We start from the raw sequence: 123,611 nt of genomic DNA, 5'->3' as shown, positions 1-123,611 counted from the left end.
CTTTTCATCTCTCTAGCCCCCGACTTCCTTCTCCTTGTGTCAGATACTCTGGTCACCGAATTAAATCACAAATCTGGATTATCAAGGTTTAGAGCAAGCTGATCCCCCAGGGGATTAGCTCCCCTTGAAACGACATCATGCAAAGAGAGAGAGGATGGACACCTCCAAATCCTTGGCTCAGCCAGGTCTCCACGAAGCCATTCCTGGAAGCCCCCTGCCTCTGCATCGGTCTGCCCTGGGCCGTACAGAGATAGTCCCTCTGTTAGACTGGAAGTCAGTTCTCTCCCTCATCCCCTGACCCTGATCTGCATTAGAAATTGGAAAGATATATTCCTTCTTACCTCTGCCTTTGGTAATCCCAAGGTCCTCCAAATAAAGAGCTTATTTGAAACCTCCTTCAATTATTTATTCTTAATTAATTGGCAAGCCAGGTCTTAGTTGAGGCATGAAAGATCTTTAGTTGCAGCGTGTGGGATCTGGTTTCCTGACTGGGGATCGAACCTGGGTCCCCTGCACTGGGAGCGTGGAGTCCTATCCTCTGGGTGTGTGCTCAGTCACTTCAGTCGTCTCCAGTTCTTTGTGACCCAATGGACTGTAGCCCGCCAGGCTCCTCTGTCCATGGGATTTTCCAGGTGAGAATACTGGAGTGGGTTGCCATTTCCTTCTCCAGGGGATCTTCCCAACTGAGGGTTCGAACAGGAGTCTCCTGAGTCTCCTGCATTGGGAGACAGATTTCTTTTACCACTGAGCCACCTGGGACGCCCCCTTATCCACCTGGGAAGTCCCTCTTTTGCACCTTTAAAGTCCTAAGAATAGACCTGGAGAATGCCTCGCCTAGTTCAATAATGGCCTCCTTTTAGAAAATTTTAATTTAAATTTTAAAAAGTGGAATCAGAATAATGTTTCCTAATTTCGCTGTGGCCATGCTGTTTTGCCATTCTTCACTATCCCAAGACTATTTTATGTTTTTTCTTTTATTTTCTTCATTCCTTCCTTTCTTTCTTTCCCCCTTCCACCTTTAATGTATTCAGCAGCAACGTCTGAAGTGCCTGCTATGTGCCAGACATTTTTCCAAGCATGAGGAAAAATGAGGCTATAACAGTGAATAAAATAGCCCTGAACTCTAGATTCAAGAAGCTTCCATTATAATATGAGGAGATAGACATAGAACAAAATAAATGAGTAAATATAGTCATATCTAGAATGTTAGAAGGTGATGAGATGTGGAGCAAAAGGAGCAGAAATGGGTTGAAGGATGAGAAGGTTCTGGAGGTGGGGAAGGGTTGCATTCTGTGTAGGCACATCAGGGAGTTTATGGAGCCCTGGGGGCACGTCTGGGAAAGGGCAATTCAGACATGACAGAGTGCAAAAGCAAAGGCTCTGAGGCAGGAATTGCACCTGGAGTTCTGGAGGAATTGCAAGGAGACCAGGGTGACTGGAGAGGGGTAGATGGTTTGGGGTCTGAGTGGATCAGGAGTCAACTCATGCAAGTATGCATTTTTAGAGGCTATTTTGAGGACCTTGGAGGGTACGGAGCAGAGAAGTGACGTTGTCCATATCCCATTTAACAGGTGACTTTAACCTCCTGTCTTACCCATCACAGCCCATCTCTACACTCATCGATTCACCCATCCAATCATTCCTGCACCTGCTTAAACATAATACTTGCTGAGTCCCTGATATGTGCCTGGCACTGTTCCAAGTGATGGGAATAGAGCAAGGATAAGTTACTTGACCTCAAGAAGCTTGTAGTCTAGAGCCCCACAAGCCAATGGGATCTCCCGGTGATAATGGAAATACTCTAGAGTTGCTGCACCATCCAATACGGTAGCCACCAGCTATGTGTCGCTATTGAGTATTAGATGTGGTGAGGCTGAGAATCTGGGCGTCATTTTATTTTTATTTCAGTAAGTTAATAACATTTTCTTGATACATTATTGATTTTATGAATTACTTGTTAAATTTATATAGCCCCATGTGGCTGGCTAAGTTGATTCAGTTGAGTCTGACTCTTCACAACCCTATGGATGGTAGCCCGCCAGGCTCCTCCATCCATGGGATTCTCCAGGCAAGAATACTGGAGTGGGTAGCCTATCCCTTCTCCAGGGGATCTTGCCAACTCAGGAATCGAACCAGGGTCTCCTGCATTGCAGGTGGATTCTTTACCAGCTGAGCTTCCAGGGAAGCCCCAATGGACAGTCCATGTTCGCACTATGAGCCTGGGATTATTCTAGGTCCTGGAGATAGTTTAAAGTCTTTACTTTCTTGGAGCTTACAGTCTGATGTGAGGGAAGAAGACAAAAATGATCATTTAAGAGAAGTTCAGACTGGGATGAGTACTTTGAGGAAGTGGCGTGGGTATACCAAGAGAATTGGAGGGAAGGCACAAGGGTGTCTTAATTTACTGAAAAGGTCAGAAAGGGCACTTAGAGACGAGCTGTCTCCAGTTGGGTTCCCAGGATTTCTCCCTTGTCTGAGAGTGGAGGAGAGCATAAAGGAGGTTTATCAAGCTGTATCCTTGGGATGCATACTTGGGAAGGAACTAGGATTGAGCAGAGGGAGAAGCTGAACAATGGTGCAAGCTCAACAGTCTCGGCGGAGTCCACAGGCGCTCTTGACCCAGCTCTTCTGAGTTGTCTCACTTGGGTTGAAACAGCTGGGTCTTTAAATCTGCCCGTGGTCAATTCTTGCATATGGACTGTCCTGGGGGGGCATGAGCTCCGGCAAGGTAGGTCTCTCTGAAGCTGGGGACATCCCTGATTCTGGTTTGAGCTGAGGCTGCCTGCAGACAGCACTCCCCAGAGGTGTGCGGCAAGTCTTCTGTAGATCTGGTGACACACATCCCTCTCCATCACGGGACATTTCAGCAGAGACTGAACAAGGTGAGGAGCAGAGCGACAGAAGCTCAAGAGAGGAAGAGAACTGCAGCACCAGCAAGACAGAGGCTGGAGCGAGCTTGATGACTTCAAGGAACACAGTAGCAGTTTGAGTGTAGTGAGTGAGGAGGTGGCGGGGCAGAGGTAGAAAATGAGACGTGGGAAAGCGCTAAACAAGGGACAGAGATGTGGGATCTGGGAACAGGCCGGTTACGCTTACTAGGGTGTTTTTATATGATTGACTGAAGATGTGTGCTCTGGCTGTTAAACTAAAGTGAAAAAGACCATCTCTCACATCAATGCGATGTCATGTGAATGTAACGATCAGACTGGCAGTGAATGAGGCTGAATGGCTGAAATCTATTCCTAATGTCTGGCTGTGGTGAGGGACAATGGTCGTAGTTGCTCAGAGGGTTTTTCTGTTTTGCTTTTAAATGTTTATTTTTGATGGCGACAGGTCTTCGTTGCTGCGTGTGGCCTTTCTCTAGTTGTGGTAAGAGGGGGCTACTCTTCATTGCAGTGCATGGGCTTCTCACCACGGTGGCTTCTCTTGTTGCAGAGCACGGGCTCTGGAGCTCGGGCTTCAGTAGTTATGGCAAAGGGGTTTAATTGTTCTGGGGCATCTGGGGTCTTCCCGGACCAGGGATCCAACCGAGTCCCCTGCATTGGCAGGCAGATTCTTATCCACTGCACCACTGGTGAAGTCCACTGAGAGGGATTTTATGAAGGAGGAGGAGGACAGGGAGGGAGAAGAGGAGGAGGAGAGGGAAGAGGAGAAGGAAGGAGAGAATGGACAAGAAGAGAAGAACACCAACAACATGAGGTTGCATCTGGGCTCACAGGAAACAGATTCTGCAATTGATTATTGATGTCTGTCATGGGCACCATAAGGGAAAAGTTGAGGCCATCTTGCAATGAATTTTCTACCCTCCATTGATGTACTAATTTATTTATTAATGATTTAATAAGTACCTACAAATGCTCCACCCAAGTCTGTAACTTCCCAGAAAGAGATAGCAGGCTGCAATTATCTCCTAGAATCCCTGGGCTGAGAATCTGATCTCTGCACCATACGACTCACCAGCGTTTCCTTCCCCACACTTTTGGATCCCTCACCATATCTGTCGTTCTAGGAAGCGGAAAAGGCAGCCCCAGAGTTAATGTGGGGCTCCCTTTTGGTGGTTAGACCACATTTTCCCTCTGTTCTTCACAAAGGACCGAGTGATGAAGCAAGACGGTGAACAGGTTCTTCCTAAAGGCGATTATCTAAGCTTGAAAGATTTGATGAAAAAGATGAAGCAGGTTCCAGACTTAATATGTCAGCCTTCCACTGGAGACGTGTCTCCTTCCCTTGAAAAGAAAATCAAAAGCCAGTGTTCAGGTAACAGGTACACACTGACTCAAATGTAACATGAGTTAAAAAGTGACTTCATGTTGATTTTTAAGATTCAGTTGGGAATAAAATGACGCAGCTGAGCCAAGAGCAGTTAGATACCTGCTGCCCCTCACCTGGCTCATGGGATCAAGTCAGTGAATAATAAGCACCTCAACCTCACCTGTGCTGTAATATGTTCGGTAGGAGCAGGACTTGCAAGGAGATGGTTCTGTTCTTTTTGTTTGTTTATTTTGTTTGCTTGTTTTTGGTTGTTTGGGGCACGGCATGTAGGGATCTTAGTTCCCCGAGCAGGGATCTAACCTGTGCCCCCTGTAGTGGAAGCATGGAGTTCTAACCACTGGACCGCCAGGGGAGTCCCGAGATAGTTCTTCTCTGATGGTTACAAATTTGAGGCTGGAGACTAAAAATGTTCTTAGACTTAGCCACAGATTGGGGACCACTGTGGGTTTGTTTTTTTTTTTTTTTAGTATTCACCCTGTTAAGATGGGGGCTTCTCAGGTGGTGTAGTGGCAAAGAATCCACCTGCCAATGCAGGAGACGCAGGAGACATAGGTTCCATCCCTGGGTTGGGAAGATCCCCTGGAGAAGGAAATGGCAACCCACTTCAGTATTCTTGCTGGGAAATCCCATGGACAGAGGAGCCTGGCAGGCTACAGTTCACGGGGTCTCAAAGAGTCAGACACGACTTAGTGACTAAAAAAAATATCAACAACTGTTAAGATGGTAGAGTCCCAAACCGACTTCTTCGCCTTTCCTCTGTACGTGGAAGATAATTTTCACCATCAAACTAAATTTCAGGAAGAGTCACGGATTTTGGTTCTATAACCCACATGCAATTGCAAGGATAAATACTGCTGGAATCACCAGGATGGTCACATATCTGACGAGAGGGCTTCTGTTTACTTTCAGATTCCAGAATTACAATGTGACAAAGTCAGTGCAGGAGGTCCAGAGAGAATTTTTATAGGCTTTAGAATATGGAAGCTGGAAGGGAAAGAATAGAAAAAAGGAAGGATGAAGTGGGTCCCATGGAGACAGTTGATGATGTATGGGCTGAGGTTGGGGAGAGGGTGAGAGGTGAACCTAAGCTTTTCCCTGGTTAGCTACTCAGTGAAGCAGGTACGGGATCAACAACAAGGTTTCTGGGGACGTGTGTGTGTGTGTGTGTGTGTGTGTGTGTCCTCAGTCACAAAGTCATGTCTGACTCTTTGCAACCCCAGGGAGCATAGTCCACCAGGCTCCTCTGTCCATGAGATTTCCCAGGCAAGCATACTGGAGTGGGTTGCCACTTCCTTCTCCAGGGGATCTTCCCAACCCAGGGATTGAACCTGTGTCTCCTGCATTGGCAGGGGGATTCCTTACTGCTGAGTCATCAGGGGGACCAGAGAGGTCTTGGTTATCTCTTTTCAAGTTTGTCCTTTCATTTAAAGTCTCAACTCAAGAAATTCCACTTTCTGAATTTTTCACACCCAAATCCTCCCAGACCTAAATTTTGGAATGACACCTTTCTGGTTCTGAAATCATTCGCTCACCTCCTCACCCTGCTCCTCTGCTTTTCAGAGACATCCTGATTTCTTCTTGTCTTCTACTTTGGGAGGTTGTCCCAGCCTCCCCCACCCCCGCTAACTTCACCTTTTCTCTGAGAAATAGAACTCGTCTTACTGGAAAACTCAGCAAATCATGCTGGAAGGAAAAGAGCTCACCTTTGCATCAGCAGTACACCCAAGTGTGGTCCCGGTCATAGTTGTAAGAGGTTGCACACCATAAAAGGTTCTCCTTTGATCCTTTATTGGTGCAGTTAAAATAATTCTTGTTTTTGTAGTTGAACGGGAAGTGGCAAGGGAAGCCAGGAACCAATGAGGAAATTCCTAGGGAGGAAGTGGAGATAAGACAGGGGTTACTCCTGTGTCTTTACATCACAGTGAGGCTTCATCCTCACTTAAGCTTGTGTTGTCTGAGCTCCTGCCGAAGGGGTGATGTGTTGTTGTTGTTTAGTCGTTAAGTTGTGTCAGACTCTTTTGCAACCCCGTGGACTGTAGCCCACCAGGCTGTTCTGTCCAATGGATTATCCAGGCAAGAATACTGGAGTGGGTTGCCATTTCCTGTCCCCTGAGACAGGGGACTTTCCTGTCTCAGGGCTGGAATCTGAATCTCCTGGGACCCCTGCATTGGCAGGCGGATTCTTTACCACTGCGCCACCTGGGAAGCCCAATTTGTTCAAGAGAGAGTCCAGTCATCTCTATCTGGTAGACAAGATAAACCCAAAGGTTTGGTTGTTTTTAGATGTTAATGGATTTTGTATCTAATTTAGCAATCTTGCTTCAGCTTGGCATTCTTTTCTTCATTGACTATGTACAATCGACCCTCAGTAGTCACAGGTTCTCTGAGGATTCAATATTCCACTCGAGGAATGCATTATCTAGTTGGTGAATCTGTGGCTCCAGAACCCACAAATACTGAGGTTGGGAAGATGAGCTGGAGAAAGGATAGGCTACCCACTCCAGTATCTTGCCTGGAGGATTCTATGGACAGAGGAGCCTGGCAGGCTACAGTCCATGGGGTCGCAAAGAGTCGGACACGACTGAGCGGCTTTCACTTTCAACTCTTCTACACCATTTTATATAAAGGACTTGAGCATCCATGGATGCTTCTTACAAGTCCTTTGAACTGGCTTCACCGTCTTTCCAGTTTCATTAGTAACAGATTTTTCAAAACCTTATCATATAGCATACTTGTTATTTGAGTGTTGGATATTTAATATTTTGCAAATTTTATACTGGCCCGTTTCTCTTGGATCTTAAGGAGACCACATTTTTGCCTGTGGCATTATGGCATTCTTTATGCTATTTGTTCATCAGATCTCTGAGGGCGGGAATCTGCATATTCATCATCATAGCCCCAGTGCTCAGCTCAGGGTCCGGCACACAGTAGGGCTGGGATAGACATTTGTTGAGTGAATGAATGAAGGACTCCACCCGTGCCCACCCAATCCCCTTCCCCATAGTACTGGTGTCGGCACAAAGACTCCACTTCCCGTCCTTATCCATGTTCTCCGTGGTTGGACACCAGAGCTTGCTGTTTTCATCCTCAAGGCATTCAGAGACCACATTATTTCTGTACATGGCAGGGAAGATGCAGGGCTTGCTGAAAGAGTTTCCCCCGTACTCTGAAAATAATGATGGAAACGAACATAATTAGAGCCTTATGTTCCCAGGTGGTGCTAGTGGTTAAAAGAAAAGAAAAGAAAAGAAAACAACCCGCCTGCCAATGCAGGAGACATAAGAGATTCGAATTCAGTCCCTGGGTCGGGAAGACCCCTTGGAGGAGGGCATGGCAACCCACTCCAGTATTCTTGCCTGGAGAATCCCATGGACAGAGGAGCCAGGCGGGCCATAGCTCACGAGGTGACAAGGAGTCTGAGCGCGCGTGCTCACCGCCCGGTCCCCACGCCCTCGCGAGAATCATTGCTGGCCGCCGTCCCCACCCCCAGCGAACACACCCTCCTTGTTGCAGCGCCTCACCGTTGGTTTCACAGTATTTCCACTGCTGCTTCTCATCAAAGCTGGAAGTGACTGAGCACCACTGCCTTCCAAATAAACTGCCATCCGTGATGCAGCCATTGTGGGGCTTTCCCCGGTAGATGAAGGGGAAGACACACCGTGGATAGTCTGTGTAGAAAGACGTCCATGAGTGCTGTGACATTTCTCTGGTCATTCATTTTTGGCTGCAAGACTCACAAGACCTTAGTTTCCCAACCAGGGATCGAACCTGTGCCCCCTGCATTGGAAGAGCGGAGTCCTAATCATTGGACCACCGGGGAAGTCCCTGGGGACCTCTTTTCCAGATCTAAAAAATACATATATCTACTTGTAATTTCCTAATTCAGTTTCAACCGGTTGATCCTGATTTGCTTGAACTGCAGAGGACTTTGCAACAGAGGCAGTGCAGGCTCAACTTGTCTTTAGTCACTTCGCTTTATTGTGCTCTGCAGAGATTTCGGTTTTCACAGGTTGAAGGTGTGTGGCAACCCTGCCTTGAACCAGTCTGTTGGCGCCAATTCCCCAATAGCACTGGCTCACTGTGTGTCCCTGTGTTACATTTCGGTAATTCTCCCAATATTCCACACTTTGAAATTATTATTGTATTTGTTATGGTGGATCAGTGATTTCTTTTTTTCTTTTTATTACATAGGCTTAGTTGCTCTGAGGCATGTGGGATATTCCAGGACCAGGGATCAAACCCATGTCTCCTGCATTAGCAGGCGGATTCTTTACCACTGAGCCACCAGGGATTGGGTTAATCAATGATCTTTGATGTGGTGAATGCAATTGTTTTGAGGCACCATTAAATACATAACCTATGGATAAGAAGTTGCTTCTAATGGACAAGAAAAGAAAGTGTTTTCCTGAGATGAAAACTACTCCTGGTGAAGATGCTGTGAAGAGTGTTGGCATCACAACAAAAGATACAGGATACTATATGCAGTTAGTTGATAAAGCATCAGCAGGGTTTGAGAGGGCTGACTCCACTTTTGAAAGACGTTCTACTGTAGGTAACATGCTGTCAAACAGCACTGCAGGATGCAGAGAAATTGTTCACGAAAGGGTGCGTCAATAGATACCGCAAACCTCTTTGTTGTCTTGTTTTAAGAAATTGTGTCACCCCAACCTTCAGCACCCACTACTCTGATCAGCCAGCAACCATCAACATCAAGGTAAGACCCTCCACCAGCAAAAAGATTGCATCTCACCGAAGATTCAGAGGATGGTTAGCATTTTTGAGCAATGAGAGAGTTTTTAAATTAATAGTATGTAATTATTTTAAAGACATATAATGCCATTGCATTTAGACTGCAGTACAGTGTGACATATCTTTTATATGTCCTGGGAAAGCAAAACATTCATATGACTCACCTTATTGCAATATTTGCAATGTTTCCCTACCGGTAACTGTATGTTGGTTTTCTGTGTCTGTGAGTCTGTTTCTATTTTTTTATTTTTTTTTATTTTTTATTTTTTTACGAGATTTTACAGGCACTAATCTTTGGATGAAGGTTTTATTAGCTCTTACTTTAAATATATCATCTGTATTTGCGTGTGTGTGTTAGTCGCTCAGTCATGTCTTTGCGACCCCATGGACTGTAGCCCGCCAGTTTCCTCTGTCCATGGGATTTCCCAGGCAGGAATACTGGAGTGGGTTGCCATTTCCTTCTCCAGGTGTTTCTATTTTATAAATAAGTCCATTTGTATCATTTTCTAGATGCCACTTATAAATGCCACCATGAGATATTTGTCTTTCTCTGATTTACTTAGTGCGATAATCTCTAGGTCCATCCACGTTGCTGCAAACGGCATTATTTCATTCCTTTTAATGACGGAGTAATATTCCATTGTGTGCATGTGCGTGTGCGTGTGCGTGTGCATGTGTGTGTGTATCTCACATCATCTTTAACCATTCATTTGTTGATGGACATTTAGTCTGCTTTCATATCTTGGAAAGCACTACTTTTAACACCATTATCTTTTTCTTTTTTGGCCATGTCACATGGCTTGTGGAATCTTAGTTTCCTGACCAAGGATTGAACCTGGGCCCCAGGCAGTGAAAGTGCTGAGTCCTAACCACTAGACTGCGGGGAAACTCCTCACTCTATGATCCTTAGCGTTATTACCCATTATTAACACTCAGTGTTTGGTCTGCCAAAAAAAAGGTCATATTACCCACGCCTCCGCATTCTCTTTGGTAGCCCATCCTCTGAAGGCGCCTGCTGACGGATCACGTGGTACCACTCACCTTCTGTCAGGCAGTGCTTCCACCGTCCATCGTAGATGGCTCTGGTCGAACACCAGGGGGATAAGCTGTTGGCTCTGGTGCAAGAGAAGTAAGTAGAACCCTTGTAGGTGAAGGGAAAGATGCATGAATCTTTCTTATCTGAAGGACAGAGGGACAAGTAGGGGATTAGTCCCAAAGAAGGAGCCAAGGATGAGACTTTGTCTGCTTTATATGATGGCCTGAAGTCTGCAGTATAGTCTTTGCATCTAATTTCCTAACGACATACAAGAACATTTCCAGCTTATGTTTGGACCCAGAGTAGTAGGGATGAGTTTCATAAACAATAAAGGCAACCAAGATATATTATGTCTCCAAACCAGCATGGCTATTGTAAATGGCATACAAGACACTTTTGGTGACGGGATTCCCTGGGGGTCCAGTAGGTAAGACTTCATGTTCCCATGCAGGGGATGTGGGTTCACTGGGGTGGGGCTTCGATCCTTAGTTGGGGAGCTAAGATCTCACATGCCTGGCAGCCAAAAAAAAAAAAAATATATATATATATATATATATATAACAGTCAATATTGTAATATATTCAATAAAGACTTTTAAAAAAATGGTCCATGTCAAAAAATCTTTGAAAAAAGTTTGGTAAATTGCAAGATTCCATCAGGTTATGAAAAGACACACATGAAATAATTTTGAATCACAGACTAAAAAACCATTTCGTTTTCCAATGCTTTTTCAATCCTCCTGATGACATAAAAGAAAAAGCTTCAATTTAATGCTAGTATTTCCTACAATATCTCTAATACTTAATAATCTCCCTTTTTAACAAAAAAAAAAAAAGAGAGAGAGAGAGAGAGCAGAACTCGGGCTCAAAACCCTTTTAGGACAATAGTATCTAGTAGAATTTAATAATGGGCTTTTGCTCTCATAGTGTTTATTTTTATTGGTACTTCCTATTTATGGCAAGTAGCAGTGCTTTTATAGATTACAGGGCTGATGCTAACAATTCATTTAAAATAAATGTATTCAGGAAGAGGAAGCACATTGAAAGAAAAATGGTGAGTGCAGAATATTCTTGATGGCATGCGGGTGGTGGCAGGTATGGAGGGGGTGACCTTGAATGAGTAAAGTTTTGGAAACACAACTCTTGACCTTTCTATCCTTCTGTACCAAGATGGGGACTTTATCTTTTACACCAGGTATCCTCAGAACCTAGAAGAGGGACTGGATCATAGCAGATGCTCAAAAAATAACTGACAGAATAAAATAAACTTGGGAAACACCATGTGAAATAGTGTTAAACAGGTTTCTTCAGTGATGGGATTCATCACAGAAGTCCATATGCAAATGAGGATTGAATTAACAAGAGTGAAATAGAGTATACTGAGTTGTCCTTTTTATTTTTTTCCCCATGAGTCAATAGTGCTGGCGATGAGTGGTCCCTGAAACACATCTTAAGAAATGCTGTTCTGGGACTTCCCTGGCGGTCCAGTAGTTAAGACTCCGCCATCTAACATGGGGGGTGCGGGCTCGATCCCTGGTAGGGAAGTTAAGAGCCCACATGCCTCGAGGCCAAAAAAAAGAAAAAGAAACATAAAGCAGAAACAATATTGTAACAAATTCAATAAAGATTTTAAAATGATCCACATCAAAAAAAAAAAAACAACAAAAACCCACACCTTAGAAAAAGGAAACGCTGTGCGAACCCAATTCTTCATTTCATGGAGAAGGAAAAGAGGGCCCATACAAGGAGTGATTTAAAGTTAATACCTTTTTCTTTTTTTTTTTTTTTTTTTTGATAGTAGAGTGACAATGGGTTTCCCTGGTGGCTCAGTGGTAAGGAATCCACCTGCTAATGCAGGAGACATGGGTTTGATCCCTGCTCTGGTAAGATTCCCTGGAGAAGGAAATGGCAATCCGCTCTAGTATTCTTGTTTGGGAAATACCATGGACAGAGGACCCTGGCAGGCTACAGTCCATGAGGTCACAAAGAGTCGAACCCAACTTAGCGACTGAATAACAACAATTAGAGTGAGGACTTGGATTTTTTTCAGCAGGATCAGAACGGCCCTTGCTTTCACTTTGCCGTCTCCTCCACATTCCTCTTTCCCTCCCTCAAAGATATAACGATGGGTTACTATGAGTAAGATGCTCTGATAGGTTATGTGTGTGCACACACATAAATGCATGCATGTGTGTGCATATATGTACATGCCTGTCTTCCTCCATGTGTGTGCATGTGTGTTAGCTCATGTTACAAAGATGGTGAGGCAAAACTTCCATATATTTGCCAAACCCAGCTTCCTTCTCTTTCTGAGCTCATAGCTAGAATCCATTTTGCTGTCTCTCTCTCTTTAAAGAATTTTTGATGTGGACCATGTTTTTTAAAGTCTTTATTGAATTTGTTATTGTATTGCTTCTGTTTTATGTTTTGTTTTTTTGGCTGAAAAGCATGTGGGATCTTAGCACCCCGATCAGGGATCAAACCCATACCCCCAGCACTGGAAGGCGAAGTCTTAACCACCAGACTACTGGAGAAGGGTCTGCAGTTTCTCTTATAGTTAGGTGGGGCCATGGACTAAGTTATGACTCATAAAATGTGGATTAAAATGATGTTATCATTTCCTGGCTCAACAAAAAAATTTCCAATCAACCCTCCACACTTCTTTGTTTCTCTGTCTGCCAGCTGGGCATAGAATGGTGGATCTCAATGGAGAAGGGGCAATTATGACCTCCCCCCCCTCCAGGGGACATCACATTTCTGGTTGTTACAAGAGGGAGAGGGAGGAACTGGTAGCTGTGTTACTGATATCTACCGGGTAGAAGCCAAGGATATTGGTAACCGTCTTTTTAAAATGTGTCATTGTCTGTGCTGTGTGTTTATTGCTATGCACGGGGGAGCCTGGTGGGCTGCCGTCTATGGGGTCGCACAGAGTCGGACACAACTGAAGTGACTTAGCAGCAGCATGGGCTTTCTCTAGTTGTGGCGAGTGGAGACCACCTTCTAGGTGTGGTGCATGGGCTTCTCATCACGGTGGCTTCTCTTGTTGCAGAACATGGGCTCTAGGGTGCAAGCGCTTCAGTAGTTGTGGTGTAAACGGGCTTAGTTGTTGCCTGGCATGTGGAATCTTCCCGGACTAGGAATTGAACCTGTGTCCCCTGCACCGGTAGGTGGATTCTTAACCACTGCACCACGGTAAGGATGTTGTTGTTTAGTTGCTAAGTCTTGTCCGACTCTTTGCGACCCCATGGACTGTAGCCCGGCAGGCTCCTCTGTCCATGGGATTCTCCAGGCAAGAATACTGGAGTGGGTTGTCATTCCCTTCTCCAGGGGATCTTCCCCACCCAGGGATTGAACCCGCGTCTCTTCCATGGCAGGCAGATACTACTTAACAAAAGTTAACTGTCGTCATCATTAATGACTGTCCTCACCCAGGAACACCCCTGAGTATACAGGATGCTGCTGGTGGTGGGGAGGGCAGGCTGGTACCCCGTGTACATAGAATTAAGTTTATCCTTGGGAGCTGTTAGCAAAAATCAACACTAATAGATACTATTAGCCATCTGTAAAGTAGTCCAGCAGATGGTCTAATCTTCTTAACTGGGTTAAAACCCTCCATAATCCGAGACTTGCTGACCTCTCTGTTCTCACTCTGCGATTAACATTCCCTTGACCTTCCTCCATGTTCTTTGTCTTTGGAGTTTTGCTCATGTCCTTCATCCTGCCCAGAACAACTTTGCTCACGGCTACTCATTCATCAAGACCTGGTTCAGCCTGGATTAATACGCTTGCTTGCTCTTATAATACACTGGGCCAATCTTTGTACATGTACTTACCATTTTTAAAAAACTTTTAATTTTACATTGGAGTATATCCAACTAACAGTATTGTGGTAGATTCAGGTGGACAGCAAAGAAACTCAGACATACATATACATGTATCCATTCTCCCCCAAACTCCCCTGCCATCCAGGCCACCCACATACCATTGGGCCGAGTTCCCTGTGCTCTGCAGTAGGTCCTTGTGGGTGGTGCATCTTAAATACAGCAGTGTCATACTCACCAGTTTTTAAGATAATATTATCAGTTTATGTCTCTCGCACTTCCATTCATCGTAAACACTCTGAGTGTAGGGTGTGGGTTTTGTTTACTGTTATGTTTCTGGATCAAAGCACAAATCCAGGCACTTCGGAGTCACTCAACCTATATGTATTGAAAGGACTTCCCTGGTGGTCCAGTGGCTAAGATTCCATGCTCCCAGTGCAAGGGGTCCAGGGTTCGATCCCTGCTGGGAAACTAGAGCCCACAGGCTGCAATTAAGAGTTCACTTGCTATAATTAAAAGATCCCGAGTGCTGTGACTAAGATCTGTTGCAGCCAAATAAATATAAAAATATGTATTGAATAAATTAATCTATAGACATGTGCATGTGGGGTCTTCCTGGACCAGGAGTTGAACCTGTGTCTCCTGCATTGGCAGGCAGATTCTTTACCACTGAGCCAAAAAGGAAGCCCCACAATTTTTTTTTGTAATGAGTATAAAGGGAATTTCCAAGTAAGGGATTCTGAGCTTTCAGTGTACTGGAATTATAGAGCCCCCTCTTTATATTAAAATATTTATATCCGCCTTACCATGTGCTGATTCCCCTGGTGGCTCAGATGGTAAAGATCTGCCTGCAATGCAGGAGGCCGGGTTTGATCCCTGGATCGGGAAGATCCCCTGAAGAAGGAAATGGCAACCCACTCCAGCATTCTTGCCTGGGAAATCCCGTGGATGGAGGAGCCTGGTGGGCTACAGTCCATGGGGTCACAAAGAGTCGGACATGACTGAGCAACTTCACTAACCTGTGCTGAATCTGTGAAAGATGCTTGCGTCTGTTATTTTCTTTAGGCTTCAACATCGTCCCATGAGGTAAATGCCATTATTCCTCTTTCAAGGCTGAGGACTGACTTCAGAGAGGTTACAGGGCATGACCAAGGTCACACAGAGAAAAAGCGGCAGATCCAGGGGCCACACCCCACGTCGGTCTGAGATTTCTACTAGGCTATCTTCTCCCTACTTGGATCCAGTCATCTTTACTTCATTTATTCTTTCCAGGTCCCAAACCCTCCCCATTGCTTCCCAGTATACTCACTTCCAGTTGTTCCATAGGAGTAGAGGAGGAAGGCCATCCACCCCAGCAGGTAACTGGGCCATCCATTCATCTCGGCTGGCTTCTTCTTTCTGGATTGAAGGAAGACAAAAATTTGGCTCCCATGGGTTTCCTTCCTCTTCCACTAACTCCCAGGTTTGATGTCACGCAGGCTATTTTCTTTCTATCCCCAAGGGGTAAGAAAAAAATAGCTTATTCTTACAAAGTGAAAAGTGAAAGTGTTAGTCATTCAGTCGTGTCCAACTCTTTGTGATCCCATAAACTGTAGCCCACCAGGCTCTTCCATCCATGGGATTCTCCAGGCAAGAATACTGGAGTGGGTAGCCATTCCCTTCTCCAGGGGATCTTCCCAACCCAGGGATTGGACCCAGGTCTCCCACACTGCAGGCAGACATATACATATATATATATTCTGTCGTTATAGAGGGGAGCATGTGATGGAAAGATGAAGCACTTGTTGAGCACTTACTGTGTTCCAGGCTAGACGCTCAACATTCTTGCTGCCACTAGGTTCTCACGCACCACACCCATCTCCTCGGCTGGCTATTAAAAGTACCTGAACAATAAGCATTACTATCCTCGTCAATCATAATTTCTCCTGGCTCTGGTTGCCTCTATGGCATTTCCTCAATGACATATAAATAGGCCATTCTCAGCAGAAACGACAATGCCAGTCTTAGCCTTGGCGGTCTGGGTTTCCTTTGCGGCTCAGCTACTATTGCCTTGTCTACTACTGGCTCCCAGTTACTGAGTGCCTCTTGTATGCTGATGTTCTAGGATTTGTATCCACTTTACTCCTTCTAGCAAGCAGAAGAGCTGGCATGGTGATCATCTCCATTTTGCAGAAGGAAACTGGAATTTGGGAGGTTGCATAACTTATCCAAAGACCACAGATGGTAAGTGACAGATAGCAGGTTCAACTGCTGTCAGTATTCCTCCCAGTCTCTTGAGTTATTCCCCTAAGAGTAAAGTTTTGCTCTTCCCATCTCCTCCCTACATCCTATCAGTCATCAAACCCAGGTGATTGTACTTTTTGAATAGCTCCTGTATCCACCCCTCTCTCTCTGTCCCTACCGTTACTGATTAAAGTCCGGGCTTTACTGTCTCTCCCCTAAACGCTTCTTGTTTTCCCCTTGATGATACATTGGCCTCCAGTCTCTCCTGGTCTGGTATACAAGGCTGCTGAATCGAATTCCCCTGATGACTTTACAATTAACTCCTCTATTCAAACTTTATTCCATTTTCCCCCCCATTTTCCACCTCTGTACCCTCCTCAGATTTGAGGAGTGACAAAAAAAGGGGAGACTGAAAGCGAGCGATCCCCAGACAGGCTCTTCTCTGTAGTAGACCCCTTCACATTCCCGAAGAACTTCTCAGTCTCCTGAACATCTCTTGAGTTTCAGAAAGTCTGGCTTGATGGTTTCGATCAGAGGATGAGAACATGTGGTAACAAAGAACAGCAGTCGGGTGGGAGGACAGAGGCTGTGATAAAGACTAACCAGCAAAGCTAGTTCTGACTGTGAGGTCAGGAAGTCTCTTCATAAAATGACATGAAAACTGAGACCCGGAGGAAGAGAACAATGAGTAGCCATGAGCGGAGCCGGGCTACGTGTCTGCGGCTCATCTAGGCAGAGACAGCAGGATGTGACAAAAAGCTTAAGATGGAAAAGAGCTGGATGCATTCAAAGAACAAGATGAGCTGGAACTATATCACTCCAGCGGGATATAGTGGTGTCACTAGATACTACTCATATCTTTGGCTATGAATGCTTGGTGAGGTGAATAGAGTGGACCCTGCAAAGCCTTCCTTGTTTTCTAAATGCAAGTTTGGGACGTCTCTGGTGGCGCAGTGGCTAAGACCCTATGCTCCCAATGCAGAGGAGGATCCAGGTTCAATCCCTGGTCAGGGAAGTAGATCCCATATGCCTCAATTAAGTGTTCACTTGCAGCAACTAAAGATGCCGTGGAGCAACTAAGACCTAATACAGCCGAGTAAATAAATAAATACATATTTTTAAAAGATGCAACTGGAGGGCTTCCCTGTTGACTCAGTGGTAAAAAGAATCTGCCTACCAACGAAAGAGCAACAAGTTCAATTCCTGGTCCGGGAAGATCTCACAGGCCTCGGAGCAAATAAGCCCCTGCCCCACAACTATTGAGCCTGTGCTCGAGAGCTGGGGAGTTGCAGCTACTGAGGCCATATGCCCTGGAGCCTGTGCTTCGCAAGAAGAGAAGCCACTGCAATGAGAAGCCTGCGCACTGCAACCAGAGAGTAGACCCTGCTCGTTTCAAACAGAGAAAGCCCACACAGCAACAAAGACCCAGCCAAAATAAAATAAGTCAAATTATTTTAAAAATGCAACTGAAAGCCACTGGAGGGATTAAAGTGGGGACTAGCAGCAGTCATTAATTCAGAGTTCTCCACCACGCTTATCATAACATTCACAGTCCATATCAAGCCCTCCCCTCAAAGCTCATTCCTTATCTCTTCTCCTTTGATCTATTCAGACTACACTAGTCTTTTTTGCTGTTTCTTACATAAACTAGCCGAGCTTGCTTATGCTTCAGGGTCTTGCTCTTCTCTTCCCCTGGGTGCTCCACCCCCAACCCCCACTCAGACCAGAGATTTGCATGGGACACCAGACGTGTGTGTCATAAAGGATTTTCGTGCAGACTCGAGTTGATATGGACTGCCATTCTGGAAGATTAATGAACCTACTTGGATCAAGTCGTGGATATTAATAGAAAATAAGTTGGGGGTGGTTCAAGGCAAGGAATGGGCTATAAAGTGAGTCTTAATAGCTGAACGTCTGGAACATTCAGGTTAGGGCCAAGCGATTCCTCAAGCGCCTGCACGCTCAAACGTGCTGGAGGTCACTTTGTCCCGGGCCATGGGGTGGTTGGGGCTGGCATCCTGCCTCTGTCACCACACTGTTGGCTGGTAGGAACGCGAGCTGCTGGGGTCTTGCAGTCAACCTGCAGTCCGGCTTGGGTGCAGTTTTCCCAGTCATCAAGTGAGGGAGAAAAAAACCCACCACAAGACCTTATGATAAGAGCCATAGATGTTGGAAAGTACTTTGCAAATGATGGAGGGTGTACAAGCTAGATAATAACTAGATAGTCCCCTTTGTGCTAGGTAATCCCCTTTGTGAATAAGGGGGAGAGACAGATTTGAACCACTTCTTCTAAACTCTTCACCACCTACAATTTCATGCTTATATCTCCGATATCTGTACCTTCATTAATTCATTCACCTCAAGTTTTCCTTTCAAACCCCCTTCCCAATATTAAAATTTAATCATTTTTGGCCTATATACTAAGATATCCCCAAAGGCAGAATGTGGAATGCTGTTAAAGGCCTGAACTTGGTTTGAAAGCTTTGCCTCTTAGAACCTTTACGATGTTAAGAAAGTTATTCATCGTGTTTATGCACCAGATCTTCTTCATCCATTCATCTGTGAGTGGACATTTAGGTTGCTTCTATTTCCTGGTTATTGTAAATACACATGGCTGATTCACTTCATTGTGTAGCAGAGCTAACACAGCACTGTGAAGCAACTGTACCCCAATAAAGTAAAAGAGAAAGCTATTCAGGGCTCTGGGTCTCAGTTCTTCATCTGTAAAATGGAGACAATGATGGTAATTGCTGCTGCCTCCAAAAGTCAGGGTGAGGTAGTTAGTAGATGCTAATACCCAGATACTCATCATCGCCAAAGATATCCACGCCCTAATCCCCAGAACCCGTGAATATGTCGCAGTGGAGATTTCGATTACGTTAAGGATCGTCAGATGGGGAGATTACCCTGGATGATCTGGGTGGGCTCAGAGTAAGCATAAGAGTCCTTATAAGAGAGAGGCAGGGACCTCTCTGGTGGGGCAGGGGATAAGAATCTGCCTGCCAAGGCAGGGGACGTAGGTTCGATCCCTGGTCCGGGAAGATTCCACGGCACGTGGAGCAACTAAGGCTGTGCACCACAACTGCTGAGCCCACACTCTAGAGTCAAGAGTACTGGCATGGAGAGCTGCAACTACCGAAGCCCACGTGTCTAGATCCCGTCCTCCGAAAGAAGAGAAGCCGCCGCAGTGAGAAGCCGGCGTACTGCAGCTAGAGAGTAGCCCCTGCTGACTGCAAGTAGAGAAAGCCCTCATAGAGCAATGAAGACCCAGTGCAGCCAACCATAAAGACGTTTTTCGTAAGGGAGGTAGGAGAGGCAGGAAATCAGATGGAACAGTGGAAGCAGGGGTTTGAGTGACATCAGGAAGGGGCCATGAACCGAGGAAAGCAGATCATCTTTATGGAGTTTGTTACAACATTGCTTCTGTTTTATGTTTTGGTTTTTTTGGCCCCCAGGCATGTGCAATCTTGTTTTCCCAGCCAGAGATCAAACCTGAACCCCCTGCATTGGAAGGCAAGATCTTAACCACCAGGGAAGTCCCACAGAGGGGCAAGTCTTTAGAAGCTGGAAAAGCTGGGAAATGGCTTCTCCCTTAGAACTTCCAGAAGGCACACAGCCCTGCCAACACCTTGATTACAGCCCAGCAAGTCTTCTGACCTACAGAGCGTAAGAGACTAGATCTGCGTTGTTTTCAGCTGGATAATTTTTTTTTTTTTTTTTACAGCAGCCCCAGAGAACTAATACAGACCCAAAAGGCTTTGAACAGCACCTGGCCCATAAAATGTGCTTAGTAAATATGAGTCGTTATCATTTTCATCATCACTGTCCCCATCTGAGTCAGTCATCCTGGAAGATGTCCAGAAAAGATAATTTCCAATCCTAGTCCTTCTCGTAAGCTGGCTTTGTGACACTGAGCATTTCACCTCTCATAATATCTGTTTTAACAACTGCTAAATATATTTATCATTGTGGCTTTGACAAAGGATGGTCCAGACGTGAATTCCAGCTTATCCAGGGGATCTTGGGTGTGATATGGGTAGTGATTGACATTCAGGGTCTTGGTCTATATATGGGACTACTGAAATCTACCCCATTGGGTTGTTTTCAGAATGAGATGAGACCACCTAAGCAGAATTCTTATTACATGATGGGAGCTCAATAAATAACAGAGGTCAACATGTGCTGAGCACTTGTGTGCAAAGCGTAACTTTGGGTGCTTTGTTTAATTAGCATTTAATTATCACAAAACCCTATGAGGTGGGACTTCCCTGGTGGTCCAGGGGTTAAGAATCCGCCTGCCAATGTAGGGGACACAGGTTTGACCCCTGGTCCAGGAAGATCCCACATCCCTTGGGTAACTAAGCCAGTGTACTACAGCTACTGAGCCCGAGCTCTAGGGCCCGTGCTCCACAATAAGAGAAGCCAGTGCAACAAGAAGCCCACGAACCGCAATGAAGAACAGCCCCCCGCTCGCCGCAATTAGAGAAAGCCCGAGTGCAGCAACAGCGACCTAGTGCAGCCAAAAATAAATAAATAAAAATTAATTGTAAAAAACTCTGTAAAAAACCCCAGGAGGCAGGAACTATTATTACTTTGTGTGATAGAAAAATAGGCAAGAAATATACGGTGACGGCCTATAAAGGTAGACGCAAAGCTCAAACCAGACAGCGCAAACAGGCTGTGATCCTCTTCATCGTTAAACCAACTGGGGATGAGTTTCTACAGAGCCAAGTTTCTCCTTGTCTTTTTTCTCTTTGGAAAATAGTTTATTAATTCATTATAGAGACAGATACATGATCAATGCCTTGGCTTAATACTAAAGAATATTATAATCATAAGGAGGGGACAAATGCTGGGAAAATAATTAAATAGTGCAGCAAAACTGCTGCTGCTACTGCTGCTAAGTCACCTCAGTCGTGTCCGACTCTGTGACCCCATAGACGGCAGCCCACCAGGCTGCCCCGTCCCTGGGATTCTCCAGGCAAGAACACTGGAGTGGGTTGCCATTTCCTAAATACAAACAAATAAATGAGCGGGTACCAATGACATTTGTCATGCATTCAGTTCAGTTCAGTTCAGTCGATCAGTTGTGTCCAACTCTTTGCAACCCCATGAATCGCAGCACACCAGGCTTCCCTGTCCATCTCCAACTCCCAGAGTTCACCCAGACTCACGTCCATCGAGTCAGTGATGCCATCCAGCCATCTCATCCTCTGTCGTTCCCTTCTCCTCCTGCCCCCAATCCCTCCCAGCATCAGAGTCTTTTCCAATGAATCAACTCTTCACATGAGGTCATGCATTAGGAAAAGGTTTTTAAATGAGACCCCAAAACACATAAGGCATCGATGGCAGATGACAAAGGGATTAATACTCTGTAAAAGGCCAATGGACTCTTTTCTAATAAAAATACTGCCACAAACCCACAAACCTAACCCTTTCAAATTGCCCAGAGCTCAAATCATATATAATTCCAGTGAGTGGTAACTTTCTTATCAACTGTGAGATAAGCTTATTACCAGTTTTATCACTTATCTCAGAGCCAAGTTTCTTGAAAGGATTCAATGGAACTTCGGACTTACTCGCTTAACTTCAAGGTACCATACTTGTGACTGTCACTAACCACTCTGCCTGGAGCCCAGAAAGACTGCCCAGCTTTGAACAGAAAGGAAACAAGTCTGAGAATGGAGTACCACCTAAGTTGGGTGAAGAAATGAGGATGCAAAGAGGAGCTTGCCCTAACCATCATGACTCTCTCCGTGCAGCTCAAAGCCTGACTTCAAAGCTATTACTTCAATCACACATTGAACTGTTTGTTCTTAATCTACACCTAGCTTCCTCTAACACCCTCTTATTTTTGACCTTATCAGCTGCCAAACCAACACACCTCAGACCTTTCAAATATTGTCAGCTTCTCCAACCTTACCATCCCTCCAAATTCTCTTGTGAATCTGGCTCTCGTTCCTCAAATAAGGGTCACATTTCATTAGGTTTGCTGGAGAAGCGTCAACTACAGGAGACCATAATGTTCAAAAACCTCTGGACTTTGTCTAATAGAAACGACTGGAAACAAGATGAATAGTGAAGGCGGGAGAACTGGTACAGTGAGTTCTGATTTGCCCACATGGACTAACCCCGCAATACTTTTAAATAGAATGAGTTGCACGTGTATGTAGTCCATGGGGTCGCTAAGAGTCGGACACGACTGAGCGACTTCCCTTTCACTTTTCACTTTCATGCAATGGAGAAGGAAATGGCAACCCACTCCAGTGTTCTTGCCTGGAGAATCCCAGGGACGGGGGAGCCTGGTGGGCTGCCGTCTCTGGGGTCACACAGAGTCAGACACGACTGAAGCAACTTAGCAGCAGCAGCAGCAGTTCTGCTATAAAAACACAGTATTAAGTGAAAAGTCCAAGTTCTAGACAAGAATGGACAGTGTATGTATGTAAAAACATCTGTATCCACTTTTTGATTCATTCAGATGTTCATTTACTCATTTGTTACACATTTGTTATGCATCCTCTATACGGTGTTATCAGCGACGTGGACAAGTGAAGTTCTGGCTCATATAAGGCTAATATTTTAGACTTCCCTGGTGGCACAGTGGATAAGAACCCACCTGCCAATGCAGGGGACACAGGTTCGATCCCTGGTCCAGGAAGATCCCACATACTGCAGAGCAATGAAGCCCAAGTGCCGCTACTACTGAGCCTGTGCGCTAGAAGCTCGGGTACTGAAGCCTGTGTGCCCTAGAGCCTGTTGCTCTGCAACAAGAGAAACCACCAAAAAGAGTAGTCCCCTCTCACTGGAACTAGAGAAATCCATGCAAAGCAGTACAGACCCAGAAAAGCCCATAATGTAAATACATATTTAATTTTTTTTAAGGCTAGTATTTTATTGGGATAGGGGAGAGAGGAGAAAGGAATAGAGGTTCCATCTGGGGTGATAAACAAGTCCTAGAACAAGATGGGAGTCATGGTTGCACAATATTGGGAATGTACTTAATGCCACTGACTGCTGCTGCTGCTAAGTCGCTTCAGTCGTGTCCGACTCTGTGCAACCCCATGGACTGCAGCCTACCAGGCTTCTCCGTCCATGGGATTCTCCAGGCAAGAACACTGGAGTGGGTTGCCATTTCCTTCTCCAATGCATGAAAGTGGAAAGTGAAAGTGAAGTCGCTCAGTTGTGTCTGACTCTTCGCGACCCCATGGACTGCAGCCTACCAGGCTCCTCCATCCATGGGATTTTCTGGGCAACACTTTAAATGGTCCATTTTAGGGAATTCACCAGATGTCCACACGGAGTGGTTAGGACTCCACCCTTTCACTCACAGGGCTGGGTTTGATCCCTGGTGGAGGAACTGAGATTCTCTCAAGCCATATGGCGCATCCAAAAAAAAAAAAAAAAAGTCCATTACAGGTTATGCGCAGTTTTACCACAATAAAAAAAAATCATCAACATCATTTCAGAATAAGTGCAGTGAAGACAATAAACAGGGGGCTGTGGTAGATGGTGCCTGACAGGTGTCTGCTTTAGGTGATCAGGGAGGTCCCCTCGGAGCACAGCCAAGGTCAGGTTGGAGTCAGCTACACAGTCGTGGGGAAGAGCATTCCAGGAGAGGGGACAGTAAGAGCAAAGACAGCAGGAGGGCTCTCCTGGGGAGCAGAAGGAGGTCCACACGGCCAGGCCACGCTGAGTGCCAAGGGAGGGAAAGGGCATCAGCCACTGAGGGCCTTGTTCTCCACGAGACACTGCAATTGTGTTTTGCATGGGCTTGGACTGCAAGGAGATCCAACCAGTCCATTCTGAAGGAGATCATCCCTGGGATTTCTTTGGAAGGAATGATGCTAAAGCTGAAACTCCACTACTTTGGCCACCTCATGCAAAGAGTTGATTCATTGGAAAAGACCCTGATGCTGGGAGGGATTGGGGGCAAGAGGAGAAGGGGACGACAGAGGATGAGATGGCTGGATGGCATCACTGATTTGATGGATGTAAGTCTCAGTGAACTCCGGGAGTTGGTGATGGACAGGGAGGCCTGGAGTGCTGCGATTCATGGGGTCGCAAGGAGTAGGACACAACTGAGCGACTGATCTGATCTCTGCACAGAAAATTCTCCTGAGTGGACACGTGAGAAAGCAGTTAATACTGGTCACCTCTGAGAAGTCGAAATGAACAACCCAGGGCACACATGGGACTTTTCCCAGGTAAACTGTTACCTTAGATGTGCATGGTACATCTACCACATACATGGTTTTCTTAATTTAAAACAAAAATTGTACATGTTGTATCTGTATGCATATACAATATGGTTATATACGTGCACGCACACACATGTACACATAATCTATGCTGTCAGTGCTTGTGCTCAGTCTTGTCTGACTCTGCGGCCCCATGACCTGCAACCTACGAGGCTCCTGTGTCCATAGGACTTCCCAGGCAAGAATACTGGAGTCGGTTGCCATGCCCTCCTCCAGGGGATCTTCCTGACCCAGGGATCAAACTCGCATCTCCTGTGTCTCCTGCATTGCAGGCAGACACATGATAGATATTTAAATACATTTACACAAACACATACATGTTGGATGTACATATATACTGCTGCTGCTAAGTCGCTTCAGTCGTGTCTGACCCTGTGTGACCCCGCAGATGGCAGCCCACCAGGCTCTCCCGTCCCTGGGATTCTCCAGGCAAGAACACTGGAGTGGGTTGTCATTTCCTTCTCCAATGCATGAAAGTGAAAAGTGAAAGTGAAGTCGCTCAGTCATGTTTGACTCTTTGAGACCCCATGGACTGCAGCCTACCAGGCTCCTCCATCCATGGGATTTTTCCAGGCAAGAGTACTGGAGTGGGGTGCCATTGCCTTCTCCATACATATATACACAGACACACAAATAATTAAGACTGGGAAAGAAAACATAGAAGAGCCTTTGCAGAAAAGCAAAACTACAAAATTACAAATTTAAAATGGCAAAATTTCAAATCTACATAGATAGCTGGCTTAAGGGTGGATTAACTTTATAAAGTGGCTCTTAGGGACCAAATTTACAGAACATCTATAGGGCAAAGCACAATGCCTGAGTCTTCCTCAGAGCCAGCATTTCATAGCGATTAGGAGACCGTGTGGACGCTTCACTGATCACTGGCAGAGTGACTCCAAGCAAGACCTGCTACAATTAGTTAACTAAGCAAACTTACTTTGGGAATATTTTATGATTTTCCTCTCTCTTTTCCTTTTTGTTATTTATTGTCTCCCAAACTTTTCAGAGAATGTTCAGTTCAGTTCAGTTGCTCAGTCGTGTCTGATTCTTTGCGACCCCATGAATCACAGCACACCAGGCTTCCCTGTCCATCACCAACTGGAATTCACCAAAACTCATGTGCATCGAGTTGGTGATGCCATCCAGCCACCTTATCCTCTGTCGTCCCCTTCTCCTCCTGCCCCCAATCCCTCCCAGCATCAGGGTCTTTTCCAATGAGTCAACACTTCACATGAGGTGGCCAAAGTATTGGAGTTTCAGCCTCAGCATCAGTCCTTCCAATGAACACCCAGGACTGGTCTCCTTTAGGATGGACTGGGTGGATCTCCTTGCAGTCCAAGGGACTCTCAAGGGTCTTCTCCAACACCACAGTTCAAAAGCATCAATTCTTCAGCGCTCAGCTCTCTTCACAGTCCAACTCTCACATCCATACATGACCACAGGAAAAACCATAGCCTTGACTAGACGGACCTTTGTTGGCAAAGTAATGTCTCTGCTTTTGCATATGCTATCTAGGTTGGTCATAACTTTCCTTCCAAGGAGTAAGCATCTTTTAATTTCATGGCTGCAATCACCATCAGAGAATGTTACTGTCTAGAAAATGCTTCCCCTATTTAATGATAGTCTGTATTCTTAATCTCTGTTCACCTGGTTCCATTCATCTATTTATCCATTTGTTCTTCCTTCAGTCCTTCTGTCCATCTATCCATCATCCATCCTTCCACCTATCTACCCATCCTTCCTCCCATCCATCCATACATCTGTCCTTCAATCCTTCCACCCATCTACCCATTATCCATCCTTCCAATCATCTCCCCATCTTTCCTTCCATCCATGCATCCTTCAGTTCTTCTGTCCATTATCCATCCTTCCATCTCCTCATCTTTTCTTCATCCATCCTTTGATCTATTCATTTAATAAGTATCCCACAACCCTACCATTTGTATTGTTTATTTGGAAACTACCAAAAGGAAGTGTACACCATTTTTGACTTCAGCAGTCAGATCTGAGACACCTGTATCTGTCACCCAAGGCAGAACACAAGAATAGCCACACCAGGTGTACTAAGGTGCTGAGTGGGAGGCCAGCGAACAGTCTAGCCTGCAGCCTCTGCTCTCTGGTTTTCTTAAGGCAAAAATATCACAGTGGAGCAACGAGAACAGAATGGCCCCCAACCGATCAGGGCTCAGAGCCCACCTCTTCCTTTTGTCTGCTGGGTAGCCTTGGAAAGGTCATCTCACCTCTCTGACTTCCAGTTTTCACCGTTCTCGTCTGTCAGGTGGAGATAGCTATGACAGCTATTGTGAGGATTAAGGGAGCTCGTGAGCATAAAGCCACTGGAGTACAGAGTACCTTCAAAATACCGAGCCCTTCAGCTCCTCAGCAGCAAATAACTCTGTGTCCGAAGCAAAACCTCTACGTAAGACTCCCTCACAAACACACACACCCCTCTTCTGTTATGGATTCAAGCTGCCTTTGGAGAGCGGAGAACAGGACCTCGGGAAGATCTCTCTGTGTCTCAGCTTCCTCCCTCATCAAACAGAAAGAGTGAACCTTACCTTAGAGGCGTGAATGCAAAGCTTCACAGAACCATGAAGCTATGCGTCCACCAGCAGGAACTCAGCAGGCAATCTGTCCGGGCTAGTTTCCTTTTCTTCCGTCTCTTTCCCCCAAAGTCAGGAGAAAGGCAGCCTTCCTTAGCACGACATTGTTCACACACTGTGATTTCACCCACTCCTGACCTGCCCTCAAGGCTCCCGCCCCCACTTTCTCTGGATTTTCATTTCCAGGGCTCTAGAGCCACGTAGTCCAATATGGTGGCCACGTGTGGCCCGTTAGCATTTGAAACGCGGCGAGTTCGAATCATCACAGGTTGTAAGCATAAAATACTGGACTCTGAAGATGCAGGGTGAAAAAAAATGTAAAGTATCTCATCAATATTATGTTGAGGACATGTTAAGGTAATATTTTAAATATATTATTTTTAAAATGGCTGTTTCTTCTTCTTATTTTTCTTATTATCAGTATGACCACCATGATACAAGTAGCTCACATCATATTTCTCCCAGTGGACAGCATTGCTCCAGACCCCTCCCTTCCTTGCTGTGGGGGCCCCCAGGTCCCAATCCCCACACCATCCCGGGTTTCTAGGTTGAGGTGTACCTTTAAGAGAGTTGTTTTCCGCCCTAGCTGTCTTCACGAGCCTTCTTTAAGGTTTTGCTTCCAAAATCGCTGGATTGTCTGGGGACTGGCCCGATTGTTTTGGCTCCAACCAGTCTGTAGGATGAGACTGCAGTTCCCCCAAGGAGAGTTCTCTGTAAGTGGTTACAATCAGGGGCAGTTTGGGTGGGATAATCCCATGGTTAATGATGTCCCAAGGGGATCTCATGCGTATCTATGAGGCTCATAAAATTCAGTCATGGATATAGTAATGGGGTCTTGCGGGGGCTGCGATCATAGACAAGAATATTAATGAACAGAAGAGGAAGAGTTCCTGGATATTGAGCTACAAGGAAGTGGACAGGTTTCAGCTGGATAATGAAGCTCCTAGAGCCTGAGAATTTTCTAGAATGAAGGGAAGTGTGTGTGTGTGTGTGTGTGTGTGTGTGTGTGTGCGTCCATGTGCCCTCAGTTGTGTCCGACGCTTTGCAACCCCATGGACTGTAGCCGCCAGGCTCCTCTGTCCATGGAATTTTCCAGGCAAGAATTCTGGAGTGGGTTGCCATTTCCTAGTCATGGGGATCTTTCCGACCCAGGGATCAAACCCAAGTGTTTTGCATCTCCTGCATTGGCAGGCAGATTCTTTACCACTAGCGCTGCCAGTAGTTTGGTTTTTTTACGAACAAGAAGAGAAAGCAACAATTACTATAACCGAGCTCAAGTTTGTACTGCTTGCTGCATAACTGACCAATTAACCTTACTTCTCAGAATTGTGGGATGTAAGTGACCATAAATGGTGCATTGCTCGTTCCCAGAACTGCGAGGTCACCTGTAACTCATTAGCTAGATTATTAAGGGCCACGAGAAAACAGTGGCTCACACTGGAGGTTCACGGAGCGTACACCGAGATGTTTGTATTCATGAAGCAAACCTGATTCCCCAGGCAGCCTCTCTGGCATCCTGCAGGGGATTCTTCAGCCCTGGCTTTCAAAGACTGGTAAGGTCCAAGACTTGGATGAATCTCTGACTGCTCCCGTGATCTTTGTTGTCATGGAAACAACTGGAAATTCCTTGTGATGACTTCTAATCCTTGTCTTATTGAATGCCAGCTTATTATTTTCTGTGTGTCTGTGTGTGTATCTTCCTATGAAAAAGGAGGAGGTCTGGCTTTGGGGCCAAGAGAGAGAGAAGAGGAAGGTGAAGAAAGAGGAGGAGGTGAAGGCAGAGAAGGCAGGTGAGAAGAAGAGGAAGGGGGAAGGAGGGGACTGGGGTTGATGGAAAAACAGAAGAAGGAGAAAGAGGAGGAGGGACGAAGGGGAGGGGACGGGGAGGAGACAGGCGTTGTGGCTATAAACTCCGGAGGGTCCACTCCTGGTGGATCACTGCTCCTTGGAGGGAGGAGCATGGCCCTGCCCGTGGGGCTTCTGTCGGTCTCGGTCTACTGGCTCCACAGCGTGGCTGGTCTCCAACATGGAGGTGAGGAGCAATGTGACAGTACCTGGGGTTGGACGTTTGAAAACCTCTCCTGCCATGTGTAATCAAATCAGAGACGCCAGGAAGGGTAAGGGCCATCTTTATCTCATGTTCTCTCAGAAAGAAAAAGATACTCTGTATTTTTTTTTTTTTGAAAATAAAATAGACACAATCCACTGATGAACTTTTTTTTTTAATTAAAAAAAAAAATTCTTTTGGCATGTGGAGTCTTAGTTCCCCGACCAGGGATTGAACCCATGACCTCTGCATTGGCAGCATGGAGTCTTAACCACTGGACCACCAGGGAAGCCCTGGGTTTTTATTATTTTTTAAATAAGATGATTCAACAAAGAGCAGGAATGTGAATTAGAAAATTTTGTTGACAGAAGTCATGTTCCTTGATGACCATCTGTCTTCTTTCTTGCTAACATATTTTGTTTGTGTACTTTTGTCTTGTATTTTGGGGGGTTGCGGGGAGGGGGGGGCTTTGGCTACACAGTGAGGCTTGTGAAATCTTAGTTCCCGGGGCCCTTGGCAGTGAAAACACAGAGTTCTAATCACTGGTCCACCAGGGAATTCCCATGCTAATATATTTTAAATGCCTTACGGAGAGGTTTTTGAAAATGGAATTAATTTTTGGAAAGACTATTTCATTCTTTTTACCAAAATCATGTTGCCTTCAACTTTATAAAGTGACAATAGAAGAAGGGATTTCATTATGGGTACATTTCTTACATGTCTGAAGAGACTTACATAGAGTTGTCAAAACAACTTTTTTATGGAATGGCAAAAAAATGATGATCTTGCACAAACTATTTTCAACTCTTCAGGTCATCTTTGCATGGAAAGACAAATCAAACATAGTATTGATTTACATTTTTTTTAAAAAGAAAAAAATGCTCTTGGTATAACTATGACTACTACTACCTTATCAGTTAGATTTTTTTACACTTGTTGAAAAACAACACTCTTGCTTATACATAGGTTTTTTACAAGACGTCACTTTTGTACATTCATAAGAAGGAAATTATACACGAGAGAAGCTAGTTAAGATGTTCCTAACATTTCTCCACTTGTGTCTGGCCTTCTGAATTATTAAAGTCATATTTTTCCATATAACATTCTTTTGGCTGCGCAAAATCTCAGTGATGGCAGCATTTCTTGAAACAACACATAAAACAATTAAAACTCACTGGTCCTGGGCAGTGAGCCGGTCTTAACAAGTAGGTAGTGGTGATCTACTTTGAGTCTTTGAAACTGTTGCTTATTCACTGCCTCTCTCTCCTCTTGTAACCCAGAGGTTAAGAAAGCCTGTTCTTGCCTCCAGGGATTTCTCTTTTGAGCCACAGACATCCATACTACTCGTTTTGATGCTGACTTCTTGAATACCGTCATCTTCAGTGAAGGCACATCTCCATAGCAACCTAATCTGCAGATAATAGGATGCCAGCAGGTGTAAGGGGGCATTCTGATATTGGAAACGTTCAAACATGAAAAGCCAAGTATTTTAGCATCTTAGGAGCGATGAGATAGTAGGTTTTGGATCCTGTATCATAAAGAATCTGCCTGCAAAGCAGGAGACCCAGGTTCAATCCCTGGGTTGGGAAGATCCCCTGGAGAAGAGAATGGCTGCCCACTCCAGTATTCTTGCCTGGAAAATTGCATGGACAGAGGAGCCTGGTGAGCTACAGTCCACAGGGTCGCAAAGACTTGGACACGACTGAGTAACTAACACTTTCAGTTTTTCAGGAGCACAGGAAGCAGAGATTAAATGACACGAGTACCTCCACTCCAGGAGTTCACGGGCTAGAAGGAAGACTGTAAACGCTATAATCACCTGGGCTTCCCTGGTGGCTCATGGTAAAGAATTCTTCTGCCAATGCAGGAAACATGGTTCAACCCCTGGGTTGGGAAAATTCCCCTAGAGAGGGAAATGGCACCCCACTCCAGTATTCTTGCCTGGAAAATTCCATGGACAGAGGAGCTTGGTGGGCTATTGTCTGTGGGATTACAAAGAGTTGGACATGACTGACCAACAACACCAACAATCTAAATCACCTGTCTGCCTGTCCTGAAGTTGGACATGTGACTGACCTGGCCAGACTTCACAGAAGGCTCATCCGATTGATCTTGTTCCAGGGTGAGAAATTTGCCATGCACAAAACATAATTTCTCCACTAGAACAAGCTTTGAGGAGTACTCAGGGATCCCATGACAGTGGGGTCACTTGCAGGAAGGACTGTCCAGGCGGGCAGACCCTGACGTGCCATGTGAACCCAGAGTTCTGGGATTGTCGTCCATTGCCTGTTAGCATTTCTGTCTCCTGTGGGGTTGGACCGCCCAAGGGCTAACACTAATAGTTAAACTTCAACAGAGTGTTAGTCGCTCAGGCGTGTCTGACTCTTTGCAATCCCACAGACAATAGCCCACCAAGCTCCTCTGTCCATGGAATTTTCCAGGTAAGAATACTGGAGTGGGGTGCCATTTCCTTCTCCAGGGTGGGTGGCTACAGTCCACGGGGTCACAAAAGAGTCGAACATAAATTCGCGAGTAAACATTAGTGACAACATTCACGAATGAGTTTGACTGGTTTAGATGCTTCATATAAAGTGGAATCATGCTGTGTTTTTCCTCCTAGGTCTGGTTTATTTCTCTTGGCATAATATGCCCTCCAGGTTCATCCATGTCTTTGCCTGTGGCTGGATTTCCTTCCTTTTAAGGCTGAAAAATATTGTTGTGTATATAAACTGCATCTTTGTCCATTCATCATCGATGGACACTTAGGTTGCCTCCACATCTTGGCTGCGATGATATGATATGGTAGTGCAGATCTCTTCAAGATCCTGGCTTCAGTTCTTTCAGATAAATACCCAGATGTGGGGTTACTGGATCCTATGGCAATTCTACTTTGAATCTTTTGAGAAACTTCTTAGGGGCTGTACTATTTTACATTCCTACCACGAATGCTGTGTAACTCTTTGCTGTTGTGATTAGGTCAGGTTTCCTTTTAAAAATATTTAAAATCTTTGCGTCGGGCAAGCGTTTCCACATACTCCAAAGAATTGTCTAGCGCCCTCCCTTCTGTGTAAGTGGAAGAAAACATTTCTAGCGTTAAGCAGTGAGGCTCACATTATACTTTTATATAGCACAGGTGATACATTGAAACAAGTATTGGGTTGGCCACAAAAGTCTGCTCGGGTTTTCCCATAAGATGTTATGCAAAATCCTGAAATGAAATCTTTTGGCCAACCCAATATCTTGTACACTGGCTTGAATCTTATTAATGATGACAGCTGTGATGAAATGATGGTGATGATGATGATGGTGATAATACTTCAGTAGTTATAACATTCTTGGTAACAATAGCAGTTACAAGCTATTAAGTTCTTTGTTTCAGGCACTATTCTAAGTACTTCATACTCGTAATAATCTGTTCCTCCTAACAGTCTCTTGTTGTTCAGTTACTCCGTCATGTCCCATTCTTTGCGACCCCATGGACTGACGCCCACCAGGCTCCCCTGTCCTTCACTCTCTCCGGGAGTTTGCTCAGACTCATGTCCAGGGAGTCAATGACGCCATCCAACCATCTCACCTTCTGCCGCCCCCTTAACAGTCCCCTGGGGTAGGTAAAGTTTTGGTCCTCATTTTATAGAAGAAAATCTGAGGCACTGTGGTTGGAAAGAGTAACAGACTTTATTTTCTTGGGCTCCAAAATCACTGCAGATGGTGATTGCAGCCATGAAATGAAAAGACACTTGCTCCTTGGAAGAAAAGCTATGACCAACCTAGACAGTGTATTAAAAAGCAGAGACATCACTTTGCCGACAAAGTCCATCTAGTCAAAACTATGTTTTTTCCAATAGTCATGTATGGATGTGAGAGTTGGACTATAAAGAAAGCTGAGTGCCAGAGAATTGATGCTTTTGAACTGTGGTGTTGGAGAAGACTCTTGAGAATCCCTTGGACTGCAAGGAGATCAAACCAGTTAGTCCTAAAGGAAATCAACCCTGAATATTCATTGGAAGGACTGATGTTGAATCTGAAGCTCCAATACTTTGGCCACCTGATGTGAAGAACTGACTCATTGGAAAAGACCCTGATGCTGGGAAGGACTGAAGACAGGAAGAGAAGGGGACGACAGAGGATGAGATGGTTGGATGGCATCACCGAATGGATGGACATGAAAGCCTGGCCTGCTGCAGTCCATGGGGTCGCAAAGAGTCAGAAACGAATGACGCGACTAAGTGCATCACATCGCAAGCTTGAATAAGTCTTCCACTTGATAGTAGAAAATCAGGATTGTTGTAATAAGAGAAAGCCTTATCATTGCAGTATAATTGCTACCATATCCAAAGTGCTTGCTAACTGCTGTCTACTGGGCAGAGCCCAAAACATATGTTTTTGATTTAATCCTTGCAACAAACCTGTGAAATTGATGAAAAGATCCTTTTTTAATAGATGCTAAAACTAATTGGACCTCATTTTAAGACAGTTAAATAAATGGTTGCTTCAAATTGTACTTTGCAGACAGTACTGAAAAGAAATAGAATAAAACAAAACAAGAAATAATGGTGAGATGATAAAATACATTTTTTCCTATTATTGTGTGATTTATCTTGTAGGGAAGGTGGAAAAAGTAAATCATTTACTTTTGCCTGTTGAGTTTCTTTGTTTTAGAAATAACTTTGCTGCTGCTGCTGCTGCTCCTAGGTCGCTTCAGTCATGTCTGACTCTATGTGACCCCATAGACGGCAGCCCACCAGGCTCTCCCGTCCCTGGGATTCTCCAGGCAAGAACACTGGAGTGGGTTGCCATTTCCTTCTCCAAAGCATGAAAGTGAAAAGTGAAAGTGAAGTCGCTCAGTCGTGCCTGACTCTTAGCGACCCCATGGACTGCAGCCTACCAGGCTTCTCCGTCCATGGGATTTTCTAGGCAAGAGTACTGGAGTGGGGTGCCATTGCCTTCTCTGAAAATAACTTTAATTGTGCCTTATTCACTCACAATATTTGGAAAGTACAGTTAAAGCAAACGGAAAAATTAGAAGTCACCCACAATAACACCACTGGAAATAAACATTGAATTTTTACCTTTAAAATATTATTTTTCCTAGAATAATTTGGTGAAGTATTTTATTTTTATTTTATTTAAAAGGCTAAATCTAGTGAAATGAAAATTTGTTTAAAATTGTGTCTTTCAGATAAATATTCACCAACTATGGGTGAGTTGAAAAGTCTTTTAAAATTTTGCAATAAAATGTGAAGCAGTTGAATACTGTACTTCTTTTCCTGGTAAGAAATCATATTTTTCATGAAACTGCTATATTATGTGTTTGTGTATAAGATAAAGGACATTCCATGTTAAAAATAGTTAAGGAAAAAGAAGAAGAGAGAAATCATAATTTTACTGTATGCTTTACTGATAATATTTTTAGGTCATCAAATATCTTCATTACATATAATTTTATTTTTGCAAAAATAGCGTCTTATAGAATGAAATGAAACAGAAAATGCCTTTTGTCATCTGGAAACAAAGTATAAATGTTTCCATATCTATTTATATCCTCATCTTTTCTGATGCCCATATGACATTATAAAGCTGTCCTGTGTTTTAAAATTCCCTTGGTGATTGATTTTTTTGGATTCTTTTCTCTTTTCCTTTACTGTTATTAACCATGCTGAAATGAACATCCTTAATCCTAATGTCATTCCAACTAAAACCAGGAAACCGCTGAGATGTCTATTGTAAATAGAACTGATGAAAATCATTGGAAGGAGATGGTTCTAATGTATGTGCTATTTTCAAAAGGAACTAATCTGTAAGGCTACAGAACATAACAGGCAAAATTCTTGTATGGTTGTATACTTAAGGTCCTTAGGAAGACTAGTAGATGACTAGTTTTAGAAAGAGAATCAGGCTATACGACTGAATTGAAGATAGACATTTTAATGCATTAATCAGTAGTTTTTCTCTATACTGGTAAGAACCAACTGGACACTGATAGAAATGAAGCATTCTGTTTTATATCAATGTCACAAAATGTTTTGGGGTTACATCAGCAAGAAATATGCAGGACTTATATAAAGTAAATTACATAATCATATTGAAGAACAGAAACCAAATTCCTAAAAAAGTAGAAGATCATGCCATGTTCTTGGGTGGAAGACATGAGAATAATGAAATAAATGTCAACTTCCAATTTACTTTTCAGAGACTGTAACTCATCTTCCAGAAGTCAAAGGTAAGTTGATCAGAAAACTTCTGCTAAAAAGCATGTTTTAAAGAAAAATTGTAAAAATGGGGAAATCAGTGGGATATTTTCCTGGTTAAAAAAAATAATCTTTTTTCTCCTTTCATAAAATGTAATATAGGAACTTCCCTGGTGGTCCATAGATTAAGAATATGCCTTGCAATGCAGGTGACTGGGGTTTGATCCCTGGCCGGGGAGCTTGATCCCACACGGTGCAGCCAAGAACCAAAACAAACAAAAACAAGAGGGAGAAACCACTCTGAAATTTCACTGGCACTACCTGTTTCTACTCTTTAGTTTCTGCCAATCTAATAGAAAAATACCTGATTTTAAAGTTCATATAGAAAAAAAAATGTCCAATAGTAATCAGGAATATTATGAACAAAAGTGGTGCTGGGGGTGAGAAATACCTCGTATTAACATTATCAAGTACGGAAATAAACCACAAATATAATAGTATAAATAGCTGTGTGTGTACACGCCTGTGTGTGTGTGTGAGGATGAGGGTGTATGATGGTGGAAGAGGATGAAGAAAAGAGATATGGTGGGAGGTGGTGGTAATCATTTAATAGATAGATGCCCACATTTACATTTCTAAGCTTAAGGTATATTGCTGGCACTGGGGTCAAATGCTGAGCAAAATTTCAAGACTGTTGATGCCATAGAAAATAGTGGGATGGATGTAGGGGTATGAAACAAACAAACAAACAAAAAACCTTTATTAGTAGAGTTCCCACAGCTCTGCTATATTGTATGACTCGATATTGTTCAATAAAATTGGGTCCTGATTCTGACTTCTGAGTACAAACCCCCTTCCAGCCCGCAGCAGGAAAGTAATGTGACATCTCAATGAACAGTCCCAGAGAGGGATGACCTGAATTTTTGTTTTCTCTAGGGGGCAAGTGTTTCTTTCCATTCCGCTATAGAGACGGGATCTTCCATGACTGTGTCCAGTTCAGGGTAAAACACAAGTGGTGTTCCCTGAATGAAACTTACCAAGGATACTGGAAGTACTGTTCTGAAGAAGGTGAGGCCTTGGCTTGGAAGTCAAGGTGGTGACATTGGTCTTGGGGGAGTGGGCTGGGGGTGCGTGAGATCACACGAGGGTTCTGCAAAGGGAATTCACAGTCAATTAAATTGTGAAATAAGGGATGCACGGTTCTCTGACGGTCAGAAAAATCACATTGCACCAAGCATCTGAGTGCTTCAACCATGTTACCGTGAAAAGAAACCTTTCCACAGAACCTCAATCCCTCACCAATACTGTTTTGCATGTGCTTATGGTGGAACAGAGTAGAGCAGATGGGAGTGGGAACGTGTGTGCATGCACACACGCACGTGTGTGTGTGTGTGTGTGTGATGGCAGAGACAAGGTACAAAATAAAAAGGGTTCTTATTTTGATTGTTTCTCTCTTCTCTGTAGACTTTGCAAAATGTGTGTTTCCCTTCTGGTACAGACACCTCATTTACTGGGGATGTACCGAGGATGGGGATTCGTTTGGGAAAGCATGGTGTTCACTGACCCGGAATTATAACAAGGACAGGGTTTGGAAATACTGTGACTGATGGAGAGATTTATTTAGGGGAGGGCATGAAGACGTTTAATTGTTATCATGGGAAAGATTGTACAATTTTGTTGGGAAAGGAGCATGTAAGACTCTCATGAAAAGAATTTTATTCTGAGATACGAATCGAAGGTGATTGGCTGTAAGTAAATTGGGATTTTGATTATGGACTATAAGGTTTTGATATATATATTCTAGCCTCAGCACTTTAACTTGCTGATTGTGTAAAATTGGGTCCTTTTAAAAAAGTGTATGGACTGTGGGTGGTAATGATATGTCAATGTGGGTTCATAGATCAGAACCGATGTTGGGGAATTTTGATTATGGGGAGGCTGTTCATGTAAGGGGGTGCAGGTTACATGAAAAATATCTGTATCTTCTGCTCAATTTTTCTGTGCACCTAAAACAGCTCTAAAAAATAAAATGTATTAAAATACATTACTTTAAAATATTTTTTTAAACAGAAAAAATAAGTGATAATTGAGATGGGACCTAAGGTAGAAACATGGGTGTTGACTAGATGAAGTATTGGAATGAGGCTCAGACTTCCCTGGCAGTCCAGTGGCTAACACTCCACACTCCCAGTGCAGGGGGCCTGAGTTCCATCCCTGGTCAGAGAACTAGATCCCACATGTTGCAACTAAAGATTCTGCACGCTACAACGAAGACCCAACATGGCCAAATAAATAAATATTACAATTAAAAAAAAGAATGAGGCTTGGACTTCCCTAGTGGCACAGTGGGTAAGAATCTGCCTGCCAATGCAGTGGACACTGGTTCGACCCCTGGTCCTGGAGGATTCCACATGCCACAGAGCAACCAAGCCCCTGTGCCACAACTACCGAGCCTGTGCTCCAGAACCTGTGGAGCCACGACTAGAGAAAGCCTGCGTGCAGCAACAAAGACCCAGCCCATCCAAAAATAAATAAGCAAAATGATTTAAAAAAAATAAAAATGGCGTGACTATGGCTCAAGCATTTAAATGGAGCCTGGTGGCCACTGTGGATGGATGTCGTTTCAGATACATTCCTCCGTCACAGAGAACTTGAATCTTCAGACTCAAGAGAAACCGGATGTAGAGGAAAGAATGCTGCTGCTGCTGCTAAGCCACTTCGGTCGTGTCCGACTCTGTGCGACCCCATAGACGGCAGCCCACCAGGCTCCCCTGTCCCTGGGACTCTCCAGGCAAGAACACTGGAGTGGGTTGCCCTTTCCTTCTCCAATGAATAAAAGTGAAAAGTGAAAGTGAAGTTGCTCAGTCGTGTTTGACTCTTCGCCACCCCATGGACTGCAGCCCATCAGGCTCCTCCGTCTGTGGAATTTTCCAGGCAAGAGTACTGGAGTGGGGTGCCATTGCCTTCTCCGAGAGGAAAGAACAGAGGGCCCTAAAGTTGAGAGAGAGAAAGCCCACCACATACAAGGACCTGGTGGGTTTCACGTCACCTTCACCTTCACTTGTCAAGAACCAAACTTTCATTTCTTTCAGCTCTGAAGTTTTCATCTACTTTGCAGTGCTCATGAGCCTCTCCTAATATAATTTGCAAGAAGTTGCTTCTCTGTCTAAATTGCGTCCCTGGTGGCTCAGATGGTAAAGGATCCTCCTGCAATGCGGGAGACCTGGGTTTGATCCCTGGGTTGGGAAGATCCCCCTGGAGGAGGGCATGGCAACCCACTCCAGTATTCTTGCCTGGAGAATTCCCATGGACAGAGGAGCCTGGAGGGTGCAGTCCATGGGGGTCGCAAAGAGTCAGACACGACTGAGCGACTAAGCACAGCACTGTCTAAATTAACCAACGCCAACTTTTGTGGTTTGTAAGCAAGATCCCTGCCTCATAGAACATGCCATCTGATTGAGTTTTAATTCTATATTCATGCTGAATCATTTAGAGATGCAGTAAAGCATAGAAAGGGGTTGACAGCACTTACCCTGCAGAGAGCTAAAACTGGATTGCTAAAATCCAGTGTCCACCAATTAGTATGGAAAACTCACTGTTTACTGACTGTCTCTAACTCTCTGGGTTAGAGTTCTACCCTATAGCATTGCCATGAGCAATATTATAGAGAAAGAGATGAACAAAGATGCATGAGAGAAAATTTTTTTTCTTCTTTGAAGCCAGAGAGAGACAAGTACCGTATTATTTCATTTATATGTGGAATCTGAAAAAGCTAAACTCTTAGAAACAGAGAGTAGATTGGTGGTTACCACAGGCTGAGAGAGTGGGGGAAATGGGCAGTGCTGATCAAAGGGTACACATTTTCAGTTCTGGATAAACAAATTCTGGAGATCTAACATTGTGTAGTTGAAAATTGATAAGAAAGTCAGTCTTAAATACTTAACAGTAACTTTGCAAGGTGATCAAGGTGTTAACTAACCTTATTACGGTCATCATTTCACATAATATATGTATGTATTGAATCATCACATTGTATACCTTATCTTGCATAGTTATAGATCATATATATCTCAGGAAAGCTGGAAAAAAATGAAGTGGAACATACGTAAAAACACCAAATAGATTAATCACATACATAAAAATAAATCTCACCCCCTCAAAAAACATTCCCTTTAACTTCCAAGATAAGGTTTGACCAAATATCTGAGCACCATGGCCCAGCCAAGCTGACCCATAAAATTAACCAACAAATAAGGCAATCAAAATTCAGACTGCAGGGACTTCCCTGCAGTCCAGTGGTTAAGACTTCACCTTACAAAGCAGAGGGTGTGAGTTCAAATCCTGGGTGAGGAGCTAAGATCCCCTATCCCTTGGGTCCAAGAAAAAGTTTTTGGGATACTGACTAGGAGGTAGAGTTTCAGGAGGAAGGGAGAATATCATCCCCTGTGGTTTTGCAGACATTCACGATTCTATTTACAAGAAGAGCAACGCAAACAATCATTTGTTGAACACTTGTAAGGAACAGTACCCAGTGCCAATTGACTTACACCCTTTTTAAGGTCCTCGGGTCATGTCTGTGTATATTCAGGTTTGAGCCTCTCTGACCCACTCTGTTCATGATTTCCCTGCACTGAGTCTTCCCACCCCGTTCACATTTTTTTTCCTCTTTCAGTTTGGCTCAGTCGCTCAGTCATGTCCAGCTCTTAGTGACCCCATGCACTGCATGCAGCACACCAGGCTTCCCTGCCCTGCATGCCTCCCAGAGTTTGCTCAAACTCATGTCCATTGAGTGGGTGATGTCATTCAACCTCTCATCCTCGGTCACCCCCTTCTCCTCCTGCCCTCAATCTTTCCCAGCCCAGTTCACAAAAAGGGAAAAAAATCCCATTGGCAGAGGACATCTATTTCCTAAACACCTGTGATCTTCCTTAAGAATTCATTGATGGTCAAAGCAGATATTTGCAGCAAGCATGTCATCAAAGGGATATATTTACTAATCCAGACTATGCCACTTATGACAGGCAATTTCCTTGACCTCTCTAAGCCTCGGTTTCCTCATCTATAAATAAGAACAGGGACTTCCCTGGTGGTTCCGTGGCTAAGATTCTGCCCTCCCAAACGCAGGGGGCCCAGGTTCAATCCCTGGTCTGGGAACTAATTCCCACACGTTGCAACTAAGAGTTGACATGCCACAACTAAGCCCTGGCAAAGCCAGATAAATCAATATTTAATAAAATAAAATGAGAATATTACTAAAAATAAAATAAGCATGGTAGACGTCTCATGGCTCACCGTGCACATAAAACAATACACTCCGTTCCCATTATTTGCCACAGTTATGCCTGATAAAGTTGCCATGAATGCTGAGTTAGTGACTACTGACTCATGGTTCCAGAGTGAAATACGGGGTGACACGTTCACAACATGGGCACCAACTGATCAATACATAGCTTGGATTTATGTGTTTCTGTTTAAAGACACCTTATTCCATACATATTGTTGGTTCATTCACACTGAACTCACAGCCAACAGCAATATAATTGAAGCCCGAAGGAATCTCATCTCACACGTGTATTTTCTCCAAGTAATGCATCACAGCCTTCGTGGGCTTAAGACACCAGGGTGTGTCAGCACTATGCTCGGAAGCATTTTAAACAGAAAAAGCACCAAAAAGAAAACACAACGTACGCACTGCGAAAGGAACCGTTTATAGTATGAAGGCTGAAACAGGAAGGTGGAGTTCCGTTGTCTTCTCTCTCAACTGGGAACACAGAGACACTGAGATCCCCAAAGGTATCATTGCTCTGCTCTGCTGTGAAGGACTCTGAAAAGGCAGTGCATGCCTATTGACTTGGTGGTTCTTAATACATTCCAGCAAGCAAGTACATCTACAAATACAGGATCCATGAATAATGAGACCCACAGAGTATGCAACTGCATCATGCATGCTTCCTAACACTAGAAAGTAATCAACAAATATTAGCTATTTTTGATACTATTGAAAGAATTAGGACCTAGATAGATAGGCACTTCCCTCTCCACAGTATTGATGTCTGCAGCCTTCCACATATACACATATATGTCAGTTAGTCAGTTCAGTCGCTCAGTCGTGTCTGACTCTTTGTGACCCCATGGACCACAGGACACCAGGCTTCACTGTCCATCACCTACTCCCAGAGCTTACTCAAACTCATGTCCATCGAGTCGGTGATGCCATCCAACCATCTCATCCTCTGTCGTCCCCTTCTCCTCCTGCCTTCAATCTTTCCCAGCATCAGGGTTTTTTCCAATGAGTCAGTTCTTCGCATCAGGTGGCCAAAGTATTGGAGCTTCAACTTCAGCATCAGTCCTTCCACTGAATGTTCAGGACTGGTTTCCTTTAGGATGGACTAGTTGGATCTCCTTGCCGTCCAAGGGACTCTCAAGAGTCTTCTCCAACACCACAGTTCAAAAGCATCAGTTCTTTGGCACTCAGCTTTCTTTATAGTCCAAGTCTCATATCCATACATGACTACTGGAAAAACCACAGCTTTGACTAGATGGACCTTTGTTGGCAAAGTAATGTCTCTGCTTTTCAATATGCTATCTAGGTTGGTCAAAGTTTTCTTCCAAGAAGCAAGCGTCTTTTAATTTCAAGGCTACAATCACCATATGTACCAGATCATATTTTAAAATGTATTCTTACTGTCAGAAAGACAAATATCATATGATGTCACTTACAGGTGGAATATATACATATATAAAAAATAAGCTTATTTACAGAACAGAAACAGACCCACAGACATAGAGGTTGGGATGAATAGAAACACAGTACTACATATAAAATAGACAAAGCAAGGACCTACTGTATAACACAGGGAACTATACTCAACATTCTGTTACAACCTATAAGGGAAAAGAATCCAATCCATATATATATATCTGAAATGGAATATACATGTATTTATATGAACCACTGTGCTACTCACTTGAAACTTACACAATATTGTAAATCAACTATACTGTAATTGAATACAAACACAACAAGCTAGTTAATTAATTAAATACTGTAGATCATGGTTTCTTTAAAAAAGAAAGTCTGCAAACAGACTTTCTTCTTTGTGGACCCAGAAGGCTCGTAGTTTTTCGTGAGGGATAGGTGATCCTCTAAGAGGAATGCTTCTGATTTGTCTTTCTAGTCTGGAATTGTTGGTAGAAAGAATAGTCTTTGAAATGGGTTTAACTCTCTCAATGGAGATGGGCAGAACTTGCAGGGAGTGAACCCAGGTGTTAGTGATTATTCTTAAGGTGCAAAGAGAGAGTGGTGATTACGCCAGGCGACAGGGATCTCTTAACTAATTAGAGCCTAGGGAATGGTGGATCCTTAGAGACCTCTGGTGGTGATAATCTACACAAAGGTTTTTCAGAAATAAAAACAACAGACAGCGCGCTAAAAAGACCTATGACATGGAAGATCCACAGGGCCAAACTTGAGCCCCCATGCTAGGCTCAAAGCCATTTACCTAATTTCTCAGCGTGAGTCAGTTCATAGACTCAAAGCCTCTTGAATGAAGGGGAGGCTCCATCATCATGAAGACACACACTGATTGCAACTCCATAGGCGTTCACGGTAATCCTCCTTGGAAGACTTCCCCAAAGGGGCACCAGTGTTTAGTGCACAGGGAAAGTTGATGTTGATCAGTCACTAAGTCGTGTTTGACTCTTTGCGACCCCATGGACTACAGCACGCCAGGCTCCTCTGTCCTTCATTGTCTCCCGAAGTTGGCTCAAATTCACGTCCATTGAGTCGGGGTGATGGCATCCAGCCATCATATCCTCTGCCGCCCCCTTCTTTTGCCCTCAGTCTTTCCCAGCATCTGGGTCTTTTCCAGTGAGTCCGCTCTTCACCATCAGGTGGCCAAAGTGTTAGATAATGGGAAATACCTAAACTTTTCAGCAGCTACTGAATATTGGCTTAAGCAAGGGTTCATTTTCAATTGAATACAAAAACAACAAACTAGTTAATTAAATACTGTAGATCATGGTGTAAAAAAAAAAAGTCTGGAAACAGCATCTTTGTGGACCCAGAAGGCTCGTTGTAGTTTCTCATGAGGAATAGGCGATCCTCTAAAAAGAATCTTCCATTAAAAATGGTCCAGTAATTAGAATGGATGATTCTAGGAACACAAGATTGAATCCTGACTTAGGTTCCCCATGCTCTTGGCTCAGTGTTATGCCAAATATCCCCTGTAATGATTTTTCCAGGTACTGGGAGTAATAAGGGCTTTCCTGGTGGCTCAGTTGGTAAAGAGTCGCCTGCAATACAGGAGACCCAGGTTCAATCCTTGGGTTGGGAAGATCCCCTGCAGAAGGGAAAGGCAACCCACTCCAGTATACTTGCCTGGAGAATTCCATGGCCAAAGGAGCCTGGAGGGCTGCAGCTCATGGAATCGCAAACAGCAGAACTTGACTGAGCCACTAACACACTATTTTTCATGTGACTTATTTCACTTAGCATGATGCCTCTGGGTTCATCCATGTTGTCACAAAGGCATGATTTCCTTCTTTTTGAAGGCTGAATATTATTGCATTATATACAACTGAGCACAGCACACAGTTACAGTTATATGTATATAATGATATATATCATTTTCTTTATCCATTTATTATCGATGGAGACAGATTGTTTCTGAATCTTGGCTGTTGCGAATAATGCTGCAATGAACTTGGGTTGAAGTACCGACATCTCTTCAGGGTACTGACTTTATTCCCTTTGGCTATGTACCCAGAAGTAAGATTGCTGGAGCAAATGGCAGTTCTGTTTTTAGTTTTTAAAGAAACCTCCAAACTCTTCTCCACAATGTCTGGAATAGACATTTTTTCAAAGACTTACAAATGGCCAACAAATATGTGAGAAGGTATTCAACATCACTCATCATCAGGGAAATTCAGATCAATACCACAATTAGGTTTCACCTCTCACGGGTGGGAAGGTTATCATTAAAATGTCAAAGGTAAGTATTGCCACTTCATGCGAAGAGTTGACTCATTGGAAAAGACTGATGCTGGGAGGGACTGGGGGCAGGAGGAGAAGGGGACGACAGAGGATGAGATGGCTGGATGGCATCACTGACTCGGTGGACGTGAGTCTGAGTGAACTCCGAGAGTTGGTGATGGACAGGGAGGCCTGGCGTGCTGCGATTCATGGGGTCGCAAAGAGTCGGACACGACTGAGTGACTGAACTGCCCTGAAGTATTGGCCAGAGAGGGGAGGAAAGGGAACCCTCCCATGTTCTCCTCAAGAAATCCACTAGGGGTCAGGCTTGAGCCCATCACCGTTCAAGCTCCACGAAAAAGAGAAAAATTCTACTTCACTGTTGGAGTAAAGCATGATTTTGTGAACTTGGGAGGCCCTTTCCAAGAAGGTCATGTAGTATGGAATCAGACAACACGAGACTGGAATTCCCAACCCACATTTAACCAGTGGTTACGCTTCAGACAAATTGTGTGTTTTCAAACTTGATTTCTCCATCCACAAATTGGGTTCATACTATTGCTTACGAGACTTTGATTGGATTATATAATATGGTGATAATTTTTACATAATGATTTTTATTAGTATTAGCTGTCGTAATACTTTTTCTAACAGTGTGCATGTGTTAGTCACTCAGTCATGTCCAACTCTTTGCAACCCCATGGACTGTAACCCACCAGGCTCCGCTGTCCATGGAATTCTCCAGGCAAGAATACTGGAGTGGGTTCCCTTCTGCAGGGGATCTTCCAGTCTCAGCTGTGCAGCAAAGTGACTCAGTTTGACACATATATACATTATTTTTCAAAACTTTTTTTTTTCCATTATGGTTTATCCCAAGAGGTTGGATATAGTTCCCTGTGCTCTACAGTACGGATCTTGTTTATCCATTTCTTTTCTTTGTTTAAAAAAATTTTTTTTAATTGGAGTATAGTTGATTTACCCTGTTGTGCTCATTTCAGGTGTACAGCATAGTGATACAACTTTATATATATGTGTATATATATTCTTTTATATACATGTAATATATAAGATAATATATTTTTTTCTTCAGATTCTTTTCCATCACAGGTCATTACAAGACACTGAGTATAATTCCCCGTGCTATACAGTTGGACCATGTTTGTGAACTTATATATTATATATAGTATTGTATTCCTGCTAGGCCCAAACCCTGAACATATCCCTCCCTCCCCTTTCCCCTTTGGTAACCATAAGTTTGTTTTCTGGGTCTGTGGGTCTATTTCTGTTTCAGAAATAAGAAGGCTTTTCTGAGCAGCTGGCCTGAAATCATGGAGATCTGAAGAAAGGGAGTGAAGTCTTGCCCGAAGCATTGGAGAAATGGAGTCTCTGAAAGACCGACTGGCAGATATAAAAGATGGTGTGTTTAGGACGTTTGAGGAGTAGCAGGGGGAGCGTGTTTTGAGCGAGGGTTTGGGAGGTCAGATCAAGCAGGGTTTTAGTGTTCTCTCTGAAGTCGTGGAAGGTTATCATCCTAGGAGGAATAGGATCTCGGGACTTCCCTGGTGATCCAGTGGATAAGATGCCACGTTCCCAATGGAGGGGGCCTGGGTTCGATCCTTGGTCGGGGAACTAGATCCCATATGCTGCAACTAAGAGTTTTAATGCAGTAACTAAGACCTGGCAGTGAAATAAATACTAAACAAAATTATGGGAGACAGAGGTAAAAATCAGGGAAACTGGTTAGGTGGCTGTCGTGATTCAGAGGGATAATGATTGTGGCTGGATTCGAGACACAGCATTGGCAGAAGTGGGAGGAGGCTGGACTTGGGGTAGATTTCAGGGGTAGCATCTGCAGGACTGGCTGGCAGATTGGCTATACAGAGTGGAAGAGAGGACGCTAGGGTGGCTCCAGCGGGACCCATGCATCCCGGGGAATGGTTATGTCGTGTACAGAGATGCAAAGGCAGGATGAGCAGGTTTGGTGGGAAAAATGAAAAATACTTTCATGACCCCAATTTTTAAAAAGGATTTATTTATTTGTTTGGCTATGTGATATCTTTAAGTTGAGGCATCCAGGATCTAGTTCCCTGACCAGGGATAGAACCCAGGCCGCCCCCCTCCCCTGCATTGGGAGCCCAGAGTCTTCGCCACTGGGCCACTAGGGAAGCCCCTGATGACCCCAGGTTTATAGATGAGAAAAACCAGATTAGAACAGGTGAATCCAATTTGCTCAGAGTGTCCCTGTGAGAAAGAGGCAGATATTACATTCAAGCCCAGACATTTCTGGCCTCGAACCAAATGCTCACCCACTGTCTCTTCCATCAGTGAATTCTCACATCTCTAGTTCTTTCTCTCTCTTTTTGTTTTGCTTGGTTCTGGGCTCATGGCTCGTGGGATCTCAGTTCCCTGACCAGGGACTGAACCACTGGCCCACCAGGGAATTTCCCCTAGTTCCTTCTTGAAATTATCAACTGCATGAGAGCTGCAGATTAGCATTAAGTTCTAGTTGTCTACATGAGGGTATGGGTCAACTTTTCCAAGAATCAAGACATCTTTGCTCTTTTACGCTGACTCACAATTCATGCCCATAACCTCAGATTCTCCCATGGTATAAGTGAGGCTGAGACCAACAATCTCCCTTTGCAGAGATAAATCAGGGTATTAAGGACTGAATGGTGTCTCCCCTCAAATGCACATGTGTCCCCAAAGAGACACCAGAGATGTCTTTTCTTTGCCATCTCTCTCTACCCGCCCACCCTGCCCCATCATATGAGCACAGGGCAAAGACCTTAAATTCAGCAAGAAGGTAGCCTCCACAAGCCAGGAAGAGCCTTCTCCACGAATAGAATTCACCAGCATCTTGGTCATGGACTTCTAGTCTTCAGCACCATGAGCAAATAAAGGCATGATGTTTAAGCCACCCAGTCCATGGTGTTTGGTTACAGCTGCCCCAGCAGAAGTATACGCAAGGTTTCAGGATTCACATATCTTATTTACAATGACTCAACTCTTAAAAAACAACAGACACCAGTGAAGGCTGAACACCGGTCCTCGTGCGCTGTGCATCTATGGAATACAGATCTTAAACAACCCTTATGAAAGATAGTCGTTACTTAGCTAACATCCCCAACAAATCAGGGGGAAATTCAGGATTCGAAAGTTAGTGTCCCTCTGACATGAATGCTCATATATTTTCTGCAAGTTCTAGAGTTGGTATTGCAAGAATCTAAACCCAGTTCCATGTATCTTTCCATTTTGGCAGAAGATAAAGCTGAACCTCACATCACCGCTTTGCTGTTAGAATCATCGGTAATTTCTCTGTTTCCCTGTGGTTAGAGGTATTCATGTAGAGTCTCTAGGATTTCAAGTCCAACGCTGCCTCTTTAATTTTTTTAAGAGTTACTTATTTCTTTCTGGCGGTGCTGAGTCTTCGTTGCTGGCCCAACTTTCCTCTAGTTGCAGTGCGCGGGCTTCTCACGGAGGCGGCTTCTCTTGTTGCAGAGCACCGGCTTTAGGCACTGGCCCAACTTTCCTCTAGTTGCAGTGCGCGGGCTTCTCACGGAGGCGGCTTCTCTTGTTGCAGAGCACCGGCTTTAGGCATAAGGGCTTCGGTAGCTGTGGCTCACGGGCCTAGTTGCTATGCTGCATGTGGAATCTTCCCAGAACGGGGATCAAACCTGTGGCCCCCAAACTGGCAGATGGATCCTCAACCACTGGACCACCAGGGAAATTCCCCCAGTGTGGCCTCTTGGTACGTTCATGACTTTGGTCAAGTTTTCCTTTCATCCTCACCAAACCCCTCCCAGTACAGCTGGCTAGACACCCACTTTGGTTTTGAAAAATAGTTTATCACAGTTGGGTGAGCGCCTCAGGGCATAATGACTCTTCGGTTGAGCAGGAAAGGAATAATGGGTTCTCTTTAACGTCCACTTCAGCCTGTCCAGAGTGTAGGATGTTCTCGACCCTGCTCATAGCGTCCCACCCATGACTTTAGGGTGTGGGGTGGGATGGATCCCTAGAACGTGCCTCACGAACTGAGCACATGTTCATTGCCACCTCCGAAGCCTCATAAATATTCAGGAGTATAACCTCCTGTTATCCTGGGGAGAAGTTAGAATTAAGAGCGTTTTTAAAAATTCACCCAAAAAAGAGAGAGACAAAGTCAAAGATGCACAAGCTATCTTCCCTAATCAATGTCAGAAAGTCAAATATCTACCAGAAGTATGAACCTATTAAATAATAGGTATAGAAAATAATAATTATAATAGGTATAGAAAATAATTGCTGAAGAATTGATGCTTCCGAACTGTGGTGTTGGAGAATCAAATTAGTCCATCCTAAAGGAAATCAGTCCTGAATATTCATTGGAAGAACTGATGCTGAAGTTGAAGCTCCAATACTTTGGCCACCTGATGCGAAGAGCTAACTCATTTGAAAAGATCCTGATGCTGGGAAAGATTGAAGGTGGGAGGAGAAGGGGATGACAGAGGATGAGATGGTGGGATGGCATCACTGGCTCGATGGCCTTGAGTTTGAGTAAGCTCTGGGAGTTGGTGATGGACAGGGAGGCCTGGCATGCTGCAGTCCATGGGGTGTCAAAAAGTTGGATACAACTTAGTGACTGATCAACAATAACAATAGAAAATAATAGTTATAATAGGTATAGAAAACTGACCTCACATTCCACTGATTTTCTTGGTAGGTATCCTAAACAGTAAGGGTAATAGACTATATATTGTGATGGAAAATAATTACCTGGAATTACTCAAAGGAAGAAAACATTCACTGGGCTCTCAAATCAGATGCAGGCACCCTAGATGTTTTAGAGATCTGGCGTGCAAGCTCAGAAAGCAAAAGTAATTTTGCAGAGTCCCTCAACTAGCAAGTGTCTGAGATGAAGTAAGTCCATGGGTAGAGAGTGACCCTCTACCTGTGACTCTGGAGAGACCAGGCTTCCTATGAAGAGACCTGAAAGATCACTGTGAACAATGGGATGTGAAAGAGCAAGAAGGATTGGCATCAAGGTGAGTGCGTGCGTGCGTGCTCAGTCGCTCCGGTCGCAGTCGACTCTTTGCAACCTCATGGACTGCAGTCTGCCAGGCTCCTCTGTTCTTGGGATTCTCCAAGCAAGAATACTGGAGTGGGTTGCCATGCCCCCCTCCAGGTGCCTGCGTTGAATCTGTGCCCTTCCACACCTGCACCAGCCACGTAACTCTGACAAATGATGTTGCCTCTTGGAGCCTCCATTTCCTCAGATGTCAAACCATGGATCCAATTCCCTTGCCACACAGGGAAGTGAGACTTCTCTCAGCTCTTTCGTGTGAAGCGTTGATACCAGCCATGTTGCTTACTCTTGATTGACAGGTGACCTCATTAACTGCAGAGAGGCCAGGCATCTTTCAGTTCAGCAAAACAGAGAAATAGAAAAAGCAAAAACCTATGCATCAGACAGGGCTTCCCTGGTGGCTCAGTGATAAAGAATCTGCCTGCTAATGCAGGAGACATGGGTTTGATCCCTAGGTGGGGAAGATCCCTTGGAGAAGGAAATGGCAACCCACTCCAGTATTCTTGCCTGGGAAATCCCATGGACAGAGGAGCCTGGCAGGCTACAGTCCATGGGGCTGCAAAAGAGTTGGACCCAACTTACACAACAACATCAGTGCATCAGACAAGAGAGACTCAGGCTTCTCCATGCCTTTATCAGTTCCCCCACTTCTCTTGTATTCTGTTTTCTCATCTCTTTTCAGAAAGGGCACACCTATGTCTAAGCAGTCCCCCATCTCCGTATGTTTTGCAAATGGGGCAGAAGGGAAATAACATCTGAAAAGGTCTCGGCACAGACAAAATCTGCAGGATGAGCGTTAAGTGCCTCCCTTCCTGACGTCATGATACTTGGCCTCCAGGACAGTTTCTTCCTCATCTTGGATTGCCTCAGGGAGTCCAGCAAGACACCCGCCTCCTTTGGGGAAGTCACTCTTCCAGTCTCTTCTCTCTCTTATAAAGCACTCTTCCCAGATCCCTCCAGAGATGGCTGGTGGGAGAGGAATTCTAAAGTGGATCAAGATCCATCCTTTCCACATACTGGCTGACCACAAGGCACAATGCCTAGGCTTTCTGAGCCTTACTTATTCAGGAAGCTAAAGATGACTTTGCCTTTCTTACTGGACTTTGTCTCTCTCTGTGTCTCTATTTATTTCTCCCCAAAGTCCAGGCTGAGAAGCTTTGGTTAAATTATTGCAAGAGTTTCTATTAAATCAGGGATAGAAAACAAATACATTTTTCTTTTGGAGATTCTTAACGATATTTCTTATTGGGGTATCGTTGCTTGACAATGTTGTGTTAGTCTTTTTTGTTTTTAATAATCAAGGGAGTAGATGATATGAAATGGATAAGGAAGTGTGAAGCAAGCTTTAAAGCAGTGGTTCTCAAACTTTTTCGAACACTGGACTCACCAGGAGGTGAGTTGTTACAACACAGACTGGTCTCAGCCTCGGTGTTTCGGCAGGTCACTGGTCTCAGCCTCGGTGTTTCGGCAGGTCTGCTGTGGGGGCCAAAGGACCTGCATTGCTAACGAGTTTGCAGGTGAAGATGGTGGAGCTGGTCCAGGGACCACACTTCCAGAATGCTGCTAGAGAGCTTTCTGAGATGGTTGTTCCTGGTCTTTCTAGGCAGTCTGGGATTCGGGGCATGGGAGAAAAGGTTGTGGAGTGAATCTGTGAATAGTCGGAAGAGCGGGAGTGGGAGGAGCACAAGCTGGAGGGCATAAAGCCAGAAGCGACGCGCGCTACTGGGCAGGCCACCTGCGGTCACTGGGAGTGATGAGAAGCCCGGTGGGATGGCTGTCCCTGGCCCTCTGCCTACATGGGCTGAAATCAGGTGAGAACGCCAGAAGCGTCAGGGAGGGGAGGGTAGAAGAAGAAGGTGATACCTTGGAGGGGGTGGTTTGGAGTGAGATGGGCAGGAAAGACTCTAGCCAATGTTCATAGCATCTTTTAAATAGAGTCTAATGGTTAGTGCTGAATCCAAGATTTCGAGTGTCCTGGGTTCAAATCCTAGCTCTTCCTCTTGCTGGTTGGGTGATCATCAGTAGGTCACTTTGCCTCTCTTTAAGCCTCAAGCTTCTCATCTGTATAATGGTTATAATACTTTAGGAAGGAGGAAGCCTGGACATCCTGTTGAATGGAACAGCACGATGAACCTGGGGGACGTAATGCCAAGTGGAATAAGCTAGTCACAAAAGGACAAATACAGGTGTTTCTACTTAGATGAAGTATCTAAAATAGTCACACTAGTAGAATTGGTGGGAGCCAAGGACTGGGGAGAAGGGCCAATGGGGAGTTTGCATAATGGGTGAGAGATTTCCATAACGCAAGATGAATAAGTTCCAGAGGTCTGCTGGAAAACATGATGTCTACAGCCAGCAGTTATTGGTTTGTGCACTCAAAAGTTTGTAAAGAAGGTAGATCTCATGTGAAGGGTTCTTACTACAATGAAAGGGAGAGAAGGAAGGAAAGAAAAAGGAGAGAAAGAAGGAAGAAAGGGGAGAGAAAGAAGGAAGGAAGGAAGAATGAATGAAGCTTATTATGTATTGCTTTAGAAAGTTTACCAAGATCTTTTGTTAAGAGAGTAAGCTTCAAATAAACAGTATGTAAGCCAAGTCCTCCTTTGTCTAAAAAGGGAGTAAAATGTTATTAATAAATATGTTGAATATTTATGAACTATCTCTGTAGGTTTCACAGGAATTACAACATGGTTATCCGTGGGGAGGCTGGAGTTGGGGGTGGCTGAAAAGACTTACATGATTTCCCTTTCATAACCCATCGGAAGTTTGAACTCAGTGTATTCCCTCTCCAGAAAACAAGTTCATTAGAGGGCAAATGATTTTTATCTCTTATCACTGTTGTAAGGATTATATAGAAAAGGTAGGTAAAACTGTTGGAACAGTCAATGACCTGCATGTAACCCAAGCCCACCAGGAACACAGGGGTGCTGAACAAACTGGTTTCTCACTCACTGGAACCAGGAAGACCACACAGCCTAGGGTATACCATGGGCAGTCTCAGGAAGAGGGTGTTAGGATCTATTCTAGGGTTTGGGCTCTGGGTGGGAGACTGTAGCGGGAGAGGCTTAGGTTAAGGAAGCCGGATCTCACCCGAGATTGGATGTGATCAGAAAGTGGAGGCAATGCTATGCTTGGGTATCTCGGTTAATCTTCTCTGGAGTGAAGACAGAACAGCGTGAGAAAGGTGTAATTGACAAAGAGGCAGCGGTCACTGTTTTTGGACAGAAGGAGGAGGTGTCTGGTAGTCTGTGACACGTGAGCGTGCATGTCTGTGCTTCCACACAATGCTGAACAGCTCTTGCTTTATCTCATTTTCTCATGATCTCAGAGTACACCTGAGTGATTGAGGCCTGACTGGAGAAGGACAGGGCTAGCGAGCCCCGAGTGCCCAGTCAGCCTTCAGATGTCAGGGGGCCGGGGTTGGGGGAGAGGGCTGCCTTTAGCTTCCTCTTTCTCAGAACACACTGGGCATACTGGAATTCCTCAGTCGATTGGTGGTGGCATTTATTCTCATCAGCAGCTGGAGCAAGAGAAGGAGGAAGAGAGGAGAGGGAAGGAGAGAGATGAAGGAAAGGGGAGGAGGAGGGGATCTGATGATGAAAATGGTAATGTCTGCCCAGGCATACAATGTGATAAGGGCATAAAGCACAACCACAGAAGATCCATAAGGATTTAGTCTTGTTCATCAGTACTAGCAGATGAAACAGTAAAGGATCATCTCCAGGTTCGTAAAACAAATAACTTAGTTCCTGAAATCAGACAGAGCTGGGCAAGAGTTCAGGCTGCATGCATTTTTTTTTTTTTTTTTTTTGACTGTGTGGGAAAGGTTTAAGTGAAAGTCTCTTTCTGCTCATTCATCTGTAAAATGAGGAGAAGGCTATGAAGATTGAAAACTGCAGAGATAAGAGGGTGTAAAGGTTAACTGCCATGGCTGAGCAAAGCAGAAAACTCACCCAGCTACTGTTAACGTTTATAAAGAAATTTAAGTACCCATAGAAAGAAAAGAAAGTGTAGTCACTCAGTCATGTCTGACTCTTTGCAACCCCATGGACTGTAGCCAGGCTCCTCTGTCCATGGAATTCTCCAGGCAAGAATACTGGAGTGGGTTGCCCTGCCCTCCTCCGGGGAACCCAGGGATGGAAACTGGGTCTCCCGCATTGTAGGTAAATTCTTTACCATCTGAGCCACAGGGAAAGTACCCATGGTTTTATCCTAAAATGTCCCTCATCTGCCCAGAGTAGAGCTTCAGCTTTGGGGCGGCACTGCCTGGAAAAGGTTCAGAATTGGAAACAGCAACCCCTCAGAGGCAGGAGTATTTCAGAGGCTCATTTTCTGCAGCCAGAGTACCTGAACTGCTTCTTAGTTCTCTGGCTTTTTTTTTTTTTTTTTAATTGGAGGCTAATTACTTTACAATATTGTGGTGGTTTTTGCCATACATCCACATGGATCAGCCATGGGTGTACATGTGTTCCCCATCCTGACCCTTCCTCCCACCTCCCTCCCCATCCCATCCCTCAGGATCATCCCAGTGCACCAGCCTTGAGCACCCTGCCTCATGCATCGAACCTGGACTAGCGATCTATTTCACAAGTTCTCTGGCTTTTGAACAATGATTTCCCCACCCCCCACCTCTCTAAGCCTCCATTGCAGTATCTACAGAACAGAGATCCTCATTAATACTCTGCAATCTGTAAATATTACTACAGTGGTATGTGCGAGGGGTGGAAAAGAATTTCCAGACACGAGGCACAATGAGAGGAGAATAGAGTTTATTATAGTGGGAGATGCTGGTAGGCTAGTGGCCAATTTTTATAGCCTCAAGACAGAAAATTCCAACAGTGGTGGATTCATTTCGATATTTGGCAAAACCAATACGATATTGTAAAGTTAAAAAAAAAAAAAAAAGACCAGTCTGGCCAATTCCAGATTTCAAACTAAAAAAAAAAAAGAGAAGAAAATTCCAACAGGAGGGGTGGCATTGAGTGAGTGGTTAGGATGCTACAAGGTGGGTACTTTACCTAATATGAGGTCAAGGAGCTGGTCCGTTTAGGTAAGCAGGCTCATGGCAACAGTTGCTATGGGGCTTGGTTAATTCTGGAAATTTTTGTCCTGTGACCTTGGTATAAGGCTCCACACCTGTGACCCTAGTACAGGGCTCCACAATTACACGTAGTAATACCAATCTTACAGTAGTGTTGTAAGCATGATTTCTGTGAGATAATTAGCAGAAGGTGTTCAGTGCAGGAAACCACCCAGAACAATCATTCATTTAATCACAACTTCAAAAACGTTGACAACTTCTCAGCTACTTTCTGAAAAGCAGGGCTGCTACTGGCTAACACAGTGACATACTCACCATGCCGTAGCTCCTGAGGTATAGAGTCTCACATAGATCTATGAGTTAGCATCACCATATCAAAGATCAGGAGAGTGAAGTATATCAGTTAAGTCACTTGCACAGGTAGGTGACAATTCCAAGATAATATCAATATTGTGTCCAGAACGCAGTCTCCATAGCAGGACTTCCTGGGTTGGAACCTTGTTCCCACCAGTCAGTGGTCTTTTAACTTCCAATAGTTTCCCGTTGCCTGTGTTATCTCCTCCGTAAAACTTTGCTGGGGCGGGGAGGAGAAGAGTGTTCTAAATTATAATCTCTCCTTCATAGAGTTGTTGTGAAGAGCAACTGAGGACAATGGCTGGAACATAGGAATGGCCAATTAAATATAAGCTAATGTTGGTTAACAGGTCTGTGTATCTCCTTTCTAGTCTTTAATTGCGTCCAATCTGACTTTAGGACTTCCCTGGTAGCTCAGCTGGTAAAGAATCCATCTGCAATGTGGGAGACCCCAGTTTGACTCCTGGGTTGGGAAGATCCTCTGGAGAAGGGATAGGCTACTCACTCCAGTATTCTTGGGCTTCCCTGGTGGTTCAGCTGGTAAAGAATCCACCTGCAATGCAGGAGGCCTGGGCTCGATCCCTGGGTTGGGAAGATCCCCTGGAGAAGGGAACAGCTACCCACTCTAGTATTCTGGCCTTGAGAATTCCATGGACTGTGTGGTCCATGGGGTTGCAAAGAGTCGAGCATGACTGAGTGACTTTCACTTTCAACCTGACTTTTATGACAGTGGAAGTGTCGCTGAGACACTTCCTGAAACAGGTTCAGGGATGATAAAAAGCAAAATGATGTGAGAAACGAAACGAAATGAAATCAAACAAAATCACCAAGGCTGCACGACTGAAGCGACTTAGCAGCAGCAGCAGCTATAAATATTCAGCCTCTAGCACTGAACAAACAAACAGGTTGTTTTCCTGAAATGTTGGCATGTGGGCAAAAGCTAGATGTTCCATCCAACTTTCAGACCTGTGGAATTTCAACCAATGGGTCAAAGTTGAGTGACCTTGGATAGGGTGGATTTCGCTGGGCTGGAAGTAGCACAAGCTGGAATCAAGATTGCCAGGAGAAATATCAATAACCTCAGATATGCAGATGACACCACCCTTATGGCAGAAAGTGAAGAGGAACTAAAAAGCCTCTTGATGAAGGTGAGAGTGGAGAGTGAAAAAGCTGGCTTAAAGCTCAACATTCATAAAATGAAGATCATGGCATCTGGTCCCATCACTTCATGGGAAGTAGAAGGGGAAACAGTGGAAACAGTGTCAGACTTTATTTTTTTGGGCTCCAAAATCACTGCAGATGGTAATTGCAGCCATGAAATTAAAAGACGCTTACTCCTTGGAAGGGAAGTTATGACCAACCTAGATAGCATATTCAAAAGCAGAGACATTACTTTGCCAACAAAGGTCCATCTAGTCAAGGCTATGGTTTTTCCAGTGGTCGTGTGTATGGATGTGAGAGTTGGACTGTGAAGAAAGCTGAGTGCCGAAGAACTGATGCTTTTGAACTGTGGTGTTGGAGAAGACTCTTGAGCGTCCCTTGGACTGCAAGGAGATCCAACCAGTCCATTCTGAAGGAGATCAGCCCTGGGTGTTCTTTGGAGGGAATGATGCTAAAGCTGAAACTCCAGTACTTTGGCCACCTCATGCAAAGAGTTGACTCACTGGAAAAGACTCTGATGCTGGGAGGGATTGGGGGCAGGAGGAGAAGGGGACGACAGAGGATGAGATGGCTGGATGGCATCACTGACTCGATGGACGTGAGTCTGAGTGAACTCCGGGAGTTGGTGATGGACAGGGAGGCCTGCCGTGCTGCGATTCATTGGGTTGCAAAGAGTTGGACACGACTGAGCGACTGAACTGAACTGAACACAAAGAAAGACCTGAGGGATAGTGAGTGCTTATACCTGAATTAATGGACTGTCTTGGGTGAACATAAACCCCCTGTCCAAATTCGAAGTAACCATAAAGTGAAAGTGAAAGTGAAGTTGTGTCCGACTCTTTGCGACCCCATGGACTGTAGCCCACCAGGCTCCTCAGTCCATGGAATTTTCCAGGCAAGAGTGCTGGAGTGGATTGCCATTTCCTTCAAGTCATCCAAAATATGACAGCTTTTCTGTAACAAGAGAGCAGTCGGCTGCATCAACTTCAAGATACCTGTAATTGCCATTTGTCTGGGAATAGAGTATTTTAGGAGGTGGTCTAAATTTTGCCTTTTTTTTTTTTTCTCTTTCAGACTTGATTTTCCGTATCCCTCGCCCATTCTCAGGTAATTTTTTCATTTGTTAGCATCTCAAATGCGAGGCCCTATCTCACCCCACCTGTGAAACAATGTTACGTTCTGAAAGTTCCTTGCGCTTACTTCCCTGTTGTTCTATTCTTTCATTCACTATTCTTTTTTCATTCTTTCTTTCTTTAGGTAGTTAATTATTTTGGGCTACACTGCCCATGGCATGTGGGATCTTAGTTCCTTGTAGGGGGATTGAACCCATGCCCCCCTGCCATGGAAACACTGAGTCTTAACCACTGGAAACCCAGGGAAATTCCTCATTCACTGTTCTTCTGGCATTAAAGACCCTCCCTGATCATGGTAGCCAAACCATATATTTCAAGACCCAGTTAAGTCAGCCCTCCAAGATCCTCTCCCATGCTCCTCTGGAAAAGTACTCTCGTCTCCACTGAAATTAACATCAGCATTTGTAGGTTAAGTTTCTTCTCTGGACCAGTCCTGACCTGTCAGTTGATAGCATGGGTCTATCGTTGAACAATATATATGTGGTCACATCTGACAAACGAGAGAGACACTGAACGAGTCACTCCATGTTAAATAAATACGAGAACTTTAAAGAAGTATAAGGGCGCTTGTAAGGAAGTTCTGTACAAGTGGATCCAGCATAGACTGGATGTTCAAGGGAGTTCCTTGGAGATTTACATTTAGGATGAACGTCAGGGGAGGGTAAATAGGAAGAGGGTGTGTGATGTTCTTGCTAATCAGAGATCACACCTATAAATCCCCAAGACAAGAAAGATGGCGGTACACTTGGGAGACCTTACAAAGCTTGAGCAGAAAGAGCCCAAGGAAGGGTGGTCCAAAGTGGCTGGAAGTGCAGTTAGGAACCAGGTCAAGTAGGATATCATAAGCCACTTCAATGCTATTTCTTATCCTAAGAGTAATGGAGCCACTTCATGGCTAAGACTCCACGCTCCCAATGCAGGGGGCCCAGGTTCGATCCCTAGTCGGGGAACTAGTTCCCACATGCTGTGACTAAGAGCTCACATGCTGCAATGAAGACCCAGCGAAGCCAAATAAATAAACATTTTTTTTTAAAGAGTAATGGAATATGAAGAGAGGTGTGGCAGAGTCAGGTTAGTATTCAAGAATGAAGATATTTGCTGCAATGTGAAGAAGAGATGGGCCAAATCAGCTAGAAGCATCTAGAAATAAGTCACTGAGTAGTCAAAACAAGTGGTCAGCTTTGAGAGATACCTAGGGACAAACTGTGACAGGCTAAGAGGCTTCTTTTACTAGGAGAGAGAGAGAAAAAGGATGCTAAGAAGGACTCTAGAATTGCATCTTGGGTCTGGTCTGCTTCCAGGTCCGGGATGAAATAGGCTTCCTTTGATACTCACTTGGCTGTTTTTGTACCAGACCCAGAGAAGGCAGGGAGGGAGACGAGCCACATGTGAATGTGGGGGGGGTAGGTGCCATCGAGTGTGACAGACGAAGTCAGAAAGTCCCTTCCCTTTGTCAGTTTGCTTGTTTTCTCTTTTCCAGTGTTTAGTAACTATTCCTGTATCTTTCCATTTGTGTATGACGACATCGTCTACTACAGCTGCGTCTCCGTCCGCAGTGACTATGCCTGGTGCTCTATCGACGAGATGTTCCAAGGTAGATGGCGGTACTGCACCGCGAAAGGTGAGTGTCCCCAGGATGCGTTTAGATGACTAGGATCCAAGAAGCAGCTGGCTACATGGTTTTTGCTGTCAGATAAATCTGCATCCAAATCCTGACTCTTTACAGGGTTGCTGTTGTTGTTGTCTCTAAGTCATGTCTGATTCTTTGTGACCCCACGGACTGTAGCCCACCAGGTTCCTCTGTCCGTGGGATTTCCCAGGCAAGAAGACTACGGTGGGTTGCCATTTCTGTCTCCAGGGGATCTTCCCAGCCTAGGGACTGAACCTGTGTCTCCTGCATCTTCTGCATTGACAGGTGGACTCTTTATCACTGAGCCGGCCCAGAAGCCCTTGATGTGGTTTAACCACCTCAAAAACAATTCTGTGTGGTAGAGAAAGCACGTGTCGTGAGCGAAACGATGGTTAATGCTAAGACTTTTTATATTCATGTTTTTCCTTCTGCTCCACCCTTTCTTTGCAGATCCCCCAAGCTGCACCTTCCCTTTCTTGTACAGAAATAAATACTTTTTTAAGTGCACCAAGGAAGGCTATGTTTTGAGTCGGAGTTGGTGTTCATTGACAAGAGATTATAACAAAGACGGAAAATGGAAACAGTGCTCCCCTTACCAGTAAGTTGGTTGCGGAAGGATGGAGTGGGGGATCTTACAGATTTCTTAAAGGGGATCCTCTGGGTTAACGGAAAGGGAAGCTTGAGGTCGAGATTTTCTTGTGATGGCTTAGATCAGGGGTCAGCAAACATTCCCTGTCAAGAACCTACTAGTCAGTAATTTAAGCTGTACAAGCCATACTCAGTTCTGCCGTGGAGCACAAAAACGGCCACAGGTAATAAAAATAATAATAAATATGGGTGTGTTTCCATAAGATTTTATTTATAGGCTTTAAATTTGAGTCTCAAAAAATTAAAAATAAACTATAAACAAGAAGGGGTTTGCTGACAGTCCAGCAGTTAAGACTCTGAGATTCCACTACAGGGCGTGTGGGTTCGATCCCTGGTCAGGGAAATAAGATCCCACGTGCCCCAAGGCATGGCCAGAAAATAAATGCATAAATGAATCTCATATAATTTTCAGGAGTCACAAAATAGCAGTTACCTTGTGATTTTTGTTTTTCTATCAACCTTTTAAAAAAATACATATTCTCTCTGCTTCTCTATTATATTGCCATTTCCTTCATTGGAAGCACAGCCATTGTTGTCAACCATTCAAAAATGAGAAAACTGTTAGGTCACAAACCATCCAGAAGCAGATGGTGGGTTGGCTTTGCTGCTGGCTCTAGTTTGCTGCCCCTGGCTTGGATGATTTGTCTGTGATCTCATTCAAACGAAGAATTGAAACTGAAACTTTTCAAGTTTGCATTGAAAAGAAGATAGGAGAAGGAGAAGTGTGGTCAACAGACAGGAGAGCTTACCCATTTCTGGGCTTTCCAGGTGGCTCCACGGTAAAGAATCTGCCTGCAGTGCTGGAGACGCAGGAGACACGGGTTCGAACCCTGGGTCGGGAAGATCCACTGAAAGGGGGAATGTCAACCCACTCCAGTATTCTTGCCTGGACACCCCCATGGACAGAGGGCTACAGTTCATGGGGTCACAAAGAGTCTGACACGACTGAGCACACACACACCACACCAAACAGCCTTTAATTTGGAAATGCCTTTGGGGTCATTGTCAACAATACCAGTACCAGGAAGACAAAGAGCCCAGGCACTCCCTATCCACATTGAAATTCTAGTAAAGGATGGGGCTGAACTTTCTTGTCCGGCTTCCAGAAAAGTCAAAGCCCCATTGGAACCCAGGCATAGTGACTATACTGTTTTACATGTGCAAGGGGTCCCACTTCCTCCCCCAGCTGATTTGGATTGATTCTTGAACCTTCCCTGGAGCTCGGTCAATAGTTGTTAATTCCTGGGTTGATCTGCAGGCTTGCTTCTTGGTCAGATGCCAGGAAGTTTCCGTGATTTCTAAACTTGGCCTTCAATCGGATGTTACCTCATCTTCGAGCTCTTCATTACCTTATAAAAGGGTATCAGTGGTGCTTGGCTATAGCTCTCCAATTCCATCATTTTAACAACTTCCTTAACGTTGAAAATTATCAATTTAGGAAATTTGTTCAAATAATGGATTACATGCATGTGTGCCTAGTCACTTCAGTTGTGTCCAACGCTTTGCCACCCTATGGACCATAACCCGCCAGGCTTCTCTGTCCATGGGATTTTCAAGGCAAGAATACTGAAGTGGGTGGTCATTCCCTTCTCTAGGGGATCTTCCTGACCTAGGGATCGAACCTGGGTCTCCTGCATTGCAGGCGGGTGCTTTACTGCTGAACCACCAGGAAACATAATTTATGCAAAGGAGCAACTTAGGATGATCAATAATGGCATATTGAATTTGAGAGTGAGAAAGAAATACACCTTCCCTTTGTTGTTTAGTTGCTAAGTTGTTTCTCTTTTTCGACTCCAAGGACTGTAGCCCGCCAGGCTCCTCTGTCATGGGATTTTCCAGACAGGGGATCTTCCTGACCCAGGGATTGAACCCATATCACCTGCATTGGTAGGGGGATTCTTTACCGCTGAGCTGTCCTGTTCTACTTATTCATGCTATTTAGATCTTAGAGATAGACCAGATCTCCCATCAGGGAGAAGCAAGGATTATCCTATCTTGAAGGTGACAGACTGAGATACTGATGGTAATCTCTTTTTTCCTCCACAGTCTATAAGTCTTGGTGTTCTCAAAGAGGCAGAAGTTACAGGATTCTTCAGCTGCCTCTCAAAATACATCCTTTCCCTGGTCATTCTGACCAATAAAGATTTCCTCTGTCTTCTGTGTGAATGACTCCTTTTCTCCAAAAAAGATACAACCCAAGCTCAGTGGTGGTCAGTGCAATGCTGGCTGGGGTGGGGGTGGGAGACCAGTAGTGTATTTATGGAGAAGAACTTGCATTCAAATAAAAATCCTGATGGATTGCTAACAGCATAATCTTTGGCAAGTTAACTAAATTCTTAGAGAAACTCACTTCCCCTTACACAATTTTAAAATTATGGTATACACTTTTAGCTTTTTGAGATAAAATTTATGATATACAGTTAACCATTTTAAAGTGAACAATTCGGTGGCATTTAGTACAGTTACAATGCTATGCAATCATCATCTCTGTCTAGTTCCAAAACATTTTCACCATCCCGAGAGGAAACCTTGTACCCATGAGGAGTCATTCTCCAATCTCTCATCCCTCCAGCCCCTGGGAACCATTAACCCTAACCCTCTCCTGGATATGTCATATAATATGTGACCATCAGGGTCTGGCTTCTTTCACTTAGCATAATGTTGTTGAGGCTCACCCCACATTGTCACATGTGTCAATATTTCATTTCTTTCCATGGTTGAGAGATATTTCACTGTCTGGATATACCGTGTTTTATTATCCATGGTTGTTGCTGTTCAGTCCACTAAGTCGTGTCTGACTCTCTGTGACCCCGTGGACTGCAGCACACTGGGCTTCCCTGTCCTTCACTGTCTCCCAGAGTTTGCCCAAACTCATGTCTATTGAGTCAGTGATGCTTCTAACTATCTCATGTAGATTTTATAAAGCACATATGTCATATGTATAGAGCTAGGTGAATTTCCACTAAACGCTCCATGTAACTGACAACTATATTTAAAAAAAAAACATCATTTCTAGCCCTGCTTCATTCCCTTTTCCAGGTGCTACCCACCCAAATGGCACCAATAGACTTGCCAGTTGAAGCAGGGTTTCCATAAACCTTCAATTTGTTGGAAAAAAAAAAGAGGGAACTTCCCTCTTGATTCAGTGGTTGCGACTCTGCACCTTCCACTGCTGGGGACTGGGTTTCCTTCCCTGGTCCGGGAACTAGATCCCACATGTGGCAACTAAGACCCAGCACAATCAAATAAAATATTTTTAAATGGGGAAGAAACAATGGAAAGTAACCGCAATAAACAAGAAACAAGACAGGACTAAGGAAACAGGAAACTGTTGAAAGGCTGCAAGATCAAATGTGTTAGTGATAACAGTCAAGGAAAATAAGTTAAATACCCAATTTTTTTTTTAAGAGAATTATTTGAAAAGAACAAAATCGCATTATATGGTGCTTCCAGGAAGCACTTCGAAAAGGGGCAGGGATGGGACGGGGACACAGGATATGGTTGTGCAGGCAGCAGAGAGGGTTGTAGGAAAATCTTGTGAGAAAGCAGGGGTCCTTGATCACTAGACGATTCACGGAGTTCATGTGGCTGCTACCCAGCACTGCTGACCATCTCTGCAAACCTAGTAAAATAGTAACACGATGGTCTTTTGGTCCTCAGAAATCAATACTCCTCTGTGTCTGATGAGGGCTGTATGAATGCCATTAAGGTTAATGAAGTGGAGAGGAGAGGAGCTTAATACTTTGTTCTCTCAGATGCCCCCCAGAACATTCTGTTCAAAGCAGAGATGGACTCCTTCTGAAAGTACCATTAAATGGCCATCACAGGTGCCCCGGGGGCAGAGGATGGCCTACGGCCATTTCTCCCTTCCACCCACTTACTGCCCAGAAGTTTGCTCACCTAGAATTCTCTGGTAGGGCTATCTGCATATTCTGCAAATTTCCAGGCAAAGCGACTGCCGCACAAAGCTATACCAAAATCTCCGGATTTCTTTCACATGCAGTGTATCACGTGTTCCTTTTTGTACAGAATATGTGTAGCCAAAGGATTGTTTGGAAGACAATAGGCAGTGCTCAGTTGCTCAGTCATGTCTGGCTCTTTGCAACCCCACTGACTGTAGCCCGCCAGGCTCCTCGTCCGTGGGATTTCCCAGGCAAGAATGCTGGAGTGGGTTGCCATTTCCTCCTCCAGGGGATCTTCCAGACCCAGGGATTGAATCCACAGCTCCTGCATTTCCTGCATTGCAGGTGGATTCGTTATTGCTGATTCACCTGGGAAGCCTGTACAGAATAGGAGAGGAGTTCTAAATTCTGTTTTGAGAACTTCCTGTTTCTAGGAGTCTGTCTTCCCTTCCTGGAATCCTAGACCTCATCCAAGATGGGTAAGATTCTGAGACAGGAAGAGCAGTGTAGCATGGAATCAAAGACCTAAATGTAAGGCCAGATACTATAAAACTTAGAAAAATAGGCAGAACACTCTCTGGCATAAATCGCAGCAAGAACTTTTCTGATCCACATCCTCAAAGAATGAAAATAAAAACACAAATAAACAAATGGGACCTAATAAAACTTAAATCTTTTGCACAGCAAAGGAAACCAGAAACAAAACGAAAAGATAGCCCTCAGAATGGGAGATGATATTTTCAAAGGAAGCAACCATCAAGGGATTAATCTCAAAAATATACAAACAGCTCAATATCAAAAAACAACCCAATCAAAAAACTGGGTGGAAGATCTAAATGTTTCTCCAAAGAAGACACTCAGATGGTGAAAAACCATGTGAAAAGATGCTCAATATCACTATTACAGAAGCGCAAACCAAAACTACAATGAGGTATCATCTCACACTGGTCAGAATGCCCATTATCAAAAAAATCTACAAACAATAAATGCCGGAATGCATGCTAAGTCACTTCAGTCATGTCTAACTCTTTGCGACCCAGTGGATTGCAGCCCACCAAGCTCCTCTGTCCATGGGATTCTCCGTGCAAGAGTACTGGAGTGGGTTGCCATTTCCAAATGCTGGAGAGGGTGTGGAGAAAAGGGAATCCCCCTACACTGTTGGTGGGAATGCAAACTGGTACTGCCACTATGGTGAAGAGTATGGAAGTTGCTTAAAAAGATGAGAATGGAGCTACCATATGATCCAGCAATTCCACTCCTTGGCTTCAATCTGGACAAAATCATAATTCAAGATATAGGCAACCCCTATTTTCAGGGCCGAATGTGAAAGGTGGAAATAGTGTCCTTTTGGAAGATGGCATCTATTATAAACATACTTCCAAACGATAGTCTCGTCCTTTCTCTCTGCCTCCATCACACTGGCGCTTACCCTCTTAGTCTGCATAACTTGTCCTCATTCTTGAGAATATCATCTTTCACATCCCTTCCTCTAAGAAACTGAAGGCTTCCCTGGTGGCTCAGCGGTAAAGAATCCCCTGCCAATGCAGGAGACCAGGGTTCGATCCCTGGGTCCGGAATATTCCTCTGGAGAAGGAAATGGCAGGCAACCTGCTCCAGTATTCTTGCCTGGGAAATCCCGTGAACAGAGGAGCTGGACAGGGTGTAGTCCATGGGGTGGTAAAAGAATCATGACTTAGTGAACAGCAAAGAAACTTGATTTTCAACCAGAACAGTTTGGTTGTCAAAACTGAAGCAAGAGGCGCTACCGCCATCTAGTGGGCAGAGGCCAGGGACGCTGGTAAGCACAGGACAACAAATGATCGGGGCCCAGTTCAGTTCAGTCGCTCAGTGGTGTCCGGCTCTTTGCGACCCCATGGACCACAGCACATCAAGCTTCCCTGTCCGTCACCAACTCCTGGAGCCTGCTCAAACTCCTGTCCATTGAGTCGGTGATGCCATCCAACCATCTCATCCTCTGTCATCCCCTTCTCCTCCTGCCTTCAATCTTTCCCAGCATCAGGGTCTTTTCCAATAAGTCAGTTCTGAATCAGGTGGCCAAAGTATTGGAGCTTCAGCTTCAGCCCTTCCAGTGAATATTCAGGGTTGATTTCCTTTAGGATGGACTGGTTTGATCTCCTTGCAATCCAGGGGATGTCCACTATGCCCAGACTGAGGTCTAAGGCTTGGTCCAGCTCTAGCATCTCTCTCACAGGGCTTGGGTGATGGAGCCCCCTGGGGACTTCCTCAGGCCCTTCGATGTTCTGATCTGCTACTTTGAAACTGCCTACATTCTCACTTTTGCCCCTAGGAGTTGAGGGAGAACAGGAACATATCTATTTCATATCCCTGAAGCACATCTGTGGCATTGACTTGCACAATTTCCTTTATAGAATAAAAGAAAAAATTGGCTTTTACTTGCATGTCACATACTTTCAGCACTATCCATGGAAACTCTCGACTGAAGAAAAACGCCTGCAAGGTTGTGTGTTGATTTGTTTGGGGAGCTTACTGAGGACTATAGCCTGGGAGACAGCATTTCAGATGGCTTTGAGGAACTGCTCTCAAGAGGTAAGGGAGGAACCAGGATATACAGCAAGGTGTTTTTATTTTGTTTGTATACTTGCTTTTGTAAAAAAAAAAATGTAGTTGAACATCAAGAGAGTACTGTGAATTACAAAGAGCAGATTTCACAAGTTATTAATTTTAGGTCTTTTTCATGTATGAGAAGATGCAAGAATCTGGATTCATTGAAATTATTCCTCAGATGTGCAGTCTTAACTACTGAGGGTCAGTGTCCAAAGCAGAGAATTTTTCCTGCTTTTTCCTGAATTCCCCTGGAGGCGCACTGTCGGTGCACAGTCCTCGTGGCTGAAGACTTGATCCTTGTAGAACTGGGATCAGTTCAGTTCAGTTCAGTCACTCAGTTGTGTCCGACTCTTTGTGACCCCATGAATCACAGCACACCAGGCCTCCCTGTCCATCACCAACTCCCAGAGTTCACTCAGACTCACATCCATTGAGTCAGTGATGCCATCCAGCCATCTCATCCTCTGTCGTCCCCTTCTCCTCCTGCCCCCAATCCCTCCCAGCATCAGAGTCTTTTCCAATGAGTCAACTCTTCGCATGAGGTGGCCAAAGTACTGGAGTTTCAGCTTTAGCATCATTCCTTCCAACGAAATCCCAGGGCTCATCTCCTTTAGAATGGACTGGTTGTATCTCCCTGCAGTCCAAGGGACTCTCAAGAGTCTTCTCCAACACCACAGTTCAAAAGCATCAATTCTTCGGCGCTCAGCTCTCTTCACAGTCCAACTCTCACATCCATACATGACCACTGGAAAAACCAAAGCCTTGACTAGACGGACCTTTGTTGGTGAAGTAATGTCTCTGCTTTTCAATATGCTATCTAGGTTGGTCATAACTTTCCTTCCAAGGAGTAAGCGTCTTTTAATTTCATGGCTGCAATCACCATCTGCAGTGATTTTGGAGCCAAAAAAAAAAAAAATGTCTGACACCATTTCCACTGTTTCCCCATCTATTTCCCATGAAGTGATGGGACCAGATGCCATGATCTTCGTTTTCTGAATGTTGAGCTTTAAGCCAACTTTTTCACTCTCCTCTTTCACTTTCATCAAGAGGCTTTTTAGTTCCTCTTCACTTTCTGCCATAAGGGTGGTGTCATCTGCATATCTGAGGTTATTGATATTTCTCCCAGCAATCTTGATTCCAGCTTGTGCTTCTTCCAGCCCAGCATTTCTCATGATGTACTCTGCATATACATTAAATAAGCAGGGTGACAATATACAGCCTTGACGTACTCCTTTTCCTATTTGGAACCAGTCTGTTGCTCCATGTCCAGTTCCAACTGTTGCTTCCTGACCTGTATATAAGTTTCTCAAGAGGCAGGTCAGGTGGTCTGGTATTCCCATCTCTTTCAGAATTTTCCACAGTTTATTGTGATCCACACAGTCAAAGGCTTTGGCATTGTCTCCTAGCTCTTCCCAAATTCCAAAGAGAAACAGCTACTAGTTAGGGAAGTAAGGGAATGCAGAAACAGAGGAAAAGCAAATAGTTCAGCCATTTCATTTCTTTTTATGGCTCAGTAATACTCCAGTATGTATGCACACACCACATCTTCTTTACCCGTTCCTCTGCTGATGGACATTTAGGTTGCTTCCGTGTCCTGGCTATTATGAACAGTGCTGCAATGAACATTTGGATGCGTGTATCTTTTTGATTGAGTTTTTTGTAAGTGAGTTTCAGCTCTCCATATCTTTGGGTGTCCCTCAGTGATAACCGTCAGTTCAGTGTGTGGGCTCAGGTGTCACCTAGGAATAATTGTAACCCAGTACAGATCATAGTCTGGAGACTAAATGGCTGCATATGCCTCACCCAATAATTGATTGAAAGTGAAAGTCGTGTCCGACTCTTTGTGACCCCACAGACTATACAGCCCATGGAATTCTCCAGGCCAGAATACTGGAGAGCATAGCCGTTCCCTTCTCCAGGGGAATCTTCCCAACTCAGGGATCAAGCCTAGGTCTCCCACACTGCAGGCGGATTCTTTACCAGCTGAGCCACAGGGAAGCCCAAGAATACTGGAGTGGGTAGTCTATCCATTCTCCAGCATATCTTCCTGACTCAGGAATTGAACCAGGGTCTCCTGCATTGCAGGCAGATTCTTTACCAACTGAGCTATCAGGGAAGTCCCCAATCATGAATTAGCTATTGTCATTCCAATAAGATTAAACATTCCAGTAAGATTAACAGTTTTATTAGTGTTCCATGACCTATGAAGTGGGAGAAGAATACAATTTCTTCATATAATCTGTATATTCAGTGTTAAAACTAAAGGGGAGTAACATGTGAAATGATCTGAGTATTGCTGACACGTGTTCACTCTCAGTAATTACTGGTCACTCACAGTATCATTATGATTATTGTCACTAACTAGAATTATTTAACAATTATTTAGCATTTACAAGGAATGAAAGTATAATTTTCACTCTCCCTATTGTTGAGTATGTGAACATGTGAAGGCTTTGGTCCTCAGAGAGATAGAAGGCGGGTACAATGAAGTAACAATTGCTATTATGAATTTTCAATGTGGCAGACATGAAAATTCTCTTAGCCCAGTCCCTGAAACGTGAAATCACTTAATACATGTTCATTATGTTAATGATTGGACCTCCGGGGGGCTCAGTGGTAGAGAATCCCCCCTTTCCAAAGCAGGAGACAGGTTCGATACCTGTGTCAGGAAGATGCCCTAGAGAAGGAAATGGCAACCCACTCCAGTATTCTTACCTGGAGAATCCCACAAACAGAGGAGCCTAGCAGGCTACATGCCACGGGGTCACAGTTGATGGGGTCACAAAAAGAGTCAGACACAACTTACTGACTAAGCAACAACAGCAAAATGTTTATGATTAAATGGCAAACAAGAACTGCCTCCTGTAGTCCATGTAGATATAATATAAATTCAACCCCAAAACCTGTGCGTCTAAAGCAAGTTCTTGACTCCTATGTTCAAAGAGAGAGATTTCAGGGACTGCCCTGGTGGTCCCGTGGTTAAAACTCTGAGCTTCTGAAGCAGGAGATGTAGGTTCAATCCCTGCTCAGAGAATTAATATCCCATGGGCTACACAGTGCAGCCAGAGATTTTCTAAAAATGTTTAATTAGATTGCTATAAAAAAGAGAGAGAGAGAGATCGCTGTTCACCCGAAACTAGCACATCGTTTCTTAACCAGCTATTGTGTGGTGTTAGTCACTCAGTCGTGTCTGTCTGACTCTTTGCAACCCTGTGGACTGTAGCCTGCCAGGCTCCTCTGTCCATGTCTCCAGGCAAGACTACTGGAGTGGGTTGCCATTCCTTTCTCCAGGGGATCTTCCCGACCCCAATGCAAAATAAAAAATTTAGGGGAAAAAGAAAAGAGAGAGATCTCAGTCCATGGTTTCTCAATTTCCCTCCAGCTTCTTGTCACTATGCCTTTTTATCTAGTTTTCAATTTTATTTTTAATTATCTTCAAACTAAGAGAAATCTTACCAGAAATACACAAAAAAGTTCTTGTACATGATTCACACAGATTCACCAGTGGTAACGTTTTCCAACATTTGCTAGACTATGTTCTAATTTCTTTCACTCTCATGGATAATATTAACTTTTTTAACCACTTGAGAAAAAGTTACTGATATCATTTCCTTTTATCCCTCTACACTTCAGAGAATATTTTCTAAGGCCACAGATATTTCCTTTACAATCTTAGAAAAATGATAGAAATCGAGGAATTTAGTATTCTTGCAATGTTACTATCTAATCGACATTGTGCCTTCAAATGTGGCCAGTTGTCTCAATAATAAAATGACAGCATCTTCTGTGGCCCAGGATTCAATCTAGGATTTAGTTTACATCCTCCCTTTTCCTTTCTGTGGACCATATCCTCAGCTTTTCTTTTCTTAGGGTTGTTTTTTTTTAAATAACAATTTGATAATTTGAATGGTACCAGATAATTATTTTGTACAGCTTCCTCAATTAGAGTTTACACAATATGTTCTCATTAATACCTTCAGGTCTAGACTTCACGTTTTAAATATGCACGCCCAAAAAAGGAAGGAAGCAAGCAAGAGACTTCTCTGAAAGTCCAGTGGTTAAGATGCCAACCTTCCAAATCAAGGTGCACAGAATTCAATCCCTAATCAGGGAACTAAGATGCCACATACCTCCTGGCATGGCCAAAAACAAACAAAAAAGAAAAAAGGAGAGAGAGTAAATTTACTGTGGGGAAATCTAACAAACATTAGCTTGGCCAAGTGATCAAGGTCAATGGTGAGTTGTCAGGTTGATAGTGAAAGCCCTTGAAATGTTGGGACTATAATAGTATTTCACCTCCATGATCATCGTCTCGAAAACCCAGAAACCCAGTCAAATTATCAGACGAACATGGAGTACACCCCAAGAGAGGGACCTTCTCCAAAATATCTGACCAGTCATCCTCGAAATTGTCAAAGTCATCAAAGACAAGGAAAGTCTGAGAAATTGTCACAGCCAAGAGAGACCTAAGGAGACATGAAGACCCAATGTAATGTCATGTCTTGGATGGGATCTTGGACCAGAGAAAGGATATTAGGTAAAAACTAATGAAATCTGAATAAAATGTGGACTATCAGAATTCTTTATATTATCTTTACAATTTTCCTATACCTGTAAAAATGTTGCAAATAAATAATAATAAAGCTTATTTAAAATACTTTTTCAGGCTATGCTTGTGGTCCAGTTATTAGGATCCTGCCTGCCAATGCAGGGACACAGGAAGTTTCCACATGCCATTGGCCAACTGAGCCCCTGTGCCACATATTCAGCCCAGCTGCCTAGAGCCAGTGCTCTGCAACAAGAGCGTAACCCCTGCTGGCTGCGACTAGAGAAAGCCCGCACACGGCAATGAAGACTCACAGCAGCCAAAAAAAATAAATACATAAAATTTTAAAAACAACACTTATCAAAGTGATTCATTAAAAAAAATAATAAACTAAAATATATTTTCTTAATTCACCATATGTCTGCACCCTCCATCTTGTTACTAAACTCCTGGTTTCCTCCCATGATGTCAAACTCAGGTTAATCCAGAATGTTCCCTGAATGACTTCACGATTGCCCAATATTGTCAGTCTTGTGACCCTTTCTTTTCATCAGTAGGCACAGTCCTCAGTGAACTGGGAAAGATTAATGATTGTTTGATGTTGATTATAAAATGGATCTCCCAGTCCAACAGTGACTATGCTGAGGCTGAAACACCCACGAGAGATACAAAGATCTCATTGTCATGACAGGAGAGTGTGTGTGGTTTGAAGGGATACCCTTCCCGAGCATGGAATTCCCATCTGAACACCTGAGAGAGGTGCAGGAGGATTTTATTATTAAAGATGAGGATGTCTTACTGCTGACTTACCCCCAATCAGGTAAGGAAGCAGGACCAGATGCTGAGAAAGGCTTCCTCATTCATTCAGCAGACAGGCGGAACTTCTGTATGCCGACAATGCGTTGGGGGAATAGAAATGTGCACTGATACCGCTGAAGAGCTGACTCATTGGAAATGACCCTGATGTTGGGAAAGATTGAGGGCAGGAGGAGAAGGGGGCAACAGAGGATGAGATGGTTGGATGGTTTCACTGACCCAATGGACGTGAGTTTGAGCAAACTCTGGGGCGTAGTTGAGGACAGGGAAGCCTGGCGTGCTGCACTACACAGGGTCACAAAGAGTCAGGCATGATGGAACAACTGAACAGCAACAGCCACTGGCTTTCAGAGAAAAGGATCTAGACAGGCAGTTACACAATAAGCTGAGAGCTCAGAGGGATAACCTAAGGCATCAGGGGAATCCACGGGAATGAATCACAAGGCAAATTCAGGTGTTTGCAGAGAGGAGTGGAAGGAGATGGCTGGCCAGGGAAGTCTATAGAAGAAATGGGGGAGGGAGGTAATTATTTGAGATGATGTCTATGTTAATTAGTTTGATTGTGGTGGTCATTTCACAATGTGGTGTTACTGTTTAGTCGATAAGTCATATCCAATTCTTTTGGGACCCCATGGACTGCAGCTCACCAGGCTCCTCTGTCTTTGGGATTCTCCAGGCAAGAATACTGGAATGGGTTGTCATTTCCTTCTCCAGCGGATCTTCCCCACCCAGGGATCGAACCTCCTACATTGGCAGGTGGATTCTTCACCACTGAGCCACCGTGAATCCCTCACAATGTGTACATACATCAAATTAACATGTAAAAAAAAAATTAACATGTATACCTTAAAGATATACATTTTTTCCCAAGAAATTTGATTTTTACCTTTTGATTATTATCACTTATTTTTGACCATGCTGGATCTCCACGGCTGAATGGGCTGCTCTCTGGCTGCGGCGGGCAGCTTCTCCTGTTGTGGTGCACAGACTGCAGAGCTGGAGTGGGTGGAGCGTGCGGCTCAGTCACTGTGGTGCACGTGCTTAGTTGCCCTTAGCAGGTGGAATCCTCCTGGACCAAGGATGGAACCCGTGTCCCCTGCATTGGCAGGCAGATTCTTAGCCACCAGGGCAGGCCTACATTCTTTTTCTTTTCTCTTTAAACCATATTTATTTTCCTTGATATTTATATATATCATACTTTAAAAATACATCATATGCATCTGTGTAAAGTATATCTTTATTCTTTTTCTCTTAATATTTCTGCTTTGTATTAAAGAAACCATAAGCTCCCTGCTAGCAAGAACAAGGCTTATCAAGTTACTTGTATAATATAATGGGGCAATGGAGAGTTTCGTATTGCCAGGTTGACCCTACTGCTTTTGAACTGACAATGTTAAATATATACATTTTCATTTGTTAGTTATAATCAATGGGGGAGGGCAGGGAGTAAAACACAATTATCTCAGCGAAAAACAATAAAGTGGAAGAAATGACATCTATATTGAGATGAAAGAAATGAATGTGAAATTGTTTTGTGAAAAGGGTAGTTTCTGATAAAGGTATCAGCGTGGATTGTGGTTGGGAATTGGAAAAAGCCTGACAAATCCAAGAGACAACAAGGATGTGAATCATATGTCTGTGAGGGGTGGGGTCGTTGAGGGACTGTGATTAGGCAAGAAGGAAGGCTGATGACCTTAGAAGTGGTGTGGTAGGGAAAAATCAAGGGCAATGGGAACATAACGTATCACAGGATTTAATAAATAACCAAACGGTGGAAGCAACCCAAATGTGTGCTGACAGATGAAACAAAATGTAGTAGCTACATATAATAGAACACTATTCAACTCAAAAAGGAATGAGTTCTGACTCAGGCGACAACATGGATAAACTATGAAGACGTTACCCTGAGTGAAATAGGTGAGATTCCACACTTATTTCCACATAAATGAGATTCCACACTGTATGATTCCACATAAATGAGGTTATCAGAAACCAAAAGTAGAATAGTTGGTAGAGACTGGCAGGGACTGGAAAGAGGAGCAAATGGAAAGTTGTTGCATAATGGGTCCAAAGTTTCGGTTTTGCCAGATGAGAAAGTTCTGGAGGTTGGTTACACAACAGTGTAAATACACTTAGCCCAGCTGAAATGTACTCCTGAAAATGGTTAAGATGGTGCCTTGGATGATCTGTATACTTTATGAGAATTTTTAAGAGTCAGATTGAAATGGCTGACCAGAGAAGGAAATGGCAACCCACTCCAGTCTTCTTGCCTGGAGAATCTCCATGGACAGAGGTGTCTGGTGGGTACAGTCCATGAGGTGGCAAAGAGTTGGACATGACTGAGCGACTAAGCACAGAATGACTGACCATGATTTTCCTTTCTTTATCTAGGAATGAACTGGTTGATGGAAACTGTCTGCCTGATTCATTCTAAGGGGGATCCCAAGTGGATCCAATCTGTGCCCATTTGGGAGCGCTCCCCTTGGGTAGAGGCTTTCAGTGGGTATAATCTACTAAAAGATAAAGAAGGCCCACGTTTCATCACTTCTCACCTCTTTGTCCAACTCTTCCCCAGGTCTTTCTTCAAGTCCAAGGCCAAGGTCAGTGCACGGAGTCAAGATAGGCTTGATCAATACTCATTAAACTTTAACTTACCTAGCAACCAGTTGAAGATCTGATTGAAATGCAATTGTATTCAGTAGGTATGTGCTGGTCCTGACATTCTGCTTGTACACACCCCAGCTATGCTAAGTACAAAGCTATAGATCATTCCAGAGGTTCTATTAGCCAAATGTAAACCAGAGACAAAGAGAAACCATAATGTCCAAACCTTAGAAAACCACATTTAAAGCCTAACAAGAATTTATAAGTGTATTATACCCTAGATAACACTCCTTTGCCAAAGAATGTTCAAACTACCACACAACTGCACTCATTTCACATGCTAGCAAAGTAATGCTCAAAGTTCTCCAAGCCAGGGGTCAACAATACATAAACCGAGAACTTCCTGATGTTCAAGCTGGATTGAGAAAAGGCAGAGAAACCAGAGATCAAATTGCTAACATCCGTTGGGTCATCAAAAACCAAGAGAATTCCAGGAACACATCTATTTCTGCTTCATGGACTACACTAAAGCCTTTGACTGTGTGGACACAACAAACTGTGAAAAATTCTTCAAGAGATGGCAATACCAGACCACTTGACCTGCCTCCTGAGAAATCTGTATACCGGTCAAGAAGCAGCAGTTAGAACTGGAGATGGAACAACAGACTGGTTCCAGATCGGGAAAGGAGTATGTCAGGGCTGTATGTTGTCACCCTGCTTATTCGATTTTTATGCAGAGTACATCATATGAAATACCAGGCTGGATGAAGAACAGCTGGAATCAAGATGCCAGGAGAAATAATAATAAACTCAGATATACAGATAATAGCAGCCTGATGGCAGAAAGGGAAGAAGAATTAAAAAGCCTCTTGATGAAAATGAAAGAGGAGAGTGAAAAAGCTGGCTTAAAACTCAACACCCAAAAAATGAATCATTTTTTGATTCATTCAGTTCAGTTCAGTCGCTCAGTCATGTCCAACTCTTTGCAACCCCATAGACAGCAGCACGCCAAGCCTCCCTGTCCATCACCAGCTCCCGGAGTTTACTCAAACTCATGTCCATTGAGTCAGTGATGCCATCCAACCATCTCATCCTCTGTCATCCCCTTCTCTTCCTGCCTTAATCTTTCCCAGCATCAGGGTCTTTTCAAATGAGTCAGTTCTTCCCATTAGGTGGACAAAATATTGGAGTTTCAGCTTCTGCCTCATTTCCCTTCCATTGAATATTCAGGACTGATTTCCTTTAGGATGGACTGGTTGGATCTCCTTGCAGTCCAAGGGACTCTCAAGAGTCCTCTCCAATACCACAGTTCAAAAGCATCAATTCTTTGGTGATCAGCTTTCTATATAGTCCAACTTTCACATCCACACAGACTACTGGAAAAACCATAACTTGGACTAGATGGATCTTTGTTGGCAACGTCATGGCTCTGCTTTTTAATATGCTGTCTAGGTTCATAACTTTTCTTCCAAGGAGCACACATCTTTTAATTTCATGGCTGTAGTCAACATATGCACTGTTTTTGGAGCCCCCCAAAATAAAGTCTGTCACTGTTTCTATTGTTTCCCCATCTATTTCCCATGAAGTGATGGGACCAGATGCCATGATCTTCATTTTCTGAATGCTGAGTTTTAAGCCAACTTTTTCACTCTCTTCTTTCACTTTCATCAAGAGGCTCTTTAGTTCTTCTTCACTTTCTGCCATAAGGGTGGTGTCATCTGCATATCTGAGGTTATTGATCTTTCTCCTGGCAATCTTGATTCCAGCTTGTGCTTCATTCAGCCCAGTGTTTCTCTTGATGTTCTCTGCATATAAGTTAAGTAAGCAGGCTGACAATACACAGCCTTGATATACTCCTTTCCCGATTTGGAACCAGTCTGTTGTTCCATCTCCAGTTCTAACTACTCCTTCTTGACCTGCATACACATTTCTCAGGAGGCAGGTCAGGTGGTCTGGTATTGCCATCTCTTGAAGAATTTTTCACAGTTTGTTGTGATCCACACAGTCAAAGGCTTTGGTGTAGTCAATAATGCAGAAGTATATGTCCAGTCCCATCAGTTCATGGCAAATAGATGGGGAAACAATGGAAACAGTGACAGATTTTATTTTCTTGTGCTCCAAAGTCACTGCAGATGGTGACTGCAGCCATCAAATTCAAAGACACTTGCTCCTTGAAAAAAGAAAACTATGACCCACCTAGACAGCATATTAAAATGCAGAGACATTACTTTGCTGACAAAGGTCAAACCTATGGGTTTTCCACTAGTCATGTATGAATATGAGAGTTGGACCATAAAGAAGGCTGACCACCAAAGAATTGATGTTTTTGAACTGTGGTGCTGGATAAGACTGTTGAGAGTCCCTTGGACTGCAAGGAGATCAAACCAGTCAATCCTAAAGGAAATCAATCTTGAATATTCTTTAGAAGGACTGACACTGAAGCTGAAGTTGCAATACTTTGGCCACCTGATGTGAAGAGCTGACTCATTAGAAAAGACCCTGATGCTGGGAAAGATTAAAAACAGGAGGTGAAGGGGATGACAGAGGATGAGATGGTTGGATGTCATCACTGACTCAATGGACATGAGTTTCAGCAACCCTGGGAGATGGTGAAGAGCGGGGGAACAAGGCATGCTGAAGTCCATGGGGTCGCAAAGAGTCGGACAAGTCTGAGCAACTGAACAACAACAACAACAAACCAACCTTTGTTGCTCTAAAAAATAATCGTGTGTGTGCTCAGTTGTGTCCAGGTTTCCGAGGTGGCCCAGATGGTCAAAGTGTCTCCCTGCAATTCAGGAGACCTGGGTTTGATCTCTGGGTTAGGAAGATCCCCTGGAGAAGGAAATGGCAACTCACTCTAGTATTCTTGCCTGGAAAACCCCATGGATGGAGGAGCCTGGTGGGCTACAGCCCATGGAGTTGCGAAGAGTCAGACATGACTGAGCAACTGCATTTTCACTTTCTTTCAGTTGTGTCCAACTCTTTTGCAACCCCATGGACTGTTGCCCCCCAGGCTCCTCTGTCTGTGGGATTTTACAGGCAAGAATCCTGGAGTGAGTTTCCATGTCCTTCTTCAGGGGTCTTCCGAACCCAGGGATGGAACACGAATCTCCTGTGTCTTCTGCATTGCAAGCAGGTTCTTTACCAATATACTTCAATTTTAAAAAGAGATTGTGAAACTTTGAATGATATTCACCTTTTTCGGAATTCCAGCATGTCACAGCACAATTAAGTTTTTTTTTAACCCATCATTTTCTAAGATTATTTAAAATCAACCTATTTATGTGACTGATTGGTGTTTATGCAATGCCTGTACAGGGAAACTGAAGTTTAGAGAGAGATGAGTGAAAGTCACTTATTCGTGTCCGACTATTTGCGACTCCATGGACTATACAGTTTCTGCAATTCTCCAGGCCAGGATACTGGAGTGGGTAGTCTTTCCCTTCTTCAGGGAATCTTCCCAACCCAGGGATCAAACCCAGGTCTCCCGCATTACAGGAGGATTCTTTACCAGCTGAGCCACAAGGGAAGCCCAAGGGCCTAGAATAATGTCACAAAGAAAGCTGATACCGCATCGAGATATGACTCAGATGTTGAAATGCCAAGTGTTCTTGCGTGTGTATGTTTCAGTATGTATGCCTTAGTCTTAAGGGTTAGCTTCTTCAATCTCTACATACGTAACTCACTAGGAGACTGCCTTCCAGAACCCTGATGTAGAACATTTCTCCTCCCCCAGAATGTTTCCCCACGCACCGCCCCAGTCAATGCCCACGCACAGAGGTGACCACTCCCCTTGACTCTTCACTCTGTAGTTTAGCTTGTTCTTGAACTTCATATACATAGACTCATATCATATGAACATCTGACTTCTTTTTTTATATCTGTTTTCCCAGAGTCTTCAAAAAAAATTTTTTTTTTAATGTTTAGCTATGCTGAGTCTTTGCTTCTGCTCAGGCTTTTCTCTAGTTGCCAAAAGCAAGGGCTACTCTCCCGTCGTGGTGCTCGGGCTTCTCACTGCGCTGAGATCTCTTGTTGCAGAGCTCGGGCTCCAGGGCACTTGGGCTTCAGTAGTTGGGGCTATGAGGCTCTAGGGCACAGGCTCATTAGTTGTGGCACACGGGCCTAGCTGTCTGAGGCACATGGGATCTTCCCAGACCAGAGATCAAACTCGTGTCTCTTGCATTGGCAGGCACATTCTTTATCATTGAGCTGCCAGGCAAGCCCGAACATCTGACTTCTTTCACTCAAAATAATTGTTGGTACACAGCGTCCTCAGGAGCTGGCTGGGTATAATATGAAACAGGATCCCACATGCAGAGGGCAGGGATAGACCTGTAAGGAAGAGGCAGACCATTCCAGAGTGGTAGGTGGCAGGTTTAATAAGCAAGGGAGGGGCTCTCCTGGTGGCTCAGTGTTAAAGAACCTGCTTAGCAACTTAGGAAACATGGGTCCTATCCCTGGTCCTGGAGGATCCCACATGCTGAGGAACAACTAAACCCATGCGCCACAACTACTGAGCCTGTGATCTGAGCCTGGGAACCGAAACGACTGAAACTCACATGCCCTACAACCTGTTATCCGCAACAACAGAAGCCAATGCAATGGGAAGCCCGTGTACTGCAATGAGAAGGCCGACACAGCCACAGAGACCCAGCACAGTAGAAAAATAAATCAATAAAATTATTTTAAAAAATAAACAAGGGAACTTACTCATGAGGTGTGTCTTAGGCAGCCACAAGATGAGTAGCTTTCTGCACCTGCCCACCCCATCTTAAAAGTTTGTATAGAGAAAGACTTTACCTGGCTTGAAACATGTACAGGATCCCCATTGTTTCAATACCACATTACAGTCTCAAGGCTCTATCCTTGGGCAGCTTCTGGTACAGAGAAGTCAAGTGGAACACACTCCTTCTATGAACATATAAGGGGGAGGGGTAAGGTGCCTCCATTTGCTTAGATCCAGCTCACAGGTTAGTGGTTCAATGAGTCAAACGTCCATGACTTTCCCCAACAATAATTAGGGGGAGATTCATTCATGATGTTGTGTATGTACAGATATATCTTGCTGTGTGTCTCTAAGGATTGCATGGTTTGTTCATCTATTCTATTAGTAATCTTTAAGCTATAGTATGCAAATATAATATCACTGACATATTAAAATCTTCCTGTGCTTCCCATTATGTGGGTGCATGCTAAGTCATGTCCAACCCTTTGCAACCCCATGGACTGTAACCCACCAGGCTTCTCTATCCACGAGATTCTCTAGGCAAGAATACTTGACTGGGTTGCCATTTCCTTCTCAGGGATCATCCCAACCCAGGGATTGAACTCATGTCTCTGGCATCTCTTGTATTGACAGGCAGATTCTTTAGTCTATAGTATCCCAGACGGAAAGAGCAATGCTTTCCTCTTCCCAGTTAGGGCCTTACTATTGGTCCAGTGACTAGTTCACAGGAACTTTAAAATACATATTTGATTAATGAATGTAATAACTAATTTATTAAAATAATGCATTGATATTTAAAGGGCACTTTCTAGGAATTGGTTTTTTCAACATTTGTATGACGATCAAGAAGGTTGGAAAATAACTATGGATTTTTCATGTTCCAATTTTTCTCTTTAAGGTGATCTACCTCATCAGAAATCCCAGAGATGTTTTAGTGTCTGGTTATTTTTTCTGGAGGATTGCAAAATTTGTTAAGCGACCACAGTCACTGGAACAATACTTTGAATGGTTCGTCGAAGGAAATGGTGAGTGAATGTGAAATATGAAAGCTGGGAGTTGTCAGAGTCCTTCGTCAGACCTCTTTTTATTTTTTTACCCAACTTGATGTCTCTACATCTAACCAATGCATGAGTATAGGGTTCCATCACCACTGGAACCCAAATTTTCTAAATCCACATACTACCTTGTAAAGCAGAAGGACTTCAACCAGCCCTTTTGTTTGCCCCATCAGAAACTATCCTAGCTCTCTTCTGAATCTCCGTGACCTAATACTAACACAAAGCATTCACATTTTTCTCCTGTACTCTCCTAAATTTGTGAAAGTCAGGGGACTTTCTGAAAGTCAACTTTCATTGGCTTCCTGAATACTACAGTCCTGACTTTCCACCATTTATGGGTGCATCTCTCAAAAAGTCCCTTCATTCTCTTGTCCTCTGTGTTTAAAAACTGTATGCATTACGCCAGGACCTTTATGGGCTTCCCAGGGTGCTCAGTGGGTAAAGAATCTGGCTGTAGTACAGGAGATGCAAGTTCTGTCCCTGGGTCGGGAAGATCTCCTGGAGGAGGCCATGACAACCCACTCCAGTATTCTTGCCAGGAGAATCCCATAGACAGAGAAGCCTGGCAGGCTACAGTCCCTGGTCTCGCAGAGAGTCGGACACGACTGAAGTGACTTAGCACGCATGCACCCAGGACCTCTATACTTTTTTAAAGTTAATTATTTATGTATCTGGCTGCATCAAGTCTTAGATGCAGAAGGTGAATTCTTGCATCTTAGTTGTGGCTTGGGGGTTCTTTCATTGCAGCATGTGGGATCTAGTTCCCTGACCAAGGATAGAACCCTGGCCCCCTGAATTGCAGCACAGAGTCTTAGCCACTGGACCAGCAGGGAAAGCCCTCTATACTTTTAATTATGCAGAACTTCTAAGCATTCTCAGATGCTTGAAGTGTTGCAGTTTTTCTCAAAACTATGTGATGAACCTAGTATCACATCGAGGTCATAGTTTTTATTGAGCTGATCCTGAGTGAGCTCTTCAGCCATATCTCCTGCTTTGCTTCAGGCTAGTCTTTCAGAAAAAGAGCAAGAAGACTTCCCTGGTGGTCCAGTGGTTCAGAATCTGCCTGCCAAGGCAGGCGACATGGGTTCGATCCCTGGTCTGGGAAAATCCCACATGCCATGGGGCAACTAAGTGTGTGCACTGCAATACGGAAGCTATTCCCTGCCTTGGAAACCGAGTCAGTTTCCCAAGGAATAATAATTCCAGCAGCAACAATGAAAGAAAAATGACAGGGAGGGGAAAAGAGAGTGTTGTGAGAACGTACCTAACAAGCAAAATATCTAAAGGCTGAACAGATTAGGGCCAAAAAAAAACACACCACTTTTCAGACCCCATGGCTCTCTAGACAAGATCTCCTTACAGACCCTTGAAATCTGTATACAAAACCTGCTGCAAAGGCATTAGGCTTGTTAAAGGGCAAATGTGTGGTGTTGGATACCAGTTATAGCAAGTGTAGATGTGCCCGGCATTGTGCTAGTAACTGTGCCCACAGAGTGAACATAGTGTATGGATCCCTGCTTTCATTCCGCGTGTCATCCGCTCACTCTTTCTGCCTCCCCTCCATGCAGTGGTATTTGGATCGTGGTTCGACCACACTTGGGGCTGGATGTCCATGAGAAACAAGGAGAACTTCCTGATACTGAGCTATGAAGAGATGAAATGGGTAACGATTGCTCTTAGAGTCAACACACTCTCTCTCACCACCATCTGCACTCCCCCCACCTTCCCTCCATTGGCCTGTGTCTCCCACTTTCTCAAAGCTTAGTCTGTAGTCAATAGGAGTGAGAATAGCAATACCTGGTTTTCATTGCCTTATTTCTGGTTGACACTTCAAAGCTCCATGCTCCCTTTCCTCAAGTGTTTTTCTTTGTTTCACCATAAGCGGAAGGGCTTTTTTACAAAAGAATTTTATTTATGTATTGGCTGTGCTGGGTCTTCACAGCTGTCCTCAGGCTTTCCCCAGCTGCGGTGAGGGGGGGCTACTCTTTGTTGCGGGGCATGGGCTTCTCACTGCGGTGGCTTCTCTTGTTGTGGGGCACAGGCTCCAGGTGTGCAGGCTGAGCAGTTGCGGTGCCCGGATTCTAGAGCACAGGCTCCATAGTTATGCCACATGGGCTGAGTTGCTCCGAGGTACATGGGATCTTCCCAGACCAGGGATCGAACCCATGTCTCCTGCACTGAAAGGCAGAATCTCATCCACTGAGCCACCAGGGAAGCACTTTGTTTCATTTTTGTTAGGATTTTTGTTTTGTTTGTTCCATGTTATTGTTGTTGTTTTTATTATTTTTTTTCAGGTGTGTGATTTCTTAGTAGACCATGGTAAATGCTCATGGAATAAAGAAAAAAAAATCAAAGCATTATAGCTTTAAGAGGAAAGTCTGATTCAAAGCAAAGCCTCTCTGGTTATAAAATCCATTTTCTTATCATAATCTCTGAAGATCATGAGCCAAGTATTGATATAATAAATAAGAAGATATGGTAAAGCTCTCTTGTGTTATTCAAATGATAGCTGTGAAAAACAGCATTATTTGGGCACATAGCCAAGACTTGAAATCAAATCCTTATATTTTGGTCAGGTTCTCCCTGAAACTCTCTTGCCTAATCCTGATCATAACTGTCTAGAAGCCCTTCTTAAGTCTCTTTGAAAACCCAGCATTTTGGTGTTTTAAGGTGTCCTGAGTTCAACTATACTGAGAAATCCATCATGGTCTTTCCATCTATTTTTTTCAACCTTTCTCTAAGTCATTTTTAAATTTCTCAAAAATTTTATTGAAGTATAGTTCCTTACAGAATATATAGTTTCTACTGTACAGTAAAGTGAATCAGCTATACCTATGCAGATTCAGTTCAGTTCAGTCGCTCAGACATGTCAGAGTCTTTGCAACCCCATGAACTGCAGTCCGCCAGGCCTCCCTGTCCATCACCAACTCCCGGAGTTCACCCAAAGCCATGTCCATTGAGACGGTGATGCCATTCAACTGTCTCATCCTCTGTCGTCCCCTTCTCCTCCTGCCTTCAATCTTTCCCAGCATCAGGGTTTTTTCAAATGAGTCAACTCTTTGCGTCAGGTGGCCAAAGTATTGGAGTTTCAGCTTCAACATCAGTCCTTCCAGTGAACACCCAGGACTGATCTCCTTTAGAATGGAATGGTTGGATCTCCTTGCAGTCCAAGGGGCTCTCAAGAGTCTTCTCCAAAACCACAGCTCAAAAGCATCAATTCTTCAGTGCTCAGTTTTCTTAATAGTCCAACTCTCACATCTATGCATATATCCCTTCGTTTCTTAAATTTTCTTCCCATTTAGGTCACCACAGAGCATTGACTAGAGTTTTCTGTGCGTACAGTAGGTTCTCATAGGTTACCTATTCTTTACTTAGTATCGACAGTGTCTATGTGTCAATGTCAATCTCCCAGTTCACCCACTCTGGACTCCTCCAACTCTATCCCTACTCACATCTCTACATTTCTTTCCTCTTTTCCTCTCCCCTCTCCCCCTCCTCTGTCTGCGGTCTCCTCCCCCACATCTCCTTTCCTATGTTCTTGCTTTTTCACATAATCTCTCAGATTTTCTCTTCTTCTGGGACACGAGGAGCACTGTGGAGAAGATCTGCCAATTCCTGGGCAAGAAGCTAGAACCAGAAGAACTGAACTCAGTCCTCAAGAACAGTTCTTTCCAGGCCATGAAAGAAAACAATATGTCCAATTCTTCCCTCCTGAAGGGTTAGTATTTAGAAGAGAATGGAGAACTTTTGAGAAAAGGTAAAAGAAAACATTCTGCCTTCAAAATGGATCAGACTATGTAGAGATTATTCTTGGCTTATAATAGGGCACTAACCATTGGGAGTAGGGACTGTTTGAATGTATCAGCTTAAAATGCTCATCACTTGAGATCGTCTCTTGTGAGCCCTTATCAGGGCATTTCTTTTTAGAGTATTGATGTGGGCTGCAGGTTTTTGAGAGAGTTTATTATTTTAAGGGTTCATTTGTTTTGGTGTGGACCATTTTGAAGTTTATTGAACTTGTTACAATATTGTTTCTATTTAATGTCTTGGTTATTTGGCTGCAAAACAAATAATGGCATGACCAAATAAATAATAAACAACTTTTAAAAAGCAGAGAAGCCTAGTTAGACATCTAATACAATAATGCAGGTGAGAAATGGTGTTGGCTTGGATGGAGGTGGTAGAAATAGAAGTTGTAAAAAGTGGCTAGACACTGGTTATTACGAATCCCATGCACTGTAACTTGCCAGGCTCCTCTGTCCATGAGATTCTCCAGACAAGAATAATGGACTGGGTTGCCATGCCCTCCTCCAGGGGATCTTCCCAATCCAGGGACTGAACCTGGGTCTCCTGAACTGCAAGCAGATTCTTTACCATTTGAGCCACCAGGGAAGATCTGTTATAGAAAACAGAGCAGTATTATTGCTGATGAATTTCACACAAGATGAGCTGGGAGAGAAGAGAAGGCAGGAAGTTGTTCTAAGCAGGCAGAAGTGTAAATCAATATGACCACTAGGTATATAAAAACAACAAACCATTGGTCATTCTGCTATATTGACTAGGATTTCCACGTCAAACAGACAGACGGAAATCGATCCAGGACTTCCCTGATGGTCTAGTGCCAGGAGCCAGCACGGGAGTTCCCACCCATGACAAGGTCATCCGCGAGAGCCCTGACGGGCAAGGCGAGTCAGGACTCGAGGGGCCCCCTGGATCTGCTTGAGCATCTACCCCCAAAACCAGAATCTGTCTGTTTTACTATTTTACGACTTTCACCAACTCCTCTGACATGAACGGGGCGGGGGGGGGGGGGGGGTGGTGCGGCTATCCCCGACCACGTTTCTCTGAAGGAAATCAACTTAGAGCTCTAGTTAATAAGCCTCCTGGGCATAATAGGAGTGTTTCAATCCAAACCCCTCAGATGGCTCTCTAACTTGCCTGACAGGTTTATCTGGACTCCTACAGCTACCCATATGATTGTTTACAGTCTCCCAACCGCAAGAGGCATGGGAAGCTTAAGATATTCAAATAGTATAGAGCCTCTCCCGGAGTTAGAGATTATTAGAATAGAACTAGTAGAGGATTTCATTGTTGAGCTAATGCTTGCTGCCAAATTTCCATATCACTTACCCACTGTGTCCCTGGGAGTCTATTAATTAATATAGTTGGTATATAGAAAAAATAGAAAAAATAAGTAGTGGCCTTGGTGTTAACAACAGTAGACCCTTGAGGTAATAAATTCTTTCCTTGCTACAGCCCACTGCACCTTTGCCCTTTGGGAATGCAACTTTATCTAGTGCTTTGGGAGAGTGGAGCCAAACTTTAGAAAAATTATTTTTAGAGAAAATCAGTTTTCTGGGTATCAGAACAAAGAGTCATAAAATGTTAATAGGCCTCCTGGCCAGAAGATGATGTAAATCACCTAAAGCATTTGTATCTGTTAAGTTTGCAGAAAAGAAAGCCTGGTCTCGATAAGGATCAAGGACTGCCGACTTTGCATGACTTTACACCCCCTATTATCCTCTATGCACAACTTAAGGTATATAAGCTCCCTTTGAAAATAAAGCTATGGGCCTTGCTCATCAGGCTTGGTCTCCCTGTGTCGGTCTTTCTTCCTTTTCTCTCCTTTTCTTCTCTGTTCTTCCTTCAGGATGACTGAATGGAGCGTGGGGGCTCTCTGAGACCACTTACCTGCCTGGGCTTCTAAGACCCACTCGAGAAGGTGCCTAAGGTGGGGCACCTTCAGCTTACGAGAGGGCGCCTGCGGCCTCCGTGGTCAGAACAAGTTCGGTGTCATGAACTTTATTGGTTTCCCATGTAAACCAGTCAGATCAAGCCTCTGTCTCTCCCCTTTTATCTATTCTTTCAGTCGCCAGCGCCGTCCTCCTGAGGATATCCCTGGATCCAACCGGGGCTAGACCCCGGTAGTCTAGTGGTTAAGAATCTGCCTGACAATGCATGGGACACAGGTTTGATTAGTTGCCCACTGGCTGCAGGCAACTGAGCCCATGCACCACAACTGCTGAGGCCAAGCTCTAGAGCACACGCTCGGCAACGAGACGCCCACACACCGCATCTAGAGAGTAGCCCATGCTTGCTGCAACTGGAGAAAGCCGATGCACAGCAACAAAGACTCTTCACAGCCACAAATAAATAAACTTTTGTAAATCAATAAAATAAAACAGATAAGAATGTGTTGTGTACTACTTAATAGCAATACGTTAAAAGAAATAGATCTAGAAGACATGTATTGGAGTCTGGAGACCTACCCTCTAGATCTGACGTGAGTCTCTATTTTATGTTTCTCAGGCGTGACTGGGGACTAGAAAAATTACTTCACGGTGGCCCAAGCTGAAACCTTTGATAAACTATTCCAGGAGAGGATGGCAGACCTTCCTCAAGATCTGTTCCCATGGAAATAATGATCAAAAACTTCTGGATCCTATATGGACAATGATATTTGTTCTCCTGTCCTCATACATGTGAATGACTGGGAGTAATTGCATGAAACCTGTTGTCTCATCCTGGTGCCTCAATTGATTAAATCTCTGCATCTTTGAGGACCTGACTGTTAAAGTTATCAGAGTACCCCTCATTCACTCTGTGGTATCCCAGCTTTCAAAACATGTTTCTAGTGTTTCATCTCATTCACAAGAGTGGTCAAGAAATAACATAAGAATCATCGTTGTTGTTGTTCAGTCACTAAACTGTGTCCGACACTTTGTGACCCCATGAATTGTAGCACACAGGGTCCTCTGTCACCGACTTTCTGCGAGTTGGCTCAAATGCATGTCCATTGAGTCTGTGATGCAATCTAACCATCTCATCCTCTGATGCCCCTTCCTCCTTTTGCCCTCAATCTTTCCCAGCAGCTGAGTCTTTTCCAATGATCGGCTCTTCACATCAGGTGGTCAAAGTATTGGAGCTTCAATTCAGTATCAGTCTTCTAATGAGTATTCAGAGCTGATTTCCTTAGGATTGACTGGATTGATCTCCTTCTGTCCAAGGGACTCTCAAGAGTCTTCTGCAGCACAGAAGCACCACAATTTGAAAACATCAATTCTTTGGGGCTCAGCCTTCTTTATGGTCCAACTCTTACATCCGTAGAGTCAAAACTATGGTGTTTCTAGTAGTCCTATATGGATATGGTAGAGAAGCCCTGGATGGTCTTAATTTTAGCTGACTGAAGCCCACCAGGAAATAATAGCAATCTAGATGTTTCTTTAATTACTTCTGGAGTCAGTATTTCAGAAGCGGGCATTCTTCCTTTTGCTCATTGTGTGACTGTGGGAAGCCTTGAATCCTAGAGTCCTCCACTGGGTGATAGAATGTGGGACCTGTAAAATAACAATTGCTATTATAGAATTTCAATGTGGCCAAAAAGAGAATTCTCTCAGCTCAGCCCCTAAAACCTGGAAGCATTTCATAAATTCTCAGTATGTTAATGATGAAATGGCAAATAAGAACTGGATTCTGCCGTGTAGTTAGGTATTTAAATTCACCCCCATACCTGTGAGTCTAAAGCAAGTTTTTGACTCTTTTGCTTAAAATGACAGATTTCAGGGACTTCCCTGGTGATCCAGCGATTAAAACTCTGTGCTTCCAATGCAGGGGGTGTGAGTCTGATCCCTGCACAGGGAACTAAGATCCCACAGGCTACACAGAGTGGTCAATAATAATAATAATAAATTTCTTTTAAAATTAGGTTCCTATTAAAAAAAAAAAAAACTAAGAGATTTCGGTCCATGGTATCTCAATTTCCCTCTAGCTTATGATCACTACATCTATTTATTTAGTTTTATTTTGATTTTTTAAGGGCTTCACTGATAGCTCAGTTGGTAAAGAACCCTCCTGCAATGCAGGAGAACCCTGCTTGATTCTTGGGTCAGGAAGATCCCCTGGAGAAGGGATAGGCTACTCACTCCAGTTTTGTGGCCTGGAGAATTCCATGGACTGTGTAGCCCATGGGGTCACAAAGAGTTGGACATGACTGAGCAACTTTTTTTAATTTTTAATTTTCTTCAAATTTAGGGAAATCTTGCAAGAAATACACACAAAATCCTTGTACATAATTCACACAGATTTACCAACAGTTATCTTTTGCAACATTTACTAGAATATGCTCTCATTTCTTTCACTCTCATATACAAGATAAACTTTTTCAGCTATTTGAGAGTAAGTTACAGAAATCCTTTCCTTTTATCCCTCAAAACTTCAGTGTATGGAGCTTCTCTGGTGGCTCAGTGGTTAAGAATCCACTTGTCAATGCAGAAGACATGGATTCCATCCCTGGTCTGCAAATACCCCACATGTCACAGGGCAACTAAGCCCGTGCATCGCGACTATTGAGCCTGTGCTCCAGAGCCTGGGAGCCACAACTACTGAAGCCCTCGGGCCCTAGAGCCCATGCTCCGCAACAAGAGAAGCCACGGCAAGGAGAAACCTGCTCACTGCAACTAGAGAAAAAGCCTGGGCAGCAACTAAGACTCAGCAGAGTCAAAAATAAGTACAATTATCTTTTAAAAATTTATTTTCTAAGATCAAAAATATTTCACTTATAATCACACAAAAATGATAGAAGTCAGGGAGCTTTGTATTGATGCAGTGCTATTCTCTAATCCACGGTGTGCATTCAAATGTGGTCAACTGTCCCAATAATAAAATCATAGCATTTTCTCTGGTTGAGGAGTCAATCCAGGATTTAGTTTACATTCTCCTCTATCTGGAACATATCCTCAGCTTTGTCTTTTAGTAACAATTTGATCAGTTAAATGGTTCCAGACAATGGTTTTAAAGACGAACCTCAGTTAGAGTTCACAGAATATGTTCTCATTAATACCTTCAGGTCTAGACTTCATGTTTTAAATATGCAGACATAAAAAGGAAGGAAGGTAAGGAGTTCCCTGGGAGTCCAGTGGTTAAGACTCTGAGCTCCCAAAGCAAGGGGTACAGATTCAATCTCTGATCAGAGAACTAAGATCCCACATGCGGCATGGCCAAAACAATTTTTAAAAAAAGGAAGAAGGGGAGCGTACATTTACCATGGGTAAATCTAACGAACATTACTTCTGCCAGGTGATCAAAGTCAACATCAACAATGAGATGTCAGGTTGACAGTAAATACCCTCTAAATGTTGTGACTGTACTAGTATTTTACCTCCGTGATCTTCTCTCCAATACCCAGAAACCCAGTCTAATTCAGAGAAAAACATTGGGCACACCCCAAGAGAGGCACCTTCTCCAAAATACCTGACCAGTAATCCTCAAAACTGTCAAAGTCATCAAAGACAAGGAAAGTCTGAGAAACTGTCACAGTGAAGAGAGACCTAAGGAGACGAAGATCCAAGGTAACGTAGAGTCTGGGATGGGATCTTGTACCAGAGAAAGGATATTAGGTAAAACTAAGGAAATCTGAATAAAGTGTGGACTATGAGAATTATTTACAATTTTCCTATACATCTAAAAGTGTTGAAAAAAATAGCAAAGCTTATTTAAAATATTTTTTTAGGATTTCCCTGGTGGTCCAGTGGTTAGGATTCTGCCTGCCAATGCCAGAGACACAGGTTCAATAACTGGTCCGGGAAGTTCCCACATGCCATGGAACAACCAAGCCCCTGTGGCTCATGTTCAGCCCAACCTCCTAGAGCCCAAGCTAGAAAAAGCCCACACACAGCCATGAAGCTCTACTGCAGCCAGTAAATAAGTAATTCTTAAAGATAGTTTTAGAACTAATATCCAGGAACTGGAATGCAAAAGTAGAAAGTCAAGAAACATCTGGAGTAACAGGCAAATTTGGCCTTGGAGTACAGAACGAAGCAGGGCAAAGGCCAATAGGCTTTTGCTAAGCGAACACACTGGTCATAGCAAACACCCTCTTCCAACAACACAAGAGAAGACTCTACACATGGACATCACCAAATGGCCAACACCAAAATCAGGTTGGTTATATTCTTTGCAGCCAAAGGTGGAGAAGCTCTATACAGTCAGCAAAAACAAGACCGGGAACTGACTGTGGCTCCAATCATGAACTCCTTATTGCCAAATTCAGACTTAAATGGAAGAAAGTAGGGAAAACCACTAGACCATTCAGGTATCGCCTAAATCGAATCCCTTATGATTATACAGTGGAAGTGAGAAATACATTTAAGGGACTAGATCTTACAGACAGAGTGCCTGATGAACTATGGACGGAGGTCTGTGACATTGTATAGGAGACAGGGATAAAGACCATCCCCAAGGAAAACAAATGCAAAAAAGCAAAATGGCTGTCTGAGGAGGCCTTACAAATAGCTGTGTAAAGAAGAGAAGGGAAAAGCACAGGAGAAAAGGAAAGATATACCCATTTGAATGCAGAGTTCCAAAGAATAGCAAGGAGAGCCAAGAAAGCCTTCCTCAGTGATCGGTGCAAAGAAATAGAGGAAAACAATAAAATGGGAAAGACTAGAGATCTCTTCAAGAAAATTAGAGATACCAATGGAACATGTCATGTAAAGATGGGCTCAGCAAAGGACAGAAATGGTATGGACCCAACAGAAGCAGGAGATATTAAGAAGAGGAGGCAAGAATACACAGAAGGACTGTACAAAAAAGATCTTCACGACCAAGATAATCACAATGGTGTGATCACTCAGCTAGAGCCAGACATCCTGGAATGTAAAGTCAGGTGGGCCTTAGGAAGCATTACTATGGACAAAGATAGTGGAGGTGATGAAATACCAATTGAACTATTTCAAATCCTAAAGGATGGTGCTGTGAAAGTGCTGCACTCAATATGCCAGCAAATTTGGAAAACTCAGCAGTGGCCACAGGCCTGGAAAAGGTCAGTTTTCATTCCAATCCCAAAGAAAGACAATGCCAAAGAATGCTCAAACTACTGCACAATTGCACTCATCTCACACACTAGTAAAGTAATGCTCCAAATTCTCCAAGCCAGGCTTCAGCGATACCTGAACCGTGAACTTCCAGATGTTCAAGCTGGTTTTAGAAAAGGCAGAGGAACCAGAGATCAAATTTCCAACATCTGCTGGATCATCGAAAAAGCAAGAGAGTTCCAGAAAAACATCTATTTCTGTTTTATTGACTATGCCAAAGTCTTTGCTGTGTGGATCACAATAAACTGTGAAAAACTGTGAAAGAGATGGGAATACCAGACCACCTGACCTGATTCAGAAATCTGTATACAGGTCAGGAAGCAACAGTTCAAACTGAACATGGAACAACAGACTGGTTCCAAATAGGAAAAGGAGTATGTCAAGGCTGAATATTGTCAGCCTGCTTCTTTGACTTATATGCAGAGTACATCATGAGAAACGCTGGGCTGGAGGAAGCACAAGCTGGAATCAAGGTTGCTGGAAGAAATATCAATAACCTCGGATATGCACATGATACCACCCTTATAGCAGAAAGTAAAGAAGAACTCAAGAACTTCTTGAAAGTGAAAGAGGAGAGTGAAAAAGTTGGTAAAACTCAACATTCAGAAAACAAAGATCATGGCATCTGGCCCATCACTTCATGGCAAATAGATGGGGAAACAGTAAAAACTGTGGCTGACTTTATTTTTTTGAGCTTCAAAATCCCTGCAGATGGTGACTGCAGCCATGAAATTAAAAGACATTTATTCTTTGGAAGGAAAGTTATGACCAACCTAGACAGCATATTAAAAAGCAGGGACATTACTTTGCCAACAAAGGTCCGTCTTGTCAAGGCTATAGTTTTTTCCAGTAGTCATGTATGAATGTGAGAGTTGGACTATAAAGAAAGCTGAGTGCCAAAGAATTGATGCTTTTGAACTGTGGTGGTGGTGGAGAAGACTCTTGAGAGTCCCTTGGACTGCAAGGAGATCCAACCAGTCCATCCTAAAGGAGATCAGTCCTGAGTGTTCATTGGAAGGACTGATGTTGAAGCTGAAACCCCAATACTTTGGCCACCTGAGGAGAACTGACTCATCTGAAAAGACCCTGAAGCTGGGAAAGATTGAAGGCAGGAGGAGAAGGGGATGACAGAGGATGAGATGGTTAGATAGCATCACTGACTCAACTGAGATGAGTTTGAGTAAACTCCAGGAGTTGGTGATGGACAGGGTGGCCAGGTGAGCTGTGGTCCATAGGGTTGTGAAGAGTCAGAGACACCGAGCAACTGAACTGAAAGATACCCATTTTTAATTCACCTCATGTCTATACACTCCATCTTGTTACTAAACTCCTGGTTCCCACCCGTAATGTCAAACTCAGGTTACCCCCAGAATGTTCTCTGAATGACTTCACGGTTGCCCAATATTATCAGTCTTTTGATCCTCTCTGTTTCTGGGCAGGCACACACATCAATGACCTGGGAGAGATTAATGATTGTTCGGTGTTAACTACAAATGCATCTCCCAGTCCAACAATGGCTACGGCTAAAAGGCTCACAAGAGGTAGAAAGAGCTCATCGTCATGACAGGAAAGTGTGTGTGGTTTGAAGGGATACCCTTCCCAAGCCTGGATTACTCACCTGAACTCCTGAGAGAGGTGCAGGAGAGTTTCCTTGTTAAAGACGAAGATGTCTTACTGCTGACTTTCCCCAAATCAGGTAAGGAAGCAGGATCAGATACTGACAGGCTGTGGCTGTGGCCCTCATTCATTCAGTAGACAGGTGGAATGCTTTCTGTATGCTGACAATGCATTAGGGGAATAGAAATGTGCACTGATACCGCTGATGTCCAGAAAAAGGGTTGAGCCAGGCAGTTACACAGTCAGCTGAGTGCTCAGAGCAGGTAATCAAAGGCATCGGAGGAAACCATGGGAATGAAGCCCAAGGCAGATTCAGCTGTTTGTAGAGAGGAGTGGAAGAAGACGCAGAGTGAAGTCTGTGGAGGAAACGGGCTGCTGTTGTTTAGTCGCTCAGTACTGTCCGACTCTTTGTGAAAGCCCATAAACTATAGCCCACCAGGCTCCTCTGTCCATGGGATTCTCCAGGCAAAAATTCTGGAGAGGGCTGCCATCTCCGTCTCCAGGGGATCTGCCTGACCCAGTGATTGAACCTGGGTCCCCTGCATTGCAGGCAGATTCTTTGCCATTTGAGCCACCAGGCATATCTGTTATAGAAAATAGAGCAGTATTACTGCTCATGAACTTCACGGAAGATGAACTGGGAGAGAAGACAAAGCGGGAAATTGTTCCAAGCAGGCAGAAGTGTAAATGAGTATGACCACTAAGCATATGAAAACAGTAAAGCACTGGTCATTCTACTAAATTAACGAGGATTTCCATGTCAAGCAGACAGAAGGGAATTGATCGAGGGCTTCCCTGATGGTCTAGTCCTTAAGAATCTGCCTGCCAATGTAGGGGACACAGGTTTGCTTAGTTGCCCACCAGATGCAGGTAACTGAGCCCATGCACCACAACCGCTGAGCCCAAGCTCTAGAGCACACACTCGGCAACAAGAGAAGCCTGCACACCGCAACTAGAGAGGAGGCCCCAGTCAGTGCCACTGGAGATAGCCTGTACACAGCAACAAAGATTCAGCACAGCCACAAATAGATAAACTTTGTAAAATAAAACATGTAAGAATGTGTCAGCCGTCTCAATAATAAAACGATAGCATCTTCTGTGGCTCAGGATTCAATCTAGGATTTAGTCTACATTCTCCCTTCTCCTTTCTCTGGACCATATCCTCAGCTTTTCTTTTCTTAGGGTTTTATTTTTTTAATAACAATTTGATAATTTGAATGGTACGAGACAATTATTCTGTACAGCCTCCCCAATTAGAGTTTACACAATATGTTCTCATTCATACCTGCAGGTCTAGACTTCACGTTTTAAATATGCCCCCCAAAAAAGGAAGGAAGCAAGCAAGAGACTTCTCTGGTAGTCCAGTGGTTAAGACGCCAAGCTTCCAAATCAAGATGCACAGAATTCAATCCCTAATCAGGGAACTAGGATGCCACATACCTCCTGGCATGGCCAAAAACAAACAAAAAAGAGAAAAGGAGAGAGAGTAAATTTACTGTGGGGAAATCTAACAAACATTAGCTTGGCCAAGTGATCAAGGTCAATGGTGAGTTGTCAGATTGATAGTGAAAGCCCTTGAAATGTTGGGACTATAATAGTATTTCACCTCCATGATCATCATCTCCAAAACCCAGAAACCCAGTCTAATTATCAGAAGATCATGGAGTACACCCCAAGAGAGGGACCTTCTCCAAAATATCTGACCAGTCATCCTCAAAATTGTCAAGGTCATCAAAGACAAGGAAAGTCTGAGAAATTGTCACAACCAAGAGAGACCTACGGAGACATGAAGACCCAATGTAATGTCGTGTCTGGGATGGGATCTTGGACCAGAGAAAGGATATTAGGTAAAAACTAACAAAATCTGAATAAAATATGGACTATCAGAATTCTTTATACTCTCTTTACTATTTTCCTATACTTCTAAAAATGTTGTACAAAATAATAATAAAGCTTATTTAAAATATTTTTTCAGGCTATGCTCGTGGTCCAGTGGTTAGGATCCTGCCTGCCAATGCAGGGACACAGGAAGTTTCCACATGCCATGGGCCAACTGAGCCCCTGTGCCACATATTCAGCCCAGCTGCCTAGAGCCAGTGCTCCGCAACAAGAGCGTAACCCCTGCTGGCTGCGACTAGAGAAAGCCCGCACACGGCAATGAAGACTCACAGCAGCCAAAAAAATAAATATATAAATTTTAAAAAACAACACTTATCAAAGTGATTCATTAAAAAAAGAATAAACTAAAATGTATTTTCTTAATTCGCCACGTCTGCACCCTCCGTCTTGTTACTAAACTCCTGGTTTCCTCCCATGACGCCAAACTCAGGTTAATCCAGAATGTTCTCTGAACGACTTCCAAATATTGTCAGTCTTGTGACCCTCTCTTTGCATCAGTAGGCACAGTCCTCAGTGAACTGGGAAAGATTAATGATTGTTTGATGTTGATTATAAAATGGATCTCCCAGTCCAACAGTGACTATGCTGAGGCTGAAACACCCACGAGAGATACAAAGATCTCATTGTCGTGACAGGAGAGTGTGTGTGGTTTGAAGGGATACCCTTCCCGAGCATGGAATTCCCATCTGAACACCTGAGAGAGGTGCAGGAGGATTTTATTATTAAAGATGAGGATGTCTTACTGCTGACTTACCCCAAATCAGGTAAGGAAGCAGGACCAGATGCTGAGAAAGGCTTCCTCATTCATTCAGCAGACAGGTGGGACTTCTGTATGCCGACAATGCGTTGGGGGAATAGAAACGTGCACTGATACCGCGGAAGAGCTGACTCATTGGAAATGACCCTGACGTTGGGAAAGATTGAGGGCAGGAGGAGAAGGGGGCAACAGAGGATGAGATGATTGGATGGCTCCACTGACTCAATGGACATGAGTTTGAGCAAACTCTGGGGCGTAGTTGAGGACAGGGAAGCCTGGCGTGCTGCAGTACACAGGGTCACAAAGAGTTAGACATGATGGAACAACTCAACAGCAACAGCCACTGGCTTTCAGAGAAAAGGATCTAGATAGGCAGTTACACAATAAGCTGAGTGCTCAGAGGGATAACCTAAGGCATCAGGGGAACCCACGGGAGTGAATCACAAGGCAGATTCAGGTGTTTGCAGAGAGGAGTGGAAGGAGATGGCTGGCCAGGGAAGTCTATAGAAGAAATGGGGGAGGGAGGTAATTATTTGAGATGATGTCTATGTTAATTAGTTTGATTGTGGTGGTCATTTCACAATGGTGTTATTGTTGTTGTTTAGTTTATAAGTCATATCCAATTCTTTTGGAACCCCATGGACTGCAGCTCACCAGGCTCCTCTGTCTTTGGGATTCTCCAGGCAAGAATACTGGAATGGGTTGTCATTTCCTTCTCCAGCGGATCTTCCCCACCCAGGGATCGAACCTCCTACATTGGCAGGTGGATTCTTCACCACTGAGCCACCGTGAATCCCTCACAATGTGTACATATATCAAATTAACATGTATACCTTAAAGATATACATTTTTTCCCAAGAAATTTGATTTTTACCTTTTGATTATTATCACTTATTTTTGGCCGTGCTGGATCTCCACGGCTGAGTGGGCTGCTCTCTGGCTGCGGCGGGCAGCTTCTCCTGTTGTGGTGCACAGACTGCAGAGCTGCAGTGGGTGGAGCGTGCGGCTCAGTCACTGTGGTGCACGTGCTTAGTTGCCCTTAGCAGGTGGAATCCTCCTGGACCAAGGATGGAACCCGTGTCCCCTGCATTGGCAGGCAGATTCTTAGCCACCAGGGCAGGCCTACATTCTTTTTCTTTTCTCTTTAAACCATATTTATTTTCCTTGATATTTATATATATCATACTTTAAAAACACATCATATGCATTTCTATGTAAAGTATATCTTCATTCTATTTCTCTTAACATTTCTGCTTTGTATTAAAGAGACCATAAGCTCCCTGCTAGCAAGAACAAGGCTTATCAAGTTACTTGTATAATATAATGGGGCAATGGAGAGTTTCGTATTGCCAGGTTGACCCTACTGTTTTTGAATTGACAATGTTAAATTTATACATTTTTATTTGTTAGTTATAATCAATGGGGGAGGGCAGGGAGTAAAACACAATTATCTCAGCGAAAAACAAAAAAGTAGAAGAAATGATATCTATATTGAGATGAAAGGAATGAATGTGAAATTATTTTGTGAAAAGGGATAGTTTCTGATAAAGGTATCAGCGTGGATTGGGGTCAGGAATTGGAAAAAAGCCTGACAAATCCAAGGGACAACAAGGATGTGAATCATATATCTGTGAGGGGTGGGGTCGTTGAGGGACTGTGATTAGGCAAGAAGGAAGGCTGATGACCTTAGAAGTGGTGTGGTAGGGAAAAATCAAGGGCAATGGGAACATAACATATCACAGGATTCAATAAATAACCAAACGGTGGAAGTAACCCAAATGTGCGCTGACAGATGAAACAAAATGTAGTAGCTACATATAATAGAACATTATTCAACTTAAAAAGGAATGAGTTCTGACTCAGGCGACAACATGGATAAACTATGAAGACATTACCCTGAGTGAAATAGGTGAGATTCCACACTTATTTCCACATAAATGAGATTCCACACTGTATGATTCCACATAAATGAGATTCCACACTGTATGATTCCACATAAATGAGGTTATCAGAAACCAAAAGTAGAATAGTTGGTAGAGACTGGCAGGGACTGGAAAGAGGAGCAAATGGAAAGTTGTTACATAATGGGTCCAAAGTTTCGGTTTTGCCAGATGAGAAAGTTCTGGAGGTTGGTTACACAACAGTGTAAATACACTTAGCCCAGCTGAAATGTACTCCTGAAAATGGTTAAGATGGTGCCTTGGATGATCTGTATACTTTATGAGAATTTTTAAGAGTCAGATTGAAATGGCTGACCAGAGAAGGAAATGGCAACCCACTCCAGTCTTCTTGCCTGGAGAATCTCCATGGACAGAGGTGTCTGGTGGGTACAGTCCATGAGGTGGCAAAGAGTTGGACATGACTGAGCGACTAAGCACAGAATGACTGACCATGATTTTCCTTTCTTTATCTAGGAACGAACTGGTTGATGGAAACTGTCTGCCTGATTCATTCTAAGGGGGATCCCAAGTGGATCCAATCTGTGCCCATTTGGGAGGGCTCCCCTTGGGTAGAGCTTGCAGTGGGTATAATCTACTAAAAGATAAGGAAGGCCCATGTTTCATCACTTCTCACCTCTTTGTCCAACTCTTCCCCAGGTCTTTCTTCAAGTCCAAGGCCAAGGTCAGTGCACGGAGTCAAGATAGCCTTGATCAATACTCATTAAACTTTAACTTACCAATGGCACCCCACTCCAGTACTCTTGCCTGGAAAATCCCATGGACGGAGGAGCCTGGTGGGCTGCAGTCCATGGGGTCGTGAAGAGTTGGACACGACTGAGCGACTTCACTTTCACTTTTCACTTTCCTGCATTGGAGAAGGAAATGGCAACCCACTCCAGTGTTCTTGCCTGGAGAATCCCAGGGATGGGGGAGCCTGGTGGCTGCCGTCTCTGGGGTCACACAGAGTCAGACATGACTGAAGTGACTTAGCAGCAGCAGCAGCAACCAGTTAAAGATCTGATTGAAATGCAATTGTATTCAGTAGGTATGTGCTAGTCCTGAGATTCTGCTTGTACACACCATAGCCATACTAAGTACAAAGCTACAGATCATTCCAGGGGTTCTATTAACCAAATGTAAACCAGAGACAAAGAGAAACCATAATGCCCAAACCTTAGAAAACCACGTTAAAGCCTAACTAGAATTCATAACTGTATTATACCCTACATAACACTCCTTTGAGAAAGACTGTTCAATCGACCGCACAATTGCACTCATTTCACATGCTAGTAAAGTAATGCTCAAAGTTCTCCAAGCCAGGGGTCAACAGTATGTGAACCAAGGACTTCCCAATGTTCGAGCTGGATTTAGAAAAGGCAGATAAACCAGAGATCAAAGTACCAACATCGATTGGATCATAGGAAAACCAAGAGAATTCCAGGAACACATCTACTTCTGCCTCATGGACTACACTAAAGCCTTTGACTGTGTGGATACAACAAACTGTGAAGTTCTAAAGAGCCTCTTGATGAAAGTGAAAGAGGAGAGTGAAACAGTTGGCTTAAAGCTCAACATTCAGAAAACTAAGATCATGGCATTTGATCCCATCACTTACTGGCAAATAGATGGGGAAACAGTAGAAACAGTGGCTGACTTTCTTTTAGGGGGCTCCAAAATCACTGCAGATGGTGACTGCAGCCATGAAATTAAAAGACGCTTACTCCTTGGAAGGAAAGTTATGACCAATCTAGACAGCATATTAAAAACCAGAGACATTACTTTGCCAACAGAGTTCTGCCTAGTCAAGGCTCTGATTTTTCCAGTAGTCATGTACAGATGTGAGAGTTGGACTATAAAGAAAGCTGAGTGCCGAAGAATTGATGCTTTTGAAATGTGTTGTTGGAGAAGACTCTTGAGAGTCCCTTGGACTGCAAAGAAATTCAAACAGTCCGTCCTAAAGGAGATCAGTCCTGGGTGTTCATCGGAAGGACTGATGCTGAAGCTGAAACTCCAATACTTTGGCCACCTGAGGAGAACTGACTCATTGGAAAAGACCCTGATGCTGGGAAAGATTTAGGGTAGGAGGAGAAGGGGATGACAGAGGATGAGATAGTTGGATGGCATCACCGACTCAATGGACATGAGTTTGGGTGGACTCCGGGAATTGTTGATGGACAGGGAGGCCTGGCGTGCTGCGGTCCATGGGGTCACAAAGAGTTGGACATGACTGAGCAAGTGAATGACTGAAATGAAGTGATGCTTGGAGCTGTTGCAGTATTAGTATTAGTAATAGTAATCTTATCAGTATTAGGACCAGAGTCATACACCAAGGATGGAAAAGCATAAACAGAGAAGGATTCTAGGTCACAGATGATCTCTCAGTATGCTGAACTAGTCTGGGCTGCCCACCTCTAGGTTTCCTCTCACATGAGATAACTAAGTCTCTACTTTTTAAAGTCATTACTACTTGCAGTCAAATGCAATTTCTAAGAGACACACCCTCTTCCCAGTCAAGTAGAAAACCTCAGTTTCTTCATCAGTTCCCATAGTTACTCCTCATCACTAATCAATCACCAAGCACTATTGAGTTTACTTCTCTGGGGAAAAAACAAAAAGCCATGATAAACCAGATTTTAGGTTTTACTGGAAACAGGAAAACCACCCAGGTATGTCAGCTATGCACAGTGATACTTTATGGTATTAGTAAATCACATGTGGACTTGGTAGGAAGTTGTAAAAAAAATAGACTCAAGCTGTAAAAGAGTAAATAGCTACAGTTTTTTTTTTGCTAGAAAGTGTTAAGGTCCTTTCCAGGACTGATGCTGAAGCTGAAACTCCAATACTGTGGCCACCTGAGGAGAACTGACTCATCTGAAAAGACCCTGATGCTGGGAAAGATTGAAGGGGGAATGAGAAGGGGATGACAGAGGATGAGATGGTCGGATGGTATCATCGAATCAATGGACATGAGTTTGGGTAAACTCCAGGAATTGGTGAGGGACAGGGAGGCCTGGCATGCTACAGTCCATGGGGTCACAAAGAGTCGCACATGACTGAGCGACTCAACTGACTGAACTGAACCCTTAAAATACAATTGCTATTATACATTTTCAATGTGGCCAATATGAGAATTCTCTCAGCCCAGTCCTTAAAACCTGGAAGCATTTCATAAATTCTCAGTATGTTAATGATGAAATGGCAAATAAGGACTGGATCTTCCCGAGCAGTTAGGTATTTAAATTCACCCCCATACCTGTGAGTCTAAAGCAAGTTCTTGACCCTTATGCTTAGAAAGAGAGATTTCAGGGACTTCCCTGGTGGTCCAGTGGTTAAAACTCTGTGCTTCCAATGCAGGAGTTGTGGGTTAGATCCTTGAGCAGGGAACTAAGATCCCACAGGCTACACAAAGTGGCCACAAAAAAAAAAAAAAAAAAAAGATTTCTTTAAAAATTAGGTCGGTATAAAATAAAAGTGTGAGAGATTTCAGTCCATGGTATCTCAATTTCCCTCCAGCTTATTATCACTACATCTATTTACGTAGTTTTTATTTTCATTTTTAATTATCTTCAAACTTAGGGAAATTTTGCAAGAAATACACACAAAATTCTTATACAAACTTCACACAGATTTACCATCACTAATGCTTTTGAACTGTGGTGCTGGAGAAGACTCTTGAGAGTCCCTTGGACTGCAAGGAGATCCAACCAGTCCATCCTAAACGAGATCAGTCCTGGGTGTTCATTGGAGGGACTGATGTTGAAGCTGAAACTCCAGTACTTTGGCCACCTGGTGCGAAGAGTTGACTCATTGGAAAAGACCCTGATGCTGGGAGGGATCAGGGGCAGGAGGAGAAGGGGACAACAGAGGATGAGATGGCTGGATGGCATCACCGACTTGATGGACATGAGTTTGGGTAAACTCTGGGAGTTGATGATGGACAGAGAGGCCTGGCGTGCTGCGATTCATGGGGTTGCAAAGACTCTGACACTGAATGTTTTGCAACATTTGCTAGATTACGCTTTCATTTCTTTCACTCTAATATACAATATAAACTTTTTCAGCCATTTGACAGTAAGTTACAGAAATCCTTTGCTTTTATCCCTCAAAACTTCAGTGTATGAGATTTGTCTGGTGGCTCAGTGGTTAAGAATCCACCTGTCAATGCAAGAGACATGGGTTCCTCCCTGGTCTGGGAAGATCCCATATGTCCCAGAGCAACTAAGCCCGTGCGCCATGACTATTGAGCCAGTGCTCCAGAGCCCGAGAGCCACAACTACTGAAGCCCTCGGGCCCTAGAGCCCGTGCTCCGCAACAAGAGAAGCCACAGCAAGGAGAAACCTGCTCACCACAACTAGAGAAAAAGCCTGGGCAGCAACTAAGACCCAGCAGAGTCAAAAATAAACAAATACAATTATTTTTAAAAATTTTTATATTTTCTAAGATCAAGAATATTTTCTTTATAAACACAAAAATGACAGAAATCAGGGAAATTAGTACTGATGCAATGTTATTATCTAATCCACAGTGTGCATTCAAATGTGGTCAACTGTCCCAATAATAAAATAATAGCATTTTCTGTGGTTTAGGAATCAATCCAGGATTTAGTTTACATTCTCCCTTCTAATTTCTTTGGACCATATTTTAGTTTTTCTTTTATTATGGTTGTTTTAAAATAACAATTTGATAATTTGAATGGTTCAGTTCAGTTCAGTCACTCAGTCGTGTCCAACTCTTTGCGACCCCATGAATCGCAGCACGCCAGGCCTCCCTGTCCATCACCAACTCCCGGAGTTCACTCAGACTCACATCCATCGAGTCGGTGATGCCATCCAGCCATCTCATCCTCTGACGTCCCCTTCTCCTCCACCCCCAATTTGAATGGTACCAGACAATCATTCGGAGAAGGCAATAGCACCCCACTCCAGTACTCTTGCCTGGAAAATCCCACGGGTGGAGGAGCCTGGTAGGCTGCAGTCCATGAGGTCGCTAAGAGTGGGACACCACTGAGAGACTTCACTTTGACTTTTTACTTAAATGCATTGGAGAAGGAAATGGCAACCCAATCCAGTATTCTTGCCTGGAGAATCCCGGGGACGAGGGAGCCTGGTGGGCTGCCATCTATGGGGTCGCAGAGTTGGACACGACTGAAGCGATTTAGCAGCAGCAGACAATTATTTTTTAAAGATTCCTCAATTAGAGTTTACAGGAGATGTTCTCATTAATATCTTCAGGTCTAGACTTCATCTTTTAAATATGCCCACATAAAAGGAAGGAAGGTAAGGACTTCCTTGGCAGTCCAGTGGTTAAGACTCTGAGCTTCCAAAGCAAGGGGTATGGGTTCAATCTCTGATCAGAGAACTAAGCTCCCACATGCCATTAGGCCTGGCCAGAAAAAATTTAAAAAAAAAAAAAAAAAGGAAGAAGGTGAGAGTAAATTTACCATGGGGAAATCTCAGTTCAGTTCAGTTCATTTCAGTCGCTCAGTCATGTCGGACACTTTGTGACCCCATGAATTGCAGCATGCCAGGCCTCCCTGTCCATCACCAACTCCCAGAATTCACTCAAACTCACATCCATCGAGTCGGTGATGCCATCCAGCCATCTCATCCTCTGTCATCTCCTTCTCCTCCTGCCCCTTATCCCTCCCAGCATCAGAGTCTTTTCCAATGAGTCAACTCTTCGCATGAGGTGGCCAAAGTACTGGAGTTTCAGCTTTAGCATCATTCCTTCCAAAGAATACCCAGGACTGATCTCCTTTAGAATGGACTGGTTGGATCTCCTTTAGAATGGACTGGTTGGATCTCCTTGCAGTCCAAGGGACTCTCAAGAGTCTTCTCCAACACTACAGTTCAAAGGCATCAATTCTTTGGCACTCAGCTTTCTTCACAGTTCAACTCTCACATCCATACATGACCACTGGAAAAACCATAGCCTTGACTAGATGGACCTTTGTTGGCAAAGTAATGTCTCTGCTTTTGAATATGCTATCTACATTGGTCATAACTTTCCTTCCAAGGAGGAAGCGTCTTTTAATTTCATGGCTGCAGTCACCATCTGCAGTGATTTGGGAGCCCAGAAAAATAAAGTCTGACACTGTTTCCACTGTTTCCCCATCTATTTCCCATGAAGTGATGGGACCAGATGCCATGATCTTCGTTTTCTGAATGTTGAGCTTTAAGCCAACTTTTTCACTCTCCTCTTTCACTTTCATCAAGAGGCTTTTTAGTTCCTCTTCACTTTCTGCCATAGGGTGGTGTCATCTGCATATCTGAGGTTATTGATATTTCTTCTGGCAATCTTAATTCCAGCTTGTGCTTCTTCCAGCCCAGCGTTTCTCATGATGTACTCTGCATAGAAGTTAAATAAGCAGGGTGACAATATACAGCCTTGACGTACTCCTTTTCCTATTTGGAACCAGTCTGTTGCTCCATGTCCAATTCTAATTGTTGCTTCTGACCTGCATATAGGTTTCTCAAGAGGCAGGTCAGGTGGTCTGGTATTCCCCTCTCTTTCAGAATTTTCCACAGTTTATTGTGATCCACACAGTCGAAGGCTTTGGCATAGTCAATAAAGCAGAAATAGATGTTTTTCTGGAACTCTCTTGCTTTTTCGATGATCCAGCGGATGTTGGCAATTTGATCTCTGGTTCCTCTGCCTTTTCTAAAACCAGCTTGAACATCTGGAAGTTCACGGTTCACGTACTGCTGAAGCCTGGCTTGGAGAATTTTGAACATTACTTTACTAGCGTGTGAGAGGAGTGCAATTGTGTGGTAATTTGAGCATTCTTTGGCATTGCCTTTCTTTGGGATTGGAATGAACACTGACCTTTTCCAGTTCTGTGGCCACTGCTGAGTTTTCCAAATTTGCTGGCATGTTGAGTGCAGCACTTTCACAGCATCGTCTTTCAGGATTTGAAATAGCTCAACTGGAATTCTATCACCTCCACTAGCTTTGTTCGTAGTGATGCTTTCTAAGGCCCACTTGACTTCATATTCCAGGATGTCTGGCTCTAGGTGAGTGATCACACCATTGTGATTATCTGGGTCGTGAAGATCTTTTTTGTACAGTTCTTCTGTGTATTCTTGCCACCTCTTCTTAATATCTTCTGCTTCTGTTAGGTCCATACCATTTCTGTCCTTTATCGAGCATATCTTTGCATGAAATCTTCCCTTGGTATCTTTAATTTCCTTGAAGAGATCTCTAGTCCTTCCCATTCTGTGTTTTCCTCTATTTCTTTGCATTGATCACTGAGGAAGGTTTTCTTGTCTCTCCTTGCTCTTCTTTGGAACTCTGCATTCAGATGCTTATATCTTTTCTTTTCTCCTTTGCTTTTCCCTTCTCTTCTTTTCACAGCTATTTGTAAGGCCTCCTCAGACAGCCATTTTTCTTTTTTGCATTTCTTTTCCATGGGGATGGTCTTTATCCCTGTCTCCTGTACAATGTCACGAACCTCCGTCCATAGTTCATCAGGCACTCTATCTATCAGATCTAGCCCCTTAAATCTATTTCTCACTTCCACTGTATAATCATAAAGCTAACAAACATTACTTCTGCCAGGTCATCAAAATCAACATCTAAAATGAGATGTCAGTGAAAGTGAAAGTCACTCAGCCCTGGCTGACTCTTTTGACCCCATGGAGTATAGAGTCCATGGAATTCTCCAGGCCAGAATACTGGAGTGGGTAGCCATTCACTTTTTCAGCGGATCTTCCCAACCCAGGGATCAAACCAAGGTCTCCTGCATTGCAGGTGGATTCTTCATCAACTGAGCTATGAGGGAAAGCCCCATGTGGCTCAGCTGGTAAAGCTCCACCTGCAACGTGGGGACCTGGGTTTGGTCCCTGGGTTGGGAAGATCCCCTGGAGAAGGGGAAAGCTACCCACTCCAGTATTCTGGTCTAGAGAATTCTATGGGATCCCAAAGAATCGAATATGACTGAGATGTCAGGTTGATAGTAAATACCCTCTAAATGTTGTGACTGTACTAGTATTTTGCCTCCATGATCTTCTCTCCAAAACCCAGAAACCCAGTCTAATTTGGAGAAAAACATCGGGCACACCCAAAGACAGCAACCTTCCCCAAAATCCTTGACCAGTAATCCTCAAAACTGTCAAAGTCATCAAAGACAAGGAAAGTCTGAGAAACTGTCGCAGCCAAGAGAGACCTAAGGAGACATGAAGACCCAATGTAATGTAGCATCTGGGATGGGATCTTGGACCAGAGAAAGGATATTATGTAAAAACTAAGGAAGTCCTAATAATGTATGGACTATGAGAAGTCTTTACACTATCTTTACAATTTTCCAATACATCTAAAAGTGTTGAAAAAATATAACAAACCTTATTTAAAATATTTTTTTAGGATTCCCCTGGTGGTCCAGTGGTTAGGATTCTGCCTGCCAATGCAAGGGACTCAGGTTCGATACCCAGTCCGGAAAGTTTCCACGTGCCAATGCACAACTCAGCCCCTGTGCTATATATTCAGCCCAGCTGCCTAGATCCCCACCTTGGCAAAAAGAGAGTAACCTCTGCTTGCTGCAGCTAGGAAAAGCCCACACACACCAATGAAGACCTGGTGCAGCTAATAAATAATAAACTTAAAGATATACATTTTTAATCCACCACATGTCTACATCCTCCATCTTGTTACTAAACTCCCAGTTCCCTCCCATGAAGTCAAACTCAGGTCACACCAGAATGTTCTCTGAATGACTTCACGATTGCCCAATATTATCAATCTTGTGACCCTCTCTTTTTATGGACAGGAACACTCATCAACGACCTGGGAGAGATTAATGATTGTTCGATGTTGACTATAAAATGGATCTCCCAATCCAACAGTGACTATGGCTAAAAGGCTCACAAGAGGTAGAAAGAGCTCATCGTCATGACAGGAAAGTGTGTGTGGTTTGAAGGGATACCCTTCCCAAGCCTGGATTACTCACCTGAACTCCTGAGAGAGGTGCAGGAGAGTTTCCTTGTTAAAGACGAAGATGTCTTACTGCTGACTTTCCCCAAATCAGGTAAGGAAGCAGGATCAGATACTGACAGGCTGTGGCTGTGGCCCTCATTCATTCAGTAGACAGGTGGAATGCTTTCTGTATGCCGACAATGCATTAGGGGAATAGAAATGTGCACTGATACCGCTGATGTCCAGAGAAAGGGGTTGAGCCAGGCAGTCACACAGTCAGCTGAGTGCTCAGAGCGGGTAATCAAAGGCATCGGAGGAAACCATGGGAATGAAGCCCAAGGCAGATTCAGCTGTTTGTAGAGAGGAGTGGAAGAAGATGGAGAGTGAAGTCTGTAGAGGAAACGGGCTGCTGTTGTTTAGTCACTCAGTTCTGTCTGACTTTTGTGAAACCTCATGAACCATAGCCCACCAGGCTCCTCTGTCCATGGGATTCTCCAGGTAAGAATACTGGAGAGGCTGCCATCTCCTTCTCCAGGGGATCTTCCTGACCCAGGGATTGAATCCTAATCTCTTCTCTCTCCTGCGTTGGCAGGTGGATTCTTTACCACTGAGCCACCGGGGAAGCCCTAAAAGTAGTGGAAGGAGGTAATTCTGTGAGATGTATATGTTAATTAGCTTGACGGGGGTAGTCTTTTCACAATGTGACATGTAACAAATGAACATGTACACCTTAAATACACACATTCTTTTTTTTAATAGAATTTTGCTTTTTGCTTTTATCATTATTGTTGATTTATTTTGGACTGTGTTAGGTCTTCACTGCGTGCGTGGGCCTTCTCCAGTTGCAGTGTGAGGGCTTCTCTAGAGGTAACTTCTCTTGTTGTGGAGCCGGGGTTCTAGGGCTTCAGTAGTTCAGTGACTCGTGGCTCAGTAGTTATGGTGTATGGGTTTAGTTGCCCCACTGCCTGTGGGATCTTCCCGGGTCAGAGATTGAACCCATGTCTCCTGCATTGGCAGGCAGATTCTTTACCACTGAGACCCCAGAGATGCCCTATTTCTGCTTTATATGAAAGAGACAATAAGCTCCCTGCTAGCAGAAACAAGTCTTATCCAGTTACTTGTATAATATAATGGAGCAATGGAGAGTTTAGTCTTGCCATGTTGACCCCACTGTTTTTGAACTGAGGGTGTTAAACATATACATCCTGAACTTGTTAGTTAAGTCAATAAAACAAGGTGGGAGGGCTGGGGTGGGGAATAAAACATAACTACCGCAGCCAAACAGCAAGGTAGAAGAAATGACACTAGATTGAGATCAGAAAGAGTGAACGCGGGGCTTCGCTGTTTGATCCCTGGTCAGGGAAGATTCCACATCCTGTGGTGCAACTCAGCCTGTACACCGCAGCTACTGAGCCGTGCTCTAGGGCCCACAAGCCACAACTGCTGAAGCCCATGTGCCCAGAGCCTGTGCTTCACAAGAAAAGAAGCCACTGCAATGAGAAGGCTTCTCAGTAGCCCCTGCTCACTGCAACTAGAGGAAGTCCGAGTGCAACAATGAAAACAGCACAGGCGTTAATGATAAAATAAATGAATCTTTTTTTAGAAAAGGGAAAGAATTAGCAGCAGGAAAATAAAATGTTTTTTTTTTTTTTTACAGAGTGAATGTGAAATTATTTCATGAAAAGAGATATTTTCCAGGACTTCCCTGATGGTCCAGTGGTTAACAATCTGCCTGCCAATGCAGGGGACATGGGTTCAACCCCTGGTCCAGGAAGATCCTCCATGCTGTGGAGCAATTATGCCCATGTGTGACAACCACCGTAGCCTGCCGGCTCTAGAGCCCATGCTCTGCAACAGGAGAAGTCACTGCAATGAGAAGCCTGAGCATCACAACTAGAGAGTTGCCCCCTGCTCACTCCAGCTGGAGAAAGCCCAAGTACAGCAAGACCCAGCCAAAAATAAATGCATAAATAAATATAACTTTTCAGAAAGGAGAGATTTTCCAGTAAAGGTATCAGCATATCAGCATGGATAGTAATCAGGAATTGGAAAAGAACTTGACAAATCCACTGAACTGAAAGGATGTGGATCATATATCTAAGAGTGGCAGGGTCATAGATGGACTGTGATTGGGCAAGAAACAAGGCTGAAGTCATTGGAAGTGCTGTGGTCATGATGAGCCAAGGCCACTGGGAAGCTGTTCAAAGACCAAGAGCAACAGGAACAAGTTCAAGGGGTTTAAGCAAATAGCCAAAGCATAGAAGCAACCCAAAGGTCCATTGACAGATGAATGGGTAAACAAAATTTATTATCCACATATTGAGAATATTATTCAGCCTTAGAAAGGAATGGAGCTCTGACACTTGCTACAACATGGATAAACTATGAAGACATAGTATGTATGGAGTGAAGTGAAAGAGTTAGTTGTTCAGTTGTGTCTGACTCTTCATGATCCCAGAAACTGTAGCCCTCCAGGCTTCCCTGTCCATGGGTTTCTCCAAGCAAGAACACTGGAGTCTGTAGCCATTTCCTTCTCCAGGGGATCTTCTGACCCAGGGATCAAACCTGGGTCTTCTGCATTGCAGGCAGATTTTTTATCATCTGAGCCACCAAGCTCTGCATGGTATGTATGACTCTACTTAAATGAGGTATCAGAAAGGGAAAGTAGAATGGTTGCCAGGGACTGGGAGGAGAAGAAAATGAGAAGTTGTTACTTCATGGGCAAGAGGTTCAGCTGTGCAAGATGGAAAAGTTCTGCAGATTGTTTGCATAACCATGTAAATATACTTAACCCTACAGAGCTGTACAGGTGTGCCTGGTGGCTCAGTGGTAAAGAGTCCGCCTGCCTATGCAGGAGACGTGCGTACCATCCCTGGGTCGGGAAGATCCCCTGGAGAGGGAAATGGCAACCCACTCCGGTATTCTTGCCTGGGAAATCCCATGGACAGAGGAGCCTGGAGGGCTACAGTCCATGGGGTTGCAAAAAGAGTTGGACATGACTGAGTGACTAAACAACAACTCAACTGTACATTTAAAGATGGTTAAGATGGCACCTTTTATGATCTGTATACATTATAAAAATCTTTATAAGTCAGATTAAAATGATTGATCATAGTTTTCCTTTCTTTATCTAGGAACGAACTGGTTGATTGAAACTGTCTGCCTGATTTACTCCAAGGGGGATCCCAAGTGGGTCCAATCTGAGCCCATTTGGGACCGCTGCCCCTGGGTAGAGACTAAGCATGGGTATGAATTACTAAAGGAGAAGGAAGGCCCACGTCTCATCAGTTCTCACCTTCCCATCCAACTCTTCCCCAAGTCTTTCTTCAAATCCAAGGCCAAGGTCAGTGTACAGCGGTCAAGACAGTCTTCATCAGGGCTTCCCTGATGGGCCAGTGGTGGTACTCTGTTGCTTAAGTCATGTTCTTAAGTCATGTTCATGACTCTTTTTGACCCCATGGACTGTAACCCACCAGGCTCTGCTTTCCATGAGATTTTCTAGGCAAGAATACTGGAGTGGGTTGCCATGCCCTACTCCAGGGGATCTTCCCAACCCAGGGATTAAACCCACATCTCTGGCATCTCTTGCATTGACAGGAAGATTCTTTAGTCTATAGTATCCCAAAGGGAAAGAACAATGCTTTCCTCTTTCTTAGTTAGGGCCTTACTATTGGTCCAGTGACTAGTTCACAGGAACTTTAAAATACATATTTGATTAATGAATATAATAACTAGTTTATTAAAACAATCCATGATATTTAAAGGGCACTTTCTAGGAAATGTTTTTTTTTTTCCCCATTTTTATGATGATTAAGAAGGTTAGAAAATGACTATTGATTTTTCATGATCCAATTTTTCTCTTTAAGATGATCTACCTCATCAGAAATCCCAGAGATGTTTTAGTGTCTGGTTATTTTTTCTGGAGGAGTGCAAAATTTGTTAAGAGACCACAGTCACTGGAACAATACTTTGAATGGTTCGTCGAAGGAAATGGTGAGTGAATGTAAAATATGAAAGCTTGGAGTTGTCAGAGTCCTTCATCAGACCTCTTTTTATTTTTTTACCCAACTTGATGTCTCTACATCTAACCAATACATGAGTATAGGGTTCCATCACCACTGGAACCCAAATTTTCTAAATCCACATACTATCTTGTAAAGCAGAAGAACTTCAACCAGCCCTTTTGTTTGCCCCATCAGAAACTATCCTAGCTATCTTCTAAATCTCCATGACCTAATACTAACAGAAAGCATTCACATTCTTCTCCTGTACTCTCCTAAATTTGTGAAAGTCAGGAGACTTTCTGAAAGACAGCTTTCATTGGCTTCCCGGACAATACAATCCTGACTTTCCACCATTTATGGGTGCATCTCTAGAAAAGTCCCTTCATTCTCTTGTCCTCTGTGTCTAAAAACTGTATGCATTACGCCAGGACCTTTATGGGCTTCCCCGGGTGCTCAGTGGGTAAAGAATCTGGCTGTAGTACAGGAGATGCAGGAGATACAGGTTCTTTCCCTGGGTCGGGAAGATCTCCTGGAGGAGGCCATGACAACCCACTCCAGTATTCTTGCCAGGAAAATCCCATAGAGAGGAGCCTGGAACGCTCCAGTCACTGGGATCGCAGAGAGTCAGACACAACTGTAGTGACTTAGCACGCATTCACTCAGGACCTCTATTTTTTTAAATTATTCATTTATCTGGCTGCATCAGGTCTTAGATGTGGAAGGTGAATTCTTCCATCTTAGTTGTGGCTTGGGGGTTCTTTCATTGCAGCATGTGGGATCTAGTTCCCTGACCAGGGGTAGAACCCTGGCCCCCTGAACTGGAGCACAGAGTCTTAACCACTGGACCACCAGGGAAACCTCTCTATACTTTTAATTATGCAAAACATCTAAGCATTCTCAGATACTTGAAATGTTGCAGTTTTTCTCAAAACTATGTGATGAATCTAGTATCTCACCTATGATACATCTCCTGGTTTCAGAACTGTTTCTTTAGTAGCCCATGGACATCTTCACTGGAGAGGGCCATTGTTGTTTAGTCGTTCAGTCGTGTCTGATCCTTTTCATAAACTATACAAAATAGCGTCTCTCCCATCTCTATAGTTTCATCTTTCCCCCACCTTTGCAGTCATCACCAGTGAGTATGTATTCTATTTGTTTGTTTCTGCCACATGTATCTCCACTAAAATGCAACATCTTTGAGTTTTTCCTTGTTGACTCCAGGCCCTAGGGTGGTGCTTGCCACTTGTGTGTGAGTGCTCAGTCAATCAATCATCTCTGACTCATTGCAACTCCCTGGACTGTAGCCCACGAGGCTCCTCTGTCCATGGAATTGTCCAAGAATATCGGAGTGGGTTACTATTCCCTCCTCCAGGGGGTTTTCCTGACCCAGGGATGGAACGCACATCTCTAGCCCTCTTGCATTGGCAGGCAGATTCTTTACCACTACTGCCACCTGGGAAGCCCCATTATCATCAGTGTGAGATGACAAATAAACAATCAAATACAACATGAAATAAAGCAAAGAGATCGTAGTAATGTCATTCAGAGATCTATTAATGTCACTCTTTGATGCTCACAGAGGGCATCCTGCCATCAGTGGACATGCACTCTGCTCCCTGTCTGCCAACATTCTGCCATAACTCAACATCTTTTCTGCTTCTTGGGCAGCTGGGGACACACTGGTCACCAAGACAGTTGATGGTGCTGCTGTCGACACAGGAGAATCCAGTGATGTCCTTGGTCTATGGGAGTAATGCCACAGACTCTTTATTGTCCTCATCTGCATGCTCTTCAGCCCTTCCAGGCTATGACACAATCATCACTTCTATATTGAATAGTTCAGGTTCCCTCACTTTTTTTTTTTGCCCTCAACACTAAAGTCCAATCTTCAAACACTGGAAGTCATAGTTTTTATTGAGCTGATCCTGAGTGAACTCCTGAAGCAAATCTCCTGATTTGCTTCAGGCTACTCTTTCAGTAAAAGAGCAACAAGACTTCCCTGGTGGTCCAGTGGTTCAGAATCTGCCTGCCAAGGCGGGTGACATGGGTTTGATCCCTGGTCTGGGAAAATCCCACATGCCATGGGGCAACTAGGTGGATGCACTGGAACTACTGAAGCCAGTATTCCCTTCCTGATTTGGTCTCCCAGGGAATCATAATTCCAACAGCAACAATGAAGGGAAGATGACAGGGAGAGGGAGGAAAAACAAGTGTTGTGAGAATGTACCTAACAAGCAAAAATATCTAAATGCTGAACAGATAAGAGGAAAAAAAAATGCCTTGTCTCAGACCACATGGTTCACTGGACACGATCTCCTTACAGACCCTTGAAAACTGTATACAAAACCTGCTGCAAAGGCATTAGGCTTGTTAAAGGGCAAATGCGTGGTGTTGGATACCAGTTATAGCAAATGTAGATGTGTCCGGCACTGTGCTAGTCACTGTGCCCACAGAGTGAACATAGTGTATGGATCCCTGCTTTCATTCCGTGCGTCATCCACTCACTCTTTCTGCCTCCCCTCCATGCAGTGGTATTTGGATCGTGGTTTGACCACGCTCGGGGCTGGATGTCCATGAGAGACAAGGAGAACTTCCTGATACTGAGCTATGAAGAGATGAAATGGGTAACTATTGCTCTTAGAGTCAACACACTCTCTCTCACCACCATCTGCACTCCCCCCACCTTCCCTCCATTCCCATGTCTCCCTTTCACCTTCTCAAAGTTTAGCCTGTAGTCAATAGGAGTGAGAATAGCAACCCGGTCTTCATTGCCTTATTTCTGGTTGACACTTCAAAGCTCCGAGCTCTATTTCTTCACATATTTTTCTTTGTTTCACCATAAGCTGAAGGGCTTTTTTACAAAAGGATTTTATTTATGTATTGGCTGTGCTGGGTCTTCACGGCTGTCCTCAGGCTTTCTCTAGCTGTGATGAGCCAAGGATACTCTTGTTGCAGTGCCCGGATTCTAGAGCACAGGCTCAAAAGTGATGCCACACGGGCTGAGTTGCTCCGAGGCAGGTGGGATCTTCCCAGACCAGGGATCGAACCCATGTTTCCTAAACTGACAGGCAGAATCTTTAACACTGAGCCACCAGGGGAGCCCCTTTGTTTTCTTTTTGTTAGGATTTTTGTTCTGTTCTGTCCGTGTTGTTCTTGTTGTTGTTGTTGTTGTTATTTTTACAGGTGTGTGGCTTCTTTTATTTAATTTGTTTATTTTAATTGGAAGCTAATTATCTTACAATAGTGTAGTGGTTTTTGCCATACATTAACATGAATCAGCCATGGGTGTACACGTGTTCCCCATCCTGAACCCCCCTCCCACCTCCCTCCCCATCCCATCCCTCAGGGTCATCCCAGTGCACCTGCCCTGAGCACCCTGTTTCATGCATTGAACCTGGACTGGTGACCTATTTCACAAATGTAATATATGTTTCAATGCTATTCTCTCAAATCATCCCACCCTGGTCTTCTCCCACAGAGTCCAAAAGTCTGTTCTTTACATCTGTGTCTCTTTTGCTGTCTCGCATATAGGGTCATCGTTACCATCTTTCTAAATTCCATATATATGCATTAATATACTGTATTGGTGTTTTTCCTTCTGACTTATTTCACTCTGTATAATAGACTCCAGTTTAATCCACCTCATTAGAACTGATTCAAATGCATTCTTTTTAATAGCTGAGTAATATTCCATTGTGTATATGTACCACAGCTTTCATATCCATTCACCTGCCGATCAAAGTCTAGGTTGCTTAACATTAGGGTACATGTGTCTCTTTCAATTCTGGTTTCCTCGGTGTGTACGCCCAGCAGTGGGATTGCTGGGTCATGTGCAAGTTCTATTTCCAGTTTTTTAAAGAATCGCCATAGTGGCTATACTAGTTTGCATTCCCACCAACAGTGTAAGACTGTTCCCTTTGCTCCACACCCTCTCCAGCATTTATTGTTTGTAGACTTTTTTATATCAGCCTTCTGACCAGCATGAGATGGTACCTTAATGTAGCTTTAATTTGCATTTCTCTGATAATGAGTGATATTGAGCATCTTTTTAGGTGTTTGTTAGCCATCTGTATGTCTTCTTTGGAGAAATGTCTGTTTAGTTCTTTGGCCCGTTTTTTGATTGGGTCATTTATTTTTCTGGAATTGAGCTGCATGAGCTGCTTGTATATTTTTGAGATTAATTCTTTGTCAGTTGCTTCATTTGGTATTATTTTCTCTCATTCTGAAGGCTGTCTTTTCACCTTGCTTATAGTTTCCTTCATTGTGCAAAAGCTTTTAAGTTTAATTAGGTCCCATTTGTTTATTTTTGCTTTTATTTCCATTACTCTGGGAGGTGGGTCATAGAGGATCCTGCTGTGATTTATGTCAGAGAGTGCTTTGCCTATGTTTTCCTCTAGCAGTTTTATAGTTTCTGGTCTTCCATTTAGATCTTTGATCCATTCTTAGTTTATTTTTGTGTATGGTATTAAAAAGAGTTCTAGTTTCATTCTTTTACAAGTGGTTGACCAGTTGTCCCAGCATCAGTTGTTAAAGAGATTGTCTTTTCTCTATTGTATATTCTTGACTCTTTTGTCAAAGATAAGGTGTCCATAGGTATGTGGATTTATCTTTGGGCTTTCTATTTTGTTCCATCGATCTATATTTCTGTCTTTGTGCCAGTACCATACTGTCTTGATGATGGTAGCTTTGTAAAGTATAGTCTGAAGTCAGGCAGGTTGATTCCTCCAGTTCCATTCTTCTTTCTCAAGATTGCTTTGGCTATTCGAGGTTTTTTGTATTTCCATACAAATCATGAAATTATTTGTTCTAGTTCTCTGAAAAATACCATTGGTAGCTTCATAGGGATTGCATTGAATCTATAGATTGCTTTGGGTAGTATACTCATTTTCACTGTATTGATTCTTCCAATCCATGGACATGGTATATTTCTCCATCTATTTGTGTCATCTTTGATTTCTTTCATCAGTGTCTTATAGTTTTCTATATATAGGTCTTTTGTTTCTTTAGGTAGCTTTATTCCTAAGTATTTTATTCTTTTCATCACAATGGTGAATGGAATTGTTTCCTTAATTTCTCTTTCTGTTTTCTCATTGTTAGTGTATAGGAATGCAAGGGATTTCTGTGTGTGAATTTTATATCCTGCAACTTTACTATACTCATTGATTAGCTCTAGTAATTTTCTCTTGCCTGGAAAATCCCATGGACAGAGGAGCCTGGTAGGCTGCAGTCCATGGGGTCGCTAAGAGTCGGACATGACTGAGCGACTTCACTTTCACTTTTCACCTTCATGCATTGGAGAAGGAAATGGCAACCCACTCCAGTGTTCTTGCCTGGAGAATCCCAGGGACGGGGGAGCCTGGTGAGCTGCCGTCTATGGGGTCACACAGAGTCAGATACGACTGAAGAGACTTAGCAGCAGCAGCAGCAGTAAGTTTCTGGTGGTATCTTTGGGGTTTTCTATGTAGAGGATCATGTCATCTGCAAACAGTGAGAGTTTTATTTCTTCTTTTCCAATCTGGATTCCTTTTATTTATTTTTTTTTTCTGATTGCTGTGGCTAAAACTTCCAAAACTATGTTGAATAGTAGTGGTGAGAGTGGGCACCCTTATCTTGTTCCTGACTTAGGGGAAGTGCTTTCAATTTTTCACCATTGAGGATAATGTTTGCTGTGGGTTTATCATATATGGCTTTTATTATGTTGAAGTATGTTCCTTCTATGCCTGCTTCCTGGAGGGTTTTATCATAAATGGATGTTGAATTTTGTCAAAGGCTTTCTCTGCATCTATTGAGATAATCACATAGTTTTTATCTTTCAACTTGTTAATGTGGTGTATCACATTGATTGATTTGTGAATATTGAGGAATCCTTGCATCCCTGGGGTAAAGCCCACTTGGTCATGATGTATGATCTTTTTAACATGTTGTTGGATTCTGTTTGCTACAATTTTGTTAAGGATTTTTGCATCTATGTTCATCGGTGGTATTGGCCTGTAGTTTTCTTTTTTTGTGGCGTCTTTGTCTGGTTTTGGTACTAGGGTGATGGTGCCCTCATAGAAAGAGTTTGGCAGTTTACCTTCCTCTGCAATTTTCTGGAAGAGATTGACTACGATAGGTGTTAGCTCTTCTCTAAATTTTTGGTAGAATTCACCTGTGGAGCCATCTGGCCCTAGGCTTTGTTTGTTGAAAGATTTTTGATTACAGTTTCAATTTCCATGCTTGTAATGGGTCTGTTAAGATTTTCTATTTTTTCCTGGTTCAGTTTTGGAAGGAATTTGTCCATTTCTTCCAAGTTGTCCATTTTATTGACATATAGTTGCTAACAGTAGTCTCTTATGATCCTTTGTATTTCTTTGTTGTCTGTTGTGATTTCTCCATTTTCATTTCTAATTTTGTTGATTTGATTCTTCTCCCTTTTTTTCTTGATGAGTCTGGCTAATAGTTTGTCTATTATATTTATCTTCTCAAAGAACCAGCTTTTAGTTTTGTTGATTTTTGCTATAGTCCCCTTTGTTTCTTTTTCACTTATTTCTGCTCTCATTTTTAGGATTTTTCTCCTTCTACTAACCCTGGGCTTCTTTATTTCTTCTTTATCTAGTTGCTTTAGGTGTAAAGTTAGGTTATTTATTTGATTTTTCTCTTGTTTCTTGAGGTAAGCTTGTATTGCTATGAACCTTCACCTTAGCACTGTTTTTACAGTGTACCATAGGTTTTGGGTTGTCATGTTTTCAGTTTCATTCATTTATATGCATATTTTGATTTCTTTTTTGATTTCTTCTGTGATTTGTTGGTTATTCAGAAGCATGTTGTTTAGCCTCCATATGTTTGTATTTTCAGTAGTTTCTTTCCTGTAATTGATGTCTAATCTTACAGCATCGGGATCAGAAAAGATGCTTGAAATGATTTCAATTTTTTTGACTTTACCAAGGCTATATTTATGGCCAGGATGTGATCTATCCTCGAGAATGTTCCATGTGCACTTGAGGTAAAGGTAAAAATTCATTATTTTGGGGTGAGACGTCCTAGATTTCAATTAGGTCTAACTGGTCTATTGTATCATTTAAAGTTTGTGTTTATAAACCTTTTCTGTGTTTGCTGTCTAGAGAAGATCCTTTAGTATTTATTGAAGAGCTGGTTTGGTGGTGCTGAATTCTCTCAGCTTTTGCTTGTCTGTAAAGCTTTTGATTTCTCCTTCATATTTGAATGAGATCCTTGCTAGGTATAGTAATCTGGGTTGTAGGTTTTTCTCTTTCATCACTTTAAGCATGTCCTGCCAGTCCCTTCTGGCCTGAAGGGTTTCTATTGAAAGATGAGCTATTATCCTTATGGAAATCCCCTTGGGTGCTATTTGTTGCTTTACCCTTGCTGCTTTTAATATTTGCTCTTTGTGTTTGATATTTGTTAATTTGATTAATATGTGTCTTGGGGTGTTTCGCTTTGATTTTATCCTGTTTGGGACCCTCTGGGTTTCTTGGACTTGGGTGGCTATTTCCTTCCCCATTTTAGAGAAGTTTTCAACTATTATCTCCTCAAGTATTTTCTCATGGCCTTTCTTTTTGTCTTCTTCTTCTGGGACTCCTATGATTTGAATGTTGGGGTGTTTAACATTGTCCCAGAGGTCTCTGAGGTTGTCCTCATTTCTTTTAATTCTTTGTTCTTTTTTCCTCTCTGCTTCATTTATTTCCACCATTCTATCTTCCACCTCACTTATCCTATCTTCTGCTTCAGTTACTCTACAGTTGGTTCCCTCCAGAGTGCTTTTGATCTCAGTTATTGCATTATTCATTATTGACTGACTCTTTTTTATTTCTTCTAGGTCCTTGTTAAACATTTCTTGCATCTTCTCAATCCTTGTCTCTATTCTATTTATCTGTAACTGCATTTTGTTTTCAAGATTTTGGATCATCTTTACTATCATTATTCTGAATTCTTTTTCAGGTAGACTCCCTATCTCCTCCTCTTTTGTTTGGTTTGGTGGGCATTTATCATGTTCTTTACCTGCTGAATATTTCTCTGCCTTTTCATTTTGTTTAGACTGTTCTGTTTGGGGTGGACCTTCTGTATTCTGGAAGTTTGTGGTTCCTCTTTATTGTGGAGGTTGCTCCCTGTGGGTGGGGTTAGACTAGTGGCTTGTCAAGGTTTCCTGGTTAGGGAAGCTTGCATCACTGTTCTGGTGGGTAGAGCTGGATGTCTTCTCTCTGGAGTGCAATGAAGCATCCAGTAGTGAGTTTTGAGGTGTCTATGATAGGTTTGATGTGACTTTGGGCAGTCTGTACTTTAATGCTCAGGGCTATGTTCCTGAGTTGCTGGAGAATTAGCGTGGTATGTCTTGCTCTGGAACTTGTTGGCTGTTGGGTGGAGCTTGGTTTCAGTGTAAGTATGGAGGCTTTTGGATGAGCTCTTGTCGATTAATATTCCCTGGAGTTAGGAGTTCTCTGGTGTTCTCAAGTTTGGGATTTAAGCCTCCTGCCTCTGGTTTTCAGTCTCATTCTTTGAGTAGCCTCAAGATTTCTCCATCCATATAGCACTGATGATAAAGCATATAGGTTAATGGTGAAAAGATTCTCTACAGTGAGGGACAGCCAGAGAAAGTCACAGAGTTAACATAAAGAAGAGAAGAGGGAGGAGGGAGATAGAGGTAACCAAGAGGAGAAGAGGGACAGTCAAAAGGGGGGAGACCAATCTAGCCAGTAATCAGTTCCCTAAGTGTTCTCTACAGCCTGGAACACCCAGAGAGATTCACAGAGTTAAGTAGAGAAGAGAAGGGGGAGGGAGGAGATATAGGTGACCTGGGGGAGAAAAGGGAGAGTCTAAAGGGGAGAGAGCAATCAAGCTAGTAATCACATCCCTAAGTAAAAATAAGTACTGAAGATTAGATTCTTAATGGTACAAAATTGATAACAAATACCAATAAGCAAAGATGAAAAATCTAGAGTAAAGGTTAAACTCTCAAAAATACAAAACAATATTAATCACAAAAATTATTTTAAAAATATATATGTGAAATTTGCTTTAAAAATAGGGTCTTTTTTGCAAGGTAATAGTATGTTATAAAAATGAAAATTAAAGAAGTAATAAAGAAATTAAAAATAAAAAAAAACTAAATAACGATAATAGTAAAAATATATCTAGGAATTTCTCTGGAGCTGTTGAGGACAGTGTGGGGTCAGTTCAGTTTCAGATAGTTCCTTGTTACAGCTTATACTTCTTCTCAAGGTCTATAGGCCCCTTTCAATGCTTAGTCAATGCTAACTACAGGGTTTTAATCTGCACCTGTCACTTCCAGAGCAGTTCCCTCTTTGCTTATTTTTGCTTCCTCTGTTTGCAAGTTTCTTCAGTGTCTAATTTCCACCCTGACACAAGGGGGCAAAGGTGGTCACTTATTTAGGCTCACTTGTTCAGTTGTGCTGTAGAGTAGGAGGAATACTGCAAGCAATTTTCACTGGCATGTGTGGGGAGTGCTCGCAGTGTATGGACCACACTGGGTTTGCCTCAGCTCAGTCCCTTGTGGCTCCTGCATCCCTTGTGGCTCAGCTGGTAAAGAATCTGCCTGCAATGTGGGAGACCTGGGTTCAATCCCTGGTTTGGGAAGATCCCCTAGAGAAGGGAAAGACTACCCAATCCAGTATTCTGGCCTGGAGAATTACATGAACTGTAAAATCCATCAGGTCACAAAGAGTCGGACACAACTGAGCTATTTTCACTTTCACTTTTATGGCCCCTATGCTTTTCCACTCTACACTGCTCAGGCTCCGGGTTACTCTGAAGGGGAACTGTCCAAAGCAGGCCCTGGGTTGTGTGCACTTCCCATGTCTAAGCTGCTCAGGTTCAGGTTCTCGGATACTCCACAAAGGCAGAGACTCGGTTGGGCCTGCGTTTTGTGACCTTCCCAGGTCCAAGGAGCTCAGACGACCAGGTGCTTTTTGAGCCCACTATCCCAGGTTTGCAGTGTGTCTTATCACCTCCCCGGTCCCAGCCGCTCAGTTTCCTGGGTGTGTCGCAAAAGCGCCATCTCAGGTGTGCCCTGTGTCTCCTCTGGGGGGCTGATCTCAGGCTGCGACCCTCCTGGCAGATGTCAACCATCCAGGATCCCAGGAAGACTTAGTTAGCAACTGGGAGCCTGCTCACAGTTTGGTATAGGATGCTGTCTCTGGGGCCAAGATTGCTCCCTGCCTTCCAGCTCTGGCTGTTGCCTACCTGTCTCTCTGCCTCTGGCACGGAGATGGGCCAGTCTGCAGCTAGCTAGCTCTCCTATTGTATTCACTCAATCCTTTGTTCTGGGAGCCGGCCGGGCTGAGCCTTAGGTTAGAGCTTTTTGCCGGAAAGTTCTCTCTTTTTTTTTTCCTCTCTCTCTGGCTATCCCACAGTTTGCATTGCTATCTCATGTTAGCTCCTTCAGATTGTCCCCTGGGCATTCAGGCCCGGTCCTTACCCTAAGCATGCAACCTGCGCCTCCCCCACTTGCTGGTGGCAGACACGAGCATCTAGGCTATTTCTCTGCTGGGAGTTGTGCTTAAGGCACATATTCTGTGGGCTTTTTTTTTCCCCCTCCCGGTTATGTTGCCCTCTGAGATTCCAGAACTACCCACAGACCCGCTGGTGAGAGGGTTTCCTGGTGTTTGGAAACTTATCCTCCTTCACGACTCCCAACCTGGGACAGGTCTCCATCCCTAACAATTTTGTCTCTCTTTTTGTCTTTTATATTTTGTCCTACCTCCTTTTGAAGAGAATGGGCTGCCTTTCTGGGTGCCTGGAGTCCTCTGCCAGAGTTCAGAAGTTGTTTTGTAGAAGTTGCTCAGCATTCAAATGATTTTTTGATGAATTTATGGGGGAGAAAGTGGTCTCCCCATCCTACTCCTCTACCATCTTAGGACCGCCCCAGGTGTGTGATTACTTGTTAGACCATACTGAAGGCTCATGGAATAAAGAAAACCTTTAAAGCATTATACCTCTAAGAGGAAAGTCTGATTTAAAGCAAAGCCGTTCTGGTTATAAAATCTTTTTTCTTATCATAATCTCCCAAGATCATATGCCAAGTATTGAGATAATAAATAAGAAGATATGGTAAATCTCTCTTGTTTTATTCAAATGTTAGTTGTGAAAAACAGCATTATTTGGGCACATAGCCAAGGCCTGAAATCAACTCCTTACATTTTTGTCAGTTTCTCCCTGAAAATCTCTTCCCTAACCCTGATTATAACTCTAGAAGCCCTTCTTAAGTCTCTTTAACAAACCCAGCACTTTAGTGTTTCAATGTGTCCTGAATTCAACTATACTGGGAAATCCATCATGGTCTTTCGATCTATTTTTTTCAACCTTTCTCTAAGTCATTTTTAAATTTTTCAAAAGTTTTATTGACATATAGTTGCTTTACAGTGTGCATAGCTTCTAGTGTAAAGTGAATCAGCTATACCTATGCATAGATACCCTTTTTTTTTTTTGTATTTACTTCCCATTTAAGTCACCACAGAGCATTGACTAGAGTTCTCTGTGCATACAGTAGGTTCTCATAGGTTACCTATTCTTTGCTTAGTAATGAAAGTGTCTATGTGTCAATGTCAATCTCCCAGATCATCCACTCTGGACTCCTCCAACTCTATCCCTACTCACATCTCTACATTTCTTTCCTCTTTTCCTCTCCCCTCTCCCCCTCCTCTTTCTGCTGTCTCCTCCCCCTCATCTTCTTTTCTATGTTCTTGTTCTTTCACATAATCTCTCAGATTTTCTCTTCTTCTAGGACACGAGGAGCACTGTGGAGAAGATCTGCCAATTCCTGGGCAAGAAGCTAGAACCAGAAGAACTGAACTCAGTCCTCAAGAACAGTTCTTTCCAGGCCATGAAAGAAAACAGTATGTCCAATTATTCCCTCCTGAAGGGTCAGTATTTTGAGGAGAATGGACAACTTTTGAGAAAAGGTAAAGAAAACATTCTGCCTTCAAAATGGATCAGACTATGTAGAGATTATTCTTGGCTTATAATAGGGCACTAACCATTGGGAGTAGAGAATGTTTGAATTTATCAATTTAAATTGCTCATCAGGGCAATTTAATAATCACAAGATTATCTCTTGTGAGCCCTCATCAGGGCATCTCTTTTTAGCATACTGATGTGGGCTGCAGGTGCTTGAGAAAGTTATTTATTTTAAGATTAATTTGTTTTGGTGTGGACCATTTTGAAGTGTTTATTGAACTTGTTACAATATTGTTTCTGTTTTATGTCTTGGTTATTTGGCTCCAAAATAAATAATGGCATGACCAAATAAATAATAAACAATTAAAAAAAACAGAAAAGAGTAGTTAGACATCTAATACAATAATGCAGGTGAGAAATGATGTTGGCTTGGATGGAGGTGGTAGAAATAGAAGTTGTGAAAAGTAACTAGACACTGGTTATTACAGACCCCATGGACATCTGTCCAGGAGATTCTCCAGGCAAGAATACTGGAGTGGGTTGCCGTGCCTCCTCCAGGGGATCTTCCCAACCCAGGGACTGAACCTGGGTCTCCTGCATTGCAGGCAGATTCTTGACTGTTTGAGCCACAGGGAAGATCTGTTATAGAAAATATAGCAGTGTTATTGGTGATGAATTTCATTCAGGATGAGAGAAGAGAAGGCAGGAAATTGTTCCAAGCAGGCCAATGTGTAAATGAGTATGACCATTAGGCATATGAGAACAACAAACCATTAGTCATTCTGCTATATTAACTGGAATTTCTATGTCAAGCAGACAGAAGGAAATAAATCGAGGGCTTCCCTAATGGTTTAGTGGTTAAGAATCTGCCTGCCAAAGCAGGGGACACAGGTTCAATTAGTTGCCCATGCACCACAGCTGCTGAGGCCAAGCTCTAGAGCACATGCCTGGCAATAAGAGGAGCCCGTGTGCTGAGACTAGAGAGTAGCGCGTGCTCACTGCAACTGGAGAAAGCCGATGCACAGCAACAAAGACTCAGCACAGCCACAAATAAATAAATTTTTTTAAATATATAAAATAAAACAGATAAGAATGTGTTGTGTACTACTTAATAGCAATAAATTAAAAGAAATAGATCTAGAATACCTGTAGTCTTCTAGAGTCTTGAGACTTGAGACTAAGTCCTAGATCTGGCATGAGTCTCTATTTTATGTTTCTCAGGCGTGACTGGGGACTGGAGAAATTACTTCACGGTGGCCCAAGCTGAAACCTTTGATAAACTATTCCAGGAGAAGATGGCAGACCTTCCTCAAGATCTGTTCCTGTGGAAACAATGATGTAAAACTTCTGGATCTTATATGGACAATGATAATTGCTGTCCTGTCCTCATATATGTGAATGACTGGGAGTAATTGCATAAAACCTGTTATTTCATCCTGGTGCTTCAATTGATCCAATTTCTGCATCTTTGAGGACCTGACTATTAAAATTATCAGGGTACCCCTATTTCGCTTCTTGGTATCCCAGCTTTCAAAAAATGTTTCTAGTGTTTCATTTCATTCACACAGAGTGGTCAAGAAACAACATAAGAATCATTGTTATTGTTGTTCAGTCACTGAACTGTGTCCGACACTTTGTGACCCCATGAACTACAGCATGCCAGGGTCCTCTGTTACCGACTTTCTGCGAGTTGGCTCAAATGCATGTCCATTGAGTCTGTGATGCAATCTAACCATCTCATCCTCTGATGCCCCTTTCTCCTTTTGCCCTCAATCTTTCCCAGCAGCAGAGTGTTTTCCAACAATCAGCTCTTCACATCAGGTGGTCAAAGTATTGGAGCTTCAACTTCAGTCCTTCCAATGAGTATTCAGGGCTGATTTCCTTAGGATTGACTGGATTGATCTCCTTCTGTTCAAGGGACTCTCAAGAGTCTTCTGCAGCACAGAAGCACCACAATTTGAAAATATCAATTCTTTGGGGCTCAGCCTTCTTTATGGTCCAACTCTGACATCCGTAGAGTCAAAACTATGGTGTTTCTAGTAGTCCTATATGGATATGGTAGAGAAGCCCTGGATGGTCTTAATTTTACTGACTGAAGCCCACCAGGAAATGACAGAAACCTAGATGTTTCTTTAATTACTTCTGGAGTCAGTATTTCAGAAGCGGGCATTCTTCCTTTTGCTTGTTGTGTGACTGTGGGAAGCCTTGAATCCTAGAGTCCTCCACTGGGTAATAGAAGGTGGGACCCATAAAATAACAATTGCTATTA

The 123,611-nt window shown here is 43.6% G+C and overlaps 5 protein-coding genes and 2 long non-coding RNA genes across 25 annotated transcripts; 6 read left to right on the top strand and 1 right to left on the bottom strand.

Annotated features, from left to right (window-relative positions):
• Positions 1-3,809: 3,809 nt before the first annotated feature.
• On the bottom strand, positions 3,810-28,189 carry ELSPBP1 (epididymal sperm binding protein 1). Of its 6 annotated transcripts, none has more exons than XM_086349679.1 (7): positions 27,521-28,189; positions 15,187-15,275; positions 10,063-10,200; positions 7,794-7,940; positions 7,280-7,438; positions 5,976-6,140; positions 3,810-4,226 (listed from the first exon to the last, which is right to left on the bottom strand). In XM_086349679.1, the coding sequence occupies exons 2-6, from the start codon at positions 15,254-15,256 to the stop codon at positions 5,983-5,985; spliced, it is 672 nt and encodes a 223-aa protein (XP_086205805.1). In that variant the 5' UTR covers positions 15,257-15,275; positions 27,521-28,189; the 3' UTR covers positions 3,810-4,226; positions 5,976-5,982. The 6 variants fall into 6 exon arrangements, with proteins under 6 accessions (XP_086205805.1, XP_086205806.1, XP_086205807.1 ...); XM_086349680.1 differs by lacking the exon at positions 27,521-28,189 and adding an exon at positions 26,917-27,248; XM_086349681.1 differs by lacking the exon at positions 27,521-28,189 and adding an exon at positions 26,917-27,244 and having other exon boundaries at positions 10,063-10,136.
• Positions 28,190-28,357: 168 nt separating this feature from the next.
• On the top strand, positions 28,358-38,049 carry LOC147354149 (binder of sperm protein homolog 1-like). 3 transcript variants are annotated; one of them, XR_015145161.1, is made up of 6 exons: positions 28,358-28,514; positions 28,673-28,751; positions 34,188-34,278; positions 35,199-35,228; positions 36,133-36,264; positions 37,824-38,049. XR_015145161.1 is itself a non-coding variant. In XM_086349685.1 (5 exons), exons 1-5 carry the CDS (start codon positions 28,988-28,990, stop codon positions 36,801-36,803), a joined length of 417 nt encoding a protein of 138 aa, XP_086205811.1. In that variant the 5' UTR covers positions 28,903-28,987; the 3' UTR covers positions 36,804-37,226. The 3 variants fall into 3 exon arrangements, 1 of the variants encoding a protein (XP_086205811.1); XR_015145160.1 differs by having other exon boundaries at positions 28,361-28,514; positions 34,188-34,208; XM_086349685.1 differs by lacking the exons at positions 28,358-28,514; positions 28,673-28,751; positions 37,824-38,049 and adding exons at positions 28,903-29,078; positions 36,661-37,226 and having other exon boundaries at positions 34,188-34,208.
• A 12,918-nt stretch (positions 38,050-50,967) lies between these two features.
• On the top strand, positions 50,968-59,243 carry LOC147354148 (binder of sperm protein homolog 2-like). 2 transcript variants are annotated; one of them, XM_086349677.1, is made up of 4 exons: positions 50,968-51,046; positions 56,863-56,895; positions 58,402-58,542; positions 59,002-59,243. In XM_086349677.1, the coding sequence occupies exons 1-4, from the start codon at positions 50,989-50,991 to the stop codon at positions 59,151-59,153; spliced, it is 384 nt and encodes a 127-aa protein (XP_086205803.1). In that variant the 5' UTR covers positions 50,968-50,988; the 3' UTR covers positions 59,154-59,243. The 2 variants fall into 2 exon arrangements, with proteins under 2 accessions (XP_086205803.1, XP_086205804.1); XM_086349678.1 differs by having other exon boundaries at positions 50,969-51,046; positions 58,460-58,542.
• Positions 59,244-70,867: 11,624 nt separating this feature from the next.
• LOC147354147 (sulfotransferase 2A1-like) lies at positions 70,868-84,025 on the top strand. 2 transcript variants are annotated; one of them, XM_086349676.1, is made up of 5 exons: positions 70,868-71,053; positions 73,441-73,649; positions 79,278-79,404; positions 81,006-81,100; positions 83,000-84,025. In XM_086349676.1, exons 1-5 carry the CDS (start codon positions 70,918-70,920, stop codon positions 83,066-83,068), a joined length of 636 nt encoding a protein of 211 aa, XP_086205802.1. In that variant the 5' UTR covers positions 70,868-70,917; the 3' UTR covers positions 83,069-84,025. The 2 variants fall into 2 exon arrangements, with proteins under 2 accessions (XP_086205802.1, XP_086205801.1); XM_086349675.1 differs by having other exon boundaries at positions 81,006-84,025.
• A 13-nt stretch (positions 84,026-84,038) lies between these two features.
• LOC147354146 (uncharacterized) lies at positions 84,039-86,769 on the top strand. Its single transcript, XR_015145157.1, has 3 exons — positions 84,039-84,976; positions 85,088-85,168; positions 85,307-86,769. It is a non-coding gene; the product is annotated as an uncharacterized LOC147354146 (long non-coding RNA).
• Positions 86,770-91,815: 5,046 nt separating this feature from the next.
• LOC147354145 (uncharacterized) lies at positions 91,816-94,148 on the top strand. 2 transcript variants are annotated; one of them, XR_015145156.1, is made up of 3 exons: positions 91,816-92,004; positions 93,560-93,772; positions 93,901-94,148. It is a non-coding gene; the product is annotated as an uncharacterized LOC147354145 (long non-coding RNA). The 2 variants fall into 2 exon arrangements; XR_015145155.1 differs by having other exon boundaries at positions 93,653-93,772; positions 93,901-94,138.
• Positions 94,149-94,402: 254 nt separating this feature from the next.
• Positions 94,403-122,776, top strand: LOC147354144 (sulfotransferase 2A1-like). 9 transcript variants are annotated; one of them, XM_086349672.1, is made up of 8 exons: positions 94,403-94,588; positions 105,286-105,543; positions 107,089-108,054; positions 108,566-108,774; positions 109,298-109,424; positions 111,965-112,059; positions 121,170-121,347; positions 122,564-122,776. In XM_086349672.1, exons 5-8 carry the CDS (start codon positions 109,298-109,300, stop codon positions 122,677-122,679), a joined length of 516 nt encoding a protein of 171 aa, XP_086205798.1. In that variant the 5' UTR covers positions 94,403-94,588; positions 105,286-105,543; positions 107,089-108,054; positions 108,566-108,774; the 3' UTR covers positions 122,680-122,776. The 9 variants fall into 9 exon arrangements, with proteins under 9 accessions (XP_086205798.1, XP_086205790.1, XP_086205792.1 ...); XM_086349664.1 differs by lacking the exon at positions 107,089-108,054 and adding an exon at positions 97,179-97,566; XM_086349666.1 differs by lacking the exon at positions 107,089-108,054 and adding an exon at positions 96,996-97,566.
• The last annotated feature ends 835 nt before the right edge of the window (positions 122,777-123,611 follow it).

This window comes from Bos grunniens, chromosome 18, assembly GCF_055505025.1.
Source record: "Bos grunniens cultivar Pamir isolate PY7600 chromosome 18, Bosgru_T2T1.0, whole genome shotgun sequence".
NCBI classification, from domain to species: Eukaryota; Metazoa; Chordata; class Mammalia; order Artiodactyla; family Bovidae; genus Bos; species Bos grunniens.
Note: the sequence above shows the minus strand (reverse complement) of the source record. Positions and strands in the feature narration are given on the sequence as shown.

What these genes read in the sequence shown, in the direction of transcription:
- ELSPBP1 (XM_086349679.1), bottom strand. Translation starts at nt 15,256, where the DNA reads ATGAATGGATGGCCCAGTTACCTGCTGGGGTGGATGGCCTTCCTCCTC. An exon ending in GAAGCACTGCCTGACAGAAG is followed by an intron (nt 7,941 to 10,062) that starts GTGAGTGGTACC and finishes CTTTCTACACAG; the next exon opens with ACTATCCACGGTGTGTCTTC. An exon ending in GAAATACTGTGAAACCAACG is followed by an intron (nt 7,439 to 7,793) that starts GTGAGGCGCTGC and finishes CATTATTTTCAG; the next exon opens with AGTACGGGGGAAACTCTTTC.
- LOC147354149 (XM_086349685.1), top strand. Translation starts at nt 28,988, where the DNA reads ATGGAGGTGAGGAGCAATGTGACAGTACCTGGGGTTGGACGTTTGAAA. An exon ending in AATCAGAGACGCCAGGAAGG is followed by an intron (nt 29,079 to 34,187) that starts GTAAGGGCCATC and finishes TGTGTCTTTCAG; the next exon opens with ATAAATATTCACCAACTATG. An exon ending in TCATCTTCCAGAAGTCAAAG is followed by an intron (nt 35,229 to 36,132) that starts GTAAGTTGATCA and finishes TGTTTTCTCTAG; the next exon opens with GGGGCAAGTGTTTCTTTCCA.
- LOC147354148 (XM_086349677.1), top strand. Translation starts at nt 50,989, where the DNA reads ATGAGAAGCCCGGTGGGATGGCTGTCCCTGGCCCTCTGCCTACATGGG. An exon ending in CCTACATGGGCTGAAATCAG is followed by an intron (nt 51,047 to 56,862) that starts GTGAGAACGCCA and finishes TTTCTCTTTCAG; the next exon opens with ACTTGATTTTCCGTATCCCT. An exon ending in TATCCCTCGCCCATTCTCAG is followed by an intron (nt 56,896 to 58,401) that starts GTAATTTTTTCA and finishes TCTCTTTTCCAG; the next exon opens with TGTTTAGTAACTATTCCTGT.
- LOC147354147 (XM_086349675.1), top strand. Translation starts at nt 70,918, where the DNA reads ATGACAGGAGAGTGTGTGTGGTTTGAAGGGATACCCTTCCCGAGCATG. An exon ending in GCTGACTTACCCCCAATCAG is followed by an intron (nt 71,054 to 73,440) that starts GTAAGGAAGCAG and finishes TTCTTTATCTAG; the next exon opens with GAATGAACTGGTTGATGGAA. An exon ending in TCTTCAAGTCCAAGGCCAAG is followed by an intron (nt 73,650 to 79,277) that starts GTCAGTGCACGG and finishes TTTCTCTTTAAG; the next exon opens with GTGATCTACCTCATCAGAAA.
- LOC147354144 (XM_086349667.1), top strand. Translation starts at nt 105,408, where the DNA reads ATGACAGGAAAGTGTGTGTGGTTTGAAGGGATACCCTTCCCAAGCCTG. An exon ending in TCTTCAAATCCAAGGCCAAG is followed by an intron (nt 108,775 to 109,297) that starts GTCAGTGTACAG and finishes TTTCTCTTTAAG; the next exon opens with ATGATCTACCTCATCAGAAA. An exon ending in TGGACAACTTTTGAGAAAAG is followed by an intron (nt 121,348 to 122,563) that starts GTAAAGAAAACA and finishes TATGTTTCTCAG; the next exon opens with GCGTGACTGGGGACTGGAGA.